This window comes from Adiantum capillus-veneris, chromosome 2 (assembly GCF_014529385.1).
Source record: "Adiantum capillus-veneris isolate H3 chromosome 2, ASM1452938v2, whole genome shotgun sequence".
NCBI lineage: Eukaryota > Viridiplantae > Streptophyta > Polypodiopsida > Polypodiales > Pteridaceae > Adiantum > Adiantum capillus-veneris.
This window is the reverse complement of record NC_140932.1, coordinates 146,353,236-146,497,414: the sequence shown is the minus strand read 5'-3', so window position 1 is coordinate 146,497,414 and position 144,179 is coordinate 146,353,236.

The following is a 144,179-nucleotide window of genomic DNA, read 5'->3' as shown; positions in this document are numbered from 1 at the left end:
TGTCACTGCAATCAAGCGGAAAGTTCCCGCTTTCAAGTGGCTAGAAACCGCATTCAAGTGACCAGGATCCGCGCTCAAGTGGTGACTGCCCACTTTGAGCTAGTTGCTCACCACTCTCAAGTGGTCATCAAGCACTTTTCACAAGAGCTCCTCCACTTCCAAGTTGTGTTGGACCACTATCTAGTTCTGATGCTGGTCTGTCGCCTAGTATTTTGTCCCTCCCAGCTACTTTTTAAGTGCTAGATTTTAATTGGTGATTGGCCACTTTGAACTAGTCACTCACCACTCTAAAGGGGTCATCAAACACTTTTCACAAGAGCTCCTCCACTTTCAAGTTGCGTTGGACTACTATCTAGTGCTAATGTTGGTCTGTCGCCGCCTAGTATTTTGTCCCTCCTAGCTACTTTTTAAGTGCTAGTTCTGAACTTCTCCAGCACTTTCATGTCCTTACTCACCACTTTTTAATCGTTGCCCACCATATTCAAGCAGTGCACACCATTTTTTATTGGCGGTTCATCACTGTCAAGTGGTTTGAATTCACTTTTAAGTCGTGCCAAACCACTTTTTAGTTACGCTGAATTCAGTTTCTCACCACTATTAAGTTGTCCTCACACAACCTCTTAATACTCTTTTTTTTGTATGGTTACTAGTTTCTACACTAATTTGTATTTGTGGTGCATTATTTTCACAGGTAAAACAATACTACTGAATGTATCATTACTAGTTTTTAGTGGTGAGTTTTTAGTGATATAGAATCAATTTTTAATGTTTTAAAACGATTTAACCAGTTTTGAATGCTAAGTTTATTTTTAACATTTGTATACATATATATTGCAGGTGGAGCTTTATTTAAGATTCAAGAGAAAGTATGCAGATATTCAGATTTCGCAACATTGCTTCAAGTCTATGAAACCGTTCTTTGTCCGAAAATTGAGGGATCGCTACACCTGCTATTGTATTGTGCATGTACAAATGATTTTCCTTAAAGAGGCAGTAATCACATGCGGACTCGAAGTTTTGATCTTCATGGTTCTTGCTGCATGTGCAGCTACCCTATATGCCTTCATCATGATGAAGTTGTCAACCATGGATGTCTTGCATACAAAAATGCAAGTATGAGTACCACTTCACTGTTGGAGTCTATACTCTACCCTATACTTGCAGAACATAGTTTCCATAGCTACCAATGCTTAATGGGAACATGCAATGCATGCGGTGTAGGTAATATTCAGATCTGTCCAAGAGAAGAAGTTGAGCAGAGTAAGCAAGTATCTGTGAAGTTTTTTGAAAATATAGTGGGTGCTACTGGATTAAACAATGAAGCTAGAAAGAGCACCGTGAAAGACATTGTCCACAAGAAAATGCTGCCTAGAGAACTTTTGTGAGTGTACCAAGACCACTTGAAGAAGTATGTCACTCACAATTTTATATTTAGGTGGCAAGCACAACAGTTCAAGGATTGCATTTCTTTGTTTCCAGATGATGTGGTTGTCTCCATCGTTGACTTTGCAGAGAACAACTCCTTCAAGGAGCAAAATGAGATCCAGTCAATGCATTGGTACACTAAGCAGGTCACTATCTTTGTCCTGATTACTTATTTCCGCATCGCATCAGGTGCAATAAAGAAGACCATGCACTTTTTTGTCTCAGATGATAAACAACATGACACCTTATTTGTGCATCATGCTTTTTTCTTACATGCTCAATGGTTGAGAAATCAAGGGCTAAGCTTTAAAAAACATTGGATTTGGTCAGATGGCACAGCTTCACAATTTAAAGCAAAGCGACCGTTTTACTTTGTTGCTAGATATTGGACCCTTACTGGCATGGAAATGAATTGGAATTTTTTTTGCTCAGGACATGGAAAGGGGGAACATGATGGGGCTAGGGCTGTCATTAAAAGGGCTCTAACTTATGAGCAATTGAAGCAAAATAGCGTGCGGTTGACTTGTGCAGTTGAAGTTGTCTCTTTTTTGAGAATGCATCTCAGTACTGGAGCAACTGCTATGTATGACAAGCAAAAGAGGGAGGTCAGTAGGGTGTTCTGGGAGGTCAAGCTAGGCGATGTTCAACGATCCCATCAATAGAACTGCAAACCATTGAAGGGCTCAAGAGCAATGCACTGTGTGAATGGGTATTCTGAGAACAACACTTGTGCATTGCGATCAAAACGGTTGTCATGCTTTTGTTTTCCTTGCAGGCTTGGCCATTGGAGAAGGTGTATGAACAGATCACATGTGGAGACATGGCAATATCACACTTTGGAGCCACTTGCTAATGATTCCCAGTCATACGGAGACTCAGACGATGAGGAGTTCCATGGTGCCACTTATGCAGGTCATTATGACTCCTTAAGCGATGCTCTCACACCTGGAGACAATTTTGTTGTCACTTTTGAAGAGAATAATGAGGAGGCTGTTGACTTCTACATTTTGAAGTGTTTAGTAGCTAAGGGCATAACAACTAACAAGCAAATTGATGCATGGGGAAAAGCATACTTATATGGTCACGGGCCATTGTTATAAATCCCTACAAGCAAACTTGTATGAGCTGTGGGATAACAAGCCAGTAGTTTTCATATATTCCCACTTGATAAGGGTACTAAAGTTCCCTATGGAGCCTGTAGTGCTCAATGGCATAGGAGAAGTGTTCGAACTTTCCAATGAAAACCATGAGGCAATATACCATAGCATGCCCTTTGAATTGTGAATCAAATCTGATGTTATATCATCTGGTGGAAGATAAATTGGTGTACACGTATGATGGAATTGACATGTTGGTTTTTGAGAATGCTTCACCACTCCCCCCTCCCCCCCCAAACATCACCACTAAAAAGTGTTGCAGTTCCAGAAAAACTCAATAATAATTTACCACGTTTTAGTGGTGCTAAAGTGGTTTAGCACCACTAAAAAGTGGTTAAGAATGCTTCACCACTCCCCCCGAACATCACCATTAAATGGTGTTGCAGTTCCAGAAAAACTGTTGCAATAACACAATAAAAATTTAACCACGTTTTAGGGGTTTAGCACCACTAAAGAGTGGTTCTGAGACATTCAGAAGTGTAGAGACATGTATAGCAGAGACATGTAAAGTGCCAGAACTTCTGTATATTACAAAAAGTATATTACAACAATTATCCAGAAACGTCTACATATCCACCAAGAATGTAAAATATATAATGTTTCTTAAATTACAAATATACAATCTCATTCATCTCCATTTATAACAAAGTGCTCAAAGACTAGACTCGAAAGTTCATCTTTGGGATTGCTGATGGGGTTTCCCTTTGTATACTCCAGGGAATTGGGGGTTAGTGCCCATCTGCACAGCCATGGCAACAGTGTGCGCGTGAGGTAATCAGGGTCTTGGTTTTCATCAAGAGGATCAAAGGTGGGTGGACATATACAGTTGTCCCAGACATTGCGCATATTTTTATATATGGAGTCATCTACCAGCAATGTCCTAGAGGAGTCATATTCTGGAAACTTGTTCCAAACATGGTAAAGGGGCTTGAAAGACACAGGTTCACCTGTAAGGTCTCTTGGAGCTCCAGCAATCTCTTCAAAATATGACCACTTCTCACATTGCCAGTTTGAGAAGAGATCCCTAAAGTAATAAGTCCTATGTTCGCATATGTCTGGCCAACATGTACTGAGGATTAGCTCAATGTTAGCAGCAGTACAAGTGCTCCAAATCATTGCATCTACTATTTGCCTCAAATCCCAAACAAATTGCTCAACATCTCTACGGTAGTAGATCCACAACTTCTCATCCACTCTTTTTAGTTTAACTCTATTGGAAGCTGGAAGTGGAGGGTGTTTAAGTTGTCGAGTCTTTGGATCACGTTTGCTTACATCTCGTTTCACGAATACTCCATCGAGATCAAGGATGATGAGATTTTTGATCTGGCAGAAATTCGAAACAAGATATCCCCATCCAGGGCTGTTTGGAGAAATCTCCTCAATTTCGGGGCAAACTGCTGGTTCCTGGTCTTCCTCTACTTTATCTAGTGCTACATCTGCATCCTGCTTAGCTGCTATGTCTTCAACCTTCTCATCTGGTTCTTGAACATCTCCAATCCAGCTAAGTTCTGCCATAGACAAGTACCATGCCTTAAAAACCTCAATCAGATTGACATATTAACCTTTTAAAAATACACTTGAAAAGTATACCTTCCAGGCTATTGATTTCCATTTCATTAATTTCCTGAACTTCTATGGCAACAACAGTCCACTTGGCAGGAGATACTGGAGAAAAAATAAGCTCTACTTGAAGATGCTCATGATGATGTCGGAAAGAACAATACGAGTACAATAAATAGACAGTCAATGAACAATATGAGTACAATAAATAGACAATCAATGAGCAATAAACAACTAGTGAACGAAAAATAAAGCCGTCGTTTCATTATCATCAAAATTGTTAAGTATGGAGCCTTGATTTACCCTTGTAATTTTCTGTGGTAAAAGCGCACATTTGTAAGGCCTCCATTATGAGGAGAAGCCATCCTGCGTGAAGGAAAATCACTCAGCGGAAACCAAAATTTTCACGGACAAGAATCAGGGGAAACTTTAGAACTAGGGGAATATTCCTTTTCGCCGGAATATTATGGCCGGCCGGCGGCCGAAAAGTGGTCGGAAAACAACCGGTCGGTTGGCCGGTGGCCGGTAGTCAATGGCCGATGGCCGGTGGATGAATTCAAAAGCGGACTTGTCTTCTCAAGGGCGGCCACACATGGGCGGATTGGAGGGTCCAATTTGGACTTATTCGCACAAGGGCTGCTACACATGGCTGTCTCTCATAAGAGAGGGCAGCCCTTTTGGCCTATAAAAGGAGGCCATTTCTACACACATTGCAGTGTGTGAAGTTGATGCAACAAGGTGAGTGTGAGGTGGTGAGAGTGAAGCAAGGCGGGAGCTCCATTAAGGGTATAATCCCTTTGTAAACTACTTCTTATTTTGAAGTACTAAAGACATTGAGTGGCTGCTTTCCCGTGGACGTAGCCCACATTGGGTGAACCACGTATATCGTGTGTACTCTCTCTCTCTCTACTCTATAATCTCGTGTATGTAAATCTGTCTCTCTCCATTAAGTAATCTACTCAATTATCTATTTAGCTACGTCTTATTTCCTAACAAAAATGAGGGTACAAAGACCAAATTACAAAGAGGCTACAAAGCACAAAAGGTTAATAGGGGCTACAAAAGTTTCTTTGGGGACTTTGGTTTGGGATGTTTAAGGTTGGGTGCTTGGAGGTTAGTCTTTTTCCGAGCAGATGAAGGGTCCTTCAATTTTTACCTCCTGGAGTAGGCTCTGGAGGCTTGGATGCAATCTTAGCTTTTTTTCTTTGGTGTGGCGCGCTCTTCAGTGTTGCTCCTCTTTTTCCTATGCCCCAAAATCTCTGCACAAACATCTGAAATAGAAATATCCACGTCCTCATCAGACAAGTTCACTGTTGTATCCTTTTCAATGGCTTCTCACATGATTTTTCAGCGTCCTCTACGTCCTTTTTCATTACAGGTTCTGGATTCAGAGGCACCTCGGCTGACTCCTTGGATGCGTCACCTTGAGCTCCCACTACATCTGCTCTTTTTTCAGCCCTTTTTTCTACCTTTTGTTGGTCCGGAGTGTCTTCACCTGCTTGTTTCTGGGATGCATTCTTATCCCTGCACCCACCACACATGCTATCAATATTGGGCTTGCGTGATGACCCATCTTGGGAGTGTGCTACATAAAAGACAATGTAATAATACTCAATATTAAGTTATGTGAACATTCAAAGAGAAGAATGTTCCACAGAATATTACCAACTCCATCAACAGGAGATCCAAAGATGCCTTCCATTGGATCTTTCTCTGCAATTACATGGAGAAAAGAAACAAAATGGTCAAGAAATGAATCTACAATCAGCTTCATATCATAAGGTATAAAAACATCGATTACATGTACCAACATGCACATCCATGTTTGCCTCTCTAGGTGCCAGCAGCTTCAAAGCATCTTTTAAAGGTTCCTCACATCCATGAAATAGACACTGGCCGGCATACTTACAGGCAGTTACAAAACAAAGTGGGTGATATGGATGTTGACACCGGAGCATGTAGACACCGGTAACAACAGTCTGCATGATAGACATCCCACAAGCAACACAATCACCTAACTGCGCACAACTATTGTCCGATCCCAAATGAACAGGCGGCCTGACAGGAAGGATAGGCATTCTTGACTTGAACAAATTAATAATCGTTTCCACAAATCGAAGATGCCCTGTCACCACTTCTACTTCCCATAACAAAGTGTCATGTTTGTTAAGTATGGAGCCGGAATATTATGGCCGGAATATTATGGCCGGACGGCGGCCGGAAAGTGGTCGGAAAACAACTGGTCGGTTGACCGGTGGCCGGTAGTCAATGGCCGATGGCCGGTGGCCGGTGGTCGGAAGTCAATGGCCGGTGGCCGAATTCAATGGCCGGTGGCCGGTGGTCGGAAGTCAATGGCCGGTGGCCGAATTCAATGGCCGGTGGCCGAATTCAAAAGCGGACTTGTCTTCTCAAGGGCGGCCACACATGGGCGGATTGGAGGGTCCGATTTGGACTTATTCGCACAAGGGCGGCTACACATGGCTGTCTCTCATAAGAGAGGGCAGCCCTTTTGGCCTATAAAAGGAGGCCATTTCTACACACATTTCATAGAGTGTGAAGTTGATGCAACAAGGTGAGTGTGAGGTGGTGAGAGTGAAGCAAGGCGGGAGCTCCATTAAGGGTATAATCCCTTTGTAAACTACTTCTTGTTTTGAAGTACTAAAGCCATTGAGTGGCTGCTTTCCCGTGGACGTAGCCCACATTGGGTGAACCACGTATATCGTGTGTACTCTCTGTCTCTCTCTCTCTCTACTCTATAATCTCGTGTATATAAATCTGTCTCTCTCCATTAAGTAATCTACTCAATTATCTATTTAGCTACGTCTTATTTCCTAACAACTGGTATCAGAGCAAGGTTTGCTTGTAGCTAAATTATCTCAAGGAAAGGATTCCTTGAATTGAGTGGGAGTTATGGCGGAGGAGGGGAAGCTCAAGATTGAGAAGTTCAACGGCAAAAACTACCAACATTGGAAGATGCAGATTGAAGACTATCTCTACCAGAAGGACCTCTATTTGCCACTAGGCGGTCTTGCGAAGAAGCCCGCAACAATGGCAGATGAAGCATGGATTGTCCTTGATCGAAAGGCACTGGGAACAATCCGGTTAAGCTTGGCGTCAACGGTGGCCTTCAATGTTTCGGAGATGAAGACCACGGAGGACTTGATGAAGTCACTTGACGACTTCTACGAGAAACCATCGGCATCCAATAAGGTATTTCTTATGAAGCGCTTGTTCAATCTAAAGATGGCAGAGAATGGTTCAGTTGCAGAACACCTAAATGACTTTAACACAAACATAAGTCAACTTCGATCAGTGAAAATCAATTTTGATGACGAAGTGCGAGCTCTCCTTATACTATCATCTCTACCGGATAGTTGGGACAGCCTTGTGATGGCTGTAAGTAATTCTATCTCTGGCACAAATACTCTTAAGTTTGATGATGTTGTGGGTGCTCTTCTAAGCGAGGAAATGCGAAGGAGAAGCACAGGAGAATCATCAAGTGCTGCACTATCACTGGAAACAAGAGGAAGGCCTAAGGAGAGGTTCAAAAACCAAAAGGGTCGTGATCGCTCAAGGCGGAGCAAGTCACGTACAAAGTCAGTTCTTGAATGTTGGAACTGCGGCAAGAAGGGCCACGTCAAGAAGGATTGTTGGTCCAAGAAGAAGAAGGAGACAGAGTCTCAAGACAACAAGCCAACATCGGAGGCCAATGTGGCAGGTAAAGTAGAGCAAGATGCTCTAATTCTCTCATTAGACAATGTGTCTAATTCCTGGATAGTAGATTCCGGGGCTTCATTCCATGCGACACCACACAAGCAACATTTCCAAGACTACACCAAAGGTAATTTTGGGTATGTATACTTGGGAGATGATGAAGCTTGTGAGATTGTCGGCAAAGGTACAGTTTCTGTCAAAACTGCTAACGGAAATGAATGGAAGCTTAAAGATGTTAGGCATGTTCCTTCTCTTCGCAAAAATTTGATCTCTACAGGACAATTGGACGATGAAGGTCACAACATTGCATTCGGAAACAAACGGTGGAAGATCTCAAAGGGATCTTTGGTGGTTGCCAAGGGTGAAAAAGTCGGTACACTTTACTTGTGTACTGTTAGCACGCAACCTTCAGCTTGTGCAGCAACTACAGAAGTTGACAGTGCGGTGTGGCACTACCGACTTGGGCATATGAGTGCCAAAGGAATGCAAATCCTTCAAACAAAGAAGCTTCTACCAGGTTTGAAAGAAGTGGACTTAGAGTTCTGTGAAGATTGTGTTTATGGTAAACAAAAGAGGGTAAAATTTCAAAAATCAGGAAATGAAAGAAAAAATAAAAAACTTGAGTTGGTTCATTCTGATGTTTGGGGTCCTGCAAGTACACCATCACTTGGTGGCTCATTGTACTATGTAACATTCATAGACGATGCGACTAGAAAAACATGGGTTTATGTCATGAAGAATAAATCCGATGTATTTTCCATATTTCAAAGGTGGAAAGCCTTTGTGGAGAATGAAACAGGTACCAAGGTTAAATGCCTCAGATCCGACAATGGAGGTGAATATTGCAGCCAAGCTTTTGAAAGCTTTTGTGCTAGCAATGAAATTCGGAGGCAAAGGACAACCCCAAGGACACCTCAACAAAATGGGATTTCGGAAAGGATGAACAGGACAATCATGGAACGAGCACGAAGCATGCGGCTACATGCAGGCCTACCGCTTGTCTTTGGGCGGAAGCTGTAAGTACATCTGTGTACTTAATCAATCGGTCACCCTCAACGACATTGGATGGGGGAGTTCCAGAAGAGGCATGGACAGGTAAACCGGTGAATTATGCATTTCTCAAAGTGTTTGGGTGTTAGGCTTTCATGCACATAGATAGAAGCCTAAGATCAAAGTTAGATGCAAAGTCCAAAAAGTGTTTCTTCATTGGCTATGGAGAAGAAGACTTTGGGTATCGCCTATGGAATCCTGAAGATGGTAAAATCTTAAGGAGTCGGGATGTAATTTTTAACGAACAAAATATGTACAAAGATTACTTGGAAAGAAAACAAACAAAAGAAACGGGTGATGAGTACATGGAGCTTGAGGACGGTGAAGACTCAAGGACTGCAAACGGTGACAATGTGCAACAACGTCAACCAAATGAGGAGCCTCAACCTATTCCCCGAAGATCTACAAGAGCAAGTAGACCTCCAGAAAGGTTTGTTCCTTCCTTCAACCATCTCTTGATCTCAGATTCTGGAGAGCCCGAATCATATGAAGAAGCTATGCAACATGAATCCAAAGAAGAATGGACGAAGAGCATGCAAGTGGAGATGGACTCACTACATCGCAACCAAACATGGGAGTTGGTTGAGTTGCCTAAAGGTAAGCGGGCACTTCAAAACAAATGGGTGTACAAGCTAAAGGAAGAAGAAGGTGGGAAGAAAAGGTACAAGTCTAGGCTTGTGGTAAAAGGTTTTTCTCAAAAGAAAGGTTTTGACTTCAATGAAATATTTTCTCCTGTTGTAAAAATGAACTCAATTAGGCTTGTCTTAAGCCTTGTGGCTGCTCATGATCTAAATCTCGAGCAAATGGATGTAAATACGGCATTCCCTCATGGTGACTTAGAGGAGGAAATCTACATGCTTCAACCAAAGGGGTATGAAGTAAAAGGTAAGGAGAAAATGGTTTGCAGATTAAAGAAGAGCTTGTATGGTTTAAAGCAAGCATCAAGACAATGGTACTTGAAGTTTGATCGATGGATGCTGGATCATGGATTCACAAGATGCAACTCGGATCACTGCGTCTACACGAAGAATTTGGGAGATGGGAAATTCATCATCCTAATGTTGTATGTTGATGACATGTTGATTGCAAGTGCTAACATGCAGGACATCAAAGACCTAAAAGAGGAGCTGTCCAAATCTTTTTCAATGAAAGATTTAGGGGCTGCAAAGAGGATACTTGGTATGAAAATATCAAGGGACAGGACGAAGAAGACATTAAAGCTATCTCAAGAAGATTACATCAAGAAGGTACTAGAAAGGTTTGCAATGCAAAATGCAAAACCAGTTTCTACACCTTTGGCTGGTCATTTTAAACTAACGAAGGATATGTGTCCAAAGACACAAGATGAGATAGCCTATATGTCTAAAGTTCCATATGCTGCAGCGGTAGGTTCTCTAATGTATGCTATGGTTTGGACAAGGCCAGACATTGCACATGCAGTGGGAGTTGTGAGTAGGTTCATGGACAACCCAGGTAAAGAGCATTGGCAAGCTATGAAGTGGATACTTAGGTATCTAAAAGGGACAACAACAAATGCTTTGTATTTTGGAGGAACTGATATTTTTCTAGAAGGGTATGCTGATGCAGATATGGCAGGTGACAAAGATACTCGAAGGAGCACTACTGGCTATGTGTTCACGGTTGGAGGCACAGCAGTAAGCTGGGCTTCAAAGCTGCAGAAAGTGGTTTCACTTTCTACCACGGAAGCAGAGTATGTAGCAATGACGGAGGCAAGCAAAGAAATTCTGTGGCTTCACAGATTCTTAGAAGAGCTTGGATTCAAACAAGACAATTGTGTCTTGTACAGTGATAGCCAAAGCGCTATCCATCTTGCAAAGAACTCAGCCTTTCATTCAAGGACAAAGCACATTGAGGTGAGATATCACTTCATACGCACTCTTTTGGAAGAGGGACAACTAAAGCTAGGAAAGGTGCATACAAGTGAAAATCCTGCAGACATGTTTACAAAGGTGGTCAACAAGGAGAAGTTGAGCTTTTGCTCATCTTCAATCGGCATTCAAGGATAAGAAGCCAGAATGGAAAGCAGTCACAGGGTTGGTTTGGAGATCAGTCTCCAAGTGGGAGATTGTTAAGTATGGAGCCTGATTTACAATTGTAATTTTCTGTGGTAAAAACGCACATTTGTAAGGCTCCCATTATGAGGAGAAGCCATCGTGCGTGAAGGAAAATCACTCACCGGAAACCAAAATTTTTCACTGACAAGAATCAGGGGCAACTTTAAAGGCCTCGGGGGCGGAGGCCCCCGAGACTTTTTTTTTTCGCCGGAATATTATGGCCGGACGGCGGCCGGAAAGTGGTCGGAAAACAACTGGTCGGTTGACCGGTGGCCGGTAGTCAATGGCCGATGGCCGGTGGCCGGTGGTCGGAAGTCAATGGCCGGTGGCCGAATTCAAAAGCGGACTTGTCTTCTCAAGGGCGGCCACACATGGGCGGATTGGAGGGTCCGATTTGGACTTATTCGCACAAGGGCGGCTACACATGGCTGTCTCTCATAAGAGAGGGCAGCCCTTTTGGCCTATAAAAGGAGGCCATTTCTACACACATTTCATAGAGTGTGAAGTTGATGCAACAAGGTGAGTGTGAGGTGGTGAGAGTGAAGCAAGGCGGGAGCTCCATTAAGGGTATAATCCCTTTGTAAACTACTTCTTGTTTTGAAGTACTAAAGCCATTGAGTGGCTGCTTTCCCGTGGACGTAGCCCACATTGGGTGAACCACGTATATCGTGTGTACTCTCTCTCTCTCTCTCTCTCTCTCTCTCTACTCTATAATCTCGTGTATATAAATCTGTCTCTCTCCATTAAGTAATCTACTCAATTATCTATTTAGCTACGTCTTATTTCCTAACAATGTTGACCCTGTAAAAAAATAGCACTGCGTACTTTATAAAACAGTATAAGTGTTTGTGCATTACTTTCAAGAGTCTTCATCACTTTATGTGTTACCACTTAAGAGTGCTATATAAACACATTTAAGTGGTCTTTTACCATATAAAATGGTCTCTAACCATTTTTTTCTAATTAGAGTTTAACCACTTTTAAGTAATATCAACTACTACTAGGTGAATCAATCAAGCTTACATACCTGTAACTGTGCTGCCTCTCCACCTAGGTTATCCAGATTGTGCACTTCAATATCAAGTCCCATGTCTTTGAGAGCCTCCTTTCTGATTTGAATCAAGGTCTCAAGCTTTGCCATTGATTCCTCGTTTGGTACAAGCCCAGCCTTATGCAACTTGAGTTCCTCCATATCCTTGTTCAGTCTCTCTATGATGTTGGCGGCGCCTTGCATCAAACCAACCTGCTCATCTCTCTTTGTCTTTGATTGATCTAAAGCAATTTTTATTGCTTCGAGACATTGCTGCTTCTCTTTTAACTTTTCAGCAGCATTAACCTTCATGTTAGAAATAGCTGCTACATCAGCCGTTGACGCAAAAAATGTAATCGAGGAAACATTTGACATTCCAAATGTTCCCATCGAGCCAAAGGCCCGCTTCTTTAGAAATTCCTCCTTAGCCTGCCCTAAAAATTGATGTCCACTTGAGTATGTCTGCCAGTCAAAGCCTTTGCCAGTACTGTCAGTGTAATTAGGCATATTTTTTGCATTAAATTTCCACTCGCTTGCAAGACATGGACCATTTGTGGACCTCCATTTCTCCAATTTCCTATTTAAAGTTTTCTGTTGGCGTAACATTTTGATAACACCTTTAGCATACACAGCCCATGCAACTAAACCTTCAGAATCTTCAGCGCCCTTGCACTTCTGCCACGTAAATCCATGTGCAAAATGCACGCCTACCTCGTTGTTTGGGGGAGCTCCCTGATATACTTTGTGGTATAGCAGGAGACATTCTTCATACATTTCAGGCCTCAACCCCTTTAAATGCATCTTCTCCTTTTGGTGGCGCTTGTAAATCCATACCCTAAGCCACTCCTCAACTGAGAAATCATCATCACATAGGAGCTTCGGATCCTGGCCAACCAAGCATAGCCCATATTCGGTATGAAAATCTTCCTTGGTGAAGCAAAATTTTGTTTGAGTGGGTAAGGCCACTCGTGGTACTGTCCACCTCCCTGTAAAAACATATATGAGTGCATGTTAGTATGTAATGAGCCATAATTAAACTTGTTTTATCAACAATAAGAAGTGGTTGAAATGATTTCTGCACCATTCTCAGTGGTATTGTAAAATTTTTAAGTGGTGGTGTACCACTAAATGGTTCTCAACCACTTAAAACTGGTTAGGTAACACTAAAAAGTCCTGCTACACCACTATTTGCTGGTGATACATCACCTTTTGGTGTTTCTTCACCACTTTAAAGCGGTGCTCCAGCACATAAAAGTGGGCTGAACCACTGTTCAGTTGTGCTACACCGATGTGAATTGTTGTACACAACTTAAAGCTGGTGCTACACTCCTAAAAAGTGGTGCTACACCAAAAGCTTCATCCCTTAAAAGCACTTAACCACCACTTTTAGCAAAGATGCAAAACTAAATATTATTGCACTTTTGTAAAGCATCACTAAAAAGTGGTTCTACAGCACTGAAAGTGGTTGACCATCACGCACCACCACTTAAATGTGATTTGAACCACAAAAAGCGGTGAACACCACTTTATTGGTGTTTACCACTTTATACCAAATAACGTTCAGGTTAAGAAGCACCACTTTTCAGTGGTTCTACACGCTTTTAAGGTACCGAATAACGTTCTAGTTAAGAAGCACCACTTTATAGTTGTGTTCACCACTTTATAGTGGTCTTCACCACTATAAAGTGCTGCTTCTTAACTAGAACGTTATTCGGTACCTTAAAAGTGTGTAGAACCACTGAAAAGTGGTGCACCATCTTGATGCTTCGCTTAAAAGTGATGCTTCAAAATAGTTAGGGTTTTCCACTGGAAAGTGATGCACCCATTGTATCGCCAGCTTTTACTAGAGCCTTACCTCTTTTTAGTGCTGCCCAACACATTAAAGTGGTCCAGTATCACTTTTAAGAGATGGTACACCATATCAGCATATCTATGTAGTGATGCAACCATGGTTTCTGCCCAACTTTAAATGGTGTTGTAGGTGCACCACTTCAACACAGCCTATCAGTGGTGCTGTACCCATAAAAAGTGGGGTTCACCCACTTGATATTTACTAGTGGTGTGCACACTACTTTTTCCTACTAAAGCAACACTTTAATTGAATCCATGGGGGAAATACCTGCATCTAACCTGCTGAACATTTTGCTTCTTAGGTGTACCCTTGGGGGACTCGGAAGTTCTTTTTGTAGCATGCATGTGCAAAAAATTCAAAAATTTTACAAGACATAAAACCAATTTTAGAAATGCATGCATGATGCATCTAACCCGTTTTGATAGGAGACTCCTGCGTAGAGCTCTTTCCCTTCCTAGGTGTACCCTTGTCAGAGTCTGAAGGTCCTTTTGTAGCTTGGTTCTTCATCCTGAAAAAATCACAAATGCCAGATAGATACAACATCAATAGTTAAATGCATTCATGCTTGAACCTGCATGATACATTCGTATAAGCATGCACACACAGTTGATAAAATCTGCATTCATGCTTCAAGCTGCATGATGCTTCAAACTGGATGATGCATTTTTATAAAACATTCACAAGGTGATCAATTAGATGTGCACAATGCATATACATTCCAGAAATAAATTTCGAAACTCACACATGCATCATTAATAGTTACAATCCATGATTATCTTGCCACACATTCTTTTTTCTTTTTTTTTTTGCAATACCCTCCAACAAAGGGCATACCATATCGCCAGGGGTTGAATCTGGGTCCTTACGCACCCACCCATTCACTTTAACCACTAGGCCAAGCCCCCTTTGGTTATCTTGCCACACATTCAGAGACAAGCATACAACGCTTCTACATCTGCATGAAGCATGTTAAAACATGGATCAATGCTTCCTGGAAATGCTACCTAGGAAAACCAGCCACATTCAAATTCAACCAACATTCGAGATAGAATGCTTCAAGCTACATGATGCCACATACATGTTTTGCTACACGGGATTTTTATTGAAGTTGATGACCAGCCCAGCAAAAAGTACTCCTCATAAATTTGCTTGCTATTGTTGTGATGTTGCTGCTTGTTGCTTCGGCTTGTGAGAAACACAAAGGAGGAAGGAAATAGGGAATCAGAAACCTAAATGGCACGGGCGAGACAGAGAGAGGGGGGAGGAATGAGCGAGACAGAGAGGGAGGGACGAGACTCGAGAGAATATTTGCATTAAGTGCTTGAAAGTACCTTGAGGTGATCATTAACCACTAAGCACTTTCACTTAGTACACGTCAAATTTTAACTCTTTTTTTCCATAAATTTTGAATTTAATCCCACTGTTTCAAACACCTAAACCACCCATTTTCTCAACCCCAAAAACCATATACTATATAGTGGCAAAAGCGTTCCACCTATACATGCTTTCACCCTACAACCATTGCAAGGTGATGGAGAGCAGTGCAAGGGATTTTTTAATTCCATGATTGAAGGGATTAAGGCAATGGATTTCCGCCACGGATTTTGGCATGTAGAAGAAACAACTCTGCTCCTGCGATGTTTGCTCTTGTTCTGCAAAGGATCTAGTAGGCTTTGGAAGCTTTAAATGACAATATGTGAGTCAAGATTAGAACATTGTTTCAATCTTGTCCTGGATATCCTAAGATCTTGGGTGTTTTTAGCAGTCAAAGCACTCATTGCATAGGAGATTTTAAGAAATTTTTGTTTCATGACTTTACCTCACCATCTAGTAGGCATGCAAATGCACCTGAGACTTGGGCCTTTCCTGTGCAGAAGAACATGCAATTGGTTATGGGTTGGATCGCTTCTATTAATGATCGCAAGAGACTCATTAGGCAAGAAATAGTGCTCGTGAAAATTGGTTACAGAAGCAAAACGATCAAATCAAGCATCCTTTTGAAGGTTCCTACAAGGCACCTCTTCAAGATTTATTTTATACTTGAATTTGCAAATAGGAGGTCTTGGAGAATTAGGAGGCATCATAGAAGCCAATGTTGCAAAAGTTTCTAGAGAACTTAAGCGAGATAAGAACTTTTGGTAATTAGTAAACTAGAGCTTGCCCAAACCCTTTTACTGCCTCTTCTCAAAATATCTTGCTGCTTTGCTTTTGTCTTGGACTCCTCCCAAGTAAAATATTGTATAAGACCTCATGCATGTCAAAAGCTTTGTTCACAAATTTATAACACAACAATCAGTTCCCAAAAGGTTAGGTAGATCTATGACAGATAGACATGTTAACCTATTTTTCAGAGGAAGTATGCCACATGGGATTGAACTATCTATGTTTCGAGTATGAAGAGATTGCTTGTGTCTCAAATACTCAATTTTCATAATGGTTCTAAAATCTCATTTTTTGTCGAATTAAGTGTCAGATTTATGGTAGTGAAAGTAATGTGCATGGCATTATTTTTTTCTTTCACCATTGTTGCTCTTGTTCAATTTGCTCGAATTTATCCTCGCTCGGTTTTTTTTGCTCGGTGATTAGAAATCCCCCTGAACCATCAGAGAGTAAACTGCAAATACATGAAAAACATGGCCAGAATATGGATAAAATCCGACATAGTTTTTCCTCAAAACTGAGCCAAAACTCAAGTACAATCTCTACCATAAACCATAGCACTACTCAATGCCAATGAGTAGAAATGCCAAAATGGCTCCACATTTTCACATACAATGGCAATCCGCACTCAACATATATCAACAGAGTGACCATGCATAAGCAAGCGCCAAAAGGATTGTAATCCAAAAACTTGATCAATGCGAAAACAATGCTCTCAAGAGAGCTCACCGACACTTGAATGTGCTTGCCAAAATGCATGTACAATGGGCATCAACCAATTGCCATCACCATATGCGCCCGTTTTGGTAGAGAGAGGTAAAGTCAAACTCCTTAAAGGACCCCTTTGTGAGTCTAGATTTTTCCTAATGAAACCATCCGCAAGGACCATGTATCCAAGCACAAAATCACTACCAAAGTATCCTATGAAAACCTATGAAAGAAACTCCATCTGTGTGCTCCAAAAACTGTCTCTCAAGTGACCACTTTGATGGTGTGTAAACGCCTCCGTGACTCTTTGCACAAATCTACCAAAAAAATCTCAAACCACAAGCTCTACACAAGGTGAAATTGCATCTTCAGCTCAAAATTTATGCATTCACTTAGAGCATCTACCGCGCTTCTAAAAGTGCATCAAACTCGCACACTATGCAAAAACAAAAAACTTGCAATTTGTGTATACAGTCAGTCTGAGCTGAATATTAGCAAAACGGTGAGAAATTTGCAAAAAAATTCTTCTGCAAAGTTGTAGACCACATCAAAACGAATGAAATTCTCATATCTTCATTCTACAAAGAGAAAAACAAATCTAAAACAGTGGTGTTGTGCGCACAGTTTTTAGGGCAACACCTTCACTAACACACAATCTTCCACACTTAAGAGAACACAACACTCTCAACTGAGCTGACAAGCTCCCATTGAATTCTCACAAAGATTTCAAGGTTTCTTGATCTCTCCATCACCAAGAGAGAGCGAGCTATCACCTTGAAGCTTCAAGGTTGTCATGCTCTCCACTATCACCAAGCCATGCTCCCCACCATCACCAAGCCGTAGCTCTGATACCAATTGTGAGTGCACGAATGCGGTGCGTGTGCGGAGAGTGAGAAGGGTAGAGAGAGAGAGAGAGAGAGAGAGAGAGAGAGAGAGAGAGAGAGAGAGAGAGAGAGAGAGAGAGAGAGAGAGAGAGAGAGAGAGAGAGAGAGAGAGAGAGAGAGAGAGAACACAGGATGTGGGTGAAGTAGCCTCTAGAAGTGACTCTAGTGAGTGAGGTGCTTCTTATTCTTATGCATAGAAAAGAATAAGGAAGTGTGTCTACATAGTGGGCGAGCGTCCGGACACCGGACATCCGGCCTCGAGCAAAGGCGTAGCACCTTTACCCCAACACTCATTACCTCACTCTCGTGTTAAAGAGAAATTCTCCTTATGTATGGTCTGATTTGTAAGAAAGTTCCTATAATGCACTCAAGAATGCTTTGATAAATTCACCAGCACTACAATTGCCTGATTTTGATAGACCATTTTTTGTCATAGTCACCAATGCTAGTGGAAAAGGTATCGGTGCAATTCTTATGCAATATAACCATCCACTCACATTTGAAAGTCATAAATTTAAATTTGTGTGAAGCAAAATTTGGTACATATGACAAAGAGTAGATTGCTTTTGTACATGCCTTGAAAATTTGGAAACAATATTCAATGGGTGTTGATTTAATCATCAAAACTCATCAACAAAGCATCAAGTATTTACTATGTCAACCCTTAATAGACGATTGACATATTAAGTGGGCTGCCTTCATTCAAAGTTTTCAACCCAACATTTAGTACCAACCTGGTAGGAAAAATGTTGTAGCTTATGACACTTATGCACAGGATGATGATTTCAAAACCACATGGTTGTATATGATTGACAATTTTGTGCACACATTTTTGGAATACACTATTCAAGAAAACTTTCTTTATTTCAAACAAAAATTGTGTGTAGCTAAACCTTTGTGTACATTAACCATTGAAGAGTTTCACAAACCACCCTATGCTGGACATAGAGGATCTGCTACTACTTTTCAAACTTATGTCATGATTTCTATTAGCCTGCTATGAAAATTGTTGTTAAACAATACGTCTCCACTTGTTTGATTTGTCAAAAGATAAAAGCAACAACAAATAAGAAATTGAGACTTTTACACCCTCTTCTCATTCTTGAAAAAACTTGGGAACATATTTCAATGGGTCTTGTTACTAGATTTCCACTCATTGTTCATAAGCATAATATGATTTGGATTATAATTGATCATTTTTCTAAACAAGCATACTCCATTCCCTGTAATAAACACTCACAACACATCAAGATGCACTTCTAGTTCTTAAAGTTGTCTTTCCACATCATGGTTTGCCTAAAGTCATATGTTTGATCGAGATTCAAAGTTTTGTAATGCTTTTTGGACTACTATTTTAAAAAAACTTGGAACTACACGTGATTTTACTTTTGCATTCCATCATGAGTCTAATGGTCAAAGTGATGTCACTAAGCGCACTATCATTCACTTGCTAAAAGCTTATGTTTCTTCTCAACCCAAGAAATGGGATGATTACCTGCATATTCTGCAATTTTCATATAAGAACACCACTCACACTGCCATAGGTAAATCTCCGTTTGAAATTGTGCACGGTCTTTTTGCCTACTCCTGCTTCACATCTTTCTAGTGTTGTGTTTGTCCCTGATGATTTTACTGCTACTTTTCATAATGTTTATGCAAGTGTACATATTGCCATTAAACATTCATAGGAACTTTACACTAAGGATGATAATAACAAACACCACAAGGCACACCAATTTAAGGAAGGTGATTATGTTATGCTTCACATTAAAAAAAGAAGGATCAAAATTGTTCATAGTAATGTTTTTGTTAAACTTGCTCCTTGTTTTTATGGTCCATTCAAAATTTTTGTTGTGATCAATGATGTTTCATTTCATTTAGACTTACCTTTACATTGGCACATTCACAATGCATTTCACATTAGTATTTTAAGACCTTTCAAGGGACCTACCTACACATCACATTTATGAGGATCCACCTTGCATTGTGGACCAAGAAGAACAACTCATCCCTGCACAAATAGTTGATCACGAGATCACCACGACACACACAGGCATGTTTTATTGCTATCTTTTAAATTTCAAAGGCCACCCTAGAGAGGATGGATGCCAGAAAAGTTGTTCCGCAACTTTCCAAACCTTCTCCACACTTTCCATCACTCACAGTCCAGTGGATTCTCTATTGAGATTAAAATGAGGATAATTGTTATCCTTGATGGGAGGGATGTTATGAGTTTGGTCACCCTCCTATTGTATGTGGTTGATTGCAATTGGGATAATTGGCTTAATGGTTAACTATGTGTTGTATATTTGATTTTACTAATAGTGAGTACATGATGATTTGTGATTGGAGTTTTGGGAGTTGAGAAGGAGGTACTGACAAGTAATAATCCTCTCGGTCATTTTATCATTGCATAGTATTTTAGACTTTTTATTCAATAAGCCACTATGACTACTATAAATAGATCTAGTGAGAACTAACCCTTAGGGGACATGCAATAAGTGATGTGCTCCACTCAAATACTAAAGTCGACTAGTTGTAAAAGAGGGGCCTCCAATTTTGGCACCCATAACTCAAATAATAAATTAAATACCAAACTCCACAAGAAGGGTGTCGTGGAGTTTGGAGCTATAATTTTAGGCCTTTCTTGCTTAGAAGGCCTAAATTTTCCCTTCCCTCTCGCTTATACTATGTTGTGTTATGATGTGTACTACCTAGTCATGTCTGCATCTTCTCTTTCACCCTCTTACACTCTCCTATTATCAAGCTTGTGTGTGTGTGTACTTGGAAAATTAGAAGAGACGTGAGAGGTTGACAAAGAGATGTGCAAGCAAGTTTGGAAATTGGAAGCAACCATTCTCTCCATCTCCCCTCCAACACACTATATGTACTTGCTTGGATCATCTATCTTAGCGGTGGAATATGTGTTATAATAATAATTGATTCTATTTTATTTCAAGAAGACACAGATCCAAAAGGAAATGTTACAAGCGTTGTTGTCTCAATTGACTATACTTGCAATTATCTTAGGAATTGGTATTTGGATATCCATTGTCTAAAGGGTGCACAGTTTCATAAGGTGCATCGTTTTATTGCAAAAAATGAGAATGACAGTCTGTTTGAAGATGTTGGACAAGTATTGGAAGCATCTGTCTCTACAGATGATAGTTATCCAAAGGTGGAGTGAATTGACATTGTAGTTCCAATGAATCAAGAATTTCAACTATCTCCATGAGCATATGCATTTGCACGCATGTCACAAAATAAAGAAGAGACCATGTATTCTCATGGATGAAAGATTGAAGAATCAATTGCAGATCAACTTCAAAGCTCCATCATTGTCACACTACAAGGAGAAATGGTGAAAACTTCATGATCACCTGCAAAAAAGAAAGCCAAAGTGCAGAAAGTAGCACCTAAGGGAACCATTTTCATTTTGAATGTAGACAATGCATCCTTGACATCCTCAAAATAGGATTCAACATCAAAGATGAAAATTGTGGATTCAAATGTTCTAGAAGTAGAGGCCATGAAAGGACAGGGAAAATACATAGCTGTAGTGAATAAGTACATAAACTATTTTCCTTTTCAATATAAGGAGTTCGATGTCCCTGTTCAAAATTGCTAGCTTGCTCCGGATCACTATAATGCATGGAATATGGATTAAAAAACATGATAAAGTCATTTTATTTGGATTTTCTTGGAGTACAACTAAGCCTGTAGCATGTGAGTACTTGATTCCCATGCAAAATGCAAATGCAAAGAAGGGTACTCCTTAAATTGGTAGTGGAAGAGGTATAAGAGAGCGCTTTACAAGATTATCATTATTGGATTCTTGATGGGAAACATTTAATCTATGCTGCAAAAGTATTGCTCCACAATCAACAATAAAATAAAGAGATATTCTAGAGATTGATTCACGTTTATAAATTCAGAAAGGCTTGCATTGTTGTGAATGCTCCTTCGTTTGTTGCAACTGCTATATCTTCCATTGCAAACAATGAGGCTGAGGCATTGATGTCAAACAACCTTACAATCAAATAATGAGACACTTGCAAGTCAATGGATCATCTCAGGATGACCACTAAGGGCAGTAAGTGGAGTTGTAGAGGGCATGTGTCTGGTCCTAGATGGGATGTAAGTATTTTCCTTTCTGATAGTATTTATATTTGCAACAATGTTCAATCTTTTCATTATGGCTATATTTTTTAATAGGCCTTTCTTCGATTGGCCAAAATTAGTGCAAGACCAAGTTGAATTGCTAAATAAGTGCACATGGTGACGTATTTTGATGTTGTTTATGATTCTTGGTTACAAATCATTGAAATGCTAAAGGAGGAGAACAAGAAACCCCGAACAACTTTATTTAGATTCCTTTGTGGCCTTGACAAATCGGAGGTAAAGGCTATTCAAGAAGAAATTAAAGATGAGAAGATTTTGTTGTCAAAGAGTGCAAAAGATGGCAATGTGATTGACATGTATGATCCAATCAAACAACTCATTCAAGATGCACTTCTTGAGGGCTTCAATGCTTTGAATGTGTTTTCACCATGTACAAATTAGGAAGAAGTAGCTGACATGTATAACATCAATGATGCAGTTTATAAAACAATTTTAATGCTATGTGAGGAATGACTCAAATCTATCTTGAAGTGTGGAATAAAGAAAATGGATTTTCAAGATGAAGCAGTAAAACATATGCATTGAGCAGTTTAGCTTCAAAAGTAGCAAATTGAGTCTAGAGATTTTCTATGGTCTATATATGTGGTGAGCCTACAGATGGAAGAAAAACTCTACTTGAAGCACCACTTCAACAACAAAATTCCTATTGGCTTATGTGTTTTAGATGACAAAATACTTTGGGGGCAGCTTGTAGTGGAGTGAGGAGACATTTAACAATGCTTTGAATGGGATCTTGGCTATTGCTAGAGGGTCAACAGATCCTGGATTTGTCTTCCTTGCTTTGTGGATTTCACTAAACTCACAAAACTACAATGTCCATTTCACATATTGGGAGATAATTTGAGATACCATTATTGTAGTGCTCTACATCACTTTCCATTAGCTCCTTGTAAAGGATCAATCTTGTTCCTAGCAGTTATTTCCTTCTTGGGACAAGGTAATGCTTTTCAAGACTTAAGAAGGAGATCAGAGGAACATCCCATGCCCTTTGATTGTACATTGCTTCAAGTAGCAAATGAAGGCATGTTAGATTACAATATTTAGAAGCCAGAAAGAAGTTTTGGTCAAGCACTACATTCATGCATATTGTTTTAAATACCGTAAGCTTGTTGATATCTTTGGTGATGGCTCCTTGGTTGCACAAGAAGGATTGCAATAGAGAAAAGAAGTCTTATGCCTAGTTGAGAGAGTGGAGGAACAAACAACCCTAGCAATCAAGCTTCTAGACTTTGCTAAGGCCCATGTTGATATAGAAGAGTGGGTTGGCCTTCAAACCCAACAATCCACATTGCAAACATATGAAAATTTGCCTATTGAAAATGAGATTTCTCCATAAGAAGAAGAAGAAAAAGAAGAGCACCCTTGCTACAAGAGATCTTACTTGAAACATTGAAAACTAATGTAAGTATTCAATTAGAGCATATATTAGACATATGGTGGCCTTAGATACTAGAACCTTAATGGCCTTGGATAGGGATTTAAGTATTTTATTTTACTTGACTTTTCGTACTCACTAGAGACATGGCTTGACAAAAGGTGACCTTACATGGATCCTAATTTCAAGAGGTGTGGTAGACCTTCAAATCAAGCCCATATAGCTTGGACAAGTGGTGGACCTACAATGGAATCTAATTCAAAAAAGTGTGGTAGACTTTGAAAAAACACCCATTTGCTACATTTTCTTGGACAAGTGGTGGACCTTGCTTCTATTTATGTTTCAATGGAGCATACTTTTGAAGTGCAACTTTCATGTATTCAAGGAGCTGGTTACGGGCTATTTGTGCATACCTCCCTTGAAAGTGGTGTGACTATTCTCAACTATGGAGGGTTATAAGTATAGATTTCAAGAGTGGAAAAATATATGCAAAATATTTCCAAGAGACTTTAAATATTCTCTTTTAGAATATCCAAATGTAGAAGAAGAGGAAGATCAAGCATACATTTTTGGTTGTGTAGAAGAAAAAACCTGTCGGGCTATATATATAGTTCTCATGGTATAAGTGTCTAGCCAAATGTACGTTATACATTTGATCCAAATTTTCCACCTTGGCACAAATGCACATCTTTGCACATCAAATCAAAAGAGTATGGCTTTGAATGCATTGAAGCTATTTTTCAGGTTGAAACAAGAGAAGAGTTGTTTGCGGACTATGACCTTACTTGATATTTTCAAGTATTTTGCGTGGGTGGAAATCTCAAATACATCTATAATTTTGATTTTTCATGAATAAAATCTCAACACTTAAGTGTATATGATTTTTGTTTACTATATGCTCAACTAGAATCTAGAGTTCTCCTTATGATTTATGTGTTGTCTAAGTTATTTGATTTCCTTGAACGTAGGATCTTGACTCTACTCAAGATCTGCAAAAAATCTTGTCAAAATTTAATCAATATCTAGGTTGGAAAAGTGGTATGGATCCAATATTACTTTCTTATTTTTTAAAATTTTACCTTGAATATGAAGCACATCTTTGCAACATTTTGATGTAGTTTGAAGCTAGCTAGCTTAAATAAGTTGTGGCCTTTGAATACAAATCTAAGCCAAAGCTCTATTTTTTTCTTGTAGCATGATTGGACATGTGTTGGACCTTGTGCCAGTGTGTTCTTGAACAAGTTTTGTCTTTTAGTATTCCCTTAAGTGCTAACCTTTTGATATAGGGCAGGATGGATAAGTTTTCCACAATAGATTGTAGTTTAGAGACAAGTGGTGCCTTGCAAGGATTTTGATATTGATTTCACCTTGAATAAATTTCTTACTTAGAGTTCTACATGTAAAAATTGTGGATTAAATTCTAGTGATTTTTGAGAAACCAATGTTATGTGTGCTTTCTTAGATTCAAAGACTGGGATTGACAAAGCCCCTAGGAATCAATCAAACAATGAATCCATTGATTCTCTCATTTCTAAAGTCCCCAAGATGGATGATATTTCTATACCAGAGTCTAGTGTTGTGCAGCTTGAGCAAACTTGCAATAATGAGGACCAAGAAATCAATGCTCTAATAATCTAATCTACTTCAAAAGATACTGAAATGTATGCTCCTGAGCCATTTCCAATTGCTGCTACTTCTCTAGTGTAGATGATGAGACATCCATGCCTACAATTATATTGGATTTAAATGGTCTATTATTGAAGCGTATCCTTCAACCATTCTCACACCACAAGTCAATGCAAATAGATTCAAATTATATATTATACTCAAACCAGGTTGCATATCACAGACATTTAATGTTGCAATCTGGTCTATAGTAGCTACTAGGGACAATGTGCTTCAAATCCTTAAAGCACTTAACAAGATAACTGGGGATACATTACCTTTCTTTGCAGTATGGTATTAACAAGGTTGCTACACCGCTCAAAGCAAAAATCATTTAGGCATGACAATCCAAATATTAAGGCAATGTTCAAGCCTTTGGACAAAATTTCCATGGGGTTTGAATGTGATACACAAAGAACAATACTTATGGATGAATCTTCTTACAAGGTGTTAGGAGCAAGCTAGCCCATGTAACATTTTTTGGGAGCTTTTATTGTAAAAACATCTATTCTTTTGATAAATTGAGAATATTGTAACTCCTATTTTCAAGTGGATATTGTAATCTATGAGCCATGGCTATAAGCTTCCAGATTGTATCAATTTATCCTTAGTTAGAGCTCCCAAATGATTAGTTTTTGACCAAAGAAACCTTGGTAAGGTATAAAAGCCAATTTTTGTAAGTGATTGTTAAGTTTTGGATAAGAAATATACAGTGTGAGCAAATGGCACTCACCTCTCTCCTTCTCATGCTTTCTACTCCCTTGTCGGTTGTCACATTGCAATGCCGTATGTTACGTTGCAACCGCAAGTAAGAGCTCTACGCATTGATGTAAACATATCATGGTAATTGTAGCTTTTGGCATCGCCGACTTGCGGTCTAATTTCATCACAAGTAGTAATTTAAGCTAAGAAATCACAAGATAGGCATAGGCGGGTTATTGGGGCATCATTGCTAAGCATTTAGATGCATTCGGGGTCAAAAACGACCAGGTCAAAAACTCACTGCTATTAGTAATCGCGTTTTTTACACTTTACTAAAAGTGAGATTAGAGAACATATGCATGTGTGGCTAGGTCTTATATACTTGTCCTAGAAGTTTTGTAACATTTGGATGTCGTTTGATGGTTATTAGTGACTAGCTTTTGATGACTTAGGTCATTTGAGTGTAGCTTGTGTTAGATGTGATTTGTATGTTGTCTTTTAAGATATTGGCACCCTCTTGTAGCCTCTATGCACTAGTCAAGTCAGCTTCGTCCCGTGAATTGACAATTTTGTGGTTCTTGCTATGTCTGTAATAAGATAAGAGTGGGGTTAGGGAACCCATCCCACATTTGGCACCGTTTCTGGGGATGAATAGACCTAAACTAGGGAAAACCAGAGCGTCTAGTATAGCTGTCCTATAACTTCCTCTAGGATCACCTAGAGTAAAATTTACTCTTTAAAACTACATAGCTTAAGAGTGTCGTCTTTTGCTGTGTAGAGGTAGCTTGGAAGTAGATTGTATTTTCTAAGTACCTTGTAGGATTGTAGGATTAGGTAGGATTTTGAGAATGATTGATGGAGAAGACAAGTCTTAAGATCAAAGCTCAAAAAACCATAAAAACCAAGAAAACAAGTGTTTGTGGACACTTTCCACAACCCAATTGTAGTAGAACCTAGGAGGAGGGTAAGTAGAATCCAAGGTGGGATCTCAAATCATTTCTCACCCCAAAAGAATCATCTGTGAGTTATTTATGTGAAGTTGTAGAATTTCAGGTCTATGGCTCGAAACAACACCAAAAGACTGTCAACCACTAAATCCAGTTGGAGATTATGCTCATAAAAGTTGTATGAAACAGTGGGTAAGCTTAAAGATGCATTTGAGGTAAACTTTCAAGAGTTTGCAAAAACTCATATTTCTTACATTTTCTTGAGAATTTAGGCCAGATTAAGTTTTGACTTGACTCGGAGCTTCAAACTTATCACGAAAAGATTGACCATTGAAAAATTTGCAAAAAGTGTTCATTTTAGGCCAAAAGTAAATAACGTGATTATTTACTTTTAGCTCAGAATTGACCAAGGTTGATACCAAAGACTCTATGCATGATTACAAACATCTTTTGTGAAGGCTCATAAAATTTGGATCACAAAACAGACCAAAAACTTGATAAAAACTGAAATCTGTACTAATTGTATAGAAATTGAGTCTGGCTTGCTAAATCTTGTTCAAATTTAGTGAAACTTGACTTAGGGGCTTAGTTTAAAGTGTTTAATATGTGTGTATGCTCAGACAATCAAAATATGCTAAAATTGCTAGAAGTAAGTAATCGCGATTATTTACTTTTGTGCAAATTTTCAACTTTTTTGGCCAACCAAGCATAGTACCACAAGTTCTATCATGTTGTATTGAGCACACATATCAAATTTGGTAAGGTTTAGATCTATAAAGTGGAAATTGTGGCCAGATTTGTAAAATCAGTCTACAGACACACAACTGCTGACAAATTGAGCAAAGTTTATCCAAACTTGATGAAACTTGGCTAGGGAGCTTAGGTTGAGTTGCTTTACCAGTATGTATCAACATTTTGGCAAAAATTTGCAACAAAATCCTAGAAGTAAATAATCGCAATTATTTATATCTGCTCTAGAATTGAACATTTTTTCACAAATTGAGTATACCACAAGGTCAAGCATATCAAGTAGACTCCACATATCAAATTTGGTGAAATTTGGATCACAAAAGTGAGACTTAAGCCAAATTCTTGAAAATTCAGCCTACGGACACTTAATAGTTGATAACTTGGACAAATCTTGTTCAAACTTAGTGAAACTTGTCCAGAGACTACAACAAGGTGTTTTTATGGAAAAACAAGCCTAACAAGTGAGAAAAACTTAGAAAAGTAAATAATCAAATTATTTACTTTTGAGTCCAAGAGACAAGATTTTGGAATTTTAAGCTTGTACAGTGCTAGAACAACATAATATAAGACCACTGGTCAAGTTTGGGTTCCATCGGATCCAAATTAGTACATGTTAACTCAATTTCTAGGTTGCAGATTAGTCCTTTAGCTTTGTGCAAGGGTGAAATCTGAAAGTCTCGTTTGTTGACTCACTTAGCTTAGATTGAAGTGATATACACAAACTAATCACAATAGTTAGCAAAAATTGTACAATCTTTGTAAAAAACAACTAACTTGGTTAAAACTGATAGGTTGCAGGCAAAGAATTGAGAGGTTGACAGTCCAGTTAAATTCAAGTCGAGTGAAAAAACTGATAACAATTCAATCCGACTGTAAGTACTTGGGCACTATCTTTGAAGAAGTCTCAGACACTTAATCAGACTCAGTATTTGAAATGTCTTTCTATTCGACTCAGTCAGGAACCGGAACAACAGTGCGATATAAGCACATACTCACCTTTTATAAGATTAATGTCCATGAGCTCAGGTTTACCTGGATCCTAATGAAGAGGATGCCATTTGCATTGATGAGCCATGCTTTCAAAGAATATCTGAGGAATTTCTTGGAAGTATATATGGATGAATTATGTGGGCATTCATCAATCTGGGCTCATGTTTTAGGGAGAAACTACTCCCCTGTTCATGCTCACAAGCACGACACAGACAACATACTTATCGTCCGATGACACGACTAACCTGTAGGTGCACGGAGGCAATCTCGTTAGCTTGTCAGGCTGAGACCAATCTACACATACACACTTCTATGATGCATCAATCACTAACCCTTGTAGAATGCAACCCACTCTATCCCTAAATGCTCACAACACCGTTTACACCTCATATGAACTCGGAATCGCATCAAACTTACTAGGCACCATCCTCTCAATAGGAAATACTTACTTATAAGTCTAATCTCACCAGATTTGAACCCTAGTTATCTCGATTATAGTCGCGATAGACTTGTAGGTCATAATACAAAAGTGGGCGAAACCTAAGTTTATGAGTATCTATGTGTAGCTAATCTCTTTCTCATTCCATAAAGCACTTGATTGTTGAAAACAGACACTGTTTGTGCTACTTACAAGCAAAACAAGCTCGAGGAAGGATCGATTGCGAACAGCTCGAAAATGTGAATGCGTGGCGTGGGCGCGTAGCTCTCGGAGAAGTTACCCCGATGGTGTGGTCACGTCGTGAATCCGGTGAGGGAGAAGCGTGTAGCGAAGAGGATAAGACTCTCTCTCTCTCTCTCTCTCTCTCTCTCTCTCTCTCTCTCAGACTCGTACGACATAGGATTAATATTCAAATGTTATTCAAAAAATGGTTCTAAGGTGACTTTTATACTTTAGTCACCTTAGCTCAAAAATGTACATGGGGTTCTCTTCCTCATAATTACAAAGTGGGAGCAAATCTGGGTCCTGAGGAGAATGATTGATTAATCTTTACATAACCCAGACAAGTGGATCAAAATGATAAGACGTCTTTGACATAAAAATAGGAATTTGATAGGCTTTACAAGGTGGGCTCATTACAACAGTTGGACAAGTTGGGCTCCAACACTCCCCCCCTCCTAATTCATATCTACCACGACATGATTGTCTTTGTCTTCAGTGTCGATGTCTTCCTTCTTGGTTGATTTGATGTAGAAACGCATCATATCGCATAGACTCGCTTGCCATTAATGGGCCAAAATTTTTAGATTTGTACATGAAGAAGCATGTGTAAAATGCTTCTTTGAATGTTTGGAGATGGTAGCTTGGCAGAAACATTAGCCGTCTGAAGTAGGCATACAAGACTAGCTCTGTAGGTGGCCCACTTAGATCATATGACAGCTCTGAGATGTTTCTTTCTATATTCATGTACTCTGAAGTCCAGCTTTCCGAGAACACTGTGAGACATGCCAAAAAGGTTCGAGCTATTTTACATAGCATCTTGCATGATAGGTCGGGAGAGCCTCCGAATTCTGCGATGGCGCCCTGAAGGGTTTTCACCATGTAAGAACTGAATATTCTCTCTCCCTCTGCAGGCCCTGGAAATACTGGATAATTCAGCCATGTAGGATTTCTGCTTTGTAGTGCTTTATGTTGGCTGTAAGTGTAAGTTCGGGGCGCTGGGAAAAAAGTCCTATCATTCCTCAGCTCAGGCGGTGCGTTGACTAAGTGGATCAGGTTATTAGGGTGATCCAAAAGCCATTGACGCCTCCACTTTGGCTGGCTGTCTACTATCTTGTTTTGTTGTTCCCGATCCTGTAATTATCCTTCAAACACTGGCACTTGTTCTTCATTTGCAAGCTGCCGTTGATGTGTCAGAGTTTCGTATTTCAGCAGAGCATAGGGTAACATAGGGGCATTCCATTCTTCCCGTAGCTCTACTGCTGTCTTGCCTGATCTGGAGAGCCCTTGTAGCATCTCCTTCTCTAGTTGCATGGCCTTGTACCACATCATCTTTGATTGCTTTTCCATTTGTTCGGCCAGCTTCTGCTCTTCAAATTTTGTGACTGAATCTTCGTCTATTTCTTGGTCTTTCGATCCAGTTTGATCAGTCTGTGTATCTGGGGCCTCATGATCATCTGATTCTTCCTCGTAGTCATCTTCACCCCCATATATTTCTATGAGTCCAGCCAAATCCGTGGCGGCTTGCTCCAGGTGCACTCGTACCTGTCCTTGGTGTTGCCTTGCAGTTTGAAGACTTGCAATTTGTGCATCCATTGTTCTATTATTGATTTGGAGAGCTTGAAATTCCATGTCTTTTTGAGCTGCAGACTCCTCTAACTTTCATTTTCCTCCCTGAGGAACTTGGAAACAATGCTTTCTATTTCACTGTCATGAGCTGGTCCTTGTTTTGCTGTTCATTTTGTAAGTCCAAAATTTGCCTTTGTAATTGATCCTCTGCTCTAAGCGCACTTTCGACTATCGTTAAGCAATGTTTTCTTTCCAACTCCAGCTCTCTCTTCAGTGCAACCACTTCTTCTTGCGGTTGGACCATCGATGTTGTTGGTAGCTATGTTTTTTGTTTCTTTGCTTGTTCTATTTCCCTTGCTTGTATATTTGTTACTGCTCTCAAATCCTTGACTTCAATTTGTAAGTCATCGATTACGACTTGCAAACTTTTGACTATCTCCAAGGCATCTTGCTTTTCTTTTTCCAACCTTTGGATGTGTTCATCTCTGTCACTGACATCTTCAAGAAATACATTGATTGTATCTTCACAAATGGCATTGAAATTTTCAGACTCCTGTAAATTTTCCTTGAGGAGGTTTACTCTGATTTTGAGCCCCAAGATCTCAGCATCTCTGATGCTGATCAATTTTAGGGTGTCATCTCTGTCATTGACATCTTCAAGAAATACATTGATTGTATCTTCACAAATGGCATTGAAATTTTTAGACTCCTGTAAATTTTCCTTGAGGAGGTTTACTCTGCTTTTGAGCCCCAAGATCTTAGCATCTCTGATGCTGATCAGTTTTAGGGTGTCATCTCTTTGCTCCTGCAGCTTCAGAACTTCTTGATGGGTTTTTTCTAACTTCATTTTGTTGGACCTGTTCTGATCGGCCAACCACTGACTATGCAGTCTTGTTCGGTTTAGTAGGGTCTCCATTGACTGTAAATCCACATCTATAGTAGCTTCCAACTCAATTTCTTGAGAGGAGGAAGCTTTTTCTTTTGTTTGATCCACCTCTTTTTGCTTGCCTTTATCAACGTGTGATATGGTTCCAGTGTTTGGGTGACCATCTGTTCTTTCTTCTTCTTCTTCATTGGGTGGTGTATGAACCCTCTCATCACGATGTGAGCTTTCTGAATGCGAAGGAGAGTCAGCAGGTGGGGTTGATTGCCTCTCACTTGTCTCTGGCCTTGGAGATGGAGGTGGTGTTTCCTGATCTTGTGAAGTTGGACTTAAATGATCTCTCAAGGTTTGGAGATCCTCCTCTTCTAGTAGCAGTTCTGGTTCATCCATAGCATTCCTTTCTTGGATGTACCTCTCGAACCAATCCAACTCAAAAGCTGGGTTGTGTTTATTCTTTGTTCTCAATGTGTAAGTGCTACTAGAAGGTTTCCAAGTGGCGCCTACATGGCCTCGTAGAGATCTCTCGAGAACAAAGCCTTCTAGCATTCGTTCCATTTTTGCTACCTTCTGCAATCTGGTGTTGTTCTCCATTTCCGCTTTCCGCTTCTTTAGTCGCACATCTTCTTCTTAATTTTTTTCTTTCTTCTTCCATCTTTTCCTGTGTACTTTCGGTTACTCTTTCCAGCCTACGTCCTCCAATGGTGTTAATAGAGGCCGATACTCGCCTTTGTGATCTGTCTTCGATATTCTCTCTTAACATCAGCCAGTCGTTCTGATGAGGAGCGGGTGGCAGCTGACCTGCCGCGCCTATGTCCTAGTATATTATTATGGTGAGGACTTCTCCTCCTGCAATGTAATTTGGCTTGTCCTGTCGTAGCTTTGCCACTTCTTCAAATAGATATGATGCGTGATCTATATAGAACTCATGTGTCATTCCCATAGCCCAGGTCAGTTTTGTTGAGATGCTCCCGTGTGGTCTAGTGTATCTAGGCAGTCTCTTGTTGTAGCTCAACAAACACTGATTGTATATCTGTGTAAGTTCTCTTACTTCCGGGTTTTCTATGAGTTCGAAAGAAGGAAGTTTGGACCTTTGCAGGTAGACTATGAGGTTCTTCCTTCTTTCTCTCATGTTGGCTCCCTGATCAGACAATTTCAATGCCTCTTTGATGATTTCCTTGGTGATCTGAATCTCCATCACCTCATTATCCATGCCTGCCACCCTACAAGTTCCATCTTCTTGGATAGTTTCAATTAGTTGTTGTACCCTTTTGAAATCTATCCCCACTAGTGGTAGTGAGACAAAGTTCCACAAGCTAACTTTTTTCAGCCATGATCTTTGCGGTGATCTTTTCAGGTAATTTTCTGCCTCCTTGGGTATCATCACTGTATCCACTAAATTTCCTTTGTCATCCACATATGAACCTTGATAGATTTGAAAGGTTTCTGCCTGTTGCACGTCTGTAGGTATCCAGGTGGCCGCTGGCTTTAGTGAATTGGGTAGAAGTGCATAGGGTATTGCACCTTCCATTGCCAGGTTCTTGCCTTTTCTTTTTCCCGGAGAAGCATCCATGGATCCTGTATTCACAAATAACGGTTAATGTTCAAACATAGTACTTATCTTCTAAATTGATTACCACTTAATCATGCATCTAGATGAGCCTTCTTAATCCCAAGATGAGTTAAGGTAAAATGTTAGCAGATAGACAAGCTCTTTCATTGTCCGACTCTGACGGCTTCAAATTAATGTGGTTGATGAAGGAGAACAAGTCCAAATGTCTTGAAATTTTGTGTGGTGTATGTGCATAGGACATGTAAGGTCACCCTATAATTACAAACTGAAAATCAGCTCATTTGTAATTTCTGCCCAGTCTATCACGATAGACTGGCCATCTTTTTGACAAGGGTCATAATTTCCACTTGTGACTCCACCAGTTGGTTTCTCATGTCTTGCACATGATCTGATCCCATTTCCACCTCAAATGAATGTCAAGTGACCCCTTTTTGGATCAACTTCCATTTTTCCAGATTCCTTCTAAGGAGATGTTGATCTATCTCCTTCATTTTGTGTTGTTTTGGGCTCAAACTTAGTGGGTAGTCCTCTTGCGTCATGCTGAAGCCAGCTGTTGATTCCAATTTTTGATAAGATGGCCCTGCATCACTCCGCTAAGTCTATCACGATAGACTAGGACTTAGTGTCATTTTGTCATATTTTGGCTCTGTGGTCATCTGTCTGCCTTCTCCTAGTAGATGTAAGGTTGCTTGACCTCTCACATGTGAATTTTAATTGTCTGCCCTTGAGATGCCCTGTTCTAACTTTGAGTTGCTGTCAAGTCTATCTTGGCTTTCCATATGAGTCCATCTTGTCACCAAATTTGGTGTACTCCATATGCTTCGCCAAGTCTATCTTGTGAAAATTTTGAAAAGCCTTTTCCCCAAATATAAAAATAGCAAGTCTATCACGATAGACTCAGTTACTTGGCCAAGAGAAAGCAATTTTGCACTTTGATTTGATATTTGTGGTCATTATTCCTTGTTAGTACCCCTCATGAAGTCAAAATCAAAACTTTACTTGTCTAAGTGTAATAGAAATTCTATCGCGATGCAATCGGTTGTTGTTTTGGTGTTTACATCACCAAAAAGTACCATTTGGACATCTTTCTGGCATGTGGTGGCATTTGCCCTAGTGGAAGAGATTTTTCTTGAGTGGACACATTCCAATTCGTAGTTGACCTCTTTTGGATGTACCCTGTTAAATTTGGTGTCATTTGGTCACTTGGTCGGCCCGTTAGAGTATCGTGACGCTTTGCGCAGTTTTCGTCAGATAGGGACTTTAGGCTCCGTTTTGATGAACTTTTTCATGGTCTAACCATTCAGTTGGTTTGTCGAGGTTATTGGCTTGCTGTCTATGAGTTTTGGCTCATTTCGGATCACTTTGGTTCAGTTGCCCTTCTGCAGGTCCTGTGAAATTAGGGTTTTCTGGGCGGCTTCCTTCCCGCTTCTCGAGGTCATAGGCTTGATCCCTAAGCTATAAGCATTGTGCCTTTCAATTTTGGTTCCATTTGGTGGCATCTAGGTCTTCCTAACAACCGGTCTACAGTATGTGTGCATAGGTTGTGATGGTGGTGCTGGCAAGGTTTTGCGACTAACTGAAGTAAACAACACTTAGAGTCAGTGTTGACGAGCATACCTCTCATATCTGATGTCGATCTGGTGACCGTGCGCGATGGATGAGCTCCTAGAAGTCTCAACTGCTGTAGGGAGCTCTCTCTCTCTCTCACAATAGAAAATGACTCAAATGAGAGATTTCTAGCCTAGCCTCTCTATATTTTATCGAGACTCCGACACAAAATTTTCCCATCTTTTACCTTTGGCCATAACTTTTTGCGAGATGCGGTTTAGGCTCGCAAATTTCCTCATTTGGACCTTCGTTGCTCCAGTTCTACAATTTTTGCAGATTTCTCCTGTTGGAGGTCCCGTCATGACGGTGGTCATTTTTGCCCTGTCTCTTTGCAATCCCTTATTTTTTTGTGTCTTCTTTACCTTGCTCTGATCAGGCGTCTCTTCTGTTGTGTTTCCATCTGGATTATGGATTTTTTTCTATATTTTTTGCTAGAAAATGGCTAAAATAAAGCAAATAAATCCCAAAATAGCAATTCTAACCTATAAAAATACCAAAGAAAAGCAAAACACTTTCTAGCTCACTTTTCTCTCGTCTATGTACACTCTCACTCTTAATCGTTAACCTTGGCCTATTTTTTGCTATTTTTCGACGTTTTTTGGCCAGATTTGACTCTCTTTATATTATATACACATCCCTAGATGCTCATATATAATCATTTGGTCCCCAATTCTAATTAATTACGAGGGCATATTCTTTTTCCCAAAATCACACAATAAAACGCAAAAATGGTTGAAAAATTAATCACAAACATTGCCCTCTAATATATGATTTGAGTCCGCATCTGGAATGCCCCCCCCCCCCCCCCCCCCCCCCCTCTCCTAGTTAGAGTCCTCCCGGACGACAGGGTATCGTCAAGGGTATGTGCTATGCATGGTCTTGAACTCGTGCTAATGCAGGCCTTGTAATGTAGCCCTATATGCATGTACAGTCAATGCATTTAGAAAAAAATTATGCGGTGTAAGAGGAAGGTATAAGCGATTCGCTTATTGGCATTTGTTGTTCAGGTTTCCTATTGTAGCCTGAGTTGGCTGGCAGATTTTCTTTGCAAGAAGAAGTTGTAAATCTGCCGCTCTTTGTTTGATTTTTTTCCACGGTTTTTGAATTGGCATATGTGTCTTCTTTGAAGTCGATATTGTTGTATATTTTGTTGCATGTTCTTGTGGAACATTCTTTCTTTTCCATTGGAGGACTTTGGTCGTACAGATCCTTGTAGTTGTTGTTGTGGATTTTGTTTGTTTCCTCGTGCTGGTTGTATGATTTGGCTTGGCATTTACAGTTGTAGACAACTGTTCGGTGGTCTTCTTTGGCATCCATACTAGTGTTGTTGGCACGTTCTGAATTGGTAATTTTGGCCGCCATACCAATATAGTCCGTTGCGTATTCGACTAGTTGACAATTGTTCTTTGAAGCTTTGCTAGCTTTTGGTGTTTTGTCTCTTCTTCTGTCCACTTTTTTACAAGAATTAGGCTGTCTTGCTTGATCCAAACTTTATATTTCCGCCCTTGATGAAATTGTGCCTCGACTAGATCTGTACGTCGTACCCAAACTTGCCTGGTTCCCTGCATGATTGTTGATTTTTGATAATACGTTTCTTGACATGTAAACTTTGTTTGTTGTTGGTCAATGCCTTGCGGATGTATTGACTCCTGTCTCCACCTTGACATGTATTGGTCATATGATAAGAAGGGTTCTGAAAAGTTTTCATTTCTGAACAGTGCTTCATTCGTATCCAAATCAATGAATACCCTGTTAGCTTTCATCCATGACACTGCTAAGAAACACGGCGTTGCTGATCTACTTGGTGGTAGTACATGGAACTTGGTAGTGTACGGGTGTGCCTGCACTGTGATTGGTAATATAATAGACCACAACGTGGTCACCTCATGACCCGATGCTACTTTCAACCTGTGTGTCTCTGGGATTTTCCTCATTGGACCAAGTTTCTGAAAGAGCTCAAAGCTGATGACACTCATTTTTTCTCAGTGTCAAGCAATGCATAGATTTCAATTTGTTATGTGCCTGCATAAGCTTTTATGTAAGGACTACACCATGTATCTTCCAAGTTGTCAATGGTGCTTTCATCCTGAGCCATAAAGTCTGTTATTGTCTTTGCTAATTCTTCGCTTTGTATATCTGCTTCGATTGTTCGGAATGTCAAAAGAGGATAATCGTCAGTCATCATTGGTGTGACCATGTTTATTGTCCTGAGAAACTGCTTTCTCTTAGCAATGCGTTCCTTGGCTTCTTGTTGTGCCTGGTCCTGAATTCTTTGTTGTTCCTGTCGACAGTTTTACTGCTCCGCTGGACGATATTTCTTGGACCAAATAAGGCCCCATTCCCCTTTTCTTTAGCTTATTGGCATGCTGTTTAAGGGTGTATACTAAGACATAGTCGCCCGTTTTAAAGTCCTTGTTCTTGACATGTTTGTCAAAAAACTCTTTCTGTTGTCTTTTTTTTGCATATATGGCTGCTACAACATTGAGTCGTAACTCATCGAATTTTTCAAGGTCCGCTAACCGTTCTGAAAGCTCATGCCCCGTCCAGTCCAATTGTGTGGCTACCCTTAGTGTGGGAATCAAAATTTCAATAGGCAATATTGCATTTAACCCATATACCATATTAAATGGTGTAGCATTGAGTGTTGTTTTATATGCAACTCAATAAGCCCACAATGTCGAATATAGCATTTTCTCCCAGTCCGTTCTTGTTTCACTAACCAGTTTTGTAAGAACTGTGCACAATATTTTGTTGGTCGCTTCTGCTTGACCATTGGCTTGTGGATGGTAGGGTGCAGATTTGCGATGAATTACCATAAACTCATTTAAGAGATGTTGGATAACTTCATTTACAAAGTGTGTCCCTCTATCACTCACCAGCTCAATTGGAAGGCCATAACGTGTAAACACATATTCATATAAGAATTGTGCCGTGGTTCTAGCGTCTGCTTTCGTTGTGGCTTTTGCTTCCACCCATTTGGTCATGTAATCCGTGGCCACTATGATATATTGTGCTTGTGAATGATACGCTGGTGGAGTAATAGGACCAACAAAGTCCAATCCCCATTTAGCGAATGCTCGAGCACTCATCATTGGTCTTAAAGGCATTTCGTCTCTTTTAACTGGTACCTTAGTGCGTTGACATTCATCACACCTTTTCAAGAATTCTGTTGCATCTTGAATCATGGTCGGCCACCATATGCCTGCAACCATAATGATTTTTACGGTTCTCTCCGCCGCTGAAAAATGACCTCTCGCTATGCCTGCATGAGCTTGTTCCAATAATGGAAAGTAGTCATTTTCATGAGGAACTAACCTCAACTGGTCATCAGTTCCTCTTTTATACAATTGGTCACTAATGAGGGTATACCTATTCACTTTGATTTGTAAAGCCTTTTGTCTGGGTTTAGACCAATCTCATGGAAACTCCTTATTAGTCAAATATTCCACAATAGCATGACTATATGCAGGTGATTCTGTCACTTGGTATAATGTGGCATAATCCACAGTGGTATTGGATGTGCAAAAGCTGCATTTCTTGATGTAGTTAGCTACATCGCCTGCCATTCCTGGCCAATACACTCCAAGTCTTCTTAATTGTTCATAGGTCATTTGATTTCCTCGATGGAATCCCCCTGTTTGTGTATGGGCCTCCTCTAGATACGCGTCTTACTCTTCTGGGCCTATACACAACCTTAGAATCCCATCTTTTCCATGATGGTACATTCTTCCCGCAAGCATTGTGTAATTTCGTGATTGTCTAACGTCTTCCACCGTGTGTTTGTCATCAAGATTCATTCCATATGTAAGCAACGGAATAATTTTCTCTGACCATTTCGGTACCATCTCTATATTAAACAGGTATGCGTCTGGGAGATCATCATCTACCCCAGTAGCTTTTTCGCCATGTAGTAATCGAGAAAGGTGGTCTGCTCTTTGATGAGTTTTTCCTTTCTTAACTACTACCATAAAATCAAACTCCAGCAACACAATGAACCATCTTACAATTCGTCCTGTGTTACAAGGTTTGTTTACTAAGTACAAGAGTGCCTGATGATCCACAAAAAATGTGAATTTTGTTTGCAAGTAAGTAATGCCGAAATTTCTTTATCGCATATATCATACCCAATCCTTCTCTTTCAATGGTGGTATAATTCTTTTCTGCACTGTTGTGTTGTCTACTAGCATAACTGATCTAAAAATCTATATTACCCTCCCCTGGTTGTGCTAATATATAGCCTATTGCAAATGCCGAAGCATCTACATGTACATGGAAGATCTTTGACCAATCTAGTGCTTTTAGAATTGGTGTAGATACCAGTGCATGTTTTAGTTTCTGGAATGACTCCTCACATTCATTGGTCCATATGAAGATCGTGATTAGACTATACAAGGGTTTTGCTATTACACCATACATGTAGATAAAACGTCGGTAGTATCCACAATGCCCCATAAATGATTGTACTTCTCGTACAGTGTTTGGTCGTGGCAATTCTATGATCACCTTTACCTTGTCTTCATCAGTGGTAATTCCATTAGCCGATACTACGTGGCCTAATATTTTACCTTGTCGTACCATGAATACACATTTTTTTGGGTTGAGGCTGCATTTTTCGAATACCTTTTTAACATGATCTCTATGGTCTTCTCTTAATAGAGAATAGACACATAAGTCATCCATGTAAATATCCAAGAATATTCGCAAGTATTCTTTAAAAGCGTGTGTCATTAATCTCTGAAATGTGGCTGGAGCATTGGTCAAGCCAAATGGCATTACCATAAACGCATATATGCCCCATTCTGTTGCAAACGCTGTTTTGTATTGATCTTCTAGTTTGACTCCCAATTGGTTATAACCAGAGAATCCGTCCATAAAGCTATAGGATTGCTTGCCTGCTACTTGTTCCAAGACGTGTTCAGTGATAGGAAGAGGATAGTTGTCCCTTATTTTTGCTGCGTTTACCTTCTTGAGATTCACACACTCTTGTAATTTCCCTTTTTTCTTAGGTACCACCACTATCGGTGACACACAGTCCGTGTGCTCTATCTCATAAATAAATTCAGCCTCCATAAGTTTGTCTATCTCTTCCTTTATCCTTTTGGCGAATGTCTCATTGTACGTGTATGGACGTTGTTTGCTTGGCTTTGCATCAGAATTCAGAGGGATTGAATGTTCACAAATGTTAGGATCCACCCCCTTCAAATCTTTGTACGACTAATTAAATACATCACGAAATTCCTTAAGTGTTTTGATCAGTAAGTCCTCTTCTTCCCGGCTTAGATCTGGCAATGTAAGCAGGTCGCGGCTTTCTCTCGGCTCTGCTAAGTCTATTTTCTTGGCGTTCTCTGGCCCATCGTAGGACTCGTTTGACTTAGGCTCTCTCATTGGTTGCTGAACCACCAATTTTCTTTCCTGAATGGTGTACTTACAATAGTGAGGAGGTACATCTATCTTTTTACTCCCATCACTAACGTTCGTTCCATCGCTACTTTCCATTTCAGTTGTCCATACATTTTTCAGTTTTTGTTTCAAATCATTGTATCTCTTTTTCCGTTCAACTTTCGTTATAATTGGATCACCAGAGACATCCAATTTTTCTGTTGCAACTCTTTTTTTTGCTTTGCTGGTTTTCTTAGGTTTCAACAGTCTGGACTTAAATCCTGAGTCTTCAGCAACCTTAAGAAATCTTCCTGACACTTTGTCCTTAGCACAATCAACAGCATGAATGTTCATAAGGAAATGTGTCTTACCCCTGAACTCCGGCATAGGTCTCAGCCTAGTTGGTAGACTGTTATGGTGTCGCCTACTCTTGTATCTTTTTTGGCGTCTCTCACTTTGGTTTGGGAAATTGTAGAAGACGTCATTGTCTTGATCTTGATGGTCGTCTTCCTCCATATTTTCCGACTTCTCGTCATCAGCATTATCTTTGTTTTCACATTGATCAGAAGAATCATAAAATTCTTCTCCCTCTTGCTCGATTTCTTTAGTGGGGATGTCCACATAGCCCACTATCTTCATCTCAACTTTCGTTTCCGTTCTATTGATCCTCGTATTCTCAGTATCTCCATCGTTCTCGTCTTCCTCTACAATTTTGCTCAACATGTAGTATGGTATGATATTGTAACCATTCTCGTCACAAAATTTGGTGGCAGTGACTTCATTGACGCATACATCCAATGTAGCCAAAATTTGAGACCATTCTAGGGGTTCAAGCTTCTCTTTAGGAAAAGGTTCTCGTACATAGGCATCGTCTTCCAAGACCCTCTCTAGTGTCCTTTCATTGTGGTCAAATTCACTACATTGAGATGCTCCGCACATCCATATCTCCTTTTTCTTACAGAGCCACGCTGGGACTTCTGATCCACTAATGGTGGTTGAGTCAAATTCTTCCACAGGTGTTCTCGTGACATCATGGTAGCTATGATTTTTCATGTTTACACGTGTAGTGGTTTCAGCATGTCTTAGATACAAATAATCATACCCCCAGTCCTTCACCATCTTGAGTTGCCTCATGAACGGCCTACCAAGGATAATTTCATAATTGTTCTTCTTGCTGAAATCTACTATGGCAAATGTATGTTCGTACTCTATGCCACATGAAGATACCACAATTGCCTCAAGCAATCCTATAGGCCTTTCTATGTGCCCATCCGCCAGTTGCAATTTCATTCTAGTTGTTCGTATTGCTTGTTTTTCCCATTTTTCCCATAGCATTTTGGTCGCAATGGCAATGCCAGCTCCGCTATCAAGTATGGCCTTAGTCTCTATGCCGTTATACTCAACTGGTAGAGTAGTGTTGCCGTCTTCACCCTCACAATACTCTCCGACCTTGTTGAGTGGCACTGGTCTAGTGTTGACTTTCTTCGGTTCTGTGTCATTAAGCTCAGTTTCGAAGAACTTAAGAGGCGACCTTATACCAAATTTTTCAAGACATTTTCCCACTTCCGTCCACATGCTTGGCCTAATTTTTAACAATTCTTCCAATGTGATTGTACACTTGACCAGAGTGGTCAACAAGGCTGTCAAGATTTTAGTGTCCAATTGATTTGACCCTCCTATTCTTTGAGAAGGTACTCTTCGAATTTCTGACCTTGCCTCGTAGTCTCCCATGTATGGCGGAAAAGTTCTGAGTGATGCCGGTCTGCTATCTTCGGATGCAACTGAACCATTATCTCCTTGAAATGATTTAGCATCTAAATCCCATGGAGGCTTATTCAAGTTCAACTCCGAGAAAGGCGCTGACTCGACTGTTTTTGTCTCATATTTTTCTTGAGCTTTTCTCATCGTTTCCCATAGCTCTTCAGACCAATTTTCTTCCACAATAGGTGTATATGGTGGAAAATCTTTCAGTGATTCATCAATGCTATTAGGCACGATTCCTGCATCCTCTACATCAGGCAAGGATTTAACGTTTTCTATCTTGTCAGATACCCTTTGTTCAGTTTTGAGAGGTGTTTCATTGTTTGGAGGTTTGATTATTCTATCTCTCACTTCCATAGGTGGAGGCTCTAGTAAAGCTTGTGCAGTTTCAATCAGTTGCTTGCACATCTCTAGTCTCTGTTTTTCTATCTCTAGATATGGATATGTCATCCACCTTTGGATCTGTTTTTCTATCTCTGGATATGGATATGTCATCCACCTTTGCTCTAGAGTATGTCTGTTCTTCGATCTTGCTTCATATGCTTGCAAGATTGAATTTAAGGGTTCATTGACCTTATCTACCAATACAGACCCTCCTGAGCTTGCGCTTCTTGGTCCCTCCGTTGATTTTAGAGAGTCGTACTCTCTTTGTTGTTTAATTTGCTCTCAAGCTATTGTTAGCTCAGCTTCTACATCTTTCTGTTTTCGCTCACGTCTAGCTTTCATTTTCGCTCTTCGTTCTTTCCAAGTATTATCACACTGACGCTAGACTTGTCAGTCTTGATTTCTTCTTGATTTTCATCGTTACCCTTGGACTGATTGTCATTTTTCCTTGTTTGGGCTCTCGTCAAGACCTTAACAGGAATCGGAGTTTCTTTTTCTGACCCTCCACTGGAAGGCAGTGCTCCCAGCATATTGAAAGTAGTTTTTGCTCCTTTGCTTAGGTTCTTAGGGCAATCAGGGATCAAGTGAGTAATTCCACACTCGGTGCAATGTGCGTTGACCCTAATGATTTCATCATGAGGACAGTCCCTCAGCCAATGGTCTCCACCACACTTGTAGCATGGTCCCTTAGGCTATTGAGGTGCTCCTTGAGCTCCTCTTTGTTGATGTGCAAACCTCTGCCCACTCATGCCTCCTTGGCTATGAACAACAGTGTTCTTTCATCCAAGCTATATCTTCCTTCCCCCGCTACCTGTGCAACAGTTGGTGGTCCTGTATTTCCTATCATGCTCCATGGTTCTGGTGTGGAGGGTTCTTCCAGTGGATAATAGACAGAGTTGTCCGCATATCCATTGGGCTCGTCGTAGTATGCATGCATAGGCACCAAAGCCTTCTCATCCGATTCAATTACTATTTATGTGTATCGTATGCCAACTGGTCGTAATCCTGGTAGGGGTGGTGTCCCAACACTGGTTGTGGTCTTTCTACACCTACAGGTCCTGGTAGGTTGCTTGTTTGATATCTAGGCATCGGTGGGACTTGAGGAGATGTCGCCTGAGCTTGCGGAGCATAGGGTCGTTCTCTCACATATCCCTTGTTATAATAACATTCCTCCGTCCCATGATTTGTCCATTTTTTTTCAATCGCACACCATTTTGGCTGTTTATCTTGTGGTTTGGAATACAAGTTAATCTTTTTAAGCACTTCCTCTAGAAGCTGCTCTTGGCTCACCGCTACTTCTCCTTTCAGTGTTATCTTAGCAAACTTGCTTCCGCTTTGTTGCGAGAAGGAATCATCGTCAAGATCCTTGAACTCCCCCTCTTTGTAGACCGCACAATTTTCCACAAGGTATAGAGCCTCCTTGGTTAACTCATTCAACGTCGTGCTCCTTTTCATATGTAAGTCCTTCTGGAGATCTGTATTCCTTAGTCCTTGGATAAATATAAGCATAAGTCTGGACTGAGTTGGCAGTTCTTTCATGGGGCAGAACTTAACATATCTTTTTAATCGGAGGGCTGCCTTTCGCACAGACTCTCCATCTTTTTGTTTGAATTTATGGATTTGTGAGACTATATTATGAGCTATTCCCCTTTGTGAGAATTCCTCAATAAACTCATCAAACACTTCCTCCATAGACTCAAAGTCTCTTCGCTCCACTGAGTCAAACCAAGTAGCAGCATCATCCTCTAAGGTTAAACCGAATCCTGCAAATTGGGTAGGGAAGTCTAACACCTCTTCAGCTCTAATTACACGCACAAAGGCTGCTACATGATCTCTCGGATCCCTGCTTCCCGTGTATTTCTTGTTTACCCATTTTTGCACTTGAGAAGGTCTAATTCTACGATGGTCTACAAATCTCATCATGGGATCTCCACGTCCTAGTCGATATACCTCCTCTAGTCTTCTGTAGTGGCCAGGTTCCTCTCGCAATGGTGCTCCTAAGCCATAATTTCTAACAGTTCTTGCAAGAGATGGTTCATCTCTCCGAAATCGTTCTAGGGGTGGTCTTCAAGGCTCTGTTGACCCCTGAGTCATTGGCTTATTCTCTCCTTGATACTGTGCATAGAGTGGTGGTTCTTGTAAATCCCTTAGCCCTCGTGCGGTTTGATAACCCTCTCGGATTCGGTCTTGTTCTAATGTAGCACCCTGTCAAAGCCATGCCTGCAATGATGACTGAGTAGCTGGTTGATCTTGGTAGTTGAACGTTTGTTGTCGGGTAGAATGTGAGGTAGCGTCATACTCTTCTGAAAAGGGATTCGTCGACTTGCTAGGGGTGTAGTTGGCTCTTGGTACTTCGTTGGGGCCATAGGTTGATGCTCCCGGAACTATTGCGTTTTCAACCTATTCTGGGAGAATACGTTTGTATTCTCGCCCGTACCTGTCAACAAAAACAATATCCTTCCCCATAGCAGTTTCATAAGAGAATAAGTAAAGAACCTTGTCTTTGCTTAATTCGTTTGGGTAGGGTTCCTTCCATCGAAAGTAAGAGACTATTCCCTCGCTTTCATGCTTGTAAATCTCCACATTCTCATTATAGGTTGGGACCCTGGTTGTTATCTTATCATACATAAAAAACGCTCCAGGTCAATCAATGTTAGGAGGCGGTTCTTGGGTTTTGTGAAACCATTTTCCCTTTTGCCACGTTGTCTCCATATCTATTGTAATCCTCAGGGTTACTAACTATCAGATAGTGATTCCCCTTTTCGTCTTGGAATCTATCTCCATCATCATAGACTCGAATTATCTCCTGTCTCTGAGCCGGTCTTTCTTCAATACAAATACACTTGCGTCCTCGATAGTTAGAATAAACTAAGGCTCCCCTCGAGTTTGTTCCTTCCAAGAAGATTATAGTAAACTTGGTTTCGTTTAAAGGATGTAGGGAGGTGATTCCCCCTGGCATTGGTCTTTCACCGTTGAAACCTCCTGGCTGTTGACTCCCCATCATGAAGAAGGACTTCTCCGATGAAGTGTCAGTATCACTACCCTCTTCAATGATCGGTGCTAATGGGTCTAGTCTCGTCTGAGTTACACTCCCTTCGGTGGACGTGGTACTTACTTGACTTTTGACACTTTTAGCTCCTGACTTAACAAAGGCTCCCGACCTTAAATACATAAGAATGAAAGCTGGGTTTCAAACTTAAAGCTTACCTGGACTCCTTCTTCCTGTGCGGCTCTGTGATGATCTCCTTCTGGGATCTACACAAGTATGGTTAGTCTGTTCACTAGGGTTTTCCTTGAACCACGAAAAATCTTTCAAGTATGTACAACAACCACTTAGTCAGTCTTCTGGTGGTCCAATTTCAAATATGAAATGATGGCTGGGATCTATGTGGAGAGTATGTCCTAGCAGTATAGTCACAACTTGCAAAATATGTCTGAATCACTACTTTCCTAGTCTATCGCGATAGACTGACAACTTGCTCAGCATAAGTCAATTTAAAATTGTGACTTCACCCTTGATTTCCTTTTACCCTCTATAGCCTATCCCTCAAGTTTTATGAAGTTTGGACACTTGATTTGGGTTTTGGTCCCAGTTTAGTATTTTGGTCCGAGCCTGATTCTCTATATGGGCCTTAGATTGACTTTCAATGATCTAAATGCCTTGAAATTTGGTGTGTATGCTGTATAGGCTCTGATAAAACTCTCCCTAGGGGAAATTTGGAAGATAAGGTCCTCAGCAGCAGTTTCCCTAGTCTATCGCGATAGACTCGGCATGTTCTCCACTGTTGGTATTTTTCTCAAGTTATCTCCACAGCTCGTTCACCCTCTCCTTGTGTAGTGCATTGACAAATTTTTGCACTGTTTGGACATTTGGTCAAAGACTTCTTGCCCTTGTCTCTGAATTTAGACTCTAAAACACCAGTTTTGAAGTTTTGTGGTCAAGATGGTGTTCAGTTTCACTCAATTTTTGTGAGTACCCTTGTATTGATGTGTTAAACCCGTGGTATAAAGGTTTGTTCCTTTTGTTAGTCAATCACCAACTTCATCATTCTATCGCGATAGACTCGACAGAGAGCAATTGGGATTTGATTTTTTGTCTGTTTTTGGACAGTTGTGTTCTCTGTGCCCATATAAGTCTATCCCTCAAGTTTTATGATGTTTGGACTTATTTTGACCTTGGACTCAAGCACTTCACAAATTTCACTTTTCTATGGCAATTCACAACTCAAATGCACTTAAAGTGATGCAAATTTGATGACACTTCATCTTAAGCTTGTGAATATCGGTCGTACCACATGACACAGTCAGTTTACCCTAGGCTAATGGTTATATCTCTTCTTGGCCTCTTTAGGTTCACTTAGTGTTTCCTTATGACAATCACCTGTTTCTTTTTGTTGGTTTTGGTCACAATTTTTATGTTTTCTCAAGTGTTGGATCATAAATTCCAATGTCTACTCTTTTCACCCCCTTCAAGGGTATATGGTGTGGGTTTTGCTTTCAAGGCAAGCAAACAGCCTTATTGTTTCTTCTTTTTGTTTGTTTTGTGTTTTTACAGTGTTTTTCTACTCTATTTCTACACAAGTATAACAAGCACTCAAAACCAAAAACCATAACTCCACATTATCCTACTTAACTAAATCTAACTAGTCACAGACCCTCGGCAAGACATAGGCTTCCTGGCTATCCACTAGACCTCACGATACTCTATCCTGGATCTTGTTCTAAAAGTTTAAGCTCTCTCTAGTCAAAACTAAAGTAAGCTAACCATCACACGAGTGACGTAGATCTCCCTACTTAAGGTCTTGTGTCCCTGGCAGTGGTGCCAATTTTTTAAGGAGAAACTACTCCCCTGTTCATGCTCACAAGCACGACACAGACAAAATACTTATCATCCGATGACATGACTAACCCGTAGGTGCACGGAGGCAATCTCGTTAGCTTGTCAGGCTGAGACCAATCTACACATGCAACCCACTCTATCCCTAAACTCTCACAACATCGTTTACACCTCATATGAACTCGGAATCGCATCAAACTTACTAGGCACCATCCTCTCAATAGGATATACTTACCTATAAGTCTAATCTCACCAGATTTGAACCCTATTTATCTCGATTACAATCGCGATAGACTTGCAGGTCATAATCCAAGAGTGGGCGAAACCTAAGTTTATGAGTATCTATGTAAAGCTAATCTCTTTCTCATTCCATAAAGCACTTGATTGTTGAAAACAGACACTGTTTGTGCTATTTACAAGCAAAACAAGCTCAAAGAAGGATCGTCAATCGCGAACAGCTCAAAAATGTGAATGTGTGGCGTGGGCGCGTAGCTCTCGGAGAGGCTACTGCGATGGTGTGGTCACGTCGTGAATCCGGTGAGGGAGAAGCGCGTAGCGAAGAGGATAAGACTCTCTCTCTCTCTCTCTCTCTCTCTCTCTCTCTCTCTCTCTCTCTCTCTCTCTCTCTCTCTCTCTCTCTCTCTCAGACTTGTACGACACATGATTAATATTCAAATGTTATTCAAAAAATGGTTCTAAGGTGACTTTTATACTTTAGTCACCTTAGCTCAAAAATGTACATGGGGTTCTCTTCCTTATAATTACAAAGTGGGAACAAATCTGGGTCCTAACTGACTGATTAATCTTTACATAACCCAGACAAGTGGATCAAAATGATAAGACGTCTTTGACATAAAAATGGTAATTTGATAGGCTTTACAAGGTGGGCTCATTACAACAGTTGGACAAGTTGGGCTCCAACAGCAGCTGATCATTTTGAACATCTAAAAAAGTATTCAAAATATGTAGACTTTATAGGATTTTCTTAAATCCTAAAAAGTGCACATCTATGGGCAGACAAGGAAAATTTCTTGGACATCTAGTGTCTAAAATTGGCATAGCTACCAATAAGGATAAAATTCATGTTATTGTTGAATTGCCTAGACCCACAATTGTCAAAGGGGTTCAGGCTTTCATGGGACATTGTGGATATTACAGACGATTCATTTACATGTATGCTATAATCGCAAAACCCATGTATGGAGTGATTACACTCTTTGTATGGATTGATGAGTGTGAAGAATCCTTCATGAAGCTTAAACAAGCTCTCACTTCAGCCCCAATATTGAAAGCACCAGATAGGAATAAGATATTTCATATACATGTTGATGCTTCCAATTTTCCATTGGGTGTATATTAGCTCAACCTAGAGACGAAAAAATTGATTTTCCCATTTCTTATGCTAGTAGATAGCTGAATGTGGCAGAGAAAAATTATACAACCACCAAAAGAGAAGGATTAGGAATGGTCTATGCCGTAAAAAGGTATAGACATTAACTATTAGCCAACAAATTTGAGTTCTTTGTGGACCACCAAGCTCTATTGTACTTGCTCAACAAGCCATGCAATACATGGAGAATAGTTATATGGTTCATCATTCTTTTGGAATTTGATTTCACTGTAGTTGTAAAAAAGGGAAACACACGTCAAAGAGCAGATCATTTATCAAGGATTATTTTAGGAGAACCACCAAAAGAGGTAGACAATGATCTACCAGATGCAGATCTGTTCTCCATGAAGATGATACCCCATTGTTCAGAAAATATGGTTCATTGATGACCATAGCTCAAGTGGGTTCTCAAATACCACTTCCTATTACACTAGGATTAATTAGGCAAATGGCTATGTATCAATTACTAGCTGGAAGGCTAGTAATTGATACAATTACTAGCTGGAAGGCTATGTATCAATTACTAGCTGGAAGGCTATACAAAATAAATCAAGATGGAATATTACTTTTGTGTATTAATCCTGAGGAGAAAACCCAATACCTAAGTCAAGCACACATTACCATGGTAGGACTTCACTTTGTGGAAGACCAAACTATGCAATGGATCTTGAGACTTGGAGTATTTTGGCCAACCATAAGAAGTGATGTTCACTCATTTGTGAAAAACTGTCTTTAATGTCAAAAACAAACACCCATTGTTGGAATTAGGGTTGCAGAGAAACACACACAGCTTGAAGAAGACGAAGGAAGCTCAAGGCACACAATAGAGAGTGTATTACTTGGTGTGCAATGGAAAGATAGATAGCCCTAGAGTGATGGGCGTATATACAATGCACGGGGGAAAAAACCCCCTAAAGAGGGAAAAAATGCCCCGGCGGTCCTAGTGTGTTCACACACATCACTACCACATGTATATGGTAACAAATCCCCCCTGGAGTGATGCGGTGAACAAGAGCTGGCACATGAGTAAAGGGAAGTGCCATGCCCTGAGGACACGATCAATCCACAAAGGGGAGTAAGCCCAAAGCTTTGCGGAAAGCTTCAAGCTTCTCACGAGCAATGCCTTTGTGAAAAGATCTGCAAGGTTGTCCTGTGTTGGCACATAAGCCAAGCTGATCTCTCCTGCTGAGAGCCTCTCCCTGACATAGTGATAATGCACCTCAATGTTCTTTGTGAGAGCATGAAAAATTGGGTTCCTCGCAACTGCCAATGCGCTCTGACTGTCAGTGTAGATAGTGTTGACAATGTCCTGTCCAACACCCAAATCAGCCATAAGGCGTCTGAGCCATACACACTGCCTAGTCCTATTTTTTCTGGAAAGTGACTCTTGCAACAGCAATGTGCATAATGCATCAAACTTGACAACTTTAGGATTTCCTTGGGTCATAAGTCTCCAAGTACTAGCAAAAGTCTGGTAGAAATCTGGTAAGGCATCAAGAACAGTCTGCACAAGGAAACTATCTGAAATGACTTCACCTGCAGAAATAAGCTGCTCATTGATATCCTTGACACTAGTAAGGAAAGTGTCCATATCATCTTCCTCATGCATAATCTTTGACTCCATCTCTTTACGCAGCAAAGTAATTTTAGCCTCATTGCAGCTTGCATAAAGACCTGCTAGAATATCCCAAACCTGTTTTGCAGATTTTGCTGAACGGATGTGAGGAACAATGGTGCGCTTCACAGACAACGCAATCAATTCATGAGCCTGCGCGTCCTTAACATCCCAACGAGCTTTTTCTGTCGTAGGCAAAACAACTCTAACAGGTGCAATCCTTGCAGCAAGACCTGAAACATCCTCAACATCGCCTACATCCTCAGAACCTGGACGCACATCAATGCCCTGCACAATGTTCCAGACACCCTTTGACACAAGAACATGTTGCATCATATAAGCCCACATAGGATAGTTGTCCCCATCCAACCTGTCCTCAACAACAAACATCTTAAACACATCTGTGTTGTTGTTGTCAGCCATGGTAAATGCTGCACCTGATGTGAAAACTGCCCAAAAATAGGAGAAACGGAGCGGGAAAAACCTGTGCTATATAGCACAAACCGTAGAAGACTATTAGGCACCTGTTATGCAAAAAACGGCACTGACAGAAATTCTGCACAAAATGACAAAATAGCCTGTGTAGTACTCCTGTAGTGGAAACGGAGGCTGAAATGAGCCCAAATCAAAATTCTGAGCAGACCAAGCTCATAGAGCTCTCCCAAAAAACAAATCGACCTGCGAACGCTCACCAAAGCTCACTGAAATTGGAAAAAGTGAGCAGGCGTGTGCTGGAGCAGCTGGCAACTAAGCCCGGGAGGACGTGACCTGCTCTGATACCAATTGTTGGAATTAGGGTTGCAGAGAAACACACACAGCTTGAAGAAGACGAAGGAAGCTCAAGGCACACAATAGAGAGTGTATTACTTGGTGTGCAATGGAAAGATAGATAGCCCTAGAGTGATGGGCGTATATACAATGCACGGGGGAAAAAACCTCCTAAAGAGGGAAAAAATGCCCCGGCGGTCCTAGTGTGTTCACACACATCACTACCACATGTATATGGTAACACCCATACCTCATGTGACATTTTTCAAATATCACTAGTTCCTAAGTGGAGTAACTATCTAGTTACTTACTTATCAAGCATAACATTTCCAGAAGATATGAGTAAACGCCGCCAAAGAGCTATTGAAAGTGAATCCAAAGACTATGCTCTTATTGGAAATGAGTTTTATTGGAGAGGAAAGGATCAACGTTTGTGTTTATGGGCAAATGAAAATGAATATATACCCATTCTAGAACAAGCACATGTTGGATTAGCTGCAAGTCACTTTTCTATGAAACCACCGCTAGAGCAATTTTAATGGCAGGTATATGGTGGCCAACACTTTTTGCAGATGCCAAAGAATATGTTTGAAGATGTGATGCATGCCAACGAGCAAAAATGCCAACCAAGGTAGATAGCATGTCTTTAAGACCAATGATGGGGGCTAGAGATTTTGCAAAATGGGGCATAGATTTTGTTGGACCAATACAACCACCTACTTATAGAACTCAAGCTCAATATATCATTGTAGCTACGGACTATTTGACCAAGTGGACATAAGCTAAGGCAACCAGGAAGAATGATGCTAGAACCACAACCGCGTTCTTGTATGAGAATGTATTCACAAGATATGGACTTGCAATAGACATTGTCAATGATAGGGGAGCTCATTTCCTCAATGAGGTGAATGAATTTATGGTCATCCATAACAAATCAGTGCCATATCATCCACAAGAGAGTGGACAAGCTGAGCACACGAATAAAATTCTTAGTTCAATATTGACTAAAGTGGCTAGTTTAAGACGAACTTATTGGGAAATGAATCTACATGCCAATCTATGGGCTTATAGAGTTTCATTCAAGACAACTTTAAATGCTACACCCTTTAATCTTGTTTATGGTCTTGATGTCATACTACCAATAGAATTTCTATTGCTGACACTAAGGGTAGCTAAAGATCTTGAGTGGATTGGATATGAATTGTTAGAGAGGCTTGAAGATTTAGAAAAGCTTGGTGAGCAAAGACTAACAGTTGTAGCTAACATCTATGCACAAAAACGAAAGCAAAAACAATTTTTTTATTCACATCTAGTTACAAAAATCTTTTAAAAAGGGGACTTAGTTTTAGTTTATTCCCTCAAGCAACACATTCCCAAGTTCAAGAAAAAGTAAAATAGACTATTTATCATTAAAGATGTATCTCCAAGTGGAGCAATTAAGTTGTCCACTCTAGATGGTGAGCCAATGGCTAAATGGATTAGTGGATGCCGCTTAAAGAAGTACCATTTGCCATTACCCAATGATTTGCTAGAGAAAATGCATGCATCAAAGAAAAGAAAGATTAAACGGCATCAAGTTATTGATGAAGCTCAAGAGGAAGCTCAACTTCAAGTACACAAGAGGAAAGCTGCTTTCAAAAATCTAAAACCACCTATTTCCATCAGCACTTTGGAACCACATGAAAGGCTATGGGAATCACAGAATGATGCTGTGTCACGGATGATGAATGGTTGGATGGCATTGGCCTTTTTATCCTGGTACAACTGAACAATCACAGCACAAATGCATTAGTAGATATTAGAAATTGAATCAACGTAGTCAATTATTCCACTTACAAGAAAGCTACAAATCATTCTTTAGCATCGGGAATATTTGCTATCAAAGTATAGAGCAAAAACCCAACACTAGCATTGGGAGTAGTCAACTTAAATGTGATAGTAGATGGATTTCATGGCCACATAAATTTGTATGCATACCAGATGAACATATGAATGAAATGATGATTCTTGGAATCTCATGGATGCGGACATTGTAACATTTAATGGCCTAGTAACTTGTATGTAGAGAAACATAACATGAACATAGTGAGCATTTCATTAGAATAACTTCCTAATGTGCATAACAAGAGTGCTTGGGAGAAGAGAGCAACAAAAATCATAACACCTAGTTAGATAGCATGGACAATACTTCAAAAGAGAGAGAAATTAAGCTATTGACAACAGCTGAGGACCGTATTTACATGGAGCCGGTCCCCCCTCCAAAAGTCTTTGTATTATAGGTTTCTCCCATCAAGAGAGACAATTTACAATACAATTCTTTGTGTTCCTTCAATACTAGCTAGTGAAATGAAGATGGAAGCTTCAAGCACTAAGAAAGACACTTATAAAACACAACATCAATTCCCTCACGATCTTAGACCCAAGACCTCACACACCTTCAAAGATGGTGAGAGCTAGCGGGTATGAGAGTAGATTGAGAGGAAGGAGTAGTTTTACGAGAAAGATGTACATCTCCTCACATAATCACTAATATTAGCATAGCATAGCTTAGTAATTAGCATGGTAGAGGAGATGAGTATGCATTGAAGCTTGGCTCTTGGTTGGATTTGCATCACAAAGACAAGAGTTGTCGGTCTACGTAGGCCTTCTTAGTGATTAGCTTTTCATTAAAGCTTGAGAAGGAGAGAGAGAGAGTCTTCTTACTCCACACATCAGATTGTGTGAGTGTGTGTGTGATAATGACTTGACAAATACAGTCCCCTCTCTTTCTTGGTCGACCCCTCTTGCATTTTACTCATGCTGACACCCCATTGGACCTCTCCCAACCTAGCCAATGAAAATTAAGCAGCATAAGTGATAGCCTTCTGACATGTGTCTCCATTTCCCCTTTTGTGAGAGATTTAGGTAATTAATAAATGCAACTAAACTTTCATTGGACCCCTTTGTCTCCTGCCCAATAGGAATCAGGCAAGCCATTTGGCTGTTGAATGCTCATTGGACCCCTTGGGAGACTATCCAATAGTCTTCTAGAGAGATTAATTCTTATTGGTTCTTTTATTAAGTGTTTTTTAATTAATTAAACTAGATTTACTCTAGCCTAATTCTCATTGGTCCAAATATATGGCCATCCAATAGGAATTGAGTACACCTTGTGGGCATCTAGGCTAGGGAGCTGACATGTGTCCCTCATTCCCTTTGTGTAAAGGAATCTTGTGTGTGAGTGTGTGTGTGTGTGTGTGTGTGTGTGTGTGTGTGTTTCTCTCTCATCCTCTACTTCCAGGGATCACCCCCTTCTATGTAGGATTCATGAAGACTTTTTGTACACACTCAAAGCATCCAATTTAATCAAGCTTTGACCATTGGACACAACCTTTGATTTTTGGAACCTTAGCATTTTGGAAGTCTTAATGGGCTGAACCTTAGGGTCTTTAATTAACACTAGGCATTTCACAACCTAAACTGTGTGAAAAAACAGGTCCTGTTTTTGGCTTTTTGCAAGTATACCACTCTAGAATTCATGTTTGTGAGGTCTATAATGCTAGAGAAATATCTTTAGTAGTCCTCAACATGTCCTGATGCTTCTAGGGAGAAATAAATGTTAAAGTTGTAAGTTATGACCAAATTACAAAAAATGTCAAATCCTGTTTTTTAGCCAATTTTAGCTCTTCTATGATTTTTTTGGTGGCTTTCATGATATCCAAATGCAGTTTTGATTTTCTATGTCGCATATTGTAACATAAAGTTATTATTCCTTGAGTTTTGGGGCACCTAATACCCTATTTTGCATAGTAGACAATGATGGTTGATTTTTTCTATTATAGAAGAAAACGAAACATTCTAGTATATCAAGTATAGCTTTTTCAATATTGTTAGTTTCTTCTGACAACTACATGCATTTTGTAGGTAGTAACCATATCTAGTCATAAGGATCAAATTTGGCTAGATATTGAATAGTTTCTATGGCATTCTACAACTCATAATGTTGAACCCAGTTTTTTCATGTTTGTTGTATTTAGCACTTCATCTTTGTCCCCAAGATTCCCCTTGGTAAGAGATTTATTATTCTTTTGACATGCTCCATGGTTCCTTATGAACCTAAAGGACAATAGGGAACTAAGAAAACATGCATATATTATTTGTATTGAGCGTGGCTATAGAAACGTTGATGATAGGTTTGCAGAATGGTAAGAATTTAACATTTTTGTATCTATTTCTTTTGGCAAAACAAAAAATAGTGAGTGAGAAGCAATCATATGTTCTGATCACCAATCCATTGAAGTTAACTAGGGCTACAAAAATCCCTAATATTATTTTTATGCAACAAAATGTAAAATGTAGTGGTCCATCAACTTTGGAGGCTTGGTGTGACCAAAAGATGAGAAATTTTACAAGTTTCTTTATTTTTTCCATGTGTAGTAGGCCTTGAACTATAACCTCATGAAAGGATTTTACAAAATGAGTGGATCTACTATGGTTTTGGAGGTTTTTTTCAAAACCCTGAAAGGACACTTTTATGTCTTGTTAGGTTACCAACCTAGTGTTAAAGCCCATTGTTGCACATTTCTCTTTTGCAAATGCCCCCCCCCCCCCTGGATCCCTATTTTTCTTCCTTTGGATCCCTATTGTGGCCGGTCTGCTAGCTTAACCAATATTCTAGCTTTTTCTCCCCTGGCACTTCCCCATATTAAATAATCAGTTTAACATGAGAAAATCGTTTTGGAGAATTAGATATTAGTTATTATGACATTAGCTCTCTCTTGAAATCATAGTCGTCCTCGACTATGGGGTAGAGAAGATAAAGCCTATTCATTAGTCCTTGGGTAGATTGAATCCCTCTATGCCCCGCATAAAGAGAGGCATGAGATTCATACATTACTTTCTCACGTAGTGAGCTAGTAACGCATAGTCTCCTGCCATAGAGAAGATAACCATCTTGTAAGGTAAATGGTTCCTCTTTCTTCCCTAATGCAAGGGCTAAAATCACATCGCTAAAATTGGGATCAATAGCATACTCATCTATCATAGAAGATAAATCATTGTGAGGTGCTATGGAAACCGCATTCACCCTCAATTGTCTTGAGAGTGCGTTGGCTACTTGATTATGCTTGCCAACAATGTGAGCAATATGAAAATGAAGTTGAAAAGTAAATTTGCCCACCTCATTTGTTTGTCAGAGAGCTTGGTCTGCGTCATGAAGTACTTAAGACTTTGGTGATCCGTTTGCAAAATGAAAGGAGTCCCCAATAAATAGTGCTTCCATGAGTCTAACGCATGTAGAGCTTCGAGGAGTTACTTTTCATATATTCCTAGAGCTTGCTCAATAGGCTCAAGCCTTTGACTTTCATAGGCTATGGCATTCCCTTCTTGGATCAAAACAGCTCCAAGGCAATGACCACAAGCGTCACATTGGACCTCAAATGGCTTTGAGAGATCCGGCAGTGTAAGCACAGGTTGAGAGATAAGCTTTTCTTTAAGCTTTTTGAAATTATTGTTCTCCTTGGCAGACCATGTATACCTAACATTTTTCTTTGTTAGGTCATGTAATGGTCTTGCAATTTGGGAGAACTTTTCTATGAAGCGTCTATAGTATGCACACATACCTATAAAGCTTCTTAGTTCATGAAGATTCCTTGGTTTATGCTATCCTTTTATTACCTCTAACTTTGATGGATCCATTTGGATGCCATCTTGAGAGATAATGTGACCTAAATATTGAATCTCTTGAGAAAAACTCACTTTTCTTTCGATTAGCATAAAGTTTATTCTCTCTTAAGACTTGAAATATTACCTGGAGGTGTTTCTTGTGTTCATCTAACGAATTAGAGTAGATGATGATATCATCAAGGAACACTCCAATAAAGGTTCGGTGAGGCCTAAATAGCTTCTCCACCATCAAGCGGTTGAATGTGGCTGCTGGTGCATTGGTCAAGCCAAAAGGCATGACAATGTATTTGTAAAGACCAAACGTAGTGCAAAATGCAGTCTTTACAATGTCTTGATCAACTATCCTTATTTGATGATAGCCACTTTTTAGGTCAATCCTATCGAAGTAGATCGATCTTTGTAGCTTATCAAATAGGTCTTCTACCCATGGAACGGGAAACCTATTCTTGATAGTGATCCTATTTAGTGCTCTATAGTTGACACACATACGATATGTGCCGTCTTTCTTTTGCACTAGTAACATGGGTGAGCAAAATGGAGATGAGCTAGGCCTAACCATGCCCTTCTCAACTAACTCATGCACTTGCCTCATAATCTCCTCTTGTTGAGCTTGAGAAACTCTATAAGGAGGTTTATTAGGTGGTGAAATTCTTGGAAGAAGTTCAATTGCATGGTCATCATTGCCTCATTTAGGAGGTAGTTCAAAAGGAATGTTGTCAATAAATACATCTTGAAACCCCTTGAGAAAATTGGATAACTCTAATTCCTTGTGATTGTTTAGATTTTCTTTTGCTAAAGCATTAGGTTCATTTTGAGAATCTTTAACAAAAATTATGTACATGGTAATAGAGCTCTTTATTGACTTATTGAAAGCTTGTGTATGTACAATAGGTATGGTGTTACCCATTTCCTTAGAATCTATGTACATATCTTTTTCCCTGAACCTAAAGTAGATTCTTCTTTCAGGGAATTTCACATTGACAGCCATGCGATCAAACCATGGTTCCCCTAGGATTACATCCTCGTGCTTGAGAGGAGAGATAAGAAGTCCTCTTTGTCCACATAGCTTTGGACATGGAACCTCAACTTCCTAATTAAGGGAGTGACTGAAGCTTTTTGCCCCTTGAAAGAAACATCTGTGGGTAGGACATCTCCCATCTCATAGGCTTGGATGCGTAGCTTGGTAGCCAACTCTATGGATATGAAATTCTGAGTAGAACCAGGGTCAAAGAGAATAAAAGCATCATGTTCTCTTACCTTTACCCAAGTATGGCATAGACGAGATCCTTTGTGGTGAGCTTCCTCTTCTTGGATTTTGACCAATGTAGTTCTAGGAGTCTCATGGCGAGTGTTCTTTTGGAGACAAGCGCGATACGCATGCCCTTGCTCAGCACTTGAAATAGTGGTTATCCTTGCGATAATGCTCAAGCTCTTTAGGAGAGAGTTTGTTTTTGCCTTTGTAAACTCCCTTCTCCTTAGCTTTTTTGTTATTGGAATTGCCCTTAGGAGACTTTTGGACATTTTCCTTCCCCTTAGGCTCATTGGAACCCTTGTTTTCCATGGGCTTAAGATTTCTCTTAGCCCCTATTGGGAAATTAATTTGAGAATCCATCATAGTATGATGTATAACCTCAGATATAGTGCGTGGCCTTTGAGAGTTGACTTACTCCTCCATTTCTTCAGTTAAGCCCGCACAAAATTGTTGTTTTTGCTCTCCAAAATCCATCTTTCTGAAGACAGTGGCTTTGAGATGTAAATCCCAAAACTTGTCTACATATTTGTGAATGGATTCGCAGGGAGAAAGCTTAAAGCTTCATCATTCAGTGAGTACTTTGCCTTTGGCATCGGTGGCCAAATACTACCTCATAATGAAGCTCTTAAAGCTTTCCATGTTCGTGGAGCTTTACATTGGCCCGTAGACTGGACCACCATTGCCTGGAAGACTTTTGAAAGTGCATAGCTACATGGTGTAGTTTAGAGGAATCCGTGAAGCCCTCATCTCCAAACGTTGCATCGGATTGTTGGATAAAGGCCAAGACTTTGTCTATAGCACTAAAGGTGCCATTGTAGATAAGAAAATAGATGCTCTTTCCTCCCTCTTTGAACTTCTTCAGCTTGGACGACCTCTTCCACGTAGCATAGGATTTCCTATGGACTCTTCTTTTTTATGGTTCAAAAGTTTCACCATCACTTTCTTTAGAGGATGAATAATTTGAGGAAGATGGAGAAGAGGGTGACCTCTTTCTCTCCATTTTCTTGCCTTGGTTATCTTTGTCCACACCGTCACTTTCTTCATAAGAGGAAGAGGATGGAGAAGAGGGTGTCCTCTTTCTTGCCTTTTTCTTCTCTTGCTTTTTTTCATCCCTCTTTGAATTATGGTGTGGAGAAGTGTGCGGTGGTCTTCTCCATTTAGTAGGTGATGGAGAGAATTTAGTACGCCGTCTTCGTGGAGCCATCTTCACCGAGGTGGTAGGAGACTCACTTCTTTCTCGTTCCTTCGGTGGGGGCTCTCGAATTGTCCTTTGAGAAGGAGATGCGTCATCAAGAAGCAAATTTTTGAGCCCTTCGTATGGATCCTGTTCTTCTTCCCGAATCAGAGAGAGGCCTCTTTTGGAAGTCTCTCAAGGAGGCTTCCTAGGTACTCTTTCGTCATGGTGGGGAGCTTGGAGAATCCCATGAGCACGAAACTACCATTGCACTTCACTTTGGAGGGATGGATTACCCATGGCTTGTTGAGGCCTAGAAATAAGGTAGTTAACAAGCATAGGGGCATCATTAGCTTGCTCATTAGCAAAATCAAAGCTATCAACATTAATTTCACTCTCTTTACTATCAACCATTCTAACAACTTTTAGGTGTAAACTTTTTTAGGTATACTTTGGCACTTCAAGCCCTAGTTGCTACTCCTCTTCACCCCTTTAGAAAAAGCACTCACGCTATTGTACCCGTGGCTTGAATACCATTAATTGCAAGGAATAGAAGAGAGGTCGTTCAACACCAAAACAACATCGACCCCTGTCAAGCTTCTAATAGCTCAATAGTGGTTAAGCCATAGGCAAGCCCCATAGGAGTCCACTATTAAGACCATAGCTCTCCACGGTGATGCCCCGTTATCTGCACGAAGGCAAGAGCACTGCAAGTCTGAAAAATCCCTATTCTACTTACTCAATTGTGTAGGGAGGCGTTGTAGCACGACCTAATCACAAACCACACAAAATTATCAAATCCATGGATCCGGCAACCTAGCTAGGGCATGGAAGCACGAGCATCGGATGAATGGAATAGAGGATTCAAGAGATCACCTCTCCATTGCAAGTAGAGATTAGCCATTGCAAGACTAACTCTAACCCTACTCTAATCACTAATCAATTAATCTCCTACACACATCAAGCCCACCGAAGTACGACTTTCCATAGACTAGAAACCCCAAACATACTAATGATAAGCACACACTAATTACCACATGTCAATTAAGGCACTTCATCAATAGCTTACACACACGAGGTAGATGGTGCGCTTCATAAAACTTATCTACAAACACAAATTACAAGATTAAGACCCAACTTAATCAACCTAATTTGTGATGCTAAATATCACAAATCAATTGCTCGTACAGAGATAAGAGTGGTTACTAGCAAGAAGTACATACATCTCTCAAATCTAGAATAATGAAAGTGTAATACTACTTCATGACAAGATCAAATGTAGAGAAGAAGTAGACTAATGAGAAAATAAGAATTAGATTAATCAAGAAGAGCTTACACTAATTACAATGGTTAGCACTAGTCTCTCAAGCATAAACATTAAGCTCAAGGATAGGCCAAAGAGCGAACACTCTAAAGAGAGTGAGCTCTCAAAAGTGGATCCTCAAGAGTGGATACTCAAGAATGAAGCTAGCTTGCCTAAAGGCTTCCTTTTAAGGGATTTCACCACAATCCCTTCCACTATGGGTTTAAGCTTGAGACTTCAAACTACCAAATATAACTTTGGAACTCCAAGTGAGCCCAAGACTTATACAAAGTGAGTGGAAATATTGTGACATCCATAGCATATCTCCGCTCGATGTATATTCGTTGTAGCATGTGTTAGCCGCTACTAACATTCCCCCCTTCCTAATTTGGCGCACGTCCTCGTGTGCCGGTGAAGCAAGACACGGTGACATGGTAGAAAGCAAGTCCATGGAATAAATTTTTGAGCCGCAAAACATAAGAACAAGTAATGAGCATCAAAGGCCACCAAGAATGAATTAAACATGAAGCACAATGATCAATCATGCAAAGTGAATTTTTTGCTTCCAAAAGATGGGTCAATCATATTTAAAAACTAGACAACATAAAGCAAAAAAACACCTAAACTATTGTGAATATTAAACCACTTGAAATTTCATTTTATGCATGAAACACAAGCAATCAATTATGACCCTATGCTAATGCAAATTCATAAACCTACTAGCCTAAAAACTATGTGAACAATCTTAATAAATCATTCAAGTCTATCATGTCTACGGGCTATAAAAAAGCTCCTAATCTATTAGTACATTGTCAAAGCTTTTTGAAGCTCATGGAAGTTTTGTTTTTGTCATTCATTGAAAAAATTTAAAGCACAATCACAAGGCTACCACCCCAAGGCAAGTATAGGTGAGACTCTTGGCTCCTTGAACCCTCAAGAAGGTGTTCCAAAAGCCTACTTGCCTACACTATAACATATGCGCGGTATTATCGCTCACATTACCGCAAAAAAACAAACAAACTTGAAATATAAAAATTCCCGTACGCGGCAAACACTGCGGCAAAGCTGGCGGTAATGGTCTAGCGGTAACTGATGCTGTAATGGATGCGGCAATATTTCCGCCAATATTACCGCGTGCTTTGCTGCAACAGTACCCTCACATATTACCGCGTCAGGCTTATCGCAAGCATTACCGCGAAAGGGATTTATTATAAAAAAACCGATGACCGTTTGGATTGTCCTTTGCAGGACCATCCAAAAGGTCATCTATTTTTTTATTTATTTTAGTTGTTTTACAAAATTATTATTAATTACAACAAAATATCACAATTGGACAATACATTGAGACAAAAAAATATTGATAATTACATTTACATAAGTGGAATTACAATTGGGGGAGGTATTGAGCCAAAAAATGATAGGTATTGCATTTACATAAAGGGCAAAAAAATCCCGCGTGTACAAAATAGAGTATGGTCATGTGGGATAGGGCAAACGGGGCCCGCATATACAAAATAGACGATGCTCATGGGGGAGTTGGCGGCATTTCACGTGGAACTCCTTGACTCTGCAAAACCATAAAAAAGAAACAATTAACACTTTGTTATTTAATATTTGATATAAAATCAACAATTTAATTATTTAGATAAGATTAAACTTACATGTTGCAGACTTCTGCACGCATTTTCGAACTCCTCTCGAGATATCATTTGATTTTCAAACAACCAACACCAAGTTTGATACTCGGTATGGTTCTCTCTATATCTCTGCACTTCTCTGGTCGGGCGACTCATGGTAATGTTATACTGACAAAAAATAGCAACCAATTAATTAAATGAAAAACATTAGATTTTTTACAATAAAACTAATATTTTTACTTACATATTTGTCTTTCCAAGCCGTTTTTCCTCCCGAACCATAATGTGTAGGAGTCTGATGGGATCTGGCCTCAACTTGACGCGTATACATCCTCTCACCGGTTGCCGTTTCGTCCTCTTTCTTGCCCATAGCGGTCTCCCACTCCACATCATGGACATTTCCTGGCCGATAGCTATGCTTTGGAGACTCCATTGTCTTCTTTGCCGCTCTCCTCACACTAGATTTTTTGTTCTTCAGAAATGTTTTGACATGCTCTTGCAACCATTGCCTTGAGAATTGTTGCCCCTCAGGGTTGGGGAAACGGATGTGCATGGTTGTCTCTATATATGTGAGGTTGTAGGGATCTTGCTGATCAAATTTGAGAAAACAATTGATATATGTGGAGTGGATTAATTGGTTGACGTGTGTGCGGAATCTCCTGCCCTGTGTTGTCCCGAGATCCACCATACCTCCTCTATGAACTTGGTAGTATAACCCGCGAGCATCTGGTGAAGGCATGTCATGGTCCTCATCTTCTGCTGGAGCAGGGAGCGGTGACTGTGGAGGAGAATCTGTAGTACTCCCCCCCCCCCCCCCCCAAAACAACAACTAGCTCCGCTCCCTCGTCGAGATCGACCGGCGCTAGCGCACGAGCTGCCCTGACGTTGACTGCCAGAAGAGCGCCGACGTGAATCTGGGACAGAAGGTGGGATAGGTGACGGATAGGTGGATGCCCGTGGCATCGGACCCTGTGGCGTCGCACCCAATGGCGTCGGACCCTGGGGCGTTGGACCCTGTGAAGGAAAAGTTGAACCTGGAGCTGTAGCTGGAAAACTCTGCAGGTATGGAGTGCCACCAGTCGGAGTAGAGACCTCTGATAATCCAAAAGCTGCTAGCTGCGCCGGTGAATAGTTCTATGTAAGGGTCTGCTGTGAACCTAACCACTCAGCCCGAAGACGCAATGCCCTCTCCACATCTGGATCGGTCACAGGTACGGCAGTGGACCCACCTAGAGCGTCCCGAAACCAGCCGAACCCTGATGATGACTGTTGAGGCGACGGTTGTGAATGATAGGCAGAGAGAGCGTCGGGATATGACATCCCGTCTGCCATGAAATCCTCAATGCTGCGAAAGCATGGTGTGGAAGAAGAAGACATGGTCTGCATTTATTACGACAAAGATTAAACTAGGGTATAAAATTTGAATATATGATTAAAAATTTACACATGGATTTTTTTCAAACATTGGATTTTTTAACATTGGATTCTCTATAGTATCCAATGTTGAAAGAATCCAATGTGTGTCTACAACCTATAAAAGAGCACTACAAGAGGCTATTCATATTAGCGACGCTCACACAGCGATGCTCAAAAAAAAAAATTCCCGGCGTCGCTATGAGCGTCGCAAATTTACAAAGAAATTTGCGACGCTCATACGCTCACAGCGATGCTCATAGCGACGCCGACTGGGCTAAAAAAATAACCAAGCGCGCCCAAAAACTCAGATCTCAGATCTGAGTTTTTCGGCGCCCTCAAGCAAGGAGCAGGTAACGCTCTTCCTCTCTCTCTCTCTCTCTCTCTCTCTCTCTCTCTCTCTCTCTCTCTCTCTCTCTCTTTTTCTTCTCCACACACACACACACACACGAGGAGAGGAAGGAGAGCCAGGTATGCTCCTTGCCTCTCCTCATTCTCATGTTCCCTTCCCCTCTTTCTCTCTCCCTCTCTCTCTCTCTCACACACACACATACACACACACACACATAGTGTTTTTGAGAGAGAGAGAGAGAGAGAGAGAGAGAGAGAGAGAGAGAGAGAGAGAGAGAGAGTACAAACATAAACAAAAACGCACACCCACATACATAAACAAAGAATGCACACACACATTGAGAGAGGAAAAGAGAGAGAGAGCATGCATAAACAAAAAACGCACGCATTGAGAGAGGAAAAGAGAGAGAGAACATGCATAAACAAAAAACGCACACATTGAGAGAGGAAAAGAGAGAGAAAACATGCATACAATCCAAAAAAATGCACACACATTGAGAGAGAAAGAGAGAGAAACTAATATAACGTCGTAGGAAACTAATTAAAATTAAAAGACCTAAAGATCTAGCCGACGAGGAGTTGAACTCAAGACCTATTATTCAAGAGGGAAATGGCATAATCAATCTATCATACTTGGCATGGGTGATAGAAAGGTTATACCATTTATCTCTTTTTATTGGCACACACATCCACACACGCGCACACACACAAGAAGAAGAGAGTTATAACGTCGTAGGAAACTATCCTAAAAGACGTTAAAGATTAGGTTAGATGTAGACTTACTTTAAATTAGATTTAGGTTTATTTACGCTAGATTTAGATTTACGTTATATTAGATTAGATTTAGGTCTCCATAGACTGCGATGCCTACATGAAGCGGGTGAAGAAAGCCCTCAATGGAATATAGGGTATTGCTGCCTTCACTCATGGTGGGCTCCGTCGATCCAAAAGTATTGGTGAAATGTATTCAGAAGATAGGGAAGAAGGTGGATCTTCAGGGCGGCAAGAGTCACTACATCCCCGACACAATGACCATCTAGACAACCTCTAGTCATTCAACAGCAACTTCAAAGTTAGTAACAAGAGCAAGAACGGTCTAAAGGGCCAATTGCTGTCGTCAGATGTGGATGGAGATGAGGCAGCGTCACCGCCGGAAGTTAACTCTCACATCTTTAGTGATGAGAATGCCAACTCTTGCCGAGTTATGTGAAAAATTGTGTGTTAAATCAGTTTTAAGGTTCTTATAATCCCTGTTAGTTTAGTTCTTTGTTTTTAATATAACATAATTTACGTTAGATTTAGATTTATGTTATATTAGATTAGACTTAGGTTTATTTAGGTTTACCCACACACACACACACACACACACATGTCATAATAATCAATATCTAATTCTCCTAAATGATTTTCTCATATTAAACTGATCATTTAACGTGGGGAAGTGCCAAGGGAGAAAAAGCTAGAATATTGGTTAAGTTAGCAGACCGGCCACAGTAGGGATCCAAAGGAGGGAAAATAGGGATCCAAAGGGGGGGCCATCTGCAAAAGAACCATGTGAAACAATGGGCCAAAAAGACCCTAAGGTTCAGCCCATTAAGACTTCCAAAATGCTAAGGTTCCAAAATTCAAAGGTTGTGTCCAAAGGTCAACCCTAGGGAAAATTGGATGCTTAGTGTGTGCCCAAAAAGTCTTTCTACATCCCTACATGGGAGGGGGCGAGCCCCAAAGCTAGGGGATGAGAGAGAAAGCCACACACACACACACACAGGCTCCCTTTACACAAAGGGAATGAGGGACACATGTCAGCTCCCTAGGCCAGATGCCCACAAGGTGTGCCCAATTCCTATTGGAAGACCCTTGAAGTGGACCAATGAGAATTAAGCTAGAGTAAATCTAGTTTAATTAATTTAAAAACATTTAATAAAAGAAACCAATGAGAATTAAGTCTCCTAGAAGACTATTGGGCAGTCTCCCAAGGGGTCCAATGAGCATTCAGGAGCCCCATGGCTTGCCTGATTCCTATTGGCCAGGAGGCAAAGGGGTCCAATGAGAGTTTAGTTTAATTATTTAATTACCTAAAGCTCTCACAAAAGGGGAAAGGGGGACACATGTCTAAAGGCTATCACTTATGCTGCTTAATTCCTATTGGCTTGACCTGGGGAGGTCCAATGAGGCAAAGGCCAGACTTATTTAGCAGCTAGGGCTCGCCCAAGAGAGAGGGGGGGCTGATTTTTGCTTGGCATTGACACACACACTCTCACACTTGACCATGTGTGAAGGGAAAATACTCTATCTCCTCCCAAGCTTTAATGGAGAGCTCATCACCTACTCCAAGCTTGTGAGATAGAAGCCTACATCAACACTCTCTTGGCATGTGGATGCAAATCCAACCAAGAGCCAAGCTTCAATGCATGCTCATCTTCTCTACCAAGCTAATTACTAAGCTAAGCTATGCTAATATGAGTGATTATGTGAGGAGATGTACTTCTTTCTCGTAAGATACTTCTTTTTCCTCTCAATCTACTCTCATACCCTGCTAGCTCTCACCATCTTCGAAGGTGTGTGAGGTCTTGGGTCTGAGAACGGGGATAATTCAAGTTGTGTTTGATTAAGTGTTTTGCTTGGTGTATGAAGCTTCCATCTTCATTGCACTAGCTAGTCTTGAAGGAACACAAAGAATTGTATTGTACAATGTCTCTCTTGATGGGAGAAACCATAATACAAAGCCTTTTGGAGGGGGGACCGGCTCCATGCAAATCCGGTCCTCAACTGTTGTCAATAGCTTAATTGCTCTCTCTTTTGAAAGTATTGTCGATGCTATCTAACTAGGTGTTATGCTTTTTGTTGATCTCTCCACCCAAGCACTCTTGTAATTCTCATTAGGAATCTATTCTAATGAAATGCCCACTATATTCATGCTAATTTCCGCTACACATAAGATTTTAGGCCATTAAATGTTACATTGGTATCAGAGCTCAAGGTTTCTCTTTTCTTGCTCAAGAAGGGAGGTCCTCAAGCTAGCTACAAATGGTTGATATTATTAATTGCCTGTGAGTAAGTAGAATAGGGATTTTTCAGCCTTGCAGTGCGCCTGCCTTTGTGCAGTTAACGGGGCATCACCGTCGAGAGCTATGGTCTTAATAGTGGAGTCCTACGGGGCTTGCCTACGGCTTAACCACTATTGAGCTATTAGAAGCTTGACAGGAGCCGGTGCTGTTTTGGTGTCGAAAGACCCTCTCTTCTATTCCTTGCAATTAATGGTATTCGAGCCACGGGTACAGTAGCTTGAGTGCTTTTTCTAAAGGGGTAAAGAGGAGTAGCAACTAGGGCTTGAAGTGCCAAAGTACACCTAAAAAGTTTACACCTAAAAGTTGTTAGAATGGCTGACAATAGTAAAGAGAGTGAAATTAATGTTGATAACTTTGATTTTGCTCATGAGCAAGCTACTAATGATGCTTCAATGCTTGTTAACTATCTTGTTTCTAGGCTTCAACAAGCCATGGGCAATCCATCTCTCCAAAGTGAAGTGCAACGGCAGCTCCGTGCTCACGGGATTCTCCAAGCTCATCACCATGACGAGAGAACACCTAGGAAGCCTCCTTGTGAGACTACCAAAAGAGGTCTCTCTCCGATTCGGGAAGAAGAAGAGAATCCATATGAAGGGCTCAAGAACTTACTTCTGGATGATGCATCTCCTTCCCAAAGGAGAATTCAAGAGCCTCCACCGAAGGAACGAGAAAGAAGCGAGTCTCCCGCCACCTCGGCGGAGATGGCTCCACGAAGACGGCGGGCTAAACGCTCTCCATCACCACCAAAGCGGAGAAGACCATCACACTCTTCTCCACGCCATAATTCAAAGAGGGATGATAAAAAGCAAGAGAAGAAAAAGGCGAGAAAGAGGACACCCTCTTCTCCATCTTCTTCATCCTCTTCCTCTTATGAAAGCTATCGTGAAGACGACAAAGATCAAGACAAGAAAAAGGCGAGAAAGAGGTCACCCTCTTCTCCACCTTCTTCAAATTCTTCATCTTCTGAAGAAAGTGATGGTGCAACTTTTGAACCATCAAAAAGAAGAGGCCATAGGAAATCCTATGCCGCATGGAAGAGGTCGTCCAAGCTGAAGAAATTCAAAGAGGGAGGGAAGAGCATCTCTTTCCTTACCTATGATGGCACCTTCGGTGCTACAGACAAAGTTTTGGCCTTTATCCAGCAATTCGATGCGGCGTTTGGAGATGAGGGCTTCACGGAGTCCTCTAAGCTACGCCATGTAGCTATGCACTTTCAAAAGTCCGCCAGACAATGGTGGTCTAGCCTACGAGCCAACGATGAAGCTCCACGAACATGGAAGGCTTTAAGAGCTTCCATTATGAAGCAGTTTTTGGCCACCGATGCCAAAGACAAAGTACTCACCGAATGGCAAAGCTTAAAGCTCTCTCCCAATGAATGCATCCACAAATATGTAGACAAATTTTGGGACCTACAACTCAAGGCCACTGTCTTCAAAAAGTTGGATTTTGGAGAGCAAAAGCAACAATTTTGTGCGGGCTTAACCGAAGAAATGGCGGAGTATGTCAACTCCCAAAGGCCACGTACCATATCGGCGGTAATACACCATACTATGGTGGCCTCGCGAATCAATTTCCAAACGGGGGGTAAAAGAAATAATAAGCCCCCGGAAAACAAGGGTTCCAATGAGCCTAAGGGGAAGGACAATGTCCAAAAGTCTCCTAAGGGCAATTCCAACAAAGCTAAAGAGAAGGGAGTTTACAAAGGAAAGAATAAACTCTCTCCTGAAGAGCTTGAGCGTTATCGTAAAGATAACCGGTGTTTCAAGTGCGGCGAACAAGGGCATGCGTACCGCGCTTGTCCCCAAAAGAACAACCGCCAAGATCCTCCTAGAGCTTCTTTGGTTGAAATCCAAGAGGAGGAGATTCACCAAACTCACCACAAAGGATCTCCTCTATGCCATGCTTGGGGAAAGGTAAGAGAACATGATGCTTTTATTCTCTTTGACCCTGGTTCTACTCACAATTTCATATCTATGGAGTTAGCCACCAAGCTAGGCATACAATCCTACGAGATGGGAGATATCCTACCCGCAGACAGTGCCTTCAAGGGGCAAGAAGCTTCAGTCACTCCCTTAATCGGGAAATTGAGGCTTCATGTCCAAGGCTATGTGGACAAAGAGGACTTCTTTATCTCTCCTCTCAAGCATGAGGATGTAATCCTAGGGGCACCATGGTTTGACCGCCTGGATGCCCATGTTAAATTTCCTGAAAGGAGAATCTCCTTTAAGTTCAGGGAAAAGGACATGTATATAGATGCTAAGGAGATGGGTAACACCATCCCCATTGTACATACACCAGCTTTCAACAAGTCAATAAAGAGCTCTATTTCCGTGTACATGATTTTTGTTAAAGATTCTCAAAATGAACCTAATGCTTTAGCAAAAGAAAATAAAAGCAACCAAAAGGAATTAGAGTTATCCAATTTTCTCAAGGGGTTTCAAGATGTCTTTATTGACGACATCCCTTGTGAGCTACCTCCTAAACGAGGTAATGACGACCATGCAATTGAACTTCTTCCAGGAAGTTCACCGCCTAACAAACCTCCTTATAGAGTTTCTCAAGCTCAACAAGAGGAGATTATGCGGCAAGTGCATGAGTTAATTGAGAAGGGCATGGTTAGGCCTAGCTCATCTCCATTTTGCTCACCTGTGCTATTAGTGCAAAAGAAAGACGGCACATATCGTATGTGTGTCGACTATAGAGCACTAAATAGGATCACTATCAAGAATAGGTTTCCCGTTCCACGGGTAGAAGACCTATTTGATAAGCTACAAGGATCGACCTACTTCAGTAGGATTGACCTAAAAAGTGGCTATCATCAAATAAGGATAGTTGATCAAGACATTGTAAAGACCGCATTTCGTACTACATTTGGTCTTTACGAATACATTGTCATGCCTTTTGGCTTGACTAATGCACCAGCCACATTCAACCGCTTGATGGAGAAGCTGTTCAGGCCTCATCGAACCTTCACTGGAGTGTTCTTTGATGATATTATCATCTACTCTAATTCATTGGAGGAACACAAGCAACACCTCCAGGTAATATTTCAAGTTTTAAGAGAGAGTAAACTCTATGTTAATCGAAAGAAAAGTGAATTTTTCTTGCAAGAGATTCAATATTTAGGTCACATTATCTCTCAAGATGGAATCCAAATGGATCCATCCAAGTTAGAGGTAATAAAAGGATGGCCTAAACCAAGGAATCTTCATGAACTAAGAAGCTTTATAGGTATGTGTGCATACTATAGACGCTTCATAGAAAAGTTCTCACAAATTGCGGGACCATTACATGACCTAACAAAGAAAAATGTTAGGTATACGTGGTCTGCTAAGGAGAACAATGCTTTCGAAAAGCTTAAAGAAAAGCTTATCTCTCAACCTGTGCTTACACTACCGGATCTCTCAAAACCATTTGAGGTCCAATGTGATGCTTGTGGTGATTGCCTTGGGGCTGTTTTGCTCCAAGAAGGGCACGCCATAGGCTATGAGAGTCGAAGGCTCGACCCTGTTGAGCAAGCTCTAGGCATATACGAAAAAGAACTCCTTGCAGTTCTACATGCCTTAGACTCATGGAAGCACTATTTATTGGGGACTCCTTTCATTCTGCGAACGGATCACCAAAGTCTTAAGTACTTCATGACGCAGACCAAGCTTTCCGACAAACAAATGAGGTGGGCAAATTTCCTTTCGCAATTTCATTTTCATATTGCTCACATTGCTGGCAAGCATAATCAAGTAGCCGATGCACTCTCAAGACGACCGAGAGTGAATGCGGTTTCCATAGCAACTCACAACGATCTATCTTCAATGATAGATGAGTATGCTATTGATCCCGATTTTAGAGATGTGATTTCAGCCCTTGCATTAGGGAAGAAAGAAGAACCATTTACTTTACAAGATGGTTATCTTCTCTATGGCAATAGACTATGCGTTACTAACTCAGTACTTGAGAAAGTAATGTATGAATCTCATGCTCCCCCATATGCGGGGCATAGAGGGATTCAGTCTACCCTAAAGGGAATTGAAACATATTTCTATTGGCCTACCATGAAAGTGAACATACACGAGTATGTTTCCAAATGTGTGGTATGTCAAAAGACAAAATTTGATAGAGGGAAGCAACTTGGATTGCTTCAACCCTTGCCAATCCCTAATTCACCGTGGGAGAGCATATCCATGGATTTTATCTTTGGATTGCCTAAGTCTATCCATGGGAATACGGGAATATGGACGATAGTAGACAGGTTCAGTAAACAAGCTCATTTTATACCTGTCAAAAAGACTATCAAAGCCCATCAAATGGCAACCCTCTTCATTTCACAAATTTTCAAGTACCATGGCTTGCCAATGTCCATAGTGTCGGATAGAGATCCTAGAATGACCAGTAATTTCTGGAAGGGTCTCTTTGAGAATTTAGGAACAAGGCTAAACTTCTCTTCGGCCTATCATCCACAAACTGATGGCCAAAGTGAAATAGCTAACCTAACCATTCTTGATCTACTAAAAGCCTATGTAACGGAAGTAGATCAAAGATCCCAATGGGAGAAGTACTTACCTTTAGTAGAGTATGCTTACAATAACACTGTACATACTTCTACAGGAAAAGCACCTTTCGAGGTAATTGAGGGAAGATCAAAAAGTCCCTTGCTACTTAAGGTACATGGGAAGATCTTCGCTGCAGATGAGTATAGCCGAGACCTACAAGAATCTTTCCAAAAGATTAAGGATGCTATCTCTATCTCACAGCAAAGGCAAAAGGCTGCTGCTGACAAGCACAGAAGAGCCCAAGCCTTTAAAGAAAACGATTGGGTCTTGTTAAAGTTTCCCAAGGCTCGATTAAGGCACACGACGGGCAAGAATCCTACGGGCCACCAAAAGTACTATGCTAAACTAGCAAAAAGGTATTATGGTCCCTTCCAGATTCTTAGGCCAATCAATGAGATGGCCTATCAACTTAAGTTGCCCAATCATTGGCTCATACACAATGCTTTTCATGTGAGCCTATTAAAGCCTTACAAAGGAGAGCCACCTCAAGAACCAACTATTGAAGATCCACCGGAGATCGAGGACCACGAGGAGGTGCTGCAGCCCGAGTCCATTCTCCGACATGAAGACAAGGTATTAAGAGGCGGTAAGACCATCCGACGATATCTTATTAAGTTTAAGAATTATCCTTTTGAAGATGCTAGATGGATGCAAGGCATACAATTAAAGGATAACCTAAACCTTGTCAATGCTTACAATGCTTCCCAAGAGTAAGCAAATGTACAAAATGTTAAAAAAAATGAACAAAAATTTTTGTCTTATAAGACTCTCTTTTTCTTGATTTGTGCACAAAAATGAAGTAGTATGCATGCTTAGATCAAGTTTGCGGAGACGACGTCTCCCGAACACCAAGTAGAGCTTGTCACTCTACTATGGAAGACTGATAGGACTAATGTGCAGACATGCTTGCGGCAGCCTCAGGCTCTCAAGCGCCAAATGGACTAGTCATCCATTATGGAATGATGTCGTAGGGTAACATAGGGATCCTATACCCGCTAAGAAAAGGACTCATGCATATGCTTTATCTTCTCTACACCATAGTCGAGGACGACTATGATTTCAAGAGAGAGGTAATGTCATAATAATCAATATCTAATTCTCCTAAATGATTTTCTCATATTAAACTGATCATTTAATGTGGGGAAGTGCCAAGGGAGAAAAAGCTAGAATATTGGTTAAGTTAGCAGACCGGCCACAGTAGGGATCCAAAGGAGGGAAAATAGGGATCCAAAGGGGGGGCCATCTGCAAAAGAACCATGTGAAACAATGGGCCAAAAAGACCCTAAGGTTCAGCCCATTAAGACTTCCAAAATGCTAAGGTTCCAAAATTCAAAGGTTGTGTCCAAAGGTCAACCCTAGCATGCATAAACAAAAAACGCACGCATTGAGAGAGGAAAAGAGAGAGAGAACATGCATAAACAAAAAACGCACACATTGAGAGAGGAAAAGAGAGAGAAAACATGCATACAATCCAAAAAAATGCACACACATTGAGAGAGAAAGAGAGAGAAACTAATATAACGTCGTAGGAAACTAATTAAAATTAAAAGACCTAAAGATCTAGCCGACGAGGAGTTGAACTCAAGACCTATTATTCAAGAGAGAAATGGCATAATCAATCTATCATACTTGGCATGGGTGATAGAAAGGTTATACCATTTATCTCTTTTTATTGGCACACACATCCACACACGCGCACACACACAAGAAGAAGAGAGTTATAACGTCGTAGGAAACTATCCTAAAAGACGTTAAAGATTAGGTTAGATGTAGACTTACGTTAAATTAGATTTAGGTTTATTTACGCTAGATTTAGATTTACGTTATATTAGATTAGATTTAGGTCTCCATAGACTGCGATGCCTGCATGAAGCGGGTGAAGAAAGCCCTCAATGGAATATAGGGTATTGCTGCCTTCACTCATGGTGGGCTCCGTCGATCCAGAAGTATTGGTGAAATGTATTCAGAAGATAGGGAAGAAGGTGGATCTTCAGGGCGGCAAGAGTCACTACATCCCCGACACAATGACCATCTAGACAACCTCTAGTCATTCAACAGCAACTTCAAAGTTAGTAACAAGAGCAAGAACGGTCTAAAGGGCCAATTGCTGTCGTCAGATGTGGATGGAGATGAGGCAGCGTCACCGCCGGAAGTTAACTCTCACATCTTTAGTGATGAGAATGCCAACTCTTGCCGAGTTATGTGAAAAATTATGTGTTAAATCAGTTTTAAGGTTCTTATAATCCCTGTTAGTTTAGTTCTTTGTTTTTAATATAACATAATTTACGTTAGATTTAGATTTATGTTATATTAGATTAGACTTAGGTTTATTTAGGTTTACCCACACACACACACACACACACACACACATGTCATAATAATCAATATCTAATTCTCCTAAATGATTTTCTCATATTAAACTGATCATTTAATGTGGGGAAGTGCCAAGGGAGAAAAAGCTAGAATATTGGTTAAGTTAGCAGACCGGCCACAGTAGGGATCCAAAGGAGGGAAAATAGGGATCCAAAGGGGGGGCCATCTGCAAAAGAACCATGTGAAACAATGGGCCAAAAAGACCCTAAGGTTCAGCCCATTAAGACTTCCAAAATGCTAAGGTTCCAAAATTCAAAGGTTGTGTCCAAAGGTCAACCCTAGGGAAAATTGGATGCTTAGTGTGTGCCCAAAAAGTCTTTCTACATCCCTACATGGGAGGGGGCGAGCCCCAAAGCTAAGGGATCAGAGAGAAAGCCACACACACACACACACAGGCTCCCTTTACACAAAGGGAATGAGGGACACATGTCAGCTCCCTAGGCCAGATGCCCACAAGGTGTGCCCAATTCCTATTGGAAGACCCTTGAAGTGGACCAATGAGAATTAAGCTAGAGTAAATCTAGTTTAATTAATTTAAAAACATTTAATAAAAGAAACCAATGAGAATTAAGTCTCCTAGAAGACTATTGGGCAGTCTCCCAAGGGGTCCAATGAGCATTCAGGAGCCCCATGGCTTGCCTGATTCCTATTGGCCAGGAGGCAAAGGGGTCCAATGAGAGTTTAGTTTAATTATTTAATTACCTAAAGCTCTCACAAAAGGGGAAAGGGGGACACATGTCTAAAGGCTATCACTTATGCTGCTTAATTCCTATTGGCTTGACCTGGGGAGGTCCAATGAGGCAAAGGCCAGACTTATTTAGCAGCTAGGGCTCGCCCAAGAGAGAGGGGGGGCTGATTTTTGCTTGGCATTGACACACACACTCTCACACTTGACCATGTGTGAAGGGAAAATACTCTATCTCCTCCCAAGCTTTAATGGAGAGCTCATCACCTACTCCAAGCTTGTGAGATAGAAGCCTACATCAACACTCTCTTGGCATGTGGATGCAAATCCAACCAAGAGCCAAGCTTCAATGCATGCTCATCTTCTCTACCAAGCTAATTACTAAGCTAAGCTATGCTAATACGAGTGATTATGTGAGGAGATGTACTTCTTTCTCGTAAGATACTTCTTTTTCCTCTCAATCTACTCTCATACCCTGCTAGCTCTCACCATCTTCGAAGGTGTGTGAGGTCTTGGGTCTGAGAACGGGGATAATTCAAGTTGTGTTTGATTAAGTGTTTTGCTTGGTGTATGAAGCTTCCATCTTCATTGCACTAGCTAGTCTTGAAGCAACACAAAGAATTGTATTGTACAATGTCTCTCTTGATGGGAGAAACCATAATACAAAGCCTTTTGGAGGGGGGACCGGCTCCATGCAAATCCGGTCCTCAACTGTTGTCAATAGCTTAATTGCTCTCTCTTTTGAAAGTATTGTCGATGCTATCTAACTAGGTGTTATGCTTTTTGTTGCTCTCTCCACCCAAGCACTCTTGTAATTCTCATTAGGAATCTATTCTAATGAAATGCCCACTATATTCATGCTAATTTCCGCTACACATAAGATTTTAGGCCATTAAATGTTACACACACACACACACAAGAAGAAGAGAGTTTTAACGTCGTAGGAAACTATCCCAAAAGACATTAAAGATTAGGTTAGATGTAGACTTACGTTAAATTAGATTTAGGTTTATTTTTAGTTAGATTTACGTTTATTTAGATTTACGCTTATTTACGTTAGATCGAGTCCACGCAAGAATTACTTACGGTTTAGGGTTTAGAGTTAGACGAACAGTGAAAAGATCTACTGTGAAAAGATGTTAAGATGCTGTGAAGTGGTACAGCTAGAGAAGAGGCAAAGGGGTTTTGTCCACTACATGCAGTATCATGTAGACGTCGGTGTGTAAATTTCTTGTACCCACAAATATAGGTATTGACCAATAAAGACGAGATTATAACCCGGTGGTTCTGATCTCCGTGCACCTCTAGACCGAGGTGTGCGGGGATTGGACATGACTAGAGAATGTGAGGTAAAGAGAGAGAGAGAGAGAGAGAGAGAGATAAGACGAAGAATGCCAATAGAATATTAAATTTGTTGTCCAGGTTATAAGATTTTTATCCTCATTATGAGTAGTGACGAGGATGTGGGACCGTCCAACCGAAACACCTATCTCTCAACGAGGGTCTTATGTCCTTGTAATCAATGCAAGCATGCTGTGCGACGGACAAGACGTGTTTCTTTGCAACACGTTCGCGAATTTGGCGAGTTCGATCCATCTATTATAGATCGAGTTGTTGCCAATTATAACTCGTCGGACTCTGACGCTGGCCAACAAGCAGCAATCTTGCAACCCAATAGACGTGTTCGCAGGCGCTTTGGTCAAGCAGCATATGTGAGGCCACAAGATGTAGCCTCTGACAGCTCGGGGGATGATCATGCAGAGCACATTCCCAACGAGGCAATGTTTGAGCCCGAGATTGATGAAATGATCGAGACGATCATGGATTCAGAAAGGCTTATCTATGATGATATAAAAAGAAAGGCATATCTGGGATTGTCATGTGCAATCTCGGTGTTGAGAAGAAGATGACGGAAGATCTAGAGGCTAAAATCAACCGATTTTGCATGCTTCACAATCCAGTGATGCAAAAGTGGATTTCACAATATGAGGATGCAAAGCAAGAGCGACAAAGGGCACAAATCGAGTGGAGACGGGGAAGACGACCACCGATGCACTATCCAGCGGTTCTGGAGAGCCTACCAACCTTCATGAGCTTAAGATGGTTGCACAACCAATTGAAAAGCGCACAACAATGCGGTGACGAAGTGACTGAGGAAGAGTGGGAGTACTCTCGGGGTTGCGCGACCAAGGTAAGTTTGCAATGTACGACTAGCAAGTGACTTTATTTATAAACGTTTGAACGGCCACTCATAATCTTTGTTCCTTGTAGTATAAGTCATACACAGCAGCATGGTGTAAAGGTCGACATTTTAGGGTGGAACGAATCGACAAAAAGCGTTTTACTCAAGATTGTGGAATCATGGAAAAATTTGAACAGTCTAGTCGACGACGTTCCTCTGATGCAGATCCTGTGGTGGCAGAACTCACTTACTTCGGCAACGCTACTGTGCGTAGAGGAGAGTCTGGTTTTCTTGAGGTGGATTCTACTAAGAAATGGACTGACCTAAGAGACACTTTCGTACTACCCGAGCATTGTGAACAAGTAAGTATGTAAATAGTTAACATCCCCCTTTTACAAGTTATGTGCTTGAAATCTCTCATGTAAGTTATGTGGCTCTAGCAGGTAATATTTCATCCTACAAAGTCTACATCAAACTGGTGGTACGTCATAGAGGTAGCCCCTCGTAGTGCAAGGACGTATGAAGGCTACCATGTGCCAATCACAACGGCATCAATGGAGGAGATCAGAGAAGATGCTCAATCAGAAGCCGCTGCGGTGGTGCCAGACGAACATCAAGATGCTACTACTCTATATGGTGTGCATGCAGAGGAGCTACAAAATGAAACAGAGGATATGTGTTTAAACGGAGAGCTCTATATAGATATAGGAAGTTATGCTGAGTTATGCGAGGATGAGAGAGAGATCTCTTAAAGCCACAAATATTGTATTTGAACAATTTTGCTCCGTGTTGTAAAAGCTCTGGCTCTCTAAGTACCTTCCATGGTGTATAACGCTCTTTTCTACTCGCGCTCACATCTTTTGATTGAAAATTCTGAGTTTTCGACTTGCCTCTTCTATCACTCAATTCATTGCGTCATTGTATTTATATGCGTCATTACGTCATTGTATTTAATGGTCTTTGCGTCATTGTCTACTCTATTCATTCAATATTAAGTTTAAATATTCGTGTGTTTAATGCGGGTATGGATGATGATGAGTTTCTTTCTTCTTTGTCACCGCAGCAGAGACAGTGGTACGTGGAGCGTCATCGCTCTGGCGCATCATCACGCGTTCCTACTCCATCCGCATCTCCCTCTCTTTCGGAGCATTCGGCGCGCTCCGAAGCTTCGGCGTCGACGAGACGAGCGTCACACTCGTCTAGACACCGGCGCTCTAGTGGTGGCGGTGGCGGTTGTTGTGCGGATTCCGCCACAGATGCCTCCACACCGCCTCATGTTCGACGAGGCTCTTTACCCTCCCCTTCTTTGCCCGCCCCCACACCAGCCACAACATCGCATCTATGCTAGGTTTTGCACGGCTGACTGTTCCTAGAAGCTACACACCTCTACCTACTCCACCAAGAGCCACCCCACTCGACACTCCTCGCTTCGGGGCCCAGACGCCGGTGGAGACACCTGACGTCCGTACCCCCATCGACACGCCGCTAGAGACCCCTGCCGGGACACCCAGGTTCACGCGTCACTGGCCAGAGGGCTTGTCTTACTCCGTCGACTTCAGCGGCGGCATCATCATGGATGATGACGGCAAGAAGGTGATCTCGCGCATGCGTGGTCTTTGCTCTCAGCTATTTAGACACTACATACTAAACAAATGGAGTGAAGTACCAAGTGATTTAAAAAACAGAGTCATCAGCATACTTCATGATGAGTTTCCCGTTCCAACACGGGATCAGCGCTTCAATGAAGACCTGATGAAGATTCGAATGCGCGAATACTGCAAACACAAGCGTTCCGAAGTGCAAAAAGCAATCAAGGATGGGTGGAACAGGCCAGATTGGCTAGCCAAAGAAGATTGGAAGAATGCGAAGAAAGCAGCGCGCGAGAATCTCGACAAATGGAAGCAACAAAAGGATGCAACCAGAGCGCGAGTAGAGGCAGGGAGCTCGCACCACTTGGGGAGCGGTGGATGGGCATCATTTGAGGCCGATTTTGTAAGTGTTTTTGCATTGCTCTTTATGTTCGATAGTTTAGGGTTTATGAGTTTTTTAATTCTAACATAATGAAATCTTTGTATGTTTTGACAGTGGTCGATGACAGGACGTGATCCCACACCGTACGAGCGCGAGTACGCAGGCAGGAAGGGCTTAAACGCCCTGATGGACATTCTCAGTTCTCGCGGCGGCATGGTTAGTATTAGGGTTTACTCTTTTCTATTTTTTGTATTGTTTTATAAATGTCGTTATATGTTTATACTTACTGAAAGCTGTCTTATTGTCTTTTTTTGCAGAATCCGACAAATACGCCGCTTGGACGCGATGAGATGTCTGACTAGACGACGTCAGTTTAGCCGTAGCTAGATAGCATTAGTTTAGGGTTTCTCATAGCTTATGTATCATGAGACGGATTTTATACGTCTTTTTGAACCATGTATATTATTACATTTGTCACTGCAGTTCCTTTTGCCAATCAATTCTTTATGCCTATGATGTTGTACAATTGTCATTATTACATTTGCCAATCAATTCATTTTGCCTATGATGTGTACAATTGTCAATTTTGCAAACAATACGTCTTGTGGGTGACTATTTTGGGTCTATTATCTACCCTTGCACTTTTTTTAAAAAGTGAATCAAGTACAATATGGTTGATGGGTGGCAGGGCATTCAATGCCCTGCCACCAAAAAAAAATTCTCTCGGGCGTCGCTATAACCGTCGCTATTTATGGCTCTGTAGCGTCGCTATAGTCTTCTGTGTAAACGTCGCTATAACCGTCGCTATGAGCGTCGCTATATAGAGACGGATATAGCGACGCTCTCGTAGCGACGGTTTTAGCGACGCCGGGGGTTATAAAAACCCAGTGTATTTCCGTCGCTAACAGCGTCACAAGAGCACACAACCTCTTGTAGTGGAGTCTTGTAAATCCTCGAGTGCTAATAAGATATTAGTGTGTGTATTGACTAATAAGAGATTATTGTGTTTATGATTAGTGTGATCGATTGCGTGATCACTTGGACGGTCATTGAGGCCTAATACGTCACCTACGACTTAATCATGGAGGTATGTTTCTGTTTTTGTGTTGATTGTTGTTTAATTTAACATAATTAGTGTGTGTTTTAGTGTTGGCTTGTGTAATTGGCTTATGCATACACTAATTAGTGTGTGCATTGGATTGTGTAATTGGTTTGTGCACACACTAATTAGTGTGTTTTAACATACACTAATTAGTGTGTGCATTAGATTGTGCACACACTAATTAGTGTGTGTTAACATACACTAATTAGTGTGTGCATTGGCTTGTGTAATAGGACTAATCACACACTAATTAGTGTGTGCATTGGCCAATTCCATTGGTCAATGCACACACTAATCACACACTAAATAGTGTGTGTATTGACCAATCACATTGGCCAATGCACACACTAATCACATACACTAAATAATGTGTGTATTGGCCAATCCAATTGACCAATGCACACACTAATCCAAAACTAATTAATGTGTGCATTGACCAATCACATTGGCCAATGCACACACTAATAGCACACTAATTAGTGTGTACATTGACCAATCACATTGGTCAATGCACACACTAATCACACAAAAATTAGTGTGTGTTAATGAGCACTAATTAGTGTGTGCATTGACCAATCACATTGGCCAATGCACACACTAATAGCACACTAATTAGTGTGTACATTGACCAATCACATTGGTCAATGCACACACTAACCACACACCAATTAGTGTGTGTATTGACCAATCACATTGGCCAATGCACACACTAATAGCACACTAATTAGTGTGTACATTGACCAATCACATTGGTCAATGCACACACTAATCACACACAAATTAGTGTGTGTTAATGAGCACTAATTAGAGTGTTCATTGACCAATCACATTGACCAATGCACACACTAATTAGTGTGTGCATTGACCAATCACATTGACCAATGCACACACTAATAGCACACTAATTAGTGTGTACATTGACCAATCACATTGGTCAATGCACACACTAATCACACACTAATTAGTGTGTGAATTGGCCAACCCCATTGGCCAATGCACACACTAATTGGTGTATGCATTGACCAATCACATTGGCCAATGCACACACTAATAGCACACTAATTAGTGTGTACATTGACCAATCACATTGGTCAATGCACACACTAATCACACACAAATTAGTGTGTGTTAATGAGCACTAATTAGTGTGTGCATTGACCAATCACATTGGCCAATGCACACACTAATAACACACTAATTAGTATGTGCATTGACCAATCACATTGGCCAATGCACACACTAATAACACACTAATTAGTGTGTGCATTGACCAATCACATTGGTCAATGCACACACTAATCACACACTAATTAGTGTGTGTTAACACACACTAATTAGTGTGTGCATGGCCAATCCCAAATTTAACATATTAGATTATGCAAGTAATAAAATCTAACAAGTGTAGATTTTGCAAGTAACTAATAATTAACAAATTTAAGTTTTGGTGTGTCTTTACTTACACTAATTAGTGTGTGTAAAGAACATATGCACTAATTAGTGTGTGTAATTAGTGTGTAAAGAATGTACACATGCACTAATTAGTGTGTGTGTGTATGCATGTATATGCATGTGTGTGTATGAGTGTATGCATGTGTGTATGCGTGTGAAAAAATCAAAAAACATAACAACAAAACTTACATGGAATCGAAGTGCTTGTTGGAAGAGGGTAGGAGAGTAGAAGAGTAGAGATGGTGGAGAATAGAAGAGTAGAGATGGAGGTAGAGCTCAAGGTTGTGAGGTTCGCGCTCTCGGCTTCTGTGGAGAAGACGATGAAATTCGAATTTTAGGGCTTTGAACTTCGCGGGGCACGCGGGTGCCCCTATTTATAAAAAATTTTGAAATTTGATTTTCTGCTGTTATTACCACGTGCCTTACTGCGCTTATTACCGCACCTATTACCACGGCGCAAATTCGGGCCAAATAAACAGATGGCCACGTTCTGACATTATTACTATTGATCCTCACAATCTATTGGTACTATGTTTTTTTTTAAATATATATAAAATGAAAGTATTTCTAGTACTTTGAAATTGACATTTTTACCTAAATGGTTAATTTTTACTTTAGACTGATATTTTATTAACATTCTTTAGTAATTTGATTTTAATTAGTGTATGTAATTTATTAATGTAGGTTGCTTGGCATGATTTTGGCCCGTCCACTGAACCGGATAGATCACGGTGGTTTGCCGAGCGATTACCATGCCCATGCGTGCGGTGCAAATGCGCCATTGCTCGACTTCGACGGATATGCTTGAGCCATGTAGAAGATTATGGACTATGGGACGATCCTCGCAAGCATGTACGGATGGAAACAAACGATCCGCGAATTGTTGCGGCTATTGACGTCACCCCACGTTGGCGTGTGGTTGGTGGAGGAGGGGAAAGGAGCGTGGAAGAGCGCATGCGCGAGGAATCCATTAGAGAGGGAGGAAGCACTTCAAATCAGCCAAGTACTGATGCTCCCTCTTATCCGAGTGACGACATCCCATCTCCTTACGTGGATGCAGAAGACGACCATTTGCATAGAATGGTTGAGGATCTCTTTGCACGAGAGGAGGAGCATGAACCAGAGTGTGCATGTGAAGAAGCTTCCGAGCGAACGAGGAGTGAGCTACTCGATTCGGCACACACCGCACTATATGATAGATGCTCTTACTCCATTTTAAGGGCTTCTCTTGAATTCTTTAACCTTCAGGCGATGTTTGGATGGAGCAATGCTAGTGTCGACGCACTTTTGAGATATGTTTACAGATTGTGAAGGATGCTTGTTGAGTGCATAAATTAGCTTCTAATGTACTTTCTTCTTGTGATAGGTTGCTAGGAAAGATGCTGCCAGCTGGCAATCACATGCCAGAGAATAGACGAAAAGCCCGCGAAGTGGTGACTACATTAGGGATGGATTATGATCGCATTCATGCTTGCGTGAACGATTGTGTGCTCTTTCGTAATGAGCATGCCGATTGTGACACATGTCCATCGTGCGGGGAGCCTAGGTTCAAAGAAGGAATGCAGAGCAACAGAATTCCACGTAAAGTTTTGAGGCATTTTCCACTCATCCCTCGCATCCAACACATGTTTAGATCGAAGGGTACGAGCGATCTTTTGAGTTGGCATGCAAAAAACCGCTCCACAGATGGTATTATGAGAGTGCCAGCTGACTCACCAGCGTGGAAGCACATAGAGGACACATGGCCAGAGTTCAGGGATGAGCCTCGTCACTTGAGGATTGGGTTAGCTAGTGATGGAGTGAATCCATTTGGGTACCGCTCTACTTCATGGAGCACTTGGCCGGTGGTTGTTGTAAACTACAATATTCCGCCTTGGGAGGCAACAAAAAAGGGAAAAATTTTACTATCACTTCTCATTCCAGGAAAGCACAAGGTAAAAAACATGGATGTATATCTGCAGCTATTGATGAGCTTCAAGAACTATGGAGAGGCATAGATGTCATTGACATTTCACGGCCACCACGAGACCGTAATGCCGTCATCAAGTGCATCCTCATGTGGACCATGCATGATTACCCGGGATTTGGAGAGGTATCTGGTAAGTATGCACATGTTAATTGTACTCTTTGCTTTAGGTTTATCGTCTCATGTGTAACGTTTGTTTACCTCTTGGCAAGATTGGCAACATCTGGACATAGTGCGTGTCCCACTTGTGGCCCTTCCCTTGTGACAGAGAGACCTCCTCTTCTTGGGAACGTGATCTATCCCAACAACCATAGCTTCCTACCTCCTTCACATCGTAGATATGCTCCCCCTATCAATGGAGTGCAGCCGTTCCATTGGAACATGGCTGATTGGGCGAAGCATTTGGGAGGAGCATCATGGTACCTCACAGCCTCCCAATGGGTTGCCAAAGGGTATGTCGAGGTACTCAATCTTCTTGTCGCTCCCCTATTGGGCTTCGTTGAAAATTCAACACTTATTGGACCCTATGCATGTATTCAAAAATGTTGGGCAAGCTATATGGGATCATATAATTGGCAAGAAGGATTCATTGGGTGCTAGGGAAGATTTAAGAGCCATTAGACGTCTCCCCCCTTCAGCCACGCCCCGCATGGGGGAGCGGGGAAAGATGATTCTCCCAAAAGCACCGTGGATAATGTCAAAGGCAGACCAAGAGCGGACAAAGCAAGTTATTGCATCCATCAGAACTCCAACGGGATATATGCGGTCACTCAAAGGTGCTTTCACAAAAACCAAAAAGGGTGGCTCCACTCAATTGTATGGATTGAAATCCCATGATTGGCATAAAATCCTTCAGGTAAGAGTAGAACAATTTGTGGTGTCTATGTGTCCTTATATATAGGTTGATATTCACTAAGATGTTTTATTGCTTATAGTTTGTACGTCCCATAACTATTAGTGGTTATGAGGACACTAAGGTGAAGGCTGCAATATTCAAAGTGGGTGAGATTGTGAGGTAATGGGTTTTTTTCAAGTACTATATCATGTTGTGCATGCATGAACTTTGGAATTTTTTTTCATCTACTATATAACATTTGCCCTGTAGATTTGTGAGCTCCAAGGAGATAGAAGTAGAAGCCATACCAGTAGCCCATCAGCTAGTAGTAGAGGCAGTGTGTGCTATTGAGGATGCATTCCCACGTACAATCCTTGTTAGCCAAATACACCTATTGCTTCACCTTGTTGAGGAGATTTCCATTTGTGGGGTGGTTCACTCTAGATGGATGTTCTTCTTGGAGAGATTCTTGAATACTTTAAAGGATTTTGTTAGATTGAGGTCACAACCGGAGGTATGCAAAATAAATACAATATAGATAGCATTTAAACGCTATGGAGTTACTAATAAATATATGTGGTTTTAATGTTTTCAGGCGAGCATGGCAGAAGGTTAGGTGGTGCAAGAGGCATTTGTGTATGTCTCACAGTATCTCATCACAGTGGATCCATCATTGCCTCGTCTGTGGAGTGAAGAAGAGGATCCTAGGAAGCACTCAACCATTCCCAATGGAAAAGGCTCACTCTTGGTCATGGATAGAGAGTTTCATGCCATAGTCAACAACTACTCTTTACTCAATGCCACTATCATGACCAAATGGGTCAATATGTACTTGGAAGCCCGCGCAGCTAGAGAAAGGGATAGAGATGCATGGAAGAGGTCCCATGGAGGTAGATGTGCACCTCCTTTTCCTAAAGAGTTTGCAAAATATCCTGACTTGATTCAAGTAGAGTGGATCCATAATGCCATGACCAATGCCAAAGCACAAGGAGAACAAATAAGCCCTAAAGAATGGGAGTATGCACGAGGATGCTTGCGCAAGGTGAGTGTGTATATGTTATGTATGCATGTATGCAAATCACTTAATGAAATGCAATGTAACCGCTTATGCATTGTGATTGTAGGGTCTCATTTTCAACTCCATTTGGTCCGAAGGCCGACATTTTCGCACCCGCAAGATAGATGAGCGTCGGACCACTAATGATTGTGGCGTGATGGGAAACTTTGACACAACAACAGATGAGGTCAGATATTGTGGTACTATAGAGAGAATAATCAAAGTGGATTTCAAATCTTTTCACAAAATCCTCTTTGAGTGTCGATGGTTTGCGGGTGAGGTCAAAAGACATGAAAATGGGCTCATTATGGTGGATTCCACCCAATTCCATCGGGGAAAAACTGACAACTTGGTGTATCCTAGTAGTTGCGAGCAGGTAATTTAGGCTATGTGCAATTAACTTAAATTAAACATTTAAGTTATGTATATCAGCTTATTCTTAGTGTGTGACGTACAGGTCTTTTATGTGCCATGTATATTTCAAAGAAGACTTTGGTATGTCATTCCAGTCACGCCGCGGGGTAGATCTATCTTTGCAAAGACGGACATTGAGCCAGTAATTGATCCCATCATACCATCACCACAAGATGCAGAGGAAGATGTAGTAGAAGTTGAAGAAGGTTAGCCAAGCCTTGCAAATAGTCATCTTGAGGAGGAGAAAGAGGGAGAAAGCGATGATGATTCTACAAGAGATGATGGAGAGGAGGAAGAATCTCTAAATTTGTTTATTGATTTGAATACTATGGGTCTAAATATGGATCCTAGTGCTTGTAGAGATCTTATACAAGATGAGAATTAAAAAAACTCTCCATTCTTTCACTTGGTGTAGTATATGATTAATTTGCAAATGTTTCGTTATGTGCTTATGAATAGTATTTGTAATGGTTTTGTTGTGAGTTCAATGATTTATGTATAGAATTTTTAGAGTGAAAGAGAGATTAAGTGAAGTGAGCAAGCATTCTGGAGAGTGTAGGAGTTGTATTGGATTTAAATGGAAACCCGCGGGAGAGGAAGGGGGAAGGGGGTCCAGCCTGTCTTAGCGATAATGTTTGCGGCAATAATCGCGGATATTTGCGCGGTAATATGTGCGATAAAGTGCCGCTTCTGCATCAAAACGATTCTCTATCCTCATTTTGAATTCCTCTCTCTTGTTTTGCGGTAATGGCCCGCGGTAAACACCATGATCTCTCATAGTGCTACCAAGGCGACGACTAACCCCTATCAGCCCAGGGCATCGGTTTAGGGCCTTGACCAAGTGAGCCAAGGTGATTCCCCTCGCCTGCCAAGTGCCAATAAGGTGCTAGGGCTCACATAGACACAACATAACATAGAAATTTTCTTTTCATGTGTCTAGTAGCATTTTTGCTACGTTTTCTTGACACTTTTTTGCTTCATTGTTTCATTTTTTTAGCACTTTTTTATTTGTTTCCAATTTGAGATGCTAATGGCGATTGGACTAAAGGACTAAAGACTAATCATAGCCCTAGGTCATGACAAAAAATGAATGGAGTATTAAGACTATCACTAAGAGTCTAGGACTAGTGAGAAATGAACCTACATTAACCTAAGGTCAAGGCCAATTACCTATGATTAGCACACATAAAACCTAATTTTTTGATGATTTAATTAATTTTCACAAGCAAAGTGTTGAAACTTTAGGATGCCTAGCTTTCGAACATGAAAAAACCATAGCTTAGAAGCAAAATTTCAATTAAGCCAAGCAAGAGAATGAAGAGATGAGCAAAATCATGGAAGGATTACACCTATTCATGCTCCTTTGGGCATCTTTGAGCAAGCATCCCCTTTGTGTACGTAGAGAAGCCTCTTGATCTTTTTTATTTGCAAAAGAAGCTTTTTGAAGCTAAGTGTAAACACAAGCTACAAAAGCCAATTATTGAAAGCCAAATGCACACAAAAACATTATTGAAAACCTAAAGCTAGGGTCTTGCATACCCAAATTTGCCAAAGGGAAAAAACCCAAGGGAAAAAAATGCCTTTGGTTATGCACATGATGCTCTTTATAGCAAATGTATGCATACATATCAAAAATGAGAGATAAAATGCTTCTACATAAGCAAATTTTGCAATTTTTACCATCTCTCATGCATGATTCAAAGTAGATTAGTTTCTAGCTCAAATGAATTATGAAATTAGAAACAAGCCAAATGTTGAAAATAATGCAACTTTGATGAAATGAAGCGTCTCTTCAAAGCCGAATTTTTTCATTTTTAAGCTTTTCAAGAAAGTTGGCTAACACTAGCTCACATGAAATTTTACATTTCTTTTAGAAACAATCTATGAGCTAGAGATGACTGCAAGTTGATGAAATGAAAATGAATGGCTCTCAAGCTATGAGCTAGCATATATACAACTTTTAATCCAATCAATTGGAATGGCTTTAACTAGCTACATTTTGCAATATTTTGCAATGATGACCCCTTCTTGGATCAATGACATCACACACCTGCCCACATCCCTTCAAAACAAAACTTAATTGTTAGTGCATGAATCAAAAGTTAAACCCATAGGAAAGAAGAGCATAGCTTTTAGCTTAGACAAGCTTTTGATCAATCCAAACATTCATGTCAAAAACAAAGATGAAGATTTTACAATGAAGTGCTCAAAATTTTTTGCTCAATAATCAATGTTAACTCTAAAGTGCAACCCAAAAACATATGTATGCTTTGATTAAATGATGAGATAGCTTGTAATAGCCGGATTTCACAATTCAGAGTAATGGAAATTTTTTGCATGCCGCCCAGTAAAATTTGATATCATCATCCCCTTCACCACAACCAAACATTTAAAAGTGATAGCCCATCTGCAAATGGATCTTACAATGCATCCAAAATAAGGCTCGAGAATTAGTGCTAGACAGAGTATTTGTTATTCACATCAAGCACCAAAATTTTATGCTCAATCATGACAAATTTCAATGCACTCCCTTCAAGAATATCAATTCATGACACAATAGTTGTAAATAAATTAATGTTTTTGTGCTCCTAAAAGTTATGCTTACATAGCAAATGAGAATCCAGAGTCAATCAAAACTTGATTTGTGTCTTTGACCATCAACTCGATTTGAAGTATTGTGAACAAGATTTTGCATTTAAATCAAGCATTTAAAACGGTCATCCTCATATATCCTACCATGTCTATGCATTCATGAAGGCATGCTCAACTTGTTTACAAAGAAATGCATAAAATTTTAATGTTCATGCTTCTCATTACTCATGTAGTCAGTTTTTAAATACAAAGCATTTATCTGTCACTACTCTCCAATTGTTGGAAATGACCTCAAGGCCATCAACAATTTGAGCTTGAGGGTGGGAATCGTCTCCTGATGATAGTCATTCATTTTTTATTTTTTATTTTATAAAGTTTCATCTTCTCTTGCATCAGCGCGCTGGCGTCGACAACCCGACTGTGGCGAACTGAGGGGTAGAGAAGGAGAGGGAGCAACGAGTCTTTGGGGAGTCCGGTTGTGTACTTTTATGAGGCTTACGGCGGGGCTGTGGGCCCAGCATTTGGCACAGGAGTTACCGATACATGTGGTCCAAACGGAGCGAAGCAGGGTGGCCGGAAATGGTCACGTGGTGAGGCTAGCATCTCGGAGAGTCGGCACGGATTCACTGAGCATGAGGCTGCAATGATTGTGCTCGTGAGTACTTGCAGTCTTGCAGCAACTTGACTATAATTCTTCCAAAAGCAGCCTCAGGTTTGATCAGTCCCTGTGTTTGAACAACCTGGTACCCCTTTGATTGCCAATGAAGTGGTTGACAACACAAAAACCCTGCGCCTCATTTGGATTGCATATGTTGACTGCAATACGCATATCAATGCAACCCAGAGTGCAAAAAAAAACCCTTGTGCGCAGAAAAAAGCCTAAAAGGCAGACCAGGGAATAAGCAGGAGGCAGCTCAGATCAAAGGAATATGCGACAGAATGAGAATAAATTCCTGGGAAAAGCTCGAGCCGCACGAGGAAGACGATCAGTACAATGCGTGAGGAAGACGATCAGTACTGGCTTTGCTTGCCCACACATGATCAATAGTAATTGAGGCTGCCATCGGCGTTATGGCCAAAGCAGGTTTGACTGCACAATGTGAGAGAGTAGACAGGGCAGAGCAAAAACGTGGGGCAAGTGGATAGCGTGTGTGACCATCTGTGTGAGGCGGGCACACCGGCACAGATTGCGGGCAAGTTGCAGGAGATGTGTGTGTGTGTGTGTGTGTCTATTTGTGAGCAGAGAGAAGGTGGGCCAGATTGCATGCAGCAGGTTTGACTTTTTCTGTGATAAAAGAGGGTGTGAGCGTGCCGGGTGCTGGGAGCCAATCCAAGCCCGCAAGGCAGGGAGCACACGAGTGTGTGGTAGCGAGCCAAAAATTGGCAGCCACACATGGGCCAGACTCTAGATGTCACAGCGTGTGTGTGTGTGTGTGTGTTTGGCAGTAGCGAGCGAGCTTGGCGGGTGTTATGGAGAGCATCTGCAGCCGAAGAGAGTGGGGTAACGCCGTTTGAGGCTAGAATTAGGATGCCAACTTGGCATTTTTGAAAAGACGGTGTGTGTGTGTGATGAGAGGGCCAGGCAACCCACATCCTCGCAAGTCAGCAACACAATTCAGGATTTTTTTTTATTTTTCTTTTCTTTTAATGCTTTTATTTTGTTGAGAAGGCATTCCCACAAGGCATGAAAAAATTGATAGTCAACTCATACAAGAGGGATTCACCATGGGTGTGGAACATCAAGCCCTTGAGCATTGAATTACTCCCCGTACAAGTCAAAAATTTCTCAACAGTTTTCATGCTCGATCATCCAGGTAAACCAATACATTACTCAAAACAATCAAGAGAAGCTTTAAAAAAAAATTCTGCATACAAGTTCTAGCAAACCACATCTCCATTCGTTGCATCTTCTAGATCATTTTATGGTTCACAAGTGCACAGACATCATGCGGTATGTCTTACACACTCAAAAGTACTGTGCACATTCACTTAATTTTCTCATCAATTAATGCACATTGGTATGAATCCCTTCCATCCTCATTTATTCCAATGAAAGATATACATCGTCCCCAATTGCATAGCAATTGAGTCATCCACACCAGTTTCCAAATGATGCAAGCTTTAAAAAAATTGATTTCAACAGTGATTTTGGACTAAGCATTGCACACACAATGTATTGCGAGACTTCACCTCAAATGCGAATGCATATCCCATTTTCAATCATTGCAATTTGGTTGCTCATAATCATGTCAATAAATCACATACACATCAACTTTTTAGGTCTTCAATCATTATGACTAGTGATCAACACCAATCATTCATTCCAAATTAGATATCAAGCACCATTGCATATGCACACACATTAGTGCATTTCTTCCATGTTCATCAAATTGATTCATCCATTAGCATGGTAATGCACTAAAAATCTACACAATTGAATTTGAGTAATCTATCTCAACTCTCAAAGTCAATTGTGACACACACATCAATTATTTGGCCAAATTAATCATCATAATTGGTAAAAAATATCAATTATTTATTCAAGCACCGGATTGCACATGCCATTGAGTAGGCACACACACCCAAATTTAAGCCAAAATTTTATGCAAAAATTACATCAATTCCACATTGGATCGAGAATGCACAAATTGCAAACTCAATCAAGCATAAATGAATGTATGCATGCTCAATTTCTAAAAACTTACACTATTTTTACTCAATCAAACAATGCCCACACTCAAAAATTAAGCACAAATGATCAAATTTGGCTCAATTGGCATTGAATTTAGGCTTAAACCTAGAGATTGCACATATTTTTCATGAACAATTCACAATCAAAAACCATTTAGGTGTTCCAATTAACCATCAATCATTGAAAATCAAGTGGTCATGGATGGGCGCACACACTCAATTTTTAATTTATGTTCATACTTCCATTGAAGAGATGTTGCAGGTTCATGACATGAAACTCGTTAGCTTGCTTTGGAAAGAGTAAAGACTACTCATCATACTAGCCAATGTGCATGCTAACATTGAAGAGATTCACTTGTATAATAGAGTAGTAAAGACTTGCAATAAGTATATTTGATATAGAACCCAATTTGCAATAGGGTATGTTTTGGAAATATTTTGCTTTAGTTTTTAGTGAAATATAAACTAACATTAGAAAATTACGACATTGATCTCACTATTATATTTTGTGGATCCACTTTTTTCTAACACTTAAATGAAAGAAACGTGGATGTTATCTAAAACCTTTCAAGGTATTTGTGTAAAATCATAAAGTACTCTTCATTATCATAATACTATGTGTGAGAGAGAAATATTGATAATTTTGAGCCTTCCTTGCAGTTGCAATTCCCATAAATCCTAAAAATGACCATTCTATAAATATGTTTCAAGAACCTTGAAAGTAAATATTGATATTTCGTCTTATTAAGTGAAAAGCTTCAAAAAGTACATATATCCATATGTCTTATTATTAAGTGAAAATCTTCAAAAAGGCTTTGGGCCAGTTTTTTTTATATATATAGTTGTTAGAGTTTGATAATTTTGACCACACCATTGCATTCGAATGCCCCCAAACCCTAGAAACGACAATCCATATTTCTCATCTAACACTGAAAGATAGTGTTTTTGGGCCAAAGCAGGTCCCAAAGTTGCTCAAAAGGTCCCCGCACCAATGTCAATCCCTTTTGGGTGCTTTTATGATAGAATTTGACAGTTTTGGCCATATGGTTGTGTCCATTGTGTATGGATACTTACTTATAGGGCTTTTGTGCATTGCATATGAATAGTTATTCTAGGAATTTTGGTAACTCTAGATGCAACTATGTGGCCAAAATTCAATCTTAAAAGCACACGAAAGGGTCTCCATTAGTGTGGGATCCTTTCGACTAGTATCCGAACACTTTTTTGCCCAAAATCCCATCTTCAAGTGTTAAAATGAGACATATGGATGTCATATCTAGGGTATTCTACCATTTCAAATGCAATGGTGTGACCAAATTATCAGATTTTGCTTCATTTTGAGCCCAAAACTTTGTCTCTAAGCTCATAATGAGATGTATAGATATTTACTTTTGAGGTTTTGGTACATTTTAAATTCAACGGTATAGTCAAAATGATTAAATTTTATCTCTCTTATATTGTTACGCATAAAAATATTCAATGAATTACCTTGTATAAATGTAAATATTTGAAGAGGAGATTAGATCATTTTGAAGTTGAGCATCCCTTCCTTGGATGATATATGAGGCACAAAGATGGTCTCTCATCTCTCCGGATGTTTCAATCATGCTTTGTGTGATTATCTTTATCTCTTATATGATGATGGTGCATAACAGAGTTTTGGTCATCTTTGCTTGAAATTCTACTTTGCTCATTTTGTTCTCCTCTTTGCTTCAAACTTTGAAAGAGCATCACAACCTTTAAACACATCAATATTTTACACTTATTACTCACACTCAAACTTGAAAAATAGGCAAATACATGCTTTTTTTGTAATAAATCATAACTAGCTAGTTGCAATAGGATCCAAAATGCTTAAATACAATGTATTGGCACTTTATGCAACCTTCCTCTCATTTTGGAATAACTCAATGTAAATCCCTCTATCTATGAAGAGCTCTCTCTCTAAAGATCCTCTTGATCATTCAAGAGGTGCTTTACATTTTTTATTTGTTCATTGCTACCTTTGCATTTTCTTTTGTGTTTTCTTTTGCATTTTCCTTAGCATTTTCTACCTCATTCACTGCTACCGTTGTTTCTTCCTCTATGTTTTTCTTTGTGTTTTCTTTTGTATTTTTTGCATCTTGGAGTTGTAGACTTGTGCACTTTGGAGGGCTACCTCAATGGCATACCACCACCTTGATTTTGAAGTCTTGGGATTAAAAATCACCTGAAAAAGAGAAATGAGTTTGCACGAGATAATGAGTGTAAAGATCAATACTTGTGATAAGATACAATGACTTACTTGTTCGTAATTTTCAAAGTAGGAAGAATGTGTTTCAAAGATTTTTCCATCTTTTTGTTGAGTGTGGCCACCTCAAGAAAACCCATCTCTCCTCTATGCACAATAGCAGTATGGCCCTCCATGTTTACATTGAACCATTGTACAACAAACAACTCCACTTTGAATCCTCTATATTCCACCCTCAAAATTTAATATAGCATTTTAAACTACACAATTTTTTCTATAATCAGGCAATCATCATTGGCTAGATTGCTTATATTTTTCCATGACCCTACAGTAAAACGTGAATCACTTTGTATCAACCCACTCTACTATGAAGTGGTATGCTTTATACCATGCTGACATATATGGTTTGTACTATGAAAAAATGAGTGTCAGCAAAAAAATTACTCCACACATCAAAGATTAGAGATTTACCTTGGGACTACAACTCCGAGAATACTCCCTCTCCTCTTTTTTCATCCGTTCATATGTTGTTGGGAGGAATCATATAGCTACATTAGACTCATCAATGATGACAACCTCTCAAGGTCCTCAAGATAACACACAAATGGTCATTTTCTCCTTCTCATCACTCTTGATTTGCATCATCGTATTACTTGCAAGACACTTACGTAGTGACCCTTGCTAGTGAAAAGATCAACCAATTCTATATGTTTTGCAAGAAAAGAGTATATCACGTGCATTCAAGGACTATTTCTAAAACTTCTTATTTGTGAATTTCTAAAAATTGATTTTCATGATACTCTTTTGTATATGAAAATATAAGAAAAATGAAATTCATTAACCTCTTTTGTTGTGCTCACATGATAGTCACATAATTATCGAGTGACCCCCCCAAGTTTTTGCCTTAATGTCCATGCTCATTTTCTTTTCCACGCTAAGACCCACCATCACAATCTTAGGATTAATGCATCTTCCAAAGATGGTCATTGTATAATGGAAGTTAAAACAACATAAATTTTTATTGAAAAGTTCTATGAAGTTGATGTCACTCCATCCAAACTTTGCATGTATATTGAGCCTCCTAGAGCATCTTCAATTTAAACACTTTAGCTCCCTTGTATAGTGATGTAACGGCCTCACATTTCATGTTATCATTCTAAGTCCTTGATATTTTTTATCATTTCATCAATTTGTGGCTCAAACATCTCTTGGCCGGGGTGGTGCTTTGTGCCATCACACTTCGAGCTTGAAGGGGTTTTAAGCATAGCCGCCATGTTTTCTAGTAAAGCGCATCACATAAACCTACAATCTACACCATAAAGTTAGAACTAAATTTACAAACTCTAATAATAAAATTAAACCTAAAATTTTAAACCGGAATTTAAAAATACAAACTTTAAATTGGAACCCTAAACCTGAGTCTAAAACTAAAAAATGAACACCACAAACTTAAACATATACTTATAAGAATACGTAGACTGTAAACTTAAAAATGCAAACTAGAATTCAAAAACACAGACAGGAAACCTAAGCTTCAACCATAATCCTAACCTAGCGTGAAAAAAGTATATAATTTAAACTTAAATCGTAACTTTAAACCCAAACCTCCAACCTTAATTTATAAACCTAAAACTACATCTACAAATAAAATTTAAACTTAAATTTAACTAACTGAAAAATGAAAATCCACTACCTAAACTTAAACTGTAAACCTAAACTCACAACTTAAACCATAAATTTAGAACTAAACTTATAATTTAAACCTAACCCTAAATTCAAAACTAAAATTGCAAACTTAAGAAAAACTTTAATATAAATTTAAACTTACAATCGTAACCCTAAATTTAAAATTACAATTTAATTATAAACCTATAATCATAACCCTAAACTTAAAATCTAAACTCAAACTTACAACCGTAACCCTAACTTTAAACCATAAACCTAAAACTCAACCTGCAACTTAAATTTAAAGTTAAATCATAAACATAATCTATACTAAAAAAACATAAATTTACAACTTAAACTTAAATCTACAACCTGAATTGCTAGATTTAAAAATACAACTTAATTCTAAACAATACATGCAAACTTACAACCTAAACTGTAAACTCAAACTTACAACATAAACCTAAATCATAAACTTAGAGCTAAACCAGCAACCTAAATGTAAGCTTCCAATCTACAACCTAAATCATGAACTTAGAACTAAACCAGCAACCTAAATGTAAGCTTACAATCTACAAACTAAATCTATAGCTTAATTATAAACCAAAATTGTAACCCTAAATTCAAAGTTAAAATCTAAACACACAACTTAAACCTAAATATTAGCCCTAAACTCAAAACTAAATCTATAACCTAAATGTAAACCTAAATCAAAAACCTAGAGCTAAACCATGCATCTAACCTATATTGAAACACGCAAACCCACAACCTAAATCAAACCATAAACCTAAACCGCATACTGAAAACTCACTATACAATTTAAATTCAACCCTAAATCATAAACCTATACCTAAAGCTACAACCTAAACCAAAATTTAAAAATGCACACTACAAGAGGCTCTTCACATTAGCGACGCTCACACAGCGATGCTCAAAAAAAAAAATTCCTGGCGTCGCTATGAGCGTCGCTATGAGCGTCGCAAATTTACAAAGAAATTTGCGACGCTCATAGCGACGCCAGCTAGGGTAAAAAAAATAACCGAGCGCGCCCAAAAACTCAGATCTCAGATCTGAGTTTTTCGGCGCCCTCAAGCAAAGAGCAGGTAACGCTCTCCCTCACTCTCTCTCTCTCTCTCTCTCTCTCTCTCTCTCTTTTTCTTTTACACACACACACACACACACACACACACACACACACACACGAGGAGAGGAAGGAGAGCCAGGTATGCTCCTTCCCTCTCCTCATTCTCATGTTCCCTTCCCCTCTTTCTCTCTCCCTCGCTCTCTCTCTCACACACACACATACACACACACACATAGTGTTTTTGAGAGAGAGAGAGAGAGAGAGAGAGAGAGAGCGAGAGAGAGTGCAAAAACGCACACACATACATAAACAAAGAATGCACACACACATTGAGAGAGAAAAAGAGAGAGAGAGCATGCATAAACAAAAAACGCACGCATTGAGAGAGGAAAAGAGAGAGAGAACATGCATAAACAAAAAACGCACACATTGAGAGAGGAAAAGAGAAAGAGAACATGCATACGATCCAAAAAAACGCACACACATTGAAAGAGAAAGAAAGAGAAACTAAGGGAGCGTCGTAGGAAACTAATTAAAATTAAAAGACCTAAAGATCTAACCGACGAGGAGTTGAACTGAAGACCTATTATTCAAGAGAGAAATGGCATAATCAATCTATCATACTTGGCATGGGTGATAGAAAGGTTATACCATTTATCTCTTTTTATTGGCACACACATCCACACACGCGCACACACACAAGAAGAAGAGAGTTATAACGTCGTAGGAAACTATCTTAAAAGACGTTAAAGATTAGGTTATATGTAGACTTACATTAAATTAGATTTAGGTTTATTTTTAACTAGATTTACGTTTATTTAAGCTAGATTTAGATTTACGTTATATTAGATTAGATGCGGGTCTCCATAGACTGCGATGCCTGCATGAAGCGGGTGAAGAAAGCCCTCAATGGAATATAGGGTATTGCTGCCTTCACTCATGGTGGGCTCCGTCGATCCAAAAGTACTGGTGAAATGTCTTCAGAAGATAGGGAAGAAGGTGGATCTTCAGGGCGGCAAGAGTCACTACATCCCCGACACAATGACCATCTAGACAACCTCTAGTCATTAGACTTACGTTAAATTAGATTTAGCTTTATTTTTAGTTAGATTTACGTTTATTTAGATTTACGCTTACTTACGTTAGATCGAGTCCACGCAAGAATTACTTACGGTTTAGGGTTTAGAGTTAGACGAACAGTGAAAAGATCTACTGTGAAAAGATGTTAAGATGAAGTGAAGTGCTACAGCTAGAGAAGAGGCAAAGGGATTTTGTCCACTACATGCAGTATCATGTAGACGTGGGTGTCTAGATTTCTTGTACCCACAAATATAGGTATTGACCAATAAAGACGAGATTATAACCCGGTGGTTCTGATCTCCGTGCACCTCTAGACCGAGGTGTGCGGGGATTGGACATGACTAGAGAATGTGAGGTAAAGAGAGAGAGAGAGAGAGAGAGAGAGAGAGATAAGACGAAGAATGCCAATAGAATATTAAATTTGTTGTCCAGGTTATAAGTTTTTTATCCTCATTATGAGTAGCGACGAGGATGTGGGACCGTCCAACCGAAACACCTATCTCTCAACGAGGGTCTTATGTCCTTGTAATCAATGCAAGCATGCTGTGCGACGGACAAGACGTGTTTCTTTGCAGCACGTTCGCGAATTTGGCGAGTTCGATCCATCTATTATAGATCGAGTTGTTGCCAATTATAACTCGTCGGACTCTGACGCTGGCCAACAAGCAGCAATCTTGCAACCCAATAGACGTATTCGCAGGCGCTTTGGTCAAGCAGCATATGTGAGGCCACAAGATGTAGCCTCTGACAGCTCGGGGGATGATCATGCAGAGCACATTCCCAACGAGGCAATGTTTGAGCCCGAGATTGATGAAATGATCGAGACGATCATGGATTCAGAAAGGCTTATCTATGATGATATGAAAAGTGAAGCCGATACATCATTGTATAATGGAGCACGTATGTCTAGATTGAAAGCACTCCTGGTTCTTCTCAACATGCAGGCAAAGTTTGGATGGAGTGACACTAGCGTCACAGCGCTTTTCAGGTGATCTATTACAATTAGTTTACTTTAATAGAACTCTAAATGTATAATGATCTGATAGATTTTTACACGACTGTATCATATTTTTATGTTGTGTAGATTGCTGAAAGAGCACATTCTACCAGCTGACAATGTGATGCCAGATTCCCGAGATGAAGCAAGAAAGATTTTGCGAAACTTGGGGATGGATTACAATTCTATCCACGCTTGTCCTAATGACTGCATTCTTTTCAGAGGGGAATACACAGACATGGAGAAGTGTCCGAAATGTGATTCCGAAAGATATCGAGTAGATCTCCACGGGACAAAAATTCCACAAAAGGTTTTGCGACATTTTCCTTTGCTTCCTCGCATCAAGCATTTCTTCGAATGTAAGTCCATGGCCGCCCTAGCATCATGGCATGAGGAGAATAAATCTTCGGATGGTGTGCTACGAATTCCTGCAGATTGCGCAGCCTGGAAACATATAGATGGAACATGGTCGGATTTTGCCAGGGAAGCTCGAAATTTGCGCTTAGGCCTGGCTATGGATGGCGTAAATCCATTTGGTCAAAGATCAACATCTTACAGTGTATGGCCCGTTTTCATCGTCAACTACAACATTCCCCTGTGGTTGACTACGAAGAAGGGGCACCTATGGCTAAGCTTGATTGTGCCAGGGCGATATAAAGTGGGGAATATGGATGTGTATCTTCGTCCACTATTGGAAGAGCTACAACAATTGTGGATTGGCATAGAGGTGGTGGATATGAGCCGACACACAGGACGACGGAATGATTTGATCAGAGGTATTCTAATGTGGACCATGCATGACTATCCCGGGCTAACAGAATGCTCAGGTGATCTATTGACACTCCTCTCTCAGACACTGTAAATCTTGTTTTTCCCCATAGTTGATCTATTATCATGTGTATACATGCAGGGCTTCAAACAAGCGGATACAGAGCATGTGTCACATGTGGACCTAGACTGAATGCACGTAGGGCACCCTCACTGAAGAAGCAAATCTACGAAGGTCATCAAGCGTATCTTCCGGAGAATCATGTGTTACGCGACGGCTTTTTGGGAAGAGAGCCACCAAGGATGTCTGCACAAGCATGGTTAGAGCAGAAGGAGATGTGCGATGACGGATTGCCTCCAGGGATGAAGAGACTATCTCTATGGTACGAGTTACCATACTGGCCCCGACTCGTGATCAATCACTTGCTCGATCCAATGCACATATTCAAGAATGTGGGTAATCTACTATGGGACCATTTGACCGGCAAGAAAGATACTTTGGGAGCCAGAGTTCACCTTAGAAATGTGGATCGTATGGAGCAATATTGGCCGCAAACAGCGTCTGATGGATCGATAAAACTTCCTAAAGCACCATGGATTTTCACAGGAGCCCAAGAACGCAAAGTAAAAGAGGCCATTCGATCTTTGCGGACCCCCACTGGCGTAATGCACTCGCTCCGAACGTGTTTTACTAAAGAAGGAAAGCTTACCGGTTTGAAGTCACACGATTGGCATAAAATGTGTCAGGTACGTTCATAGTGGACTTTAATATCATTGCATAAAATGTGGACTTTAATATCATTGCTACACATACTTTACAGTTTATTTTACCGGTTGCCATTGAGGGATGTTTGTCTCTCGACATCCGTAACACAATCTACAAACTTGCAAAGCTGGTGCAATGGATCTCACAAAAGGAGATTGACGTAGACTCCATACCATTCGCCAAACTAAATGCTGCGGAGCTTGTGTGCATGTTTGAGAAACATTTTCCTACTACAATGCTAACCATTCAGGTGCATCTTCTTATTCACATAGTTGATGAGGTGGAAATAGCTGGCACAGTTCATTCCAGATGGATGTTCTTCTTAGAGCGTTTCATGAAAACGCTTAAGGGATATGTGCGTCAAAAGGCACGTCCGGAGGGTAGCATGGCAGAAGGTTGGTTGGTATCAGAGTCCCTAGTGTACATTGGAGAGTGGCTAGACGGATTTGATAAATCCCGGGACACGCTATGGCAGATCCCGTGGTGGCGGAACTCACTTACTTCGGCACGCTGCAAGAGATTTTGAGGATCGATTACAGAGGATTTTTTGTCGACTTGTTCGACGTGCAATGGTTCAAGATAATCATGGAGGGTCGAAACGCTACTGTGCGTAGAGGAGAGTCTGGTTTTCTTGAGGTGGATTCTACTAAGAAATGGACTGACCTAAGAGACACTTTCGTACTACCCGAGCATTGTGAACAAGTAAGTATATAAATAGTTAACATCCCCCTGTTACAAGTTATGTGCTTGAAAGCTCTCATGTAAGTTATGTGGCTCTGGCAGGTAGTATTTCATCCTACAAAGTCTACATCAAACTGGTGGTACGTCATAGAGGTAGCCCCTCGTAGTGCAAGGACGTATGAAGGCTACCATGTGCCAATCACAACGACATCAATGGAGGAGATCAGAGAAGATGCTCAATCAGAAGCCGCTGCGGTGGTGCCAGACGAGCATCAAGATGCTACTACTCTATATGGGGTGCATGCAGAGGAGCTACAAAATGAAACAGAGGATATGTGTTTAAACGGAGAGCTCTATATAGATATAGGAAGTTATGCTGAGTTATGCGAGGATGAGAGAGAGATCTCTTAAAGCCACAAATATTGTATTTGAACAATTTTGCTCCGTGTTGTAAAAGCTCTGGCTCTCTAAGTACCTTCCATGGTGTATAACGCTCTTTTCTACTCGCGCTCACATCTTTTGATTGAAAATTCTGAGTTTTCGACTTGCCTCTTCTACCACTCGATTCATTGCGTCATTGTATTTATATGCGTCATTACGTCATTGTATTTAATGGTCTTTGCGTCATTGTCTACTCTATTCATTCAATATTAAGTTTAAATATTCGTGTGTTTAATGCAGGTATGGATGATGAGGAGTTTCTTTCTTCTTTGTCACCGTAGCAGAGACAGTGGTACGTGGAGCGTCATCGCTCTGGCGCATCATCGCGCGTTCCTACACCATCCGTATCTCCCTCTCTTTCGGAGCATTCGGCGCGCTCCGAAGCTTCGGCGTCGACGAGACGAGCGTCACACTCGTCTAGACACCGGCGCTCTAGTGGTGGCGGTGGCGGTTGTTGTGGGGATTCCGCCACCGATGCCTCCACACCGCCTTGTGTTCGACGAGGCTCTTTACCCTCCCCTTCTTTGCCCGCCCCCACACCAGCCACAGCATCGCCGTCTACGCCAGGTTTTGCACGGCTGACTGTTCCTAGAAGCTACACACCTCTACCTACTCCGCCAGGAGCCACCCCACTCGACACTCCTCGCTTCGGCGCCCAGACGCCGATGGAGACACCTGACGTCCGTACCCCCATCGACACGCCGCTAGAGACCCCTGCCGGGACACCCAGGTTCACGCGTCACCGACCAGAGGGCTTGCCTTACTCCGTCGACATCAGCGACGGCATCATCATGGATGATGACGGCAAGAAGGTGATCTCGCGCATGCGTGGTCTTTGCTCTCAGCTGTTTAGACACTATATACTAAACAAATGGAGTGAAGTACCAAGTGATTTAAAAAACAGAGTCATCAGCATACTTCATGATGAGTTTCCCGTTCCAACACGGGATCAGCGCTTCAATGAAGACCTGATGAAGATTCGAATGCGCGAATACTGCAAACACAAGCGTTCCGAAGTGCAAAAAGCAATCAAGAATGGGTGGAATAGGCCAGATTGGCTGGCCAAAGAAGATTGGAAGAATGCGAAGAAAGCAGCGCGCGAGAATCCCGACAAGTGGAAGCAACAAAAAGATGCAGCCAGAGCGCGAGTAGAGGCAGGGAGCTCGCACCACTTGGGGAGCGGTGGATGGGCATCATTTGAGGCCGATTTTGTAAGTCTTTTCACATTGCTCTTTATGCATGTTCGATAGTTTAGGGTTTATGAGTTTTTTAGTTCTAACATAATGAAATCTTTGTATGTTTTGACAGTGGTCGATGACAGGACGTGATCCCACACCGTACGAGCGCGAGTACGCAGGCAGGAAGGGCTTAAACGCCCCGATGGACATTCTTAGTTCTCGCGGCGGCATGGTTAGTATTAGGGTTTACTCTTTTTTATTTTTTGTATTGTTTTATAAATGTCGTTATATGTTTATATTTACTGAAAACTGTCTTATTGTCTTTTTTTGCAGAATCCGACAGATACGCCGCTTGGACGCGATGAGACGTCTGATTAGACGACGTCAGTTTAGCCGTAGCTAGATAGCATTAGTTTAGGGTTTCTCATAGCTTATGTATCATGAGACGGATTTTATACGTCTTTTTGAACCATGTATATTATTACATTTGTCACCGCAATTCCTTTTGCCAATCAATTCTTTATGCCTATGATGTTGTACAATTGTCATTATTACATTTGCCAATCAATTCAGTTTGTCTATGATGTGTACAATTGTCAATTTTGCAAACAATGCGTCTTGTGGGTGACTATTTTGGGTCTATTATTTACCTTTGCACTTTTTTTAAAAAGTGAATCAAGTACAATATGGTTGATGGGTGGCAGGGCATTCAATGCCCTGCCACCAAAAAAATATTCTCTCAGGCGTCGCTATAAGCGTCGCTATTTATGGCTCTGTAGCGTCGCTATATGCGTCGCTATACTCTTCTGTGAGAGCGTCGCTATAGGCGTCGCTATGAGCGTCGCTATATAGCGACGCCTATAGCGACGCCGATAGCGACGCTCTCGTAGCGACGCTTTTAGCGACGGTTATAGCGACGCCGGGGGTTATAAAAACCCAGTGTATTTCCGTCGCTAAGAGCGTCACAAGAGCACACAACCTCTTGTAGTGGCAAGCTTTAAACGGGTAACCTAATCTAAACTTAAACTATAAAGCACAAATTTTAAATAAACCTAAATTTAAACTATAAATCTAAGTTAAAAAATGCAAACTATAAATTTAAACTTACAATGTTAACTTAAATCAAAATTTGTAAACTTAAACTTAAACTATATATGTATATGCAAACCAAAATTTTAAATTTAAATAAAAATCATAAACATAAAACTATACCACATAAACATATGATTTAAGTAAGCATACCCTAAAGACAAAAATTCAACTTACAACATAATCAAATGTGTATTTTATGTAATTTAAACCATATACGCAAATTTGAAACTAGACGTTAACTCTAGACCACCTACACTTATGCTAGCCTAAGTGTAAAACAAAAAATGAAAATGCAAACTTAAAAGCTAAAAATTGAATTTGAATTTAAAACCTAAATTCTAAGCATACACCTAAAACCTATAAATTAAGTTTAAATCAAATTCTAAATCTTAAATCTACACTTAAAATAGATTTCAAATTTAAAAGTTTGACAAAACTTTGATATAATAGCAAGTGATGCAAAAAAATTAACAACATTAAGAATATTTTATAAAGTCTTAAAATTTTAAATTAATTTCATTAATTCAACCCTAAATTAAGAGAAGATCATTTTCCTTTAATTTTCATTGAATTTGTGTGCATACATATTTTTGTACATATGTGTGTGAAAAATGTAGGTGTAGGTCTGTTATGTATCATTTTTCTTTAACTCTCTTTGAATTTGTGTGCAATCGTGCTCCTATATATATGTGTGTATGCATGCAGATCTATAAATATATGTGTGTGTGTTTTAGTTATCTACATATACTACCCACAGACAAACAGACATATGTTCAAAGACCAAGGTACCCAAATAAATAAATACAAGGTTTATTATACAAAACAAATTTAGATAGCATGATTTTGAATGAATGAATAACATCAGGTTGGTACAAGTCACCATTCAAAGGGTAGAGATTCCTTTACAAATTGTGAACCAGTAGCTAATCCTCCAAACAGTAAAGCAACCAAAAGTTGAACCAAAGAAAGTAGCCCTCACCTGCACCCATAAAAACATTATAACATTCTGTTAGCATTGGCTTTGTATGCAGGTGATGTATGGGCATCCTAGTTGTTATCCATGTCACAAAGGTACAACTTTTCTTTGCAACTAAACTTATCATTGAAAAATGAACTTAAATAGACTTTGGTAGTCAGTTAAATCTTCATAAAAAGCTTTAACAGCCTACAAAATTCCAATGAGTCTTATTTAAGCATCTTTATAATTTATCTCCTTATTCTTGCAGGTTCGATTAAGATATGGTCTCTGCCTCAACCATGGCATGTTCTTTGTCGCAAATGAGGCTATATATTCTACCCTAGCTACCTTAAGCTTTTCTGAGATCTGTGCTCTCTTGATCGGATCAACTATAGTACTCATCCGAGTAGTCATCCTATACCTTGGTATAACCTGATAACTGTAGACAAATCATTTTTTGGCATTATTAGCACCAAACTTGCTTACAAAGTTCTGTATAAGAAAACCCTGACTGGTTTTGCCATAATCGTGAGCAACATCCGCCCTCAAATGGCTGGATTCATCAACCTTTTTAAAAAAAAACCAAGAGTCCAACTACAATGATTATACTTGAAGTAATCCGCACATGCTATAGTAACATGCCGAGTCAAAAAGAAAAACTAGTTTATAAGATCCTATATGCCCTTAGTTGGTCTAGATCTTGTCTATGTTCCCATACATAATGTCATGTCCAAAATATCCAAAAAACTAAAAGCACTAGGAGTTTTAGTACTCAAAAACAGGAAATTAGTAGTAAGAGTCCGGCTAAGAGACCATAACCATCTAGGAAAGAGTCAGTAATCCAATCTATGCAACATGTATACATCATCAGCCACGAGGCCCTATGCTATGCTATTACTACTAAACCAACAAAAATCCCTACCTGGTTATCAATTCAACCCAAAAAGTAGCCCCATATCAGCACCATAATCGGTGTTGGTCCAGTAAACTAGGTATAGTTAGCTTTAGATCTAGACTAGGGAGTCTAGAGAAACCTGCCTATCTAGTACAAAATAAACAAGGATACAAACATTGTCTATGTCATATAAATGAAAAGACCAGGAGTTTCATACCTAAAGTCGAGCTTATGTAAAACCATATGAATCCAGCAGAAAGCCAGTACAAAATATATCAAGCATGTAAACCACATCAGCCAAGAATGCATTATGCTGAGCATAAAGCCGTTACTTTCAAAATTTTACCTCATTTTCAAATCAACCTAAAATCATCCCTACATCAACATGTACATGGTTATTGTGCTTCAAGCAAGGTAAGGTTAGTATTAGGTCGAGATATTGGTAGCCAATGAGTTTAGTGCAAAGCAGAGTTTAGTGCAAATCAATGTCAGTAGTAGGAAAAGAAAAGTTTCATTAGCATATAGCAAAGGAAATTCAATAGAAGGAAATTTCCCAGCCAATCAATGCAAGGTCAAGATCCTATGCTTAGGTTGAGACCCTATTCTGCCTCAGGCAAGGTCCACAAAGGAAATTGGTAGGCAGCATCCAGCTAAGAGACCATAACCATCCAACAAAGAGCCAATAATCCAATTTGGTTATCAATTCAACCCAAAAAGTAGCCCCATATCAGCACCATAACCGGTTTCGGTCCAGTAAACCAGGTAAAGTAATCTTTAGATCTAGACTAAGGAGTCTAGTGAAACCTACCTGTCTAGTATGAAGGAAACAAAGATACACACATTGTCTATGTCATATATATGAAAAGACCAAAAGTTTTATACTGAAGTCAAGCTTATGTAAAAACCTAAGAATCCAGCAAAAAGCTAGTACCAAAAATATCCAACATGTATACCGAATCAGCGAAGAATGCATTATGCTGAGCTATATCTGTTAGTTTCACAAGGAAGTTTACCTCATTTTCAATCCAAACTAAAAATCATCCATATATCAGCACATACATTGCTACTGTGCTTTAAGAAAGGTAAGGTTAGTATTAGGTCAAGACATTAGTAGACAATGAGTTTAGTGCAAACCAATGTCAGTAGAGTAGGAAAGTGATAGCTTCATTAGCATAGTAGCAAAGGAAATTCAATAGAAAGAAATTACACAGCCAATCAACCCAAGGTCAAGATCCTATTCTTATGTCGAGACCCTATTCTACCTCAGGCAAGGTCCACAAAGGTGTTAAATATTTGAAAGCATAACCATGCCAGCCTAAAAAGAATGATCATCTATATATACCAGCATCTGACACTTTAACAAAAACCGAGTCAGCTTATCATAGCATCCCAAGAAACCCAATTCAATACTAAATTGGTAGGACCTACATAATGACTAGGTTTTTCCTAAAAATCATTACTTTATTCATGCTTATCGAACATGCCTTTTAGAATTTTTAATTATCATGGTGTCACCCAGCCTAATGAACAATACCAAATAGATATAGCTTCCAACCCTTAAAGCAGTAATTTTCATCATCATAACAGTTTATATTGATACCAAAATCGCCCATCCAAAACTGCAATCAGACCCATTCCCTATGCATATCACGACACATTGTGACATGTAATGAGTTTCCAGTTGCCAAGTAACATTTTCAATCTTAACCCATCAAGCAAAAGAAGTCCACCTGAGAAGAAGAAGAAGAAGCCAAAGGATGGACTTCCAAGACCTATTGTTTTTGCTTCCCTTTCGCCATAGTATTACACACTCCACGTTCAATCACTTAGGCAACTCACTCTCAGTTATTACCAACAAAGAATACACAAGCATGCACGAGCCTGCTAAGTGAGGGAGACCCTCACCTTTATAAAGGTTCTGCAGATCAGGCTGAGAATTCAAAACCCAAATACAATCCTGCCACTCATCCTCAACCATGCATTCGATGGAAGATGCTTGCCATAAATGGGCCATGTGCACCGCCAGCAGACACCCTCTAGAATAGTGATGAATCCCAACTTCGCAGCCCCAGTTCACCGCACTGCAGAGAAGTTACCTATTTTGACTAATATTGTACAAAGTCATACACTATTACCCAATAATAGTGATGCCAACCTAGTGAAAAAAAACCCTTAAGGACTTTTATGCTTGGTTATAAAAAAGAAGCATTATGACCGGCCAAAGGAAATACCATCTTGCCACTAAGCCAACATGTATCAAGACTGGTGTGTGTGTGTGTGTGTGTGTGTGTGTGTGTGTGTGTGTGTGTGTGTGTGTGTGTGTGTGTGTGTGTGTGTGTGTGTGTGTGTGTGTGTGTGTGTGTGTGTGTGTGTGTGTGTGTGTGTGTGTGTGTGTGTGTGTGTGTGTGTGTGTGTGTGCATGCGCTCGCATGCCCACGCATACCCACACACATACCTAATAAGGTTGTAGACCCACTGGGTATGGGTCTACTTCCTTAGTGAATTGCAAAGAAAAACAGGATCTATTCTGGCACCCGGCCATCTATTCAAGCAAATTGCTTTTGTAATAATAGTAACTAGTTCATTCCGCAAAAACCATTATTGCAAAATTTACATATCAGCTTGTTGATTTCTTCAAAAGCAAAAATATTATCTGAAGAAGAGTTTATAATATGTGACAGTATACCTAAGGGGGTGTTACCCGCATTTTTAATAGATCTCTTACTTTTCCTTTTAACAAATTCAGCAGGATTAAGCGACAAATTATCACGCTTCCAAAAGAAGCGTGTAGTGTATTGTCCAATGTAGGGAGAGTGAAGCTAAATTTCCATGTTTAAAAAGCAGGTTCTTTTAACTATAGTTTTATCGTCTACCACTAATTCTTCTAGAGGGGTAGGCTCTATCATGTGGCAATGTGGGTAAATTTTAGCCAGGTAGTCTTTGAAGGTCTGATTGTTTATACTCAATAAATAATTCATGAATCTAAACGTGTTATTGAAGGCTAAAAGTTGTTTCCCTCCTCATAATGTTTCATTTTTTAGCACAACCATTTGTATTCAAAAGATAATAAGTATAGATTACACATTAGCGGTGAGCAGGAGAACCCCACATGTATTCGCATTTTTTTTTCAATAACAGTTTGGCCCCAATTGGATAAACCAAATCTTCAATACCCATTTGATTATCATAATCAGAGTAATTTTGTCAAAGCACAACGGTGGTTTTTTGATTGATTTTTTTACCCAACATGGTGTTCTTACCAACGAGATCTTTTCAAACCCTTGTGTTTTTTGGTTGGAAAAAGCCAGGTTGATAATATCTTTGAGTACTCCAAGAAGGCCGTTTATTTCTTGAGAGAGGAATGTTTTCATAATATTGTGTAATATCGGTTGTGAAGATACAATAGATATCCTTAGGTAAGTTGATAAACGCCTCGATGAATTTCTAGCAAGCCAGAAGGTACAACATTCTATACCACTGAATCTTTTAAGATCTGCTCTTCTTTTAGCACAAAGATTCATGCCTCTGCCATGATTAAGTTTAGGCAGGAAGTAACATGTTTTGTAACACAAGCGAAAATATAGTTTGAAGCATCAAAAATCCATCTGAACTTTTTCTTGTGTTTTTCAAAAGTTGGGAACAACACAGGAAGCTTACTTGAAGTTTCATTGTAACCCATATTGTCCAAATCCTTTAGCAAAACTAAAGCTGCATCTTTCGTGTTCATTTGTCCTTTCAAATTTAGTTCCACCCAACCTTACTAGAGCAGCTTCATAAACAAGCTTCTTACAGATAATTGATACAATGTTAGCAGCTTTATCAAGTCCGATAATAAACCAATCCCAAATCAGCGCATGACAGTCTTGCATAATTTTTGGAGTGACCCAACTAGTATCCAAACTGAGCCATTTATCTTGTAAAAGACTAATCTTTTGAAAAAAGACTTTTTTCAAATTTTCAGCAAGATTGTGTAGGATCTGTTGCTCTAGTTGGAGCTTTAAGACTAAGTTAGCCAGACATTCTAGTAGTGTAGGATCTGTTACTCTAGTTGGAGCTTTAAGGCTAAGTTAGCCAGACATTCTAGTAGTGTAGGATCTGTTGCTCTAGTTGGAGCTTTAAGACTAAGTTAGCCAGACATTCTAGTAGTGTAGACAATGCCATTCTAGGGTTTAGCGGTTCTACATGTATGTGATTCAAACCCATTCCAAGTAGATCTAAAAGAGAGCAAACCTTAATAACATGATAACATAGTTTTCAAGTTGCAGATTAGTCCTTTAGCTCCTTGCAAGGATAGAATTTGGAAATCTCAATTGCTGACTCACTTAGCTCAGATTAAAGAACCAGGTTGCAGGCAAATAATTGGGAGCTTGACAAGAGCTGAATTCAAGTCAAGTGGAAAAAACGGATAACAATCTAATCTGCAAGTTAGGTTATTCAAGGCCTAGATTTTCATCATTTCAAAGGCTTCAATCAATTCTCACACTTTCGAGCTAGAGTTAATCAACTCTTGTGAGTCTAAGAGAAATTAACTGCCAAAAGTACTTTGGCAAAAGCATTCTTATCAAACCTGAGCAGAAAATCTTTTGCTAATCAATACCAAAATCTGCTAGGAGACAGTTTTTACAGAACCAATCAACATGGACTCAAATCGAGCCGAGAGTTCAAGTACAACAGGGCAAGCCACTGGCAGTGGTAACACATGCACAACTGCAACCGACCAAATTTTACAACTATACGGCTACAATGGAGACAAGGTCTTGCACACAGATTCAGAAGGCCATAGATATCTAATGAGCAGTAAAAAGCAGCATAGAAGCCAAGATCTTATTGATCAAAGTAAAGTCAGATTCAGAGAACTGCCAAATGTTCACAAACTTCAGTGGAGCCAGGTATTGCAAGCTCAAAGCTGAGGTGCAGATAGAAGTTCAAAAAGTCAACCCAAGTGTTTAAACATCCAAAAGACCTGCACAAGCCAGCAAAACATACAATTAGTGCATATGCAATCAGGGTCATTGTACATCGACTACAGTGGTCAGATGTATAATCAAGAACCAAAAATGAAAGATCCAACAGATCAACCAATTGAAGCCAATGTAATTGGCGAACCAAGCCAAAGACAGTACAAAGGTCAAGATAAAGCATTCTACAACTTGATGCTTAGTGTTTTAGAAGAAGATGCCGACAACTTGGCCAACATAGAAGCAGAAACTTCTCAACTAGAGCTTGACATGACAGAACCAATTGAAATACCACCAATCATGCTGTATTGCTCAGATTGTGGACGAAAAGGTGGAAATTTTTTTGAAGATTGTCCAAGAAATCCAGAGAACAAGGACACATCAACCGCCAAGCAAAGTACAAAGCAAATTGGAAATGCGAATCTCGATGTAAGTGCATCTAACTTGTCACTTTTAATGCAATTCTGCATTACCATTAGAAGCAAAATTCAAAACATTGCAAATTCAAAATGAGCATAAAGATGCACATGCACCTAAAAAACTTAAAATTGATCCTTTGAACAATAGATTCCTACATGAATTTAGTCAAGGTGTCGAGATATCACCGAAGGTTGAAAAGACTATTGAATTTGCAAATGATTTTTCATCCACTGTCACAAGTGTGCAATCATTCACGAGTATAAGGGACACATCAAACAGAATGATGTTAGCTTTATATGGTACACATAATTCATAGGCACACTATGTAGACCAAAAAGGAAAACTATACAAAAAGGATCAACCAGTGTTTGAACGGCCCACATACCAACTCATAGAAGTGCTTCCAATGATAGATCAAAAAGGATGGTTCATTTCAGAGGAAAGAATCTATTATAGCCCATCCTCTCTAGAGTCGAATGATATTACCCGAGTAAAGCTAGAAATTTGTTTTGAGCCAAAATCTCCTCCATTGGAAATCAAGCTTCGATGTTGTGACCAAACGAACATATACTTTGACCAAAACAGTCGTAGATATAGACGAGACTCTAGCATCTATGATGCATTGGGTCCTGAAACCGCATATCATAGGAGACCCATGGGATAGACAATATTAGGGAAAAGATAATGCTATCTATAGCTTGACTTGGGGAATAATTTGTCATGATTCACGGAGATACATAGCAAACTATGCAGAAGGTTTACAGATGCCAACCATCAACAGTGCTACCCAAAGTGTACCTTCACAATCCCAAAAGGTGAGAATCAACCACAGCCAAACAGTTTTGAGCTCTCACAATGAAGCAGGCTATAGTGATCACCCTAGGAAGGGGAGAGCTGTAAATTCATCAAGCTCAGCTCTAGTACCAAAAAATGCTACACCAGTTAGAAGCCCAAGAACTTCTAGCTAGCAGACCCCTTCAAAGAAAAAACCATTGGAAGATCATATGGTTGTTGGAAGTTTCCAATTGACCCAGATTCCATCAGAATCAGTAGACAAATGCCTCTATGAAGATCATCAAGGGTAGAAGTTTCAGCTGATCTCCACGAGTCAAAGTCAAAAGCAAAAAAATCCCATAGTGTTCAAAGAGTTGCATGAGGCCAAGCTCGCATATGCATATCGAGATGCAAATGGCAATGACTCTCAGCAGGTTCATGACCTTGTACAAGTCCCTACGGATGCTAAACCTGAAGTCAAGGACTATCTGAAGATGATGCAAAGCCTCAAGCTGCCAGAACAAGTGACAAAAATGTCAAAATCAATGAGAGCTAAAGTTCAAAAGGCTACACAAAGGTCACCACCAAAATGTCCTTTGAAGAAACAGATTCTTCCAGACAGTACAATGGACCTTTTAAGGTCAAAGGTTACTCAAATGCAGGAGGAAAATGCTCAACAATTGCAAAAAAAGTGCAGTATCACAGTCATACGAGTCGACATCAACAGAAGCAGGTGATCGAAGCAAAGCCAATGTAGAAAAAGTTCAACCCATGGATATCGCCACCACAAAAGCACTCAATACAAAAAGAAATTCTGAGGAGATCAAGTGCAACATTGTTAGTGAAAACGAAGAAAAGATGTCAGAAGAAGTAAAGCTAGATTTTCAACTAGACAAAACCCTCATGTCTTTTTGCACTTGGAAAATATGTGGACAACCACAGTTGGAAGATGCTCTGTAAATTTTTGAGCATATCAAGAAACAAACGAGCAGAATGTTGGGGAATCATCTCCACCACCATTGAAGTAACTTCACAGATCATCACAACTCAATTCCATGTTATCACAGCAAAAAGATATGCCAGAAGACATCATAATGGGAATGCCAATGCCGAGAATATGTTAGAGATACAGAATTCAAACATGACGGAGTCATCACAGACAACAAAGAATGAAGACCAAGACTGGTCACCCGCGGACGACAGCACAAGGTCCTCAATCACAGTTAAAATGGAGACTTATATCAAAGCAGATCTTCTTGAAGATGATTCATCTCCATCAATCAGAACTTCAAAAGAGCTTAAAGAAAATCAGGCAATATCAAGTGCAGATCAAACAAAGCAAAGAGCAATCACGGAAGCTATTGAGCAGAGAATGCCATCAAAGCCAGAAGTTAAGAAGAACAGGGTTGCAAAAAACCAAGAAGCAATAAGAAGTCCAAGGATCCAGAAATTGCCAGCTGAATCAACTGCTATAAGTTAGATTGGAAAACAAAGTCTCAAACTAACCTCCATACAGACACAGCTAGATCAAGATGAGACCATGGCAAATGAAAAACAAAGATCTTCAATAGAACCAACAACAAGAATAGCTATAGTTCTCAGCAGTACAAAAGGAGCAAGTGTTAGATGTAATGCTCTATTGGATAAAGAAGCAAAGTGCAATATGGAGAAAACATTCAGAGCATTCTAGAGATTACTCCATGCAAACATGATACAAAAGAATGTGCGGTTTGCATACAAGTCAAAAGAAATGGTTGCTACCCTTAGCATCCAAAATCATGAAGAGCAGATAATGTTTCAGGTGAAGCCTTCAAAGGAAATGCTTGCAGATGTCATCATTGGACATTAGTGGTTAAACCAACACAAGGCCTACAGAGAAGATACAATGCTAATACTCTCTTTTCCAAGAGGTAGCAAGCAACATTTATAGGTACCATTAATGCTAGATTCAAAGTTGCAAAAGTCACAGGAATCAAAGACAACTCTTGCAGACAAAGGTAAAGCCAAAGTGGAACTTCCACCGACTAGCAAAGAAGGTGTGATAGCATATGCCTCTACATCAAAGAACCCTCATGGATCAGCTTCTTCAAGCAAGTCAGGCTTTCAAAACTTCAAGTCAATTGCTGACCCAATTAAAACCTTTAAGGAGCCACCCAACAAATCAAAGGTATATCAGCCAAAGTACTAAAGAAAGCAAAGGAAAGTCAAGAAATTGTTTGTTCCGCAATTTAGTCAAAGTCAATGATCCGGTTTGGATTAAACACAGGAAATCAACACGTGAAGACAAACACATGGTATGGATAGAATCACAATGGAGATTAAAAGAGCAGGAGTCTATAGAGGTAACATAAAAATATGGGTGCCAAAATTGCAGGTTAGAGCATATGAAATGATGACAAGTCCCTCCCAAGAAAAGAGTCCCATTAGGTATCAACCTTGACAATATCCTAAGATACCTAAGAAGTAGGCATACAACATAACAACATTGAAAGATGCTGAAGTCTAGCACAACTCACAAGAGGATACAAAACAAAGAAGAATCTCAAAGAATGTTCCTCTTAGACAAGGACTCTACACAGGTTATACAAAGATTTGGCTACCAGTCAACCACAAGACAACTGCAACTACACCAGCAGACCTACATGAAGATCTCAAGAACTCAACAAGACCTAGAATGAAGCAAAGTCAACAAAGGAGTTACAAAGGTCCTCAAAAGATTTGGATTCCTAAATCTTCCAATGCTCCTAGTCAAAAGCCAGATGCTGATAGTAAAAAGAGCCCTACAACAACATCAAAGACTTCTATCAACAGGCCTAATTGGAGAATCAAGATAATGGAGTCTTCACAGTCAAAGAAGGACAACCCAACCAACACGAATGCAGACTCAAAGATGATAAAACAAGTATGGCAAAAGAAACCTTCAATGCCAGCTTGGTTCTTTACTAATCCTCTGTTTGAGGATTCAAGCTTACTTTTACCAGAAGAAATATTTGTAGTAAACACAAGAATGTAAAAAATCAAGTCGCCAGGGTGCAAAAAACACTCTTTGGCATAGTCAGAGTTAGGTTGTTGAGTCATACAATGAACAAAGCATTAGTCCCCAAGATTCAAGTCATATTAAACTCTGTGCTAAGAGTCGTAGTTATTAGGCTTATGCGCTCAAGCTGGAAGAGTTGAGCATATCTAAGTCATGTCGCTCATGCTGAATGAGATGAGCATAAGAGTCGAAGTCTATTAACTTACAGTTGGTGGCATGTGGTAGAGTCGAACACTCACACACAGTGCACAGTAGGATGAGAGCACATATCCTTGTCAACAAAAACCATTCTTAAAGGGGTGCCAGCTTGCAAAGCCATGTCATATACTTTTATATCTACACCATCTTTCTGAATAACCCCTCAAAATCTTTCTTGCACAGCATATTGTTTCCCATGCATTTTTGTGTATGCATAAATAGGATACCACCATTGGACATATACATTAGACACTCTTTTTTGCTTCCACCTATGCATCTTGAGTGGACTACAATAGGCAAACCAATGTTCTATCATACCCTTTAATATTTGTTGCCTTTTTAATTCCATATCTATCAGCAAGTAATCCCTTCAGTACTTTATTAATATTTCCCATGCTAATAAGTACTCAATAATGCACGTATCCCAAAGGCACTTTTTTCCCAATGGGTTTTTTCCCTTTGGTCATTTAGGTATTAGGCCCTAATTTAGAACCTCATCATTCTATTTCCCTTGTACATACTTTTTGTAAATAAATAGAAGCCTCCTCATTATGCTATTACAACGGACAAATGCAACATCATCTCTCACATCAGACATATTCAGACCAATGAAGATGCTGCAGCAAATTGAACCTCATCAAAAAATTCAAAGACAAATGCAGACGATCAGCCCATCAACAACCAATCAAAACCTTCCACGGACACTTTTCAACAGTGCCCAAGGACGAGCACTAAAATCGGAAGGGAGGAATGTTAACTGAGTCGACGTCAGTTAACAAGAGCTGCTAAAGATCAAAGCCTTATGAATGCACATCGAAGATGAATATGAAGAAGTAGTGAAGATTGGAGTTACACACTTTTCACATTTTTCCAAAATGGCCACGTATTGTAAATTCTAGATTTATTTTAAGCCATTGTAATATGTTAATCTGTTACGCGCTCAATGGGAGTTCCAAGTTGTAAAGAACAGGTCAGGTACTGTGCCTAGGATGCAGATACAATAAGTGTGGAGCCTCAAAAATCTTGGGAGCTAGACATTACACATTTTAGACCTTGGCTAAGGTATAAAAGCCAACTTTGTAAAGTTTTCATTAAGTTTTGGATGATGAAATACACAGCGTGAGCTAACAGTGCTCACTCCTCTCCTTCTCACGCTTCCTACTCCCTCCCAGGTTGTGACATTGCAGTCGTGTTTGCTGCATTGCAACCGCAGGTAAGAGCTCTACGCATTGACGTAAGCACATCACAGTAATTTGTAGCTTTTGGCATCGCCGGCCCGCGGCCTAATTTTATCATAACTAGGAATTTACACTTTCAAATCAAAAACTAAGCATAGGAAGAGTATTAGGGCATCATTGCTAAGCATTTAGATGCATTCTGGGTCGAAAACAACTAGGTTAAAAATCCACTACTGTTAATAATCAAGATTTTGGAACTTGACCTAAAGTGGGGTTTGAGACCATAATCATGTGTGCTTAGGCCTTATAAACATGTCCTAGAAGTTTCTTTACGTTTGGATGTCATTTGATGTTGTAACGGATGTGATTTTTTTGCCGATGAGCGATTGGCTTTTGGTGACACTTGAGTGTAGCTTGAGTTAGATGCGAGTTGCTAGTTGTTTTCCGAGAAATTGACAACCTCTTGTAGCCTCTATGCACTAGTCGAGTCAACTTCTTCCCATGGATTGAAAATTTAATCGTGGTTCTCACTAATACTGCAATAATATAAGATGGTGAGCTGGTTAGCCATGTGTCCCACATTTATCATACTGTTCTTTAAGAGTATCACACTAATAGAATAGCTAATTGGTATTATATATATCATATGGGTATAATAGGATATGATATCAATGATAAACAATAATCATCCATAATAATCATATATAAGATGATGATCATACTATTAAAATAAATAAGGTATCATGTCAATATTAAACAAATTGAGAATATTAAACCAACATTAGAGTACAGTAGCATATTGATATCATACCAATATTAAATGATATAATATATTTATTAGATGTACATTACTAGCATTAGATGATATCATCTAAGATTTGCACACGTCAAGAAACTCCATCTGCTTTTATCACATCCCCCCATAATTCATAGCTTAGTAGCTAGCTCAACAAAAATAAAGTTGTGGGTGGAGCTAGGATCAGTATGAAAGAATCATGCTCTCTTATTTTTCCCCAAGCATAAGAGAGTGGTGCTCCTTTGCAATGGCCTTCCTCTTTTAGAGCTTCCACAATGGTGGATCTAAGAGGGCCATTAAATTCACTTCTCTTTGGACATGCTCGGAAAACATGTTCTGGCTCCCCACACTTGAAACACTTGTTATCTTTACAATAAGACTCAACCTCTTGAAATTTTTTTTTACCTTTGTACGCTTTTTCCTTCTTCTTTGCTTTATTGTTTTTTTTGTTGTTGTTAGCCTTGGAAGAATTCTGCGTCACATTTTTCTTCCCCTTTGGCTCAACTAGTTTCTTAGCTTCTAATGAATTTGAGTCCTTCTTACTATATTGCCTTTTGAATAGACTTGTATAGGGACATCTTCAAGCTTTGCCATTCTGTATCTTGGAATCACTTGCAAGGAATTGCTTCATAATATCAATCCTCAAAGCTTTCCATGTCTTTGGAGCTTCACCTTAGCATGTTGGCTTGCCCACCGTTGACTCGTTGGCTCTTGCAAATGCATGGAAACATTTTTTAGCTTTAAAGATTTCGAGAAATCTTTCTCTCCAAAAGCATTGTTGGATAAAAGCTTACACTTTATCAGTTTCTCTCAAGGCTCTAACATAGGTAAGGAAAGTGATGTTCTCCCCTATTGGGTGGAAATTCATTGCTCTCCGTGTCGGAAGATGGTTCCAGACGCACTTATTCTCCTCAAACAATTTTCCTTGGAGATTCTTCTAGTATCTCCTCTTCATTACCCAAAGAGATTCCTCTTTTGGAGGCCTCACTAGTAGGAGGTTGCAGGAGCTCTCTCTTCTTGGGTACTTGGGGAAACTTGAAGGGCTTGAATTTGACTTTGAACCTTTGCTTGCAACAAAGTAGGGTTTCCAATTGCTTTTTGTAGCTTCCCAACAAGGTAGTTGACAACTCTGCAACCATCATCAAATGTTACACCATGAGCTAGATTTAAGTTGCCAATATTATATACATTCTCTTGATCATGTTGTACCATGGTTGCATTTCCTTGAATGTGTATGTTAACTCTTTCCTTGGCACTTCAAAAACTTTGGCTACTACTCCTCTTATCCCTCAAAAATTAGCACTTGAGTAACTACACCCGTGGCTTAGAATATTGTTCATTGCAAAGATAAGTGGAGTGGGTTTAATAGTGCTAAGTTGGTATCGAATCCTGTTGAGCTTGCTAGGAGCTCAGTAATGGTTAAGCCATAGGAAAATCTTGAAAGACTTCATTATTAAGACCATATTTCTCAATGGTGTCTGTAGAGAGACGTTGTAGCACGACCTAATTGCAACCCACACAAAATTATCAAATCTGCATGGAAGCACGAGCATCGGATGAATACGAATAGTGGATTCAAGAGATCACCTCTCCAATGCAAGGAGAGATTAGCCATGGCAAGACTAACTCTAAACCTACTCTAATTACTAATCAATGAATCTCCTACACACATCAAGTCCACCGAAGTCCGACTTGCCATAGACTAGAAACCCCAAGCACACTAATGATAATCACACACTAATTACCACACGTCAATCACGGCACTTCATCCATAGCTACACACATGAAGTGAATGGTGCTAGAGCTTCATAAAACCTATCTACACACAAGCAACCAAGAGGGCACACACACTAATTACAAGATTAATACCCAACTTAACCAACCTAATTAGTGATGCTAAATATCACAAATCAAAATGCTTATGGAAGAAGAGGAGTGGTTACTAGCAAGAAGTACATACATCTCTCAAATCTAGAATAATGAAAGTGTAATACTACTTCATGACAAGATGAAATCTAGAGAAGAAGTAGACTAATGAGCAAATAAGGATTAGATGAATCAAGAAGAGCTTACTCTAATAACAATGGTTAGCACTAGCCTCTCAAGCATAGACATTGAGCTCAAGGTTAGGCCATAGAGTGAACACTCAAGAGAGAGGGAGCTCTCAAAAGTGGATCCTAAAGAGTGGATACTCAAGAATGAAGCCTCCTTGCCTAAAAGCTTCCTTTTAAGGGCTTTCACCACAATCCCTTCTACTATGGGTTTAAGCTTGAGCCCTCAAACTACCATATACAACTTTGGAACTCCAAGTGAGCCCAAGACTTATACAAAGTGAGTGGGAAATATTGTGACATCCATAGATATCTCCCGCTTGATGCATATTCGGTGTAGCCTGTGTTAGCCGCTGCTAACAGTGTCCCCGAACATTGTAAATATGCATGCCAACCGAGATAATAAATCCGAGTCCCACTTACCCTTTAACAACGAACAAATCCAACCTTTCAAGGAACTCAATGAACTCTCTTCTTAGGCCAAAAAAGAGAAACCTTAGCTCTAATACCAATATTAAAGAATCTAATACTTACTTTAGATTCAATGGAATTTTGACTTATGAAAGGATAGAGTTTACCTTAAGAGAATTATTTGAGAGGAGATTAGAGGTTGTGCCAAGCTGATTTTATTACACAATTACACATTAGAACACTAAATCCATGCACATAATTCAAAGAGAATATCACAATTAAGATTGACGACTTGATGAGGATCGGATTTTCTTGGAGCTGGTCCCCCCTCCAAAAGATCTTTGTATTATAATTCTCTTTCAAAGAGATCTTTGATTGCAACACAACTTGTGCTCTTGCGGAGATTTCCTTGAATCAAGAAGATGATGTTCTTCAACATTTTATGGTGTAACCCTCCTTCCCAAACCGTAAACACCTTAGCGGGGAGAAAGAATTGTGGGGTAAGAGGTAGTTGAGGGCGAAAGAAGTATTTTTAAAGCAAGAATTTGTACTTTGTATATGCTTACTCCATGAGAAATATCTTATCATAGCTTAGCATAATAGAGTAGTAGAATCTGATGAAAAAGAAGGATATGAAGCTTTTACTTTCTTGGATTTACATCCATAGCCAAGTGCTTAAGCATAGAGTCTGTCTCTATGCTTAAGCATAGAGTCTATCTCTAAAGCTCCCATGAGAGAGAGAGAGAGAGAGAGAGAGAGTTTTCTTGACCACACTTAGCACTAGAGAGTGTGTGAATGAGGGAGAGAGAGGAAAAATCCCAATGATCTCTTGCTTTTATCTTATGCAAAACTTGCAACTAGGCTTCAAATGGAATATATATAACTTGACCAATGAAAAGTAAACACCTTGCAATGCAACTCATGCATGCCATCACACACTTTTCCATTCTTGCTTTAGTTGAAAAACTTGCCCCCTCCTTTTTTGGACTCTTCTTGGAAAGTGTACAAACCACACACACTTTATAACTTCACATAAAGCGAGTAGGTGCTACTTTGGACATGTTGTCTAGCCAAGCTTAGAAAAGAAGGACTCGAGTCAACTTTCTAAATAAGGAAGGGATGATCTAAGCTTAGACCTTATCTTTTCCATTTCACTTATCAAAAAACATAAACTTACCCTTAATTTAACTAGCTTGGGTACAAGACCTTTGCACAAACCTTGGAGACTTTATGAAGCTGACTTGGGTTGTAACCTACCTGCCAATTTAGGACCTGTTAACTTAGAATGGTACTTTCATAAAAATATAGAAATCACCCTTGGGCTTTAAAGCTTCACCTCTTGTGCAAAACCTTAGCACAATGCTTTGGAGGTGCCACCAAATTGCTCCCAAAATTTGCTAAATATAGACTATTCTTTATGTAAGGTCCCTCCCTAAATCCTAGAGCCATTCAGAACTTTTTCAGCATAGAAAATAATTTAGAAAAAGCAAGACCGACAAAGAAGTCATGCGGTCAACGAGACTTTACTCCAGAATGAAAAGACAGGGATATTTCGGATAAGAAATTACGTCATCACTATATTTTTCCAAAAAGATTAAGATTATTTTTATACTTCTTCGTCAAAAGCAGCGTGGGAACTAATCTAAATCAAGAACTGGGAGAAAAGGGGACTAAGTTGATTGAAAGATAAAGTTAAGAGATAAGAATTAAGAAGAAAATTGGGGTCCAATATGAATTAAGAAGAGAATTGGGATCCAATAGCAATTAAGAAGAGAATTGGGATCCAATAGGAATTGAGAAGAGAATTGGGGTCCAATAGGAATTGAGAAGAGAATACCCACCATTTCCTATATAAGCACCCCCTCTCCTTTGTAATTTTACACACATTATTGCTAAGCTACTTGCATACTTGCCATGCTCAAAATTATGCTTAAGTAAAATCAAGGTTTCCATTAAACCTTGCTCTTGCTCTCTCCCTCTCTTGAAGGCCAAAACCTTGAGGGTTTTGTGAAGAAGGTCCTCTCTCCTTCCTCTTCATCCTAAATCCATTTCCTTCATCCTTGAGCCTCACACCTCTTGAAGAAGGACTTCAATCCCACTCCCCTCTTGTTTAGAGGAGATAATCTTCATTCATTTCTAGTAGGATTAATTAACCCATGTGTGTTAATACTAGGAAGGTTTATGTGTATCATTTTAGGTTTAAGCTTTAGTGGTAACCTTGGAATTAGGATTAAGTATTAATGGTAGTTATGCATTATTAAGTTAAGCTTCAAAGGTAGAGTTGCACTCGTAAGCAAAGCTTTAATGGTAACTTTGCACTTAGGTGTAAGCTTTAGTGACTACCTTGTATTTTAGATTTAAGCTTTAATGGAAACCTCGCAATTAGGGTTAAGTGATAAGAGTATCTATGCATCATAAAGTTAAGCTTCAAAGGTAGATTTGGACTCATACGCTAAGCTTTAATGGTAACTTTGCACTTAGGTGTAAGCTTTAGTGACTACCTTGTATTTTAGGTTTAAGCTTTAATGGAAACCTCGTAATCAGGGTTAAGTGATAAGAGTATCTATGCATCATAAAGTTAAGCTTCAAAGGTAGATTCGCACTTGTAATCTAAGCTTTAATGGTAACTTTGCACTTAGGTGTAAGCTTTAGTGACTACCTTGTATTTTAGGTTTAAGCTTTAATGGAAACCTCGTAATTAGGGTTAAGTGATAAGAGTATCTATGCATCATAAAGTTAAGCTTCAAAGGTAGATTTGCACTCGTAAGCTAAGCTTTAATGGTAACCTCGTAATTAGGGTTAAGTGCTAAGAGTATCTATGCATCATAAAGTTAAGCTTCAACGGTAGGTTTGCACTCTCAAGCTAAGCTTTAATGGTAACTTTGCACTTAGGAAAAGCTTTGAAAGGCAAGGTTGCAATTTAGGGTTTAGCTTCCATGATGAGCTTGTGTAATTAGGATTGAGCTTCCATGGAAACCTTGTCTCATTAAATAGAGAAAGGTTTAGTCTCATTATGGTAATCAAGTTTAGGGTTTGCATGTCTCTTTACGGTAGGAAGAATGTATGGTTATAATCCTCTCTTTCCAATCTTTAATGGAAAGCTCTAGATTCCCATTTTATCCCCAAAGCGAGCTTTAATGGAAAGCTCAAGGACTCATAAATTATAGGACGACCTTCTGGCTTTCTAAAATGGAAAGCTAGGCACCATAAGAAAAGAGTATTATCTAAACTTGATAGAAGTAGTTCAATTTTTGGTATAAGAGTATTTCTAAATTTGTCAATTTCAAGTTTGTTTGCAAATACGGGATGGGGGAGATAGGGGATAACTTCGCGGAATTGAGCTTCGTGTTGTTTGAACCGAAAACTCTGTAAGCTTCCATGGAGATGCCCCATGGATGGCAAAGGATTGCAAAAACTGGGAATCGTACAAAACAGGGATTGAACTTAAAAAGGTGACATTTTCGAAGAGACATTAACCATCAAATGCCTATGGAAAAAACTCGCTAGTATTTTCTAAATAAACTTGGTTGGTAGATAATTAATGAAAGTAGGAATTAAGGTTGATAATGAAGAACCTGAAAATTACCAACTAGGAGTTAAAAAGGAATCTCAAGAGGTGATAGGGATAGCCCATTGCAAAACATAGATTTAACTAGGAGTTTTGAAGAATGTCTGGAAATGACCGGAAACCAAGATGGATCTTCTTGGGGTCAAAAATGGTATCGAGGCAAATCTTGGAATGAGGGATAAACTACACAAGCAAGAACAACCTTGTGGAGAACCCAGGACCTCGTGTCCTTTTTTCACAGTAGTATCGAGGGCCAAGTCCGAGAGCCTCTGTAACCATAGCAAGTCAGCTATTGTTGTGGAAATGGTCTCTACCCCAGAGAGTCACTCTTTTGAGAGGTCGTCATGTCTTCCATATTGTCTGGCCGACACAAGAATTTGACTGAGGGAAGAGGAGATCTTTGTATCGCTCTAAGAACTATCTTTTAACTGCCTCATCTACACTCTGCAAGTGAGAGATGCATACAGGAAGAACCAAGTCTTCTTGCCAAGACGCCATCAGATAAGAAAATCACTAAGTTACAAGAGAGTGAAGATCGCGAAAATAAGAGGATAACAAGTGCTGATAAAGAAGGGATTACAAGTAGCTTATAAAGAGGAAGTAGCGTATCGAAGAAGCCACAAACACGATGACTTATTCAAGAAGATAGCTTATTAAGAAAGATTTCCCATGACTCCAATATTATATTAGCAGATTTTTGGGGATGAATAAGTGTAAGAGAGAAGTCAAGTTGAAAGCGTTAACAAGAAGTTAAGTCGCAAGATGTATCCAAGAAGCTTCATCAAAGACTCAAAGACCTCTTGACCAGCAGTCCTGTCCTCAGCAACCCTGACTAGTTTCACTCCTTAGCTCTTCTTACCCGAAGGAGTTCAACAAAAAAAATTCAGGCAGACCCCTATTTTAGACCTCTTCCGCAAGATTCAAGCTCAAAACCTGAGGGAACACTTAACTGACTATACCTTAGCAGATGGTCTTCTTTACTACCTGGAAAGCTTCAGCCCCTAGATATTCCTCAGATGAAGTGGGAATGTCTGAGTGTAGACTTTGTTACAAGTCTTCCAAAGACAACTGGAAACTATGATTCTATTTTTGTCATAGTATATAAGCTCACTAAGGTGGCTCATCTAATTCCAGTCAAGCAGACAGCCACCGTCATCGACATAGCCCAAGTATTTGTCAAAGAGGTAGTAAGATTACATGGAATCCCTGCAAGACTCATTAGTGACCGGGATGCGAAATTTACTTCTAAGTTTTGGCAAGCCATGTTTTGATATCTCTAGCCAGTCAATTCTTTTGAGATTCAAATCGTCTATGGTATTTTATAAGTCTAATTGTTATGATACGTGAAATATATGATTACCAAGTGAAGATGAGGCAGTAAGCTATAGACATAGCAGAAATAAGGATGGAGGAAATAAATTGGGTACACAAGGGAGGAGATATTGCAAGATTTAATTGATAGATCAGTATGAAATCCTTAACTGTCAAGAACATGTTATCAATTGGATTATATTAATAGAGAAATTAGTCAATGCTCAAAACGGAAAAAGTTAAAGTCTAGGTAAGAATGGTAATATTTTTACAAAGCTTTTTGAGGCTAGATAGAGAGCGAAGTGAAGAAATGATCTTCAGACCTCACAAGAGAAACACAATCCGGTCACACCAAAGGAAAAATACCTAGTTGAGTAAGATCACACTCAGTAATTAAAGTAACCCCGAGTCATTAAGACTTCTTTAAGATTAAGACTTTTGAGTCAATGTTAAAAGCAGAAGAGAAGTGTATTATTCAAGGTCCATACGAGTTTCATTGTCTAAATACCCTAAAGTTATTGACCATCTTCAATCATAAGTTGACCAAAGATTGAGTCTGTCTACTCTCTAAAGCATGTCCCGAGCTGAGGACAGCTCTTTCTTTTTGTTGGAGAGTTTGTAAGGTCCCTCCCTAAACCCTGGAGCCATTCAGAACTTTTTCAGCCTAGAAAATAATTTAGAAAAAGCAAGACCGACAAAGAAGTCATGCAGACAACGAGACTTTACTCCAGAATGAAAAGACAAGGGTATTTCAGATAAGAAATTACGTCACCCTATATTTTTTCAAAAATATTAAGATTATTTTTATACTTATTCATCTAAAGCCGCGTGGGAACTGATTTAGATCGAGAACTGGAAGAAAAAGGGACTAACTTGTTTGAAGGATAAAGTTAAGAGAGATAAGAATTAAGAAGAAAATTGGGATCCAATAGAATTTAAGAAGAGAATTGGGGTCCAATAGCAATTGAGAAGAGAATTGGGGTCCAATAGGAATTGAGAAGAGAATACCCACCATTTCCTATATAGGCACCCCCTCTCCTTTGTAATTTTACACACATTATTGCTAAGTTACTTGCATACTTGCCATGCTCAAGATTATGCTTAAGTAAAATCAAAGTTTCCATTAAACCTTGCTCTTGCTCTCTTGAAGGCCAAACCCTTGAGGGTTTTGTGAAGAAGCTCCTCTCTCCTTCCTCTTCATCCTAAACCCCTTTCCTTCATCCTTGAGCCTCACATCTCTTGAAGAAGGACTTCAACCCCACTCCCCTCTTGTTTAGAGGAGGTAATCTTCATTCATTTCTAGTAGGATTAATCAAGCCATGTGTTTTAATACTAGGAAGGTTTATGTGTATCATTTTAGGTTTAAGCTTTAATGGTAACCTTGGTATTAGGGTTAAGTATTAATGGTAGTTATGCATCATTAAGTTAACCTTCAAAGGTAGATTTGCACTCGTAAGCTAAGCTTTAATGGTAACTTTGCACTTAGGTGTAAGCTTTAGTGACTACCTTGTATTTTAGGTTTAATCTTTAATGGAAACCTCGCAATTAGGGTTAAGTGATAAGAGTATCTATGCATCATAAAGTTAAGCTTCAAAGGTAGATTTTCACTCGTAAGCTAAGCTTTAATGGTAAATTTTCACTAATGTGTAAGCTTTAGTGACTACCTTTTATTTTAGGTTTAAGCTTTAATGAAAACCTCGCAAAATCAGGGTAAGAGTATCTATGCATCATAAAGTTAAGCTTCAAAGGTAGATTCGCACTTGTAAGCTAAGCTTTAATGGTAACTTTGCACTTAGGTGTAAGCTTTAGTGACTACCTTGTATTTTAGGTTTAAGCTTTAATGGAAACCTTGCAATTAGGGTTAAGTGATAAGAGTATCTATGCATCATAAAGTTAAGCTTCAAAGGTAGATTTTTACTCGTAAGCAAAGCTTTAATGGTAACTTTGCACTTAGGTGTAAGCTTTAGTGACTACCTTGTATTTTTAAGTTTAAACTTTAATGGTAACCTCGCAATTAGGGTTAAGTGCTAAGAGTATCTATGCATCATAAAGTTAAGCTTCAAAGGTAGGTTTGCATTCTCAAGCTAAGCTTTAATGGTAACTTTGCACTTAGGAAAAGCTTTGAGAGACAAGCTTGCAATTTAGGGTTTAGCTTCCATGGTGACCTTGTGTAATTAGGGTTAAGCTTCCATGGAAACCTTGTCTCAATAGAGAAAGGTTTAGTCTCATTATGGTAATCAAACTTAGGGTTTTCATGTCTCTTTACGGTAGAAATAATTTATGGTTATAATCCTCTCTTTCCAAGATTTAATGGAAAGCTCTAGATTCCCATTTTATCCCCAAAGCGAGCTTTAATGGAAAGCTCGAAGACTCATAAATTATAGAACGACCTTCTAGCTTCCTAAAATGTAAAGCTAGGCACCATAAGAAAATAGTAGTTGTCTAAACTCGATAGAAGTAGTTCAATTTTTGGTATTGAAGAGTATTTCTAAAGTTGTCAATTTCAAGTTTGTTTGCAAATACGGGATGGGGGAGATAGGGGATAACTTTGCGGAATTGATTTCTGTGCTTTTTGAACCGAAAACTCTACAATCTTCCATGGAGATGCCCCATGGATGGCAAAGGATTGCAAAAACCTGAGAATCGTAGAAAACGAGGATTAAACTTAAAAACTTGGCATTTTTGAAGAGACATTAACATCAAATACCTATGGCAAGAACTTGCTAGTATTTTTTAAATAAACTTGGCTGGTAGATAATTAATGAAAGTAGGAATTAAGTTTGATAAATGAATAAACCTAGAAATTACCAACTAGGAGTTAAAAAGGAATCTCGAGAGGTGATAGGGATAGCCCATTACAAAATATAGATTTAACTAAGAGTTTTGAAGATTGTCTGGAAATGACCGGAAACCAAGATGGATCTTCTTGGGGTCAATTTGATTGAAAGGCTAGCCCATTGAGAGGATTCTCTTGGGGAACTTGACTGAGATTGGCCCTTTTCGGGTAGGGCAGCGTAACCGGTAAGTTGTTATACCTAGGTCATTCATGCCCGAGGGATAAGGGATGAATGGTTTTGTTTATTTTTGCCCGACCGGGTGAAGTACCGCGGTTTCTTATTGGAAAACGGTCATAATCCGGGTATGGCCTGATGCCAATAGTTGAATGAGAAGGTCATACTCAGGGAGTATGATGTGAATTTAATTAAGGAAATTTGTTCGACTTGGTTGCTTAAAAAGAAACTGGAAAGGCTAGGAATATAGGGGCTATCCCGTACATCTGTCACGAGATGGTGCTATACCTCTCGAAATAAACTACTTAGGAAGGAATGATTAAATTACTTGATGAGCCTTCCGGAACACTTAATTCTGGGAAATATTGTGAATGTGCTGCCATTTTGATGGCTTGTAACCGATTATCTTGGTCCTAAATGGGGAGGCAAGATGAATTGGTTGAAACTAAATGTGTTGCATGATTAGTTAGGAGACTAGTTACAAGTTAATTGTAGCAGATACAGGTAAAGAAATGAATTTAAAAGTTTCTAAATAAAGATCTGCTGGGAACAACCAGATGAATTTACCTGAACAAGGGTATGCAACAAATTGCATGTTGCTTGTTGTCTGAAGATGTCTGATAGATTGATGTCTTCCTGATCTTGTAGTAGTTAAGTACTACCTCGGGAAGGGATTTTCATAAAATGGTTTGGTGGGTGGGCGGATCCGGAGGGTTAGATGGCCGGATGTTGATTTAAAATTTTTATGTCAAACGCTAGGACTGCGTGGGATAAAAATGGGTAATTGGGAATGAGCGAGACTAGGTAGGTTTGCAAGATCCCTCTTCTTAGGAAAAAGTGATAACTGTCGTGTCTGCTTGTAAGGAAAAAGGGGTTATCGCCATGAACCAAGGGAGAACAAGAAAGCAAGAGCAGATCCTCAAGTTAAATATCAAGAGAATCAAGACTAAGGACCACAATTTTGGGTGCGGAAATCTATCAACGACAGATTGATTATGAGAAGCGGATAGAATCGTTGAATGAAGGGATGTACCCCCTTGGGTTGGCATTCGAGATAGACCGGAGTCATTTCTGAGTGTCAGTCCCAAGTGGGAGGTATACCTGCAGATAGATCTACGTCATTCCCTGGAACTCTCCTTTTGGTTCCAAGCCTTTGATGGAGTTGGTCCATAAGCACTTAAATCAACTTCACTTGTTCTCTTTTATTTTCTCTAGACTTACGTTGCCAAATTAAGATGAAAAGTACCTTTAGAAGGTTATTACTTTTACAAGGCTATTACTTTTCATGAAAGTTAAAATACTCTTTCACAAATTAACTTTCATATTGCTCACATAGCTGGTAAGCACAACCAAGTGGTCGATCATCTTTCACAAATACCAAAGGTGAATATTGTATCAATAGCTACTCACAATGAGCTATCTTCTATGATAGATGGGTATGCTACCTCAAAGATGTAATGTCAGTTATTGCACTAGGGAAGAAAGAGGAACCATACAAGGTGCAAGATGGTTATCTTCTCTGTGGCAATAGGCTATGCATTACACTTACTTCAAACTGTTATGTACGAATATCATGTTCCCCCTTATGAAGGACATAGAGGGATTCAAGATACTCTCAAGGGAGTAGAAATGTACTTTTATTGGCCAACAATGAAGGCAAACATACTAGATTATGTTGTCAAATGCATTGTATGTCAAATTTAAAAGATGTAGTATGATAGAGGAAGCAGCCTGGCTTGCTATGGTCATTGCATATACCTAATTCCCCATGGAAAATTATATCCATGGATTTTATCTTTTAATTGCCAAGACCCATTCATGGGAATACATAAATATGGACAATGGTAGACTAATTTAGTAAACAAGCGCATTTTAAATCGCTCAAAAAGTCCATTAAAGCACACCATATGGCAATTCTCTTTATATCTCAAGTCTTTAAGTATCATGGAATTACCAACATCCATAGTATCCTCCCCGACAAAGATCCAAGAATGACTAGCAATTTTTGGAAAGGTTTCTTTGAGTATCGAGATGCTAAGTTGAATTTTTCCTCATCATATCACCCACAAACGGATGGCCAAAGTGAGATAGCAAATTCAACTATTATTGAACTCATCAAGCCTATGTTTATGGAGGTAGATCAAAGAGATCAATGGGAAAAGTATTTACCCTTAGTAGAGTACGTGTACAATAACATTGTATGTACTTCTACAAGAAAGGCATCCTTCAAAGTAATTGAAGGAAGACCCAAGCTCCCATTGATAGTCAAAACTCTTGGGAAGATGCTTGCTATCGATGAGTATAGTCGAGACCTTAAAGAATCTTTTAATAGGATCTAGAAAACTATATCCGTCATACAAAAGAATCAAAAGGTTGCTATCTACTAATGAGCATAGAAGAGCCTTGACCTTCAAAGGAAATGATTGGGTATTGCTTAAGTTTCCCAAAGCATGCCTAAGCCATACTACGAGCAAGGAGACACAAGAACGCCTAACATGTCACCAAAAATATTAGGCTAAGCTGGCAAAAAGATATTTATGGCCCATTTCAAATTGTTAAGCCCATTAAAAACATATTAGAGAGTTTGAGACTTTAGAGCCAATTTGGGAATCACCAATATTTTGAAGATTTGTCCATATGGACAAATCTCAAACTATTTCTTAAGACCAAAGACTTCCACAAGGTTTGAGACTTTAGAGCCAATTTGGGAATCACCAATGTTGTGAAGATTTGTCCATATGGACAAATCTAAAACTATTTCTTAAGACCAAAGACTTCCATAAGGTAGTACTTGAAAAGATCTTCCAAGCCATGCTCTCAAAACTTTGGCTAAGATTTGGCCATGTGGTCAAATTTTATGCTCATTTTGAAATTTGGAATTGGAAGATTCCCAAATTCACTAATATGGTGTTTGATGATTAATGAATCAACTTATAAGTTAAGGTTACCATGCACTACTTGGCTCATTCATAATTCCTTTCATGTGAGACTTTTAAAACCCTATAAGTGCAAGCCACACAAAGAACCAATAGTTGAAGAACCACCCAGGTTTTAAGGTCAAGAAGAGATCATGTAGCATCTGGAGAGCATTCTATGACATGAAGACATGGTTTTAAGAAGTATGTTGGGGTGTGTGACACATCCACACCACCACAAGTGAGAACCCTCTCTAATTTGGAAAACTTACACTTTTATATCACTGCTTACATAATTGGAAGCTCTCTCCCACCAAATCTATAGCTTAAGCTACACACTTTGTTTACAATTCATATCCATGCATTATACATCACTCTAGCCTACTTTGTACTCATCCTTTGCATATTAGTTTTCCATTAATCTACTTATGATTTTCTAATTGGATTAGTATCAATTTTTTTCTCTAATCTATTTGTAATTAACCTACTAATCACATCATGAACGGCTCATTAACATTTTTGCCATAACGATACTCCCTTTCATGTGGAATCAGAGCCAATGGTTCACATCTAAGCTTAATGGACCCTGCCATCACACCATTAATTAATAACATAATTGATTGCATTTAATCTCTTGCATTACTAAAAATAAATCCACTCCCTAATCATCACTTGGGATATGAGTATGCTCCATTACCCATGATGATTAGGTGAGAGGGAGTAAATTCCTCATTTCTTGGTTTTTTTTCATCATTTCCACTAGTTTTTTACTTCTCAACAGTTCCTTTAAACTCACAACATTTGCATTGTGTGTGTGTGTGTGGTGGAAGGCCTCAGAATAAGCTTTCTATTGCATCCATTTATGCCCATTTTGGCTGAAGCATTAAGAATTTATTGCCCAATTAATTTTTGCTAAAATCTCATGATTCTCTACTACAACAATTCAACATGTGTGTGTGTGTGTGTGTGTGTGTGTGTGTGTGTGTGTGTGTGTGTGTGTGTGTGTGTGTGTGTGTGTGTGTGTGTTTGTGTGTGTGTCTTTGCAACATTTAATGCTCGCCACTTGTTTTCTCAAGTCACACATTTCTTGTGAGACCCACTTGGCGCGAACCTCCTAATATTAGGAGGATCAACCCCAAAAAGGGGCACCCACACACAAAGACGCCCGACAGACCGGAGCCAGAGTGCTCAAGTGTATTGCAAAACAATTTAGGGTCCGAACAAACCTCAATTGACCATTTGCATGCAAAGTAGCGGTCCAACCAAACTATCGACCATTGGCTGCCTTATTTTTGGCTTCAATCACCCACCCCAATTGGTCAGTGAATCTCAGCCAATGTGCTCAATTTACTTTAAGGCCCTTGATTTCGTGTGCCTTGGCACAAAAGGACACCATGCCCTTCCCAAAGGTTATTTTTCCTTCAGCTGTCACAAAGGTCTATTCTCATGCCCATTGAGCCTCAAGTCCTTTACCTCAAGCTTCCAACAGAGCTTTCCAAAGCTTCCCATGATGTGTGGTACCATCTTTGAGCACTATTGTTTTTGGAAACCAAAGCCATTCAAGATTAAGAGGCCACCATTTTTGAGACACGTCCTCTTCGCCTGCTAACAAGGAATCAAGAAATGTATGTAAAATTCAATCCTCATATTATAAAATACTAAGAAATATAAACACCATGCATTTGCACACACATGTCATTGTATTTTGCACCACGCCCTATGCATTTACACATTTGCACTGGAACAAAGCATGATCACTTGGCTTCATAAGAACAAACTTTGTACAAGGATCAGACACTGCCCGAGTTCGGGTAAGACCATCCTCACTAGCACATCACACAAAATTTTACACATGTCATTTTGACATTGGCATCTACTTTGATGATTTTGACGACACATTTGGAGAGGAGGAGAAACATCACTTTGCAGTCAACATTTGGCAACAAACCACAACACAAAGTATTTTGACAATTTGTTGTAGGAATTCACATTTAATCTTTGACATTGGAGAAAGCACCATTTGTATTTGACTAACCACCTAATTTCTCACCAATCTCTAGGGGAGGTGTATTTAGCCTATACCATTCTATTAAATTCTCAAGGAACATGCATTTTGATCCAACACCCATAACAATTCTCTCAGGAGGATGTTTTGACTTTGATCATGTACCCCCCTATCGAATTCTCCAAGGCAGGATACTTTTGTACTTCTGGGTGCTACTATGACACATGCAAGGAAGCTTGTTGGGGTGTGTGCTCAGGGGGGTCACTTAATAATTATGTGACTATCACGTGAGTGCAACAGAAAGGGTTATTAAATTTCATTTTTTCTCACATTTTCACATACAGAACGGCACTGTAAAATGAAATTGGAAATTTTTTTTACAGATTGAATGAGAAAAGGGTGTATTTTATTTCTCAAAAACTCATAGATAAAGAGTTTAAAAAATAATCGTTGAACGCATGCGATATACACAATTTATACATAGTGACCCCCCGCCCGCCTGCCCCGAGGGTGTTTGACAAAACCACACCACCACAAGTGAGGACCCTCTCTACTTTGGAAGACTTACACTCTGACATCACTACTCACATCATTCGAAGCTTTCTCCCAACTCTATAAAAGACGCCTAAGTTGTACACTTTGTATCCAATTCATATCCATGCACGCTATAGCCATCACTCTAGCCTACTTCATACTCATAGTTTGTCATTTATGTACTTATGATTTGCTACTTGGATTAGTATAACTCTCTCTCTCTCTCTCTCTCTCTCTCTCTCTCTCTCTCTCTCTCTCTCTCTCTCTTTGTTATTAACCTACTAATCACATCATGAACATCTCATTAACATTTCCTCCATAATTCCATTCCCTTTCAAAGTGGTAAGACTATCCGATGATATCTTGTCAAATTTAAGAATTATCCTTTTGAAGATGCAAGGTAAATGCAAGATATCTACCTAAAGGATAATGTAAACCTTGTAAATACTTACAATGACTCAAGTCAAATTTTAAAAATATCCTTTTGAACATCCAACGTGGGTGCAAGATATCCAGCTAAAGAACAATGTAAACCTTGTAAATCCTTACAATGAATCAAGTCAAAGGTTATACTCAGGTATGAACTAGCATGTTTTATAAAGAATTTTATCTTTTCTTACTGTAATATTTCTTTTAAATGTTCATGATTTTTTAAGTGTATGCATACAATGAATACATGCTTGCAACAGCTTAGTCTCTCAAGCACCACGTAGACCTTGCCAATCTTCTTTGGAAGATATAGTGGCTAAGTAATGAAATGCTTGTGATAGCTAAGTCTTCCAAGCACCAAGTGGAATTAGTCACCACTATGGAGAGCAACCCAACTAGCTATGACTTTATTTTCCTTACTCCATTGTCAAGGACGAATATGATTTCAAAGAAGAGGTAATGTTATGAAAATTAATTTTTAACCTTCTAGAAGTACTTTCCATCTTAATTTGGACATTTACGTTTGGGGAAAATAAAAGAAAAGAAGTGAGGTTGATTAAAGTGCTTATAGACCTTCTCGACGATCAAAGTCTTGGGAGCAAAAGGAGAGAAGTCTGTTAAAGAGAAACAATAATATTAGTTTATCTCAATTAAAGGAATCAAAGGTAAAAATTTGAGGAAGAATGAATCTATCTAGAGCAACCTTCATCAAAGATACGACAGAGAAGATTAGCTAGAGCAATTATAGGAGTCTAAAAATAAAAACTAGATGTGTTAATTTCAAGTTATCAGAATTACTCATTAGACTTCAAGTATGAATTGTGAAAGACCCTAGGATGAATGTTTAGCTTGCCACAAATAGATTAACTTTAGCATATCTAAATTTAGTAGGTTTTGGGACCATCTTCGTGGTGCCTCCAAAGCAGTGTGCTAAGGTTTTGCACAAGACATGAAGCTCTAAAACCCAACGATGAGTTTTCATTTTAACAGAGTCCATCCTGATTTAGTAGGTCCTAAATTAGCAGGTAGGCTCTAGCCCAAGTCAGTTCATAGAGCCTCCAAAGGATAGTGCGAAGGTGGTGCAAATGAGCTCGTAGATTTGAATGTAATTCTAGGATTTTCAATTCATAAAAGGAGAACGCTAAAGTCTAAGGTTAGATCAGCCTATCCTTAATTAGAAATTTGACTCTATTCCTTGTCTTCTAATTTTGGCTAGGCCACATGTCCCACGTAGCTTGCACTTGCTTTATGTGAAGCTATCAAAGTGTGTGATGAGTGTATGTGGTGTGTTAACTTGCCAAGACAAGTCAAAAAAGAAGAGGGGGGTGAGTTCAAGTTTGGAAAGAGGGGACATGTGTTTGAGCATGCACTAGTTGCATTTTAAGTGTTTACATTTCATTGGACCATGTAGAGAACTCACGGAATTTTTCCTCTCTCTCACCCTCATTCTCTCATTCTAAAGTACCCCTTGTGGCCAAGAAATTTCTCTCTCTTGCTTCCTCTCTCATGGGTGCTCAAGAGACGGCTCTTATGCTCAAAAACTTGCAAGTAAAATATCTTCTTCTTTCTCCTAATCTATTATTCTAAGCTATGATAAGATCTTGCTCATGGAGTAAGCAAATACAAGTTACTACTACTTCTTTTTCTTGCAAAATACTTCTTTTCACCCTCATCTACCTCGTACCCCGTAGTTCTTTCTCCTCGTCGTCGCTGGGGTGTTTAGGGCATGGAAAGGAGGGTCACATCATGGAATCATGAAGCCCATCATCTTATTGGTTCAAGGCAAGCCCTACAAGATCATAATCTTGTATTGTAGTGAAGGCTCTCTTTAAGAGAGAATTATAGTACAAATTTCTTTTGGAGGGGGACCAGCTCTAAGAAAATCCAGTCTTCATCAAGCTGTCAATCTTAATTGTGTTGTGAAATTAAGTAAATTATGTGGATGATTTAATGTTATAATGTGTAAATGTGCAATGAAATCATCCCAACACAATCTCTAGTCTTCTTTAAGGAATCCTCTCAAGGGAAACTCTCTCGTTATACAATCTAATTCCATTGAGTCTATAATAAAATACTAGATTCTTTGAAAGAACAATACTAGCATACAAAGTCAACAACATATAATACTAAATTATCTAGTAGAACAATCATAACATATAAAGAGAACAATATACAAGAATCAAAACATAAGACATCATACTGAGTACCAACCATTCCTCTCAATCAATATGATTGAGTATTTTCTTTCCACCTCTTTATATTCATTTCATGGAGCACGAACTACAATAAGATAAATTTATGAAAGATAAGAGAGCATGAGTCATGTAATCTAGGGAATGTATACCATGATTAAGAAACAAATTTAGCATAAAAGGGGATAAAAGTGTATCTTCTATAGCTTGGTTCTAATAGAGATTTTGATGGCTTTGTTGGCTTCAAAAGGGGGGATAAAACACCAAGTCACCTATTCATGATACTCTTGGAGCACTCGTCTTCCTCATGGAGGGTCAAGAAGATCATTTTTTTATACTAAGAAAGTGCGTTCCACACGATGACATGATTTTGGTAGTCTCTCTCTCTCTCTCTCTCTCTCTCTCTCTCTCTCTCTCTTGCATGCATGCACCTAAAATAGAAGTGGTTGCTTTTTACTTGAACTCTTAGAACAATAGGTAAAAGGGGATCTCTATTTACATTGCTTCTTTTGAATGGTTTTTGAGAATTAAACATAAGTAAAATTGATAAAATGTCCTAAAGCAATAATAGGGATAACACCACAATGAGTTGGATGTCCTTGTGCCCTTGGAACTCTATGCCCAACCTCCAATGGAAATAAGTTTACCAATCCATTGAACAAATTCAACAAGGTTTGATACTTGTGAGAATTTTTTTAGGAAATATTGTAGCATGGTTAGGAATGAAAGATATTATGACAGATGTGACCTAGTATAGAAACACTAAACAAAAATTGCTAAGATGTAAGCAAGAGAAACACTTTTTTTCAAGCTAACGACTCCAAGAAAAAATGCATAAGGTCTAGTATGAACTATGCAAATAGTTTTTCCATGATTGATCTTGGAGATTTTACCTCTGTGGCTAAACAAGAGCATATTGTATATGCTTTAGAGGGGTGTTTGTGAGAATTACCATTATTTGTGACTTGAAAGATATGCAAGATGACTCTTGGTTGCATGAAAGATGGGAGGAAAAGGATATTTCAAATATCTTTATGGCAAGTGTACTACTTGAGTTAAAGTTACTCAAGAAAGAATTGAAATGAGTGCATGTGTCAAAGTTGAAGCTTGTCTTGCTGAGTGTGAGTTACATCATGCAATGGACTACGTAATTGATGAAGAGGAAAAGATTGTGAGGCATTGACTACATTTTCTTCTATCAAAATGTAAAGTAAGTGTGACTTCAAGTATTGTATCAAGGGACTACTACTTACACCAAATGAATGTCAAGAATGTATTTTTGCAAGATCTTGCACGCAAAGATTGCTTAATATCTTCTTGCTAGTTAGTTGTTTGCATGGATCATAGACAATAAAATGTAGTCATTATTATCTACATATGTAGCCTTGTTGGTGGTGGGAAACAAGTTTAGGCTAAGATTCGTAAAGGGTTTCTAAAAAAATGTTTCACATGAAGGATACGGAGATTAATGTTATGGTTTTGGCATTATATGATTCACACACTGTATGGTAAATTTTTAATTCCAAGATCATAAAGGTTATTTACATCCGATAAGTATGGCATAGCTTATTGAATACATGTTACATTGGGATGGAAAACTGAGTGTGGATGCAGAGGGCCCATAATTGCTCAATGCAAAAGATGATGGTGGGTAGCTTCATGAATGTGTTTGTAAATTGGCAAGATTGGAGCTTGAAGCTGGTTTGGTGAGACAATTTATGGTCTCTCCTAAGCAAGTTGCATCTAGATCACAAGAGGTATCCTAAAATACAAGCTGTTGTGATAATTTTAGTACCCTGCATATTTCAAGAACTTGATGTATTATACATACACCAAACCCTAAGGTCCCCTACTACATTTAAAATAGACCTTGAGAAAATGAAACTTAAAAAGAAGCCTTCATGAACTACTCCACAATGTAAACCACGTGTGTGCAGAGGCAGAGAGAGAGAGAGAGAGAGAGAGAGAGAGAGAGAGAGAGTAAGGAAGTTCTGCATGTGGTGTGAACCAAAGCTCATAAGATTCAAAAACTAAAAGAGCAAGGACCCTTAGTTCGAAATTATGCAAAGACACACGTATATAAAGATGGATGGAGCTCAAACGACTAACACATGCATTTTGCGAACATCTATTCAAGGCGAGTACGGTGTCACTAGCTCCATAGAAGAATACCTCCTATCCCTACTATGTAAAACACTTTGAACATTGAATAGTAAGGCGAATGATCACTCTTCAAGGAAAGGAAATTTCCAATATCTATTCTATTCAATAATATATACTAATGGCAACTAAGTTGAAAAACAAGGCGACTTATGAATGAGATAACCAATTACAAATCCATATAATTTTTGGCTTGCTAAACCAAGCCCCAGAGGAAAAGCATGAAAGACAGTCCATCTCTATTGTTTGAAGTGCACCTCAAGTGGGGTTTCAAAAAATCGAGATTTAAAGGAAATCATCTCAAGTGCGGGTCTTTAATTTTAAGAGCCACCTTCCAAAGTTCCATTCACTTTTTTGTTTGACATCACTTTTCTTTAATTCATCTTTAAGATTCATATTCCTAAAATGTACAGTTAGTTTTAAGGTTCCTCCAAAAGAAGTTTAAATTTTTAATATCTTTTAAAAGTGAGTGAGAGGCACTAAGGCCTGCTAACTTCTAAGTTAAAGGCGGATGAAATTTAAGGAGAGTGAGCCTAAATGTGAGGCCATAAACATCTAGGATTTTTGTTGTGTTGTAGTATACTAGTATGTGACCCACGCGTTGTTGTGGCCAAGAAAAAGTATGGTCTAGTTTAGGTAAACCCTTCCCCCCTAAGTTGACAACATTTGCAATTATTCTCTATGCATCCAATTCAAGGTAATGACAACCATAGCTTAAATTCTTCATAATGCAATTAAGATTACAAATTTTTCAAAGTGGTAATAAGGTTTTCCATCCTTTATTGTATTGCCTTAAATATTTTAGTCATTGGTAATATAACATCAAGTTTGGATGTGATGGAAAGTGCATAGAGAATTGAATCAACATAACAACTATAGTATGTGAATGATGCATTGGTGTGGAGCCAAAGAGTACAATATTAATGCCATTGAAACTCTTAAATCTATAACAATACTTTATCTCGCAATACCTTTAGATGCATTGTCATGACCCAATACTAACAATGAAGTCTTTCTATGGAACCTATTATTAGGGGCACTGTCAATAGGAATTAAGATTCATGCCAAAGGGATTGGATCAAATAGTTGTTTGGTCTGCAAAAGGGCTTGTGAGGACCTCCCCCACCTATTTAAGTAATGTCTAGCTATAAGTGGCCTAGCAAGAAAAAAAATTTAATGGTTTCAAAAGACCTAGAAAATAGGGTTCTTCAAGAACGACCTCGTCCTGGGAGGGACGGTGATGGAAAGCCAAGTTCTTCTTGTCTGCACATAAATTGGTAGATTGTGCTAGTTTAAAGGAAATCAAGAAGTCAGAGAATTGTTGAGTGTTTGAGAATGCTCTTTTAATTGCTAGCTTTGCGGAGATTATTCAAGAAATCATGGAATTGATTGTCTCCATTGGTAAAAGGAAAGACTCGAACGAGTGGTATATGGCCATCAACATCGTTCTGATGGGTTAGAGTTGATTCAAATATGGGTAGTTGCTTGCCTCTTATGAGGACTGGTAGCTTATCGTTGTAATGTGGTATCCCTCAAGGCTCGACACAAGCTTGAGGTTGTTGTGTACATTTACTTTGGTAAATATAATTTATCCACTCACTATTGTGAGTTTTTTTTGGGGGGGGGGGGGGGGATCTCATTAACATCAAGGGTACAATTATAGCCTATAGAAGTGATTTGAGTATGCTAGCGGGTCATTGCGATGGACGTTTGTAGCATAACTCAAGGAAGTGACTCGGATGGGGCATAAAGACTCTTTGAGGTTGTCAATTTCAAGAAGTAAATGTAACAAGCAAAACACACCAACTCAACAAGAAAACCACCACTCAATGATCAAGAAAATATGCCTATGTCCTTTCTCACCGGTCTAGGTTATCATGCCATTTCGGCACTCGAATGGACTCAAAATGCAACAAAACGTTAGGAGGAGGTCTAGGACACCTAGGGGCACTATCCTACCAAGTTTGGTTGCAATTTGACAAGGTATCAAAATCACAATCCATCATGAAAAAGGTCCTGAAAGCTGCAACATATCACTCAAGAAAGGTCGCCCTATAGTCTAGGAACACTCCTGTCAAAAAATAGTGATTTAAGCACTCAAATCTGCAATTGAGACACACAAATGCGTAGTCATGAACCACAAGAAACTGACAATGATTACACTTGAATGAAAGAGCAAAGAGAGAGGAACACAATGCAAGTTTTGAAATCAAAAATATATTACCCAATCATTAGAAAAGTTGATTACAAGCTAGAGTAGCTTTGTAGCTTGACCATATGTTTTGTAGAGCTCCTTCTCTCCAAAAGATAAGCCTATTTTCACAATAAATTTATTGACCTTTATACATGGGGCTTTCTAAATGGCCATTATCCGACTCATATGGACTTTTACAAATGTCTTGAAAGAGTTACATCTCATGGAATTGACCTGCTACTTTGGCATTAGGATTAGCACAAAGTATCACTACACTAGATCAAAAAAATAATAGAGTACAAATGTGGTGTATGGCTACGTGTCCGACTAGGTGGACACCTGTTCAATCAATCCACTAACATTCCCTCCTTCCTAGCTTGTGTCATCCCTTGACACGACAATGTGCAGTCTTGCCATTAGGGTTGTCTTTAGCTTTGTCTTCAAGGTTGGTCTTTAGCTTGGGAAGTGCTTTGTTGTGGATGACGCTCTCCCCTTCCTTGAGTGATTCATATTTGTGGTGTTGTTGATACGTGATGTGAGCTTTGCTTGTCGAGGCAACTTTTCTTCTTGTTGCACATTCTCCTCTTTGTTTCCAGTTTTGGCTATCGTGAAGATGGATTTTGATGTGTTTGAGTTTATAAAATTGATCCTCTTTGTGGCATGGAATTTATGATGGGTTTGCTTTCAAGGTCACTGCAATTTCAGTTGTGTGCAATAGGTAGCCAATGTTGAAGCATTGTGTGAGCTATGTATGGTTGTTGTGGATAGCTCACTTGCTGAAGTTGTCATTGCTTGTCATTATTTAAATTGCCATTCTTTGATGGAGCTTTATTGTCCTTGAATGTAAGATTTGCTCTCAATAAGCATGTTGTGATTTATAGATGTTGCTCCAAGTTGTTGATGATTGATTTGGGTAGCCATTTCCTTATTGTTGTTGTAGAAAGAATAAATACAAGAAGATGGTGATGGGTGTCTCTAGATTAGGGTCTAAAAATTAGATGACCAAAGAAAAAAAGCCCGGTTGGAAAAAAGTGCCTTTGGTATATGCTTTTATTGGAGTTGACCATTTGGACTTGAAGTATCTATCATGCAAGGTGAGGTCTTGGGAGAAACAAATAAAGAGTGTCTAATGAAAGTGTCAATTATGGGATGCTCTTTATGTATACAAGAAATTTATCAAACAAAAGCATGCACCACGAAAGAGGGATTTGATGGGTGTTTCAAGGAACAAATGTATCGCAAGTGACATCCAAGGACATCACAATAGCTTCCACATTTTCAAGAAGGGTTTCCAATGTATAAGCTTCCCCGCTCACCTCACTGTTCTTAATGTATGAGTGTCTTTTAAACTTCCTTCTTCACACCAAACTTAATATACATATATTTTGACTCTTATGCTCACCTATACCAGCATGAGCGACAGAACAGAAATATGCTCAAGTCTTCCAACTTGAGCAGTGCCTAGAATAACTAAGACTCTTAGACCTTAGAGAATATTACTTGAAGCTTTGGGACTAACGCCTTACTAGACTTAGCTGTCCGACTTTGACTTTTATGCCATGTATTTTTAACATTATGAGCTCTTTGAGGTCTATGAGGGCCCTTTAATATGGTAGTTTAGTAAATGGATTAACTTTTGCTTAAAAGTAACCCAAGATTCCCATTTATTTACAAATGGAGAAACAAAAAAGGAAAAAGAATTGGACCTACTAGTTTTTCTCTAATCAAACTAGTTTTGGACCAAGTAATAGTTTTTGAGCCATTATAAAAATCAAACTACCAAAATTTGAACAGGGATTCAAGTGGAAATTTATGATTACTTTTGGGAAACTAAAGGGTGGGGATAGAAAAGGACGGACACATAATTGAAATGATTGACTTGAAAAGTGGGCAAGGGGAGTGGCTCACAGTAGATCTCCTTGAATTGCGGGAGGATCTTTGCAAGATTTGAAAAGTGGGGAGAAAAGGTGGTGCCCTCCTTTAAAGACCTTGATCTAGGGTGAATCCAATGGCTAAGATGCTTCCCTCTTTGTCTCCCCTCTCATCCATTGGGGTAGTTTTGAACTTTTTGAGCCCACATTTCAAATTTCAAATGGCTAGTCTTGACCCTCTTCAATGCAGTCAAAAACCACTTGGTGGTTTCATCTATGGGCCAAGAAAATAACGTGGGTCTTTCCCAGTAGAAAGAATCTTAGAAGCATCCATTAGTGTCCTTAAAACCCCAAGATTTTTTTTGACATGGCACACTCTCATTGGCCCATCCTCTAATCTCCTTGATTAGGCATGGGGAAAATTAAAGGGCCCAAAGAGACCCCAAAGAGTTCCTAATGTGGCAACTTGGACGTACTTTTCAAACAAAAACCCAATTCCATAACTTCTTGGAAATGTATGCCTCTTTCATTGTGTTGGTTTATGGTTGCCACCATTTTGTTGAGTAGGCTGGCATAATTTGGCTCCTCTTGACTTGCTTGTTGTCGTATGTTCACACTGCTTTGTGAAACAAGTTCTTTGATTGTTGTGGGAGTTGATGGAGCCTTCGCTTTGAGAAGCGGTTGTAGATGTGTGTGGGTTCTTTGTGATTGAGTTTCCACGAGCGATTTTGGAACCCACCTTGTTTTTGGTCCATGTGTGACCGTCTTTTGCATTTTCTTCTTTGGCCCCCGATGAATTGATGGAAATTAGGCTTTGGGATCCATCTAATGACTACCATTGTAAAAGCCTTGCTTTTGTAGTTGAAGATGAGGTATCCATCTAGAAGTCATACCACCTTTGGTTGTGATTGGCTTTTGTTGATGTTAGGTTGTCATTGCTTGCCTTTGGATGAAGCCTTGTGTTTCTTGATTGATCTTTGTTGTTCCAAGTCAAGCTACTACTTTTGGTAACCATATTGAGTGTTACCTTTGTAAAATCCTTGTGCTGCGAGTAGCTTCACTGGAATCATCTACTGCTTCATTTGTCTTTGTTGGGTAGCTTGGTTGAATTCTGACTTTGATAACCACACTTGTTGCATTGCTTGTTGCTTTGAAGGTCTCTTTTGATGCCTTTTGCGGATGTTTTTTTTCCTCCTGCTCGAGTTGTTTGTCTTTCCTTTGATAGCTCGACTTGCTCCTTGTGGAACTTCTTGAGGTGAGTAGATACAAGCTATTACTTTAGACTTTTTGGCCCAAACATTAGTGTTTCCTTGAAAGTAGCGCTGAGTAGTGATTGACTCAATTGATGCTACCCACTCTGTCACTTTTTGTTGTTGAGGTTGAACTTGTGCTTCATGTATCAAAAATGGGTCGTTCACTTTGATATGCTCTTTGGATACCAACACTTGGTTGATTCTGTTTGGCTTTTTTTAGAGGCTCTTTTGTGATGGAAACTTTGGTTGATAAACGTTTTGCTTCGGTTTCCATTGCATTGTTGATGGTGTGGCTCTTGATATAGAGGCTTCACAAGAAGTTTGATGGAGGCTCGTTGAAGGTAAAGGTGTCTTGCGAGGTTGGTCAACCTCAATGGTTGCTTTAGATTTACCTTTCTCCACGATGATTGGGTGCACCTGTTTTGCAAGGACTTGAGGCACTTTGGGGGCTTTTGATGGTTTTTTTGTTGAAGCATTTCTTGTTAGGAAATATGCCGTAGCTAAATAGATATTTGAGTAGATTACTTAATGGTGGAGAGAGATAGATTTCACACACAAGAGATAATAGAGTAGAGAGAGAGAGAGAGAGAGTACACACGATATACATGGTTCACCCAATGTGGGCTACATCCACGGGGAAGCAGCCACTCAATGGCTTTAGTACTTCAAAACAAGAAGTAGTTTACAAAGGGACTATATCCTTAATAGAGCTCCCGCCTTGCTTCACTCTCACCACCTCACACCCACCTTGTAGTATCAACTTCACACTATGAAATGTGTGTAGAAATGGCCTCCTTTTATAGGCCAAAAGGGTTGCCCTCTCTTATGAGAGGCAGCCATGTGTAGCTGCCCTGTAGATAAGTCCAAATCGGACCCTCCAGTCCGCCCATGTGTGGCCGCCCTAGAGAAGACAGGTCCACTTTTTTAATTGGCTACTAGCTATTGACTTCCGACCACTGGCCAACCGGCCAATCGACCGGTCGTTTTTTGACCACTTTCCTGCCGCCGTCCGGTCATAATATTCCAGCAAAAATTAATATTCCGGTGTGGTCGTGAAAATTTTGGTTTTCGGCGAGTGATTTTATTTCCGGCGAGTGATTCTCCTTCACGCACGATGGCTTCTCCTTATAATGGGGGCCTTACAAATGTGCGTTTTTACCACAAAAAATTAACAGGGGTAAATCAGGCTCCATACTTAACATTTCCTTATGGTTGAATGAAGATGTTTCTCCAACTTTCTGTTAAGACCAAACTCTCTTTGATATGATGGGAGTCGATTATGTACAAATTATTCTTGTACTCCCCATTACTCAAGTTCAGTATGGCTTCTGCCACTCCAAAGCTAGGAATTACGGTTTTAGAACTTGTGTACACTATGTCCTCTAGCTCATTGATTGGTAAGTTTCCCATTATAAGGGAGTTATGTCATAGCCACTTGAAAGTTTGTCTTTAGCATCGTTCCCTAAATCATCCCTCCTCAATCATGGTATTCACTAGCTTTAGAGAGGTTTTTAGTTTCTTGGACCGCCAAAACCATTAGAAAGGGTCTTATATTGTAGCCATTTTTGTCACAAAATGTGATGTTGGTCACCTCATTTACGCAGACATCAAGAGTCGCCAGTGTTTGATCCCATCTAAAGGGGTTAAATAACATCTCTAGGAATGGCTCCTTAATGTAAGCTTCATCTTCTACTAAACACTCTAGGATGCAATCTTCCTCTCTAAGACTTTCGCATTCAGATGCTCCGCACATCCAAATGTCAGCATCCTTCACTAGCCAAGCAGGCAACTATGTTCCGTCGTCTGTAGTGACAAAACAGTCTTCTATGGGAGTTTGGTTTACATCCATGTAATTATGATCCTTGGTGTTAACCTTGGTTGTGACACCCTTATGCCACAAGTAGAGGTGGTCATAGCCCCAATCTTGAACCATTTTGAGTTGACGCATAAAGGGTTATCCCAAAATTTTGTCAAAGTTGTTGTCTTTCCTAAAATCTACTACCGCAAAGGTATGTTTGTATTATATCCCACATAAGGATATTACTACTTTTTTCACCATTCCCAAGGGTCTTTCCACATACCTGTCAGCTAATTGCAATTTCATGCGCAATTTCCTGAGAGTTGGTCTTCCCCATTCCTCCCAAATTCCTTTTGTAGAAATGGCTATTCTAGCCCCAACTATCAAGTATGGCTATCGTTTTCACTTCTTTGTACTCTAGTGGTAAGGTGGTGTTTCCTTCCTTGACTTTGCAATAGTCACCCACCTTATTCACTAGTACCGGCTTTGCATGTGATTTCTTAGGCAAAGTTCCATCCATGTTGTCGTCTGTGAGTTGGTCATGTGAAGGGATTTTCAACCCCATCTTTTTCAAGTGTTTACTCATTTGGCCCCATAGATGCAGTCTAATTTTCAGCAAATCTGGAAGCGTAATAGTGCATCTTATACGGGATGACATCACTTTGTGCAAGCTTTTGCTATCCATCATTTTTGGTGTAGCTTTCCACTAGGATGGTACCACTCTAACCTCAGATTTTGTTTCAAGTTCTCCTATGAAAGATGACAAATTCTGTAGAGAGTGTGGCTTGCTCTCTTCAGATGCTACAGACCCGGCATCCCCATATAGAGATTGTATATCTCCTTGGAAAAATTCATGTTCCATGTTGATCTCAGGGATAAGTGTTGACTGTAAAGTAGCACTACCAT